The sequence below is a fragment of the Amborella trichopoda genome, chromosome 3 (assembly GCF_054954075.1).
Source record: "Amborella trichopoda isolate Santa Cruz 75 chromosome 3, AtrichopodaSantaCruz75HAP2 v2.0, whole genome shotgun sequence".
Classification (NCBI taxonomy): Eukaryota; Viridiplantae; Streptophyta; class Magnoliopsida; order Amborellales; family Amborellaceae; genus Amborella; species Amborella trichopoda.
This window is the reverse complement of record NC_142338.1, coordinates 7,225,637-7,369,815: the sequence shown is the minus strand read 5'-3', so window position 1 is coordinate 7,369,815 and position 144,179 is coordinate 7,225,637. Positions and strand designations below refer to the sequence as shown.

Here is a 144,179-nt window from a genome sequence, read left to right as displayed (position 1 = left end):
TTTGAGGTGCATTTTTAATTCTACATCTTAAGGTTGCAACCTTATAAAACCTTTTCCTTTTATAAATAATATATAATTATGTATCTATTGTATGGATATATTCTTATCGGGTCAGGTCACGCGAGATTGACCCTAACCTGGCATGATAATGTAAGGGATGGACCCAAACCGGCATTTAAAGAGTTAGACGCATATTGTCTTTTTATATCAAGTAATGAGAAGTTTAAGGGCAACAAAAATGCATGGGAATTAAATAACATGGTGTTTTCTCAAACTACCTCGCAGGTGGAATGGAAATAGCTTATCAAGGAACACAGTCCAACTCTCCACGGGACTAGAATATCAACGCAATCAAGAGACCCCTTTGGTCTTTTTGCTCAAAGAGGGTTAGCACAATATACAAAAAAAAAAAAAAATCAAAGAAGGAAAAAATTTTGAGGCCATAGGAGATTTATTAAGCAAGCTTCCTTAATTTCTATGTTATGAAGTTGTATCAACTTAGTTAGACAATGAACCCTAATCCGACCACTAAAGTAGTTAGAGATCTGTACGATCCAAAACTAGTAGAATTGCAGGTCGAACCATTTGAACTAGATTTTTTTAAATTAAAATAAAAACCTAAAAATAATAGTTTGAAAATATAAAATATATTACTAAAAAAATTACCCAACTTTGTTTAACTAGTTGGAAGGGTGAAAATGGTAAAAACTTGCTTTTAGCTTGTTTTTTATGTAAATTCATTTTGCTCTTGACTTAACTAGTCAGAACATCAGTTGGAAGTCTAACTGGATACGTCTTGATGATATTGCATGTAAGAAATCTAATCAAAACTTCTCCAACTAGTGTCTACCATTAAGGGCGGCAATGGACATAGCCCGGTCCTAAAAAACAAGGGCCTCGGCCACGAAATGTGGCCTAGGCCATGAAATGTATCCTAAGGGCAACGCCAGGCAACCACAACCCAAGAGTAGGGCTGTGTCGGGCCTAGGCCAACACCAACCCGACCCATCCCTCTTTTCTTTATTTTTTTATTTATTTTATCTTTGATTTTATTTGGCTCAACCCGAACTTTATATGGCCATGGCTGGGCCTGAGCTAGGGCCTTTTTAGCCCGATTAAGACTGGGGTGACCAGGCCCCTAGCCTCCCCTATCTACCTTTTATAATATCACAATTTAAAGTTAGTCTTATTCTTTAAAGGATGTGTATTCTTGATTTAGAGGGATGATGTGCCCCTTACGCCCACATAGATTTTGTGTATAATACGATTAATTAAATAGAGCCTATTTACTTTTGATATAAGGAGGTCACAATCATCTTGTCTGTCACATTTGAAATCAGGTGGTTGAGAGAGTTTGTTGACTAAGTTCAAAATTCAAAAAAAAAAATCAAACTTCGTGAACATCTTATGATCTCCTTATAACAAAGGTAAATGGTCTTATAATATACAACCCCTTAACTAAATGATTTTGGATATGGTAACCTTCTTTGCTTGTTCAACCAACCTAAGGGTGGCAATGGACCCAGACCCGAACAGAAGAGTAGACCCAATCCAGATCTTGGTATGGGTCTAAAAATTGGACCCAGCAAGTAAGGTCTGGCCCCATATCATTTTTTTAGGTCTCGACCTAACCCGACCGGTTGCCACCCCTACACCAACCATCAACGTACACGTGTAGGTGCCAGTTCCCTTTAGCGGGATAGACAAACAAATCTTTGAGGCCCATGATATTGCGAAAGTGGTCACACATGTAATTTCCTATTGCGCTGTAAAATTGATTTCTTTATTACAGTGTAGTCCTTGCTTGTGGACCCGACTTGTAGACGCCTTTTGGAAGCAAGAATGATAGTTCAGGTCCTTCAGGATCCCAAGGTCCCAAAAAAACCACATCAAATTTAAATTAAGAAAGAATTTTTGTGATTCCACGTATGCCACATCTCTTTCGAGCCTTTTGTAATGGCGCGGAATGAGGGAAAAGCAGCGTGTCCCTGAGTACCTATAATGGCATCTACCAAGGTATCTAGGTATTTGTTGTATTTATTTATGGATGGATATTAAGAATGTCACTTTATTCAAGGTAAATTTGGAATAGGTTTTTTGAGAACCTTTTGGTGGTAGCACCTCCACACCATAATCATCACGTTATGATTATGATATTTATTTTATTTTATTAATACTTTAAAAAAAAACGAACTTTTAAACTATTTGAAAAAATAAGTAAAGACCTGTTCTACGTACTGAATTATCCCAATAAACAATCAGAATACAGAATGAGATGGGTTGGTTTATGTTCCCTTTGCGCGTGAAAGAGAGAGAGACTTTAAAATCTATATTGATTACTATTAGAAAATGGATGAGGAGTTTTTCTTTTCTTAGTTATCTTTATCTCCCTCTCACCTTTGAAAACAATACGTTGAAAGATATTTTCCTTCTAGGTTTGTTAGCTAAGTTTTTGGTGAGTTTGGATACATGGAGAGGTTTGTATTAGGACCGATTGGACTATACGTCATAAGTTTCAAGTTCTTATTTGGATTCTCTTGTAGGACGGAATTTTGACAATGGATAATCTAAGGAAGCGGGGGAAGATATTGCCCAATATTTGTCTCCCATGTAAGGATGATGAAGAAACATGTCACATATTCATATTTTTTTACATTGTTTTTTCACTTATGCCATTTACTTATGCTCTTTTAGTTTGGTGGGATTCCATTTAGTTTTGCCAAATTGATATTTTACAACTCCTGGAAATCGATAGACTACCAACAGTGGGAAATGTTTTTTAAAGTTTGTCCGAAAATTAGATGGATGTCACTGCCTATGGGGAGTCTTAATATAAGCTCCCAAGGGAATCGAGGACCAGTAGACAATGGAGGGATTCTTGGAGATGGCCATGGGGGGATTGTTTTATCAATGGGCCTTGTGGTAGGGCCTCAGTAAATCATGCGGAATTTTGTGCATTGCTCCAAGGCATCAAGTTGATCTACCAAAGGCAGCTAGCATTGCCTTCATCATCGAGGGAGACTCTCTAAATGTCATTAATTGGTACAGAAAAGAATCAAAACCACCTTAGAGATTGAAAGCAGTATGGTTGGAGGCAATGGATTTATGTAATGTTTTAGTAGTATCTTTTAAAATGTTTTAGTAGTATCCTTTAATCATGTTTACCACGAGGCCAACGATGTTGCAGATGAATTGTCAAGATTGAGGATAGATTTGCAAAATCTCATTGTAAGTTATAGTTTAATTGTGTAAATCCATGTGTATTGCATTATGTTCTTCATAAAAGTTTTGTGATATTACTTATCAAAAAAAAAAGAAAAAGTTAAGCGATATTGTTAAAAAAAAAAGACGTATTATGACTGCATTGAATGTGCTTAAAAACAAAATAAGTTTTTACGTGAGGTTAAACAGCTCATGATCATGCACTTATATTAGGCATTTTTTGAAAGGGAGAGATTTATATAAGGTCCCCTCCTTAATACTATAGAAAAAAGGTGCAACTCCAAAATTTGTGCAAAGGTGTAGTTCCAATTTCAAAAAATGATGACTTGAAGATTTATTATTTTAATAATAAAAAATTAAATGGTGATCTGTAAACTCCGGCTCCTTAACGATTAAACTTAGGAAACATAGATACAAGTTTCAGAAATATCAATATGCCTAAAATCTTAATAAAATTAAAGATCAAATTATCCTAATTTAATCTCAAAAAAAAATTAAAAAGAGTTAACGACATCAAATATTTACTTGTTAATTTATTACATGCTATTGTCACGTGCGATGTACAAGGTCAAGCTAAGGAATTATGTGAAAATAACTTTAAGTTAATATTTAATGGGTGTAGTTTGTGTGAAAATAACTTTAAGTTAATATTTAATGGGTGTGGTTTGTATAAGGTTGCAAACTTAAACAATCCAATTAAAGTGCACCTCTAAATTTTATCATAAATATAATTTAGATATAAAACATTCTTAAGATGGCTTGAGAAACTATTTTCATCTCTAATTATAAAATTTTAAAGTTCAAATCAAGTAGATCAATAAACACATGAAAATCTTAAAAATAGACGGTCCAGATAAAGTGTTGCAAGAGACAGTATTTTGCTGGAATATGGAAGATGCTGCAAATAAGCTAAGGTGTTTTTTTTATAGATATTGTGTTTAAACAATTGATGTGTTAAGAAGAAGAGTTAATATTCTTACCATTATGTGTATCTTGTGTCAAGAGAATGAACAAACTATAGATCATCTATTTCTGGAGTGTAAATATATATGGGAATAGGTACGAAATAAATTGGATACGTTGGGAGTTACCGAATGTTCCTATTGAAGGCAAAACTTAGTCGAAAATGAGAGCAAATAAAACAAAATCAAGCTCCTTATTGCAAGGATTGAAATTAGCAAAGAAGATCGTAAAAAGAGACTCGATGAATGTACTAAAATGGTGCAATAAGGAGACACAGGTTTCTTGGTCAATGAAATTGTTATGGTATGAAATAATGGACTTTAGCATGGTTTTGAAGTGAAGTTCGTACATGTGTACATGGAGAAATTTCTTTCGCAGTTAATCTAGTAAAGGAAGGTGTTCACACACAAAGATACCATCATTAAAGTCTATTTTTCAATTAATTGGGGTCCATTTATGAATAAGATATTTTGACCTATAAATGAGATATTTTGACCCATAAACCAGTAAAGAGTTTTAGCCCTTGCGCCACGTTTAAAATTTAAACATTCAAGTTAGACTAGCTTAATCGAATCGATGTCCCTTAGTATTCACGCTTGAGGCTAGACGGTGGTGGCTCACTTTTAACAGCCCTAAAGGTAAGGGCCCTATTTTTATTGAATCATAAAGGTAAGGCCTTATCTATGTGGAACCGTATAAATAAAGGTAAAATTCTTATTAAATCATTCCAATCAAATAATAATAATAAATAAATAAAATAATAGTAATAAAATGCCTTTCTTAAAATCATTCATTCATTCATTCCAGCCGCCCCATACATAAGCAGAACCTGCTCAGACCATCGCCTTCAACCCATCCTGGAGCTTTGAATGCATGAAGGCGAGACACGTCCTTTCGTGGTGATTGGACATTGCACCACCTCGTGGGACCCGCTAAGATGCGGCCACATGCCCCTTATTACACGGTACACAAACACGTATTTATTAGTCACAACTCTCCCGTAAAAAATTTATGATTTCATTGAGCCCACGAAGTAACTGCTTATTGGTTGCCGTAAGTTTTTCACATTAATTTAATCATTTCTCACATTAGTTTAATTAATGCGCGTTGTGCACTTTTAATAAAAGAACATTGAACCGCGTTTCCTTTTGGGAAGCCCTAAATTACGCTTTTCGTTTTTTCTCGCTCGTCTCTCTTTGCGCCTAGGGTTAAGCCCAGTATTTCAATGAGTTTCGGTTTGGCCGAAACTTTGGCATTTCTATCCAAAATGTTAGATATTTTAGTATTGGTTTTTTTTTTTTTCAGGATATTGGCTGAAAACTTTACTTTAAAAAAGAGGATCTTAAACTAATTAGAACCCAACTTAAACGTTCTGAATGTTAGTATCTTTTAGTAGTTTTTTTCAATAATTTATTTATCACAAAATGAATTTTTTGTATACTCCAACAAGGTCCATCAGGAGTATATACTATCTATTTACTCCCTCAAGTAAAAAAGTTGTTTGAAAGAATTCTTTTATGGGTTTTATTAGCGTACTTCTACATATATGGAGTATTTATTTGATGTACGCAATATTTATCACCGACACCCTTAATTTGTAATATAAATTTCGTTTAAGAAAGGCATTTTTAGTTACTAGAAAGGGTATAATAAATATTTCTATAAAAAACTAGTAGCATTGATTCATATTTAAAAAATATCTAATACCAATGTGGGTTATATCAACCTCATGTGGCTGTTGTTATTCTCCACTGCAGTTAATAAGTGACATTCTTTCTATTAAAAAATTTTACTTTTCTTCTCATTAATTATCTAAAATACATCTAGAAAAAAATTTACTATATTGAGAGTAGTATTATTTATTGCTCAAAAATATTGAATATATTAAAGAAATGCTCCACATGTAAGAGTACCTTAACAAACCCTTCTTTTTTTCTATAAATTTTAGGATCCACTTAAGAATTATGGGATGATTATTTAATAAAAAGAATAGAATTTGAGTTTTTTAACACTTCTAGCTCTTCAAAAATTACACAATCTACATTCAATTTTAGGAGGTTATTATTTTCAAGCTCTTAAAGATTACGTATCAAATTTTCTTTTTGTAAAGTTCGTGCCAGTTTGAATGCAATACATCCCCAAAATATGTGGTTGTAAAATACTCTAATATAGAGTTTCACCCAAGAGATGAAATGGACAGTATGCTCCTATCGGAACAGAAAATCACCTTAGACATGCACGGTCATACCGTCCAAAACGATTGTATTATGCAGCTACTTATTTTTGTAATTAGAAGGTCGCAATCATTTCTAACAATTAGAAGTCAAATTGGATAGCTTATAGTGTTATAAAGTTCGAAATTTTTAATTTATTTGGACTTTTAAGTTTAGTCCATAACACTCCAACAAGTTGGATTTAAAAATATGATCAACAAGAGTGGTTGTGACTTTTTCGTACCAAAATAAAAAAATGGCTTTATATAAATTTCTTTACCGAAATTGATTATTTTCAAATATTTTTCAAAAAAAATGAAGTACCCGACATAACTAACTATTGCACCAAAAAACCCCAAATTAAGGACCTTTGGGGATTCGAAGGTGACAAGCGAGCTACGATACGTTCAATCTTATGACAAAGACTCGTCATATTTTACGGTAAAAGTTAATAAAAAGAGTTTAGATTAATTTTTTAAAAAAGAAGATAGGGTACTGTAGATAAATAAACCAGTCAAGCGCACGGTTCCAATTAGATTCCCACACGTGCACCTCGACTGTTTTGTGACATGGACTTGCTCACGTCTCGTTACACGTGCAAAGTATTCAGCGCGCCACGTGTGACGAGCAGATTAAGTGTACCGGCCACGTGTTCCAACAACACTCGATTCTTCGAGGCTCGAGTCGACCAAATAGAATCGCCGACAATAGTGGGATATAAAAGTACTCTGTTTTAGGTCGGTAAGATATAAGACATATCAACGGTTGCTCGGTGGCCACGTCACCTTTTGCCATTGTCTTTTTCTTTGTAAGCAGGCTTTGTCGTCTTTTGAGCCCCTCACTTCCCCTTTTTTAACAATGGAAGTAATGGGAAGTAGACATAAGTGGCTATGATTTTTCCCCATGTTTTGAATTTTTTATTTAAAACTGTTTTGTTGTTTTTCAGAGCGAGCATACTGTGTTCCCTCGGGAGCACAGTTGACTTTTGCTCCCTATGCTTGAAGACCTACTTGAGAGATTTTTCAATAAGAAATTTTGAAAACCACATAAGAATCATTAAATTGGATGGTCTGTGTTCAACCTAAACATCTCTTTTTTTTTTTTTTTTTTAAACTGTATAGATGGTGCAATTAGGAGAATTTTTTTTTTATAGAGGTTAATTTATGGGCCGAAGAGGTTACATCCACAAAATTAGGGGTCTTAAAAATTTTTTTAGCTTGAGTTTTATATGAGGGAGTAAATGGTCAATATACTCATGTGGGAGCATAAATTTTTTTATTTTTTTGGGGTATAATACCAAGTTGATGTTGTAAAGTACACCGCACCTTCAAATAGTATTGAGAAATGTAGTTTTAATCTTCGAAATATTTGTAATAGCTTTAAAATATATTTTTATCTTTAATTATAAAATTTTAAATTTAAAAAATAGTGCAGATCAAGTGGATCTATAAAAACTTGAAAATCTTGTAAATTGTTCATTTAAAAAATATATTATAAAATATACTATTTTTAAAATTTAAAATTCATTTTTTTTTGATGTCGATGTATATTGATGTCGAGATGATCAATTTCAAAAAATTTACGTAGCAAAACGACCTCCTCGTGAAATTTTTGTGAAATTTTCAGGGTGTACTCTAATTTGATTGTTTAAAACCTCGGCTTTATATAATTTTTTTCTTTTCCGCAACTTCTCCAATAAACCCTCCCTCTCTCTCTCTCTCTTTTATTTAGTGCTGCACAACTTCACTCTTGTCTACCCCCTTCCTCTCTCTCTACAACTTAACCATTGAGCCTCCTTCCTCTCTCTCTCTCTCTCTCTAAAATTTGTGGCTTTGTCCAGGGACCTGGTCTGTCCTACGTGGTGGAGTTTTTGTTCATATATTGGCTCTCTCTCCCTCTAGGAATAGAAAGTTTCGTGAGAGCCTGCCTTTCTCACAATGGATTTTATCCTTTTATTAACATCCTCAAGGTGCTTTCCACCTCTTGGCAATGGCGTCCCCCTATGAACTCCCTCCCTCCCATTTCCTCCCATCTTCCTCAAATTTCCACTCCTTATTGCTGCAAAATTAACCCTAGGTCCCATGTCCACTACATCCTCTGGTATGCTGAATCAACTTAGGCTCACTGGTAGAGAGGAGGAACCCTATGATGAGAGTGAAGTTAGGGACATCCATGCCTTGAGCCCTACAGCTAGAACTCCAGGCTCTGTGAGAACGAGTAGAGAGACTTGGGACACAGTCAGTGGGCAATTATCATCTGGATTAAGTGAGGTTTCAATTGAGAATTTCACTAGCATGAGTAGAGAATTCAATGCTCTGGTGATTGCTGGCTCTGACTCTAGATCAAATGAAGGTGAGAATCAGATCACCAATTTACCGAGAATTGGCGAGGATAGAGAGGAGGTGGACGCTTTGGCGATCGTTCCCGATACAGTCCGCATCGAGCCGCCTCCTCCCAGGCCACAAACTCTGCAGAGGGTGAAGAAAGAGGAGCTGGAGACCAAGATCAATGCATGGCAGACCGCGAAGATCTCGAAGGTCAACAATAGGTTCAAGAGAGAGGAAGCCATCATCAGTGGTTGGGAGAGTGAAGAGATCCACAAGGCCAACTCCAAGATGAAGAAAGTCGAGGTAGGTGACCCTTTCAGCCCCATATGCACAAATACATGTGCTTCTACTTAAATCATGATGAAAAAAATAGTAGGGACCTTCTTGTTTCTCTTAATTCTGCAGCCCTTAATCCTAATCACCATTGCAATGAAATTCATTATTGTAAATCAGCTTTTTTATGTGTAATCTGATAGTCATTGATGTAGTGATTTCTATCTTTCCATTATCATGTTACTAGTTTCTTGTTGAATGTTAGGATGTGAAAATTCAGCAACTGATTGATGTTTTATGATCAAAGAGGAAATTGGAGGAACGGAGAGCCAAGGCATATGAGCGAATGCAGAACGATATCGCTCGGGCTCACCGAAAATCAGAGGAGAAGAGAGCGTCTGCAGAGGCCAAGAGAGGGACCAGGACAACCAAGATCCTTGAATTGGCAAACCTCATGAGAGCTGTGGGCAAGTTTCCTCCCAAAATCTCATTCTTCTGATCATATGCTCTCTCTGTCTCTCTCTCCATGGGTAGGTTTTGTTGGATGTACATGAAAGTAATACGCGGTGTGACGATGTTTTAAAGATCAGGTAGGTGGGTGTATTTCATTGTCTTCCATTCAAGGGAGTTCTACCAAACTTTGAAAGACTGGTCAGTACTGGTTTGCTGAGTTATGTTAAGAAGGAAAATCCTAAATATTTGAAGGAGTCTACATAAATGATTTGTTCGAAACCTTCACTTAGTCTCGAGTCTTGACGGTATCCTCTAATACCATTTTTGGGCCATATTTCGACGACTGCCTTATCATTTTAATTTTTATTTCTGACATTTCCTTCTCAATATCTACTGATCAAATAAATGGATGGTGGAGACGTGGGATATGATGATACTCTTTTTGGGGTACCAAAACAGCAAAAGTCCTACCGAATTGGAATTTCCATGCTAGGAATTAGCATGATTGACTAGTTAGCAGTGTTTGCAAACTCGGCCGGTCCAACTCGGAACACCCGGTCAAACAGGAACGGCTAATTTGGTTTTGGCCGGTTCTGGTAGTCTAGCCTAGTATTTTCAAAGAAATTTATATAGAATCTCAAAAATTAAGGGATTTGTTTATATTCGACTGTTTTTTATCGTTTTGACGAAGATTGGAAAGTGTTTTGATTATGCATACTTATTTTTATATTTTATATTTTAAAAAAAATTTTAAAATATCTCGAAGCACAAATCTATTTTTTAAAAGTTTATTTATTTTTATTAATTTTCAACTTTATTTAGATGTCATTTGTTTAACCATGTTCTAAATATTCATTTTTTTTAAAAAAAAATTATAATTTTTTATTTTTTAATACTTTTTGAACGGCGGAGGCCGGTTTCCTGGTTCAATTTTTCTAACACTTCTAGTTAGATATAACTTTTCTTACTTGGAAAGCACCTTATTACGAGTGATGAATTAGTAAGCACCGGAGAGAAATTATCCATTTTTGGGTTGGGAATTTAGTTTTGGAGGAAACCTATTTTTATTCATTCTTTTGTTATTTCTATTTTGGGTTTTGCCATTTTGCACGGGACATCTTTTAGAATTATCCATTTTGCACATCATCCATTATTCTAAAAAGAATGAGTAATTTCACGGGAGAATTACATGATACCCCCATGTAAACGATGCTCCACGCCCTAGTAAAATATTACTCTCACCATTCAGCATACCACCCTTCTCTTTCTCATCTGCCCCTCCAAGTGAGTTTACAGTGGCATTCACTACAAAAATGCACAAAAAATGCCCCCTCTTAATTAATGGAAAAAGTTTATAATGTTTAATGGAATAAGGTAGACAATTTATATTGTTTAATTAAAGTTCACCTCAAAAATCCATTAGAAGAGGACTTTTGATGTTGAAAACCATAATTGACCATCTCAGCGTCGAGATATATAGGCATGGAAAAAATAATAATTAAATCCCAAAACTGGTACATCTAGCAACACATTATATGGACCGTCTATTTTTCAATATTTTTATATATTTATATATCTTTTTGATTTGAATTATTTTTGGAGTTTAAAATTTTATAATTAAAAAAAATTAGATTATTGGGTCATCCTAAAAATTTAGTACTAAAATTACACCTTATGACAAAATTTGAAGGTGCGCCATTCTTCAATTGTTTAAAATAGCAACTTTATGCAAATCTTTTAAGTTGTTAATGGTGGCACAGTTCTTTTCTTTTTTTTTTCTTTTTTTTTTTTTGTTGATGGTGGCAACCTTAAGAGGAGACCCTGCTCAAAACTGTCCTATAAAAGACAATAATATAAGAGTAGAAACCCAAGTTTAATTTTGTCTATGTCCAAAGAGTCGGAGGGAATCGCCTTAGATTCCTTATCTAATCTACAAATACCAATGCTTGAAAAATCGGCCGAGTTTCCCGGCCTTGGGCCCTTGCCGAGCCCAAGTTTCCTTGAGTTGGGTAACCAACTCAAGAATATTAAAATAAATTCCAAAAAAAATAAAAAATAATAATTTATTTGGTATATATTTTTTTTATGTTTTTTATCATTTTGGCAAAGATCGGAATGTGTTTTGGTTATAAAAACTTGTTTTTACATTTTTTTTCATCTTTTTTGGATTATTTCAAAAATAACTTCAGTCACAAGTTGATTTTTCAAAATCTATATTTTTACTACTTTTTTAACATCATTTTGAATTGTTTTACTTAATCTTACTTTAAACATACATTTCTTGTTTTTTGGATTTTTTATAGCTTTTATAAATTTTTGACCTTTTTTTTGCTGCTACAGTACTTGGCACTAATCAAGCCGAGTAATAGATTCGGACCAGGACCGATTACTCGGTCCGAGTCACAACTTTTATTTATTTTTGGGTACTTTCTTACACTGAAAAATGCACATCATAAGATTGGGTTTTTGATTCCTATCAAACTTACAGAAGACAACCGAGCTCTAATTGGGTTTGTGCCTAATGTCGATCAATAGATTTCTTGAAGCTATAACATTTGTTCGTATTGGAATTTCATATGGTCCAATTGCTATTGTTCCTTTTCTATTTGCCTTTGTAGGTATTGAAAAATCTCTGACTAGATCACAAGAATAGCTATATGTTGCTTTTCTCTATCATTTTTCCATTAGCTCCTCTTCTCTGACAAGAGAGAGAGTAGAAAGTAGGGGGGACAGACAAAAAAACTCTTCCAATTTGGGGCCTAGACACAAGAGGGAATTTTGGTCTTAAATGCCACTTTAAGGTCATATGGGGGGCTGATAAGTAAAATGATCACGATGATGTATTCAGTGAGAGTACTTTTTGAGTTGGAGGCTTATGTTGACGGTCTTTTAGGAGAGGGGAGTGTGTAATTTTTCATAACTTCAAAAGAAAAATTGATTTTAAGTTATTGATGAGCTATATCCACTATCTACCAAATCCATGGTTTTAATTCACTGAAAATGTTATCTAAAAATTTTCAGATCATCTTTAGTTACCTCCAAAATCAAATTTCTCTAAGGAAAAGCAGAGCTCAAAAGATGCTTTTAATCAATTCATCCTAAAAATATATATTTTATCCTGCCCATTCAGAGACGATCGATCTAGGGTTTTGGAAGATCCAAAGCATTTTTTTTTCTTTTTTTGGAATAGAACTCTAAGTTTTTAAGGCCCACACCAGTGTAGGAAAAATCCGGAGGTTCAAATTCTAACTGCTCGGTTAAATCGGAATCGACCATTGGCTGGTTTCAGCTTTGGTGAACCGCCCGGGGCATTTAAAAAAAATTAAAAAATTATATAAAATCCCGAAAAATAAAATATATTGTTTGGAATGTATTTTTAAATATTTTTTTTATCATTTTGACAAAGATTTGAAAATGTTATAGCATTTTGTCTTTTTTAAAAAAACTCAAAAATACCCTTGGGCACAAATCGATTATGTAAAATTTATTTTTTCAATAATTTTCAACTTTATTTGGATGTGTTTTGTTTAATCATTTTTTAAATACATTTTTTATATTTTATTAGATTTTATTTTGCATTTTTTTAAACACTTTTTTGACTGCCCGGGATTTACCTTGTCAGCCCGGTTGAATCGATCGATTTACTGGTTACATTGATTGAACCGCTTCCAAAAGCTTCCATCCCTATGTTCGGTTAACCGTCCCGGTTCGATTTTTCCTACATTGGCCCACACCAAGTGGAAGGAGAGATGTATGTAGTAAAGAGAGAGGGGAGAGGCGAGAAGGTGGAGAGAGAAATAAAGAGAGGGAGTAAGAGAGAAGAGGATAAGAGAGAGAAGAGGAAAGAGAAAGATAGAGATGGGGAGAGAGAAAGAGAGCGGGAGAGGAGGTGGGGAGAGAGAGTGGGGGAAAGAGAGGCAAAGTCTCATTTTTACCTCTGTCATATTCTCTAGAAACTCATCTCTCATTTTTACCTTCACAAACTTCAAAATATCATATTTGCCTCCATCACACACAATAAGACCCCAAACCCTCTTCACATTCTTATTAGAAAAATGTAAGACTAGAATGTTAAAGAGTTGTCAAATAGAGGATGTGGCAAGAAACCATATGAGAAACCCATTTCTTTCCTACCCTCATATTCCCCCCAAAAGTCTAATCTCATTTTTGCTGCCTTCACTTACAATCTATAAAATCTAGTCGCCATACTTGCATCCTATCATACTCTCTCTAAAAGCTCAAATCGCACTTTTGCACCTATTTACACTATGAAAACCCCAATGATTTAGAGAGAATGTGTGAGAAGATGAACATTGGGTTTCAAATGGGGATGTGAGGAAGAAATTATAGGGAAAAATGAATAGAGACGAGAAAGTTTAATATGTTTGTAAGAAAAGTAAGAGGGACAATCTCATGAGAACCCATCTTTTTTAAAAAAAAAAAACTTCTTTTGCTTAGAAAACCATTAAAAAAACCATAAGCCAATATAACTAGTAATAAAAAAAAACAACTGAAAAATACTCCCATGGACAAATCAATTCTTTACCCCTAGAGGTCCGGTTTCTAAAAAGAAATAAGGATTTTCACTTGAAAGGCCCTAACAAAATCATACACCAATACAACGAATAGGCAAAACAACAACTGAAAGACACTTTCATTTGTAAATAAGTATATTTATCTCGATATAAAAGCTGGGAGTGCCAAAGTCAAACAAAGGGATAAACTCTTAAAAAAAAACTAACTAATAGCCAAAAAAACAATGAAATTCTTAGAAGGCTAATATCTCAAAAAGCCCTAAAAAATTCCATGCTCCAATATAACAAATAGCAAAAAACAATGAACTTCTTACGAGACTAATCTCTTAAAAAGCCCTAAAAAAACCATGCAATTGTAAAAAACCAATGACTTTTTTACAAGGCTAGTCTCTTAAAAATCCTTAGAAAAACCATTCACCAATATAACTAATAGCAAAAAACTAATGAAATACTTCAAAAGCTTATATATCCTAACCCCATGCCACATACAATGCTAGGCTGCAACAGAAACTCTTGGTAATTAATTTGCTCCTCATGAATATAGATTCCATAAGCCTTATCTTTGTTTTTAAAAATAATAAAAACGTTTTTCAGTCAAATCTGAATTTACATATTTTCATTTATACCCTAATCAGATCTGCAAGGGTTAAAAATATTTCATATAAGTAATGAGGCGGTGGCAATGTTGTTAAACTACAACGCATTCCAAACAAGCTTGAACCCCTGGTTTATTCAAGAGGCCATTGTGAAAAGGAACTACATGAGGCCCCATAAAACCCTTTATTGTTTGTAGTTCTTTATTTAAACATTTTCATATTTATCTTGTAAATAGGTTACCCATAAGACCCTTTATTGTTTTTACATCAAAAGTCTGATTCATGTGCACCTCAAACGGCACAACGTAGTCCGGGCGGAGTTCCTATATACTCATCCCAGCCCGCCTTTAGACATAAGTAGCCTCATACCGTGGACAAGCTACAGCATTGCCACCACCTCATTACTTGTTAAGGAATCTTTTTTCCCTTTGTTACTCACCCTTGCATATTTGACTAGGGCGTAATTGAAAATATGTAAATTCATATTTGACTTAAAATGTTTTTATTGTTTTTTAATGTTTTTATTGTTTTTAAAAACTAATCAATACTGCCCATTCCATACATGTTTTGTGTGGGCTATTTTGCGAGAAGTTGTGGTTAATTGGTAATCCACAAGCACCTTTTCATACCAATCTACATGAAACCTTGACAAAGTTTATTGCTTTTACTTTTTTCAGATAAGGGTTATGTAATCTATACTGGTTACTTCAGTTTTTTGTGCCACGGATAGAAATGAGCAAATTAAGAGTTTATGCTTCAGCTAAGCATAGGATGTGGCATGGGGTTGACATATACAAGTTTCTGAAATCATTGGTTTTTAGCTATTAGTTATGCTGGTGCATGGTTTTTTTAGGGCTTTTAAAGTGATTAGCCTCGTAAGAAGTTCATTAGTTTTTGGCCTTAGTTATACTGGTGCATGGCTTTTTTAGGGCTTTTAAGAGATTAGCCTTGTAAGAAGTTCATTGGTTTTTGGCTATTAGTTATACTGATACATAGCTTTTTTAGGGCTTTTTGAGATGTAAAAATATATCTTCTCACCATCCCTATAGTGTATGAGACAAATTATGCATTTCGATTAGGGTCGTATTCGATGGTTACAATTTTACCATATATGTCCTTTTCATTCCTTCGAAAATTGATTTTACGGTGTGACCCACCCCCTCCCCCTTTATGCCCTGCAGTAATAATTCCTCTTACATTACGACCTTTACCACAACGATGTTGTCTATAGATCAAATTCTTTTGTGGATTGGATTTCAGTTGACTGTCTCGGGGTAGAAGTTTTGTATAAATGTATCGCCGTGTTATTAAGTATTTTGATTTAAGTCCTTTTCTCTATAAAAGGTGGAATAGAATAACCTAGTTGAAGCGTAATGATCATACGTTTATAATGCATTCTATGTCCCATAAGAGGTCCCATTCTTCTAACCTTTCCCGAGACCGGGAGTCGATGACTAGTCATAGCTATTACCATGACACCAAAGAAGAGTTCGGCTGCATGAACCCGTCATCGGTTCAGATTGCAGGTTGCAACCTGCCTGTATGAAGCCAGAATCGCTAGTAATTATCGGTCAACCATACGACGGTGAATTCGTTTCCTAGCATTGTACAGATTGCCCGTCAAGCTATGGGAGCTAGGCATGCCCGAAGTCATTACCTTAACCGCAAGGAGGAGGATGCCGAAGGTGGGGCTAGTGACTGGAGTGAAGTCGTAACAAGGTAGTCATACCAAGGTTCGGCTGGATCACCTCTTTTTTAGGGAGAGCTAATGCTTGTTGGGTATTTTGGTTTGACACCGCTTCACACCGAAAAAGGAGCAAGCCACGTCTAATCTAAGCTTGGAGATGGAAGTCTTCTTTTGTTTCAAGACCAAGTCCATAAGCTTATTATCTTAGGTCGGAACAAGTTGATAGGATCCCCTTTTTTACGTCCCCATGTCCCTGCTAGAGAGGCAACATGGGGGCACAAAATGGAAAGAGAGGGATGGGCTTTCTTTCATTTTTGGCATAGTAGGCCTCCCCATTGGGGAGGCTTGGCCTGCACGACAGGCTATTAGCTCAGTGGTAGAGCGCGCCCTTGATAATTGTGTCGTTGTGCCTGGGCTGTGAGGGCTCTCAACCACATGGATAGTTCAATGTACTGGGGAGGCCTAGCCTGCACGACGGGCTATTAGCTCAGTGGTAGAGCGTGCCCTTGATAATTGTGTAGTTGTGCCTAGGCTGTGAGAGCTCTCAACCACATGGATAGTTCAATGTGCTCATCCATGCCTAACCTGGAGATGTGGATCATCCAAGGCACATTAGCATGGCGTACTCCTCCTGCTCGAGCCGGAGTTTGAAACCAAACTTCTCCTCATGAGGATAGTTGGGGCGAATCGGGTGAGATCCAACATAGATCCAACTTTCTATTCACTAGTGGGATTCGGGCGGTCCGGGGGGACCACCACAACTTCTCTTTTCTCGAAAATCCATACATCCTTTATCAGTGTATGGACAACTATCTCTCGATTACAAGTTGAAGTTCAGTCTCAATGGGGAAAATGGAGCACCTAACAAAGCAACTTCACAAACCAAGAACTTCGAGATCACTCTTTTCATTCTGGGGTGACGGAAGGATAGTATCATTCGAGCTTTTTTTTTTCATGTTTTTCCCTGAGGTATGGAGAAAGTAACATTCAATAGGATTTCCCTAATCTTCCCTTCCCAAAAGGAAGAACGTGAAATTCATTTTCCTTTCCGCAGGGACGAGGAGATTGGATCTAGCTATAAGAAGAGAAGAATGCTTGGTATAAGTATAATATAAATAATTATAACGCACTTCTTGGTCTTCGACCCCCTCAGCCACTACGAATGCCCCCGATAAGTGCAATGGAATGTGTCTACTTATCTATCTCTTGACTCGAGATGGGAGCAGGTTTGAAAATGGATATTAGAGTGTCTAGGGTTGGATCAGGAGGGTCTCTTAACTAATAACTAACACTTTCTTTTTTCTTCTCATCAGAGTTATTTCACAAAGACTTGTCATTCATTGGTATAGAAGAAGGGGGGAACAAGCACACTTGGAGAGTGCAGTACAATGAAGAGTTGTATGCTGCATTCGGGAACGATGAATCACTCCCGAAAAAGAATCTATTGATTCTCTCCCAATTGGTTGGATCGTAGGTGCAATGATTTACTTCACGGGCGAGGTCCTGGGTTCAAGTCTAGGATGGCGCAGTTGCACCATGGAATAGAAGAAGCATCTGACTCATTCATGCATGCTCCATTTGGCCCGGGGGATATAGCTTCATTGATAAAGCTCCGCTAATGCAATTGGGTCGTTGCGATTACAGGTTGAATGCCTAATTGTCCAAACGATAATGATGGTATCTTGTACCTGAACTGGTGGCTCATTTTTTTGTAAGCAATAGGGAAGAGGACCGCAACATGCCACTGAAAGACACTACTGAGACAAAGATGGATTTTCAAGAACGTAGAGGAGGTAGGATGGGCAGTTGGTCAGATCTAGTATGGATAGTCCATGGACGATAGTTGGAGTCGACGACACTGAGATCCCTGGGGAAGATGATCAAGTTGGCCCTTGCAAATAACTTGATGCACTATCTCCCTTCAACCCTTTGAGGGAAATGTGGCAAAAGGAAGAAAAATACATGAGCCGATCCCATCGTCTCCGCCCCGTAGGAACTATGAGACCACCCCAAGGACGCCTTTGTCATCCACGGGTCACAGACTGACCATATACCCTGTTCAATAAGGGGAACGCATTAACTGTCTGCTCTCACGTTGGGCAGTAAGGGTCGGAGAAGGGCAATCACTCATTCTTAAAATCAACATTCTTAAGACTAAATAGTCGCGCAGAAAAGGGGGATAGCTCTTTGTTCGTGGTTCTCCTATTGCTGGTTACTCCGGAACCACAAGAATCCTTATAATGCGATTCCAATTCAGCACCTTTTGATTGATTTTGAGAGGAGTTGCTCTTTGGAGAGCATAACACAATGAAAGTTGTAAGCTGTGTTCGAGGGAGAATTATTGTATATTGTTGACCTCTATGGTAGAATCAGTCGGGGAGGCCCAAGAGGCGGTGGTTTACCCTGTGGCGGACGTCAACGGTTCGAGTTCGCTTATCTCCAGCTCGTGATCTTAGCCGATACAAAGGTATATGATAGCACCCATGTTTTCCAATTCAGCAGTTCGATCTATGATTTATCATTCATGGATGTTGATAAGGTCTTTCTATTTAGCAGCACTTAAGGTTAGTATGGCACAGACCTAATTTTAATGGCGAGGTTCAAATGAGGAAAGGCTTATGGTGGATACCTAGGCACTTAGAGACAAGGAAGGGCGTAGCAAGCGACGAAATGCTTCGGGGAGGTGAAAATAAGCATAGATCCAGAGACTCCATAATGGGTCAACCTTTCGAACTATTGCTGAATCCATGGGCAAGCAAGAGACAACCTGGCGAACTGAAACATCTTAGTAGCTAGAGGAAAAAAAGGCAAAAGTGATTCCTGTAGTAGTAGCGAGCGAAATGAGAGCAGCCTAAACCGTGAAAATGGGGTTGTGGGAGATCAATACAAGCGTCGTGCTAATAGGCGAAGCGGTTGAGTACTGCACCCTAGATGGTGAGAGTCCAGTAGCCAAAAGCATCACTGGCTTACACTGACCCGAGTAGCATGGGGCACATGGAATCCCGTGTGAATCAGCAAGGACCACCTTGTAAGGCTAAATACTCTTGGGTGACCGATAGCAAAGTAGTACTGTGAGGGAAATGTGAAAATATCCCCCATCAGGGAGTGAAATAGAATATGAAACGGTGAGCCCTCAAGCATTGGGAGGAGAAGTTGACCTCTGACCGCGTGCCTATTGAAGAATGAGCCGGCAACTCGTATGCAGTGCCTTGGTTAAGGGAACCCATCAGAGCCGTAGCGAAAGGGAGTTTTCATAGGGCAATTGTCATTGCTTATGGACCCGAACTTGGGTGATCTATCCATGACCAAGATGAAGCTTGGGTGAAACTAAGTGGATGTCCAAACCGACTGATATTGAAGAATCGGTGGATTAGCCTTGTAAGAAGGTCATTGTTTTTTGGCTATTTGTTATATTGCTGCATGGATTTTTTCAAGGTCTTTTGAGAGATTAGCCTTTCAAGAATTTCATTGTCATTTTAGCTATTAGGTTAGCCCTTTGTTTGGCCCTCCCGACTTTTATATCGGGGTAAATATACTGATTTGCACGTGGAAGTGTCTTTCAGTTTTTGTTTGCCTATTAGTTATATTGGTGTATGAATTTGTTAGGGCTTTTCAAGTGAAAAGCCTTAATTCTTTTTAGAAAAAAGGCCTCTAGGGGTAAAGAAACTGATTTATGCAGGGAAGTGTTTTCAATTGTTTTTTTTTAATATGATTTTTTTTAGAGTTTTCTAAGCAAAAGAAACAATTTTTTTTTTTTTAAAGAACTGGTTTCTCATGAGATTTTCCCTCTGACTTTTCTTGCAAGCAGAATATTAAACCTTCTCATCTCTTTTTTTTTCCCATAATTTCTTCCTCACATCCCTATTTGAAAACCCAACATTATTCTTCTCACACATTCCCTCTAAAGAATGTGAAGTGTCGTTGGGGTTTTTAGAGTACTAATGGATGCAAAAATGAGATTTGAGATTTTAGAGATAATATGATAGGATGTCAGTTTGGAGATTAGATTTTAAAGATTGTAGTACAGGTAGCAAAAATGAGATTGGACGTTTAGGTGGAATATGATGCTAGGAAAGAAATGAGTCTCTCATATGATTCCCTATCATATCCTCTATTTGAAAACTCCTTAACATTCTCATCATACATTTTTTTAATAAGAATGTGAAGAGGGGTTGGCTTCTTATAATGTGTGAATGGACGCAAAAATGAGAATTTGAAGTGTGCAAATGGAGGCAAAAAAGGGATATGAATTTCTACATAGTATGATAGAGGAGGTAAAAATGGGGTTAGGATTTTAAAGACTGAGTGGAGGCAACAAAAATGAGATTGGATTTCCAGGGAGACTACAAGGCTAGGAAATAATGGGTTGAGTTTATGAAATATGTGATAGTAGAGAATACGTTTGAGAATGAGTAGGAATAATGAGTTGGATTTTTAGAGGGAAGAGATCAAAAAATTTGGTTTTTAAAAGAGAAAAGGAAGGGAAGAAAATATGGAAAAAAAAGGTGAGAAAAACTGAGGCCATAGGAATTTGTTTTTAGAAGATGATGGTCAATGTGTTTGTAGGGATGAGGGCATAGGAATTTGTTTTTGTTGAGGGCAAAATGGTCAATGTGTTTGTTGGAAAGCCTAGCTTTTTTTTTCATTGAACCGCGGCAAATTTTAAGCCAGCCTACTTTTTCTTTTTATTGAACCACAACTAATTTTAAGTCGGCCTACGAAATATTTTTAGACAAAAAGGATTGTGGAACAAGGTTATTTGTCATGGAAGCTAGTCTTCCTCTTTTTGAAATTGAAATCTAGAACAAGTGAATTATGAGAAAACATGAATAGGCAACCGACATCCTTCTCAAATATCTAATTCCTTAAAAAGCTTTATATCATATGTAACCAACATTATATACATAAAAAACTACACACATCAAAAGGATGCAAATCACAAAAAGGACGCATATCACATATAACCAGCCTTTGTTTTTTTAAACGGTCACATATAACCAACATTATACATCAATATGAATAGCAATTTAACTATTAATGAAATAGAAGGGAACATGAGTATACAATTTAATTACTACATAAGGAAAACATATACACATCATCCCGATACGTATTAACAATGTATTAACGAAACAATAACTCGTACATATACCATGATAAGAGGGAAATATATGATGATCCTCATGCTATGTTGTCCTGTAAAAATTGTAAAAGGACAATACTCATAGAAAATTATGTGTTAGAAAATTAAGGAAAAGTATTGATATAAATGGTAAAAAGAAAATAATACAAATTGTTTAGAGAAGCATGGTAAATTGAGTTTCTTCTACCCTTCAGGCTAGGGTAGGGCCGGTCTGAATCGACATTTCTCCTACCTTGTCAGGCTAGCCTGAATCATTAATGAACTGATCCAGCCTGGGTTGCTCAAAAATATGTTTTTGGGTTGGATATGGGCATGACTCAAAATCTTTTCCTGTAGGCCTGGGGGAGGAGGATAGGGGAAGAGAAATGTGATATATGGCTAGTGTTAAAAGGAACGAATGTATCTATATTCCTCTCCCATTCACTCAATACCTCTTTCTCTCTCTCTCATTCTCTCTCTCACTCTCTCTCTCTGGGATGGCGGCTAAGGTGCCACCCCCACCTCCTCTCACCCTCTTCTCTCCCCACCTCCTCTCCCTCACTATTTCTCTTTCTCTCTCCCCCCCACCCTCTTCTCTCCCCCACCTCCTCTCCCTCACTATTTCTCTTTCTCTCTCCCCCCCACCCTCTTCTCTCCCCCACCTCCTCTCCCTCACTATTTCTCTTTCTCTCTCCCCCCTCTCTCTCTTTCTCTCACTCTTTCACCCTCTTCTCTTTTACTTCCTTTCTTTATTTCTCTATCTCCCCTCTCTCCTTTATCCTTACTACATACCTCTCTCCCACTCAAGCCACTCTTTTAAGAGGCTCTACTCTCTCTAGAAGGGTGGCATCCGACCCTTAGGGTTTCTCTCTCTCCCCTCTCATCTTAAGATCTTTTTAGAGTGGTTAGTAGTAGAAAGGGGGGCCATACCCCACGTAAGCAATTAAGAGGGGGCACCCCCACACATTTGGTTAAGGCATTGGGGCCTTAAAGTCTAAATGTTTTATGTTCTCATATTGTAAGGGTTGAACTTTAAGCTTTATCATATTTGGTAGATCCAAAAAAGACCATTGATCCTATGCACCATTGGAGAAGGAGATTCGGTGTGGGGTCTACTAAACCCGATTGAGGTAATTTTTGACATCTTTTATTTTGTATTTTGCAGTATTTTCTTTCTTATTCCCATAACATTGTATTACTTTTTGTTTATTTAATAAAATGAATTGTAATCAAAGGTAGCAAGAGGAAAACCACTTTTATTTAGTTGTTTATTTAAAGTGAGTTTCATTGTACTTGGATCATTGTAAGTATCCTAGTCGGTCAGAAAACGATAAATTTAAAATTATATGCACTATGCTAGATCAACTTGCCCAATTTTCATTAGTATTAGAGCAAGGTCTCTTGCTGCAAAATATTTGTTATTTCACTATTTTTGGTCAGTTGAAAGTCAGAAATTTGAAAGACAATGGCTTTTCGTTGTATTGGAAACCTTGGGAAAGATAATTAGCATAATTTTGACACTCTAAAGGCACTCTGCAAAATAGGGTATTTTTTGTTTTTTTTGAAGCACTGATATGAACAAGAGAATGTTGTTTTCTCTAATGCATACTTTCGAGGTTTTTTGTGTTTTTTAGAGTAGGATCTTCTTGTAAAATTTCAGTGGGAGATCATGAGGAGATTACGAGTTATGGACTCATCATTGAGAGGTGTTAGTTCTGAACCTACAAAATCCAAAAACTGTAGAACTGAGTTCTGTGAATTTTTTCACCAAAAAAATAATTTTATTTATGAGTAATATTTGACTGTAACTCATCAAATTGTGTCTAATTTAATATATATATACACACACACATATGGAGTAACCCTTGTAGTTTGAAAGATATGGTCTTTTTCTTGAAGGGACATGAATGTCACAATTTTATGTTTTGAGACTCACATTGAGTCCTTATGCTACCATTTTGGGTATAGTTTTCAACAAAAATTATTTGAGAGAGAAATATCCATAGGAAATAAATATATATTTTTCTTTATTGGAGATGGGTCATCCTGAATTTCTGCACTTTAGTGTGTTTCACTGAGATGTCACTATCTATTATTTTCAAGTCTACTTAACATAGTGATATGATATGCCTATAGAAAGATTTGATGCCTTTTTGTGTCTACTTACAAACAAAAGAAATTCGGAAGGGAAACTTCATGTGGATAGAAATAAAGTCAAGTTTACTAGATAGTGTTCCTCTTGGAATTCTGCAGCATGACATATTTTGTGACTTGAATGTCACTTATTTAATTCCATGATGTTGAGTTTTGGTTTCGAGTCTAGATTGCAATAGAAAGGTTTCAGGAAGAAAATCTTTATGAATTGAGAAAAATAGTTATTTTATTGCGAGGTGTGCAACCTGATTTTCAGTTGTGAAAACTGCAATGTGATGTAAATGTCACTAATTAATAGACTAATTAAATAATGTGCTTTGGGGATGGCACTAAGAATTGATTTTATAATTTTGAGTCTATTTTTTTATTCTAAAAAACTTTTAGAGACAAACTCTTTGTGAGTTGAGAGATATCATATTTTTTTATTGGATGATCATCTTCTATTCTGCAGTGAATCAAAAGATGTGCCATGTTAAGGCACATCTTTGTACTCCATATAACGAGACTTTTTTCTTAGGCTATTTCAATGTTTTATAAGTATGTTATGAGTATGGTTTGTAACAATAAAACTTCATAGAAAGGTGTTGGGGAGATATAAGACTCTATATGAAGGGTGCTCAATCTAGGAACTACAAAAAATAGAAGAAACACAATACAGGTAAAAGTATATTGGTTTCTCGTCGTAATGAAGGGATATACATAAAAACTTGGTGACAACGTAGAAACTCTAAAAGATTAGTAGGGAGAATCGAAATTGTGATTTTCAAAGTGATGACATGAAGAAAAGTTTTTATTCATGGTATAAGAAAGGGAGAATCCAAAGACCAAAGAGATAAGACACTTTGATGACCAAGCGGTTCTACATCAGCTGTGTGCTCTCTCAAGACTATAAAAGTTCGTCAGCAAGAAAAGCCATGATCAAGTAAGCCCCGGTACTACATACTACAAGGTATGAAACCTATCCCACATTACATAGTAAGGTCATATATAGGCAAAGATGATTTATTAATTTATTTATCCTTTATGCTTTTTTTTTTTTATCTTTGTTGGTTTTGTGCATATGTATGGACTGTATGAATATTAGTTGATATGTGCTAACACGTTTGAAAAAGCTAGTTTTTGAATACCATATGTTTTTGTGCCTCCTTGTGATTGTGTGAACTACATAAGGTCGTAAAACACATGGAGATGTGGTTTGATCAAGGTCTATGGATCTAAGTATCAAACACAAAAGATGGGTATGACTCATTCAAATATGTAACACAAAGATAGTGTTCTGATGGAACCCGGTCTTGGTAACCATTCTCCTAATAACGTCAATTGATTTGATGTATTGCATGTGATGAGGATCTCATGTTAAAAACTCCCAATATTTGCCAAGAAAAATATGTATATTTTGGATATTTGTCATCTTTTTTATAAACACCTTTTTAGTCGTGCTTCATTATAGATGAAAGTATTAGCTGGACTTTATGATTTGTTTTGTGGCTATAACATGACTTGGTAAATAATTAAAAGTGTATGTGTAAAATGTTTTTTTAAAGGTTAAGTATGTTCTTTTGAAAGTTGTATCCATCCTTTTATGTTGAAAAACCTAAGTCTATGGATATAGCTTTGAGAAAACCTCGTAGTCTTGCTAAGTCCACTAAGAATTTATAGAAAATCATTTTAAACCACCATGTTATTTTCTAACTATTTATTGTAAAAATATACTTAGTTAAGAGTTTTTAATATAAGGAAAACATCAAGTCTTAAAAGTTTTTATGTACATGTGAGACAATGACATTTATCTATGCACTACTTTTAAATACTCATTTGTCTTGCCTCATGTTTCATAGTACTGATTATGCGACATGTTTTCAAGTTCATTAGAATCATCGATTACTTAAGACCATGAATCATAGGGTATGTCATAGGATGACCATCTTGCTAGGCCTCCTTGACATGTTGTGTTGATAAGATAACTTGGTTTGTATGGATTAACCACTAAGATACTAGTGTACTTGAACCTTTGTGGTTCAGAAAAATGGTTTTTGCATTTTACGAAACCAAATGGGCATTGAATTATCATTTGGTATAAGATTTGCTATACTACCTCACGACATAGGCATGAGAATACTGAGATAATATTTATTTTTTGGAGATAATATTTATTTATTTTTATGTTTGAGTGGGAGCTGTTAACAATCCCACGATTATTTTTAGCTGCTTGGATATTCAAATGTATAGATATCTTATTATGAAATATCTAAATAGCTTAACATTCTAGTAGGAGTACCTGCTCTTGTTTGGCAGGTCAACTGAAGCAACACACTATAATATTGTTCACTCATGGAACCCGGATATATGGTAGTAGTTGTATGGCTACAAAAGGGGGCAGCTTGATGGAAGAATTCTCTTGAGCTGCTGAGATACGACCCGATGTGATAATGGTACATGATAATCTTCAGCGACAACCAGTCTTTGAGTTGTAATATGACATTAAAAGATAGAGTACGATCATATTCTAGAGGTGATCCGAGCAGCAAAGAGAAAGAAACTTAAAGAATCTCTCAGAAGTTGCATCCATAAATCCTTTTGTGAAATGATTGATAACAAAAGAGTTCGCCACGGTTAATGTAATGAGAGAGAATAAGTGATAAATATTTGAAAGAGATATTGCAATTGGGGAATGAGAATGTGATGAAGAGAGATTGTAGGGCCTTCAAAGGTCAAGTGGGAGATGTTAGGTTTCTATGACTATTGAGGGCCTTATGAGAGCTTGTAACTAAAATCCTGATATAGTGGAATATAAACATAGTTGGAGTGTGGTCCTTTATGGACCGTGATAAGCAAATGCTATTTGCTGATACTCAGACTTAGCTTGACATGCTAAGCAAGTCGAGTTGAAAAACCCATGGTACCTAGGTATGGAACTAAACCGATGAGGATTTTGTGGATCATCCTGTGATGAGGTCGAAATTATCCAGATGAGTGAGTCGAGGGACCGTGTGACCCTTGTGTGCGACGGTTGACTTTTAAAGACAAGGGCCAAAGCTTCATCATTGAACCATCACAAAACATGTACATATGATAACCGTATCAGGAAAGTGATCCACCTTTCAAGGTGAAGTGTGTACGTATGCAAGAGATTACCCTTATGCACTATAGAACTGTGGTTACATCAATTCTAGGTGACCTTCGTTCGTTTTTAGGGGAGAACCTGTAGTCCACAGACTAAGATTATGTCCCTTTGCATACTGGTTGACTTTGGAAGCCCAATCATAAACACCTGCAACAGTCTGTGGGTCATGGGTACTGCTAGTTCAGTTTGAGAAATCAAGTGTGGATTATAGTCCACAATGGAAGATGGAATGCTTCAACAATTTTATAATTCCTTGATATATATACAGATCAGATTCCCATCAAAAGTATATAGTTTTAATTATTTTGATGATATATAATTTTTAGATTGATTATTTAAATTTTTGTGAATCTTTTATTTTTACAAATTGGATTTATAAGTCTAGAGATATTTATTTCTTAGTATTTAAATATTCAAGAGAGAATTAAGTTTATTTACAATTTTCTAAAAAACATAATAATTTTATAAATTCTTTTTACATGGGAGGCCCATAGGGGGCCCACCTTGGGACCACATGGGTTGTGCTTGGGGCCCACTTGGGAGCCCCATGTAGTGGGCTACTTTTCGTTTTACAAGTCATTCAATTGTATTAGTTGTTATGAAAAGTTTAAAGTTTTGAGTAATTTGAATATTCAAATTTTTGTATGGTTTGAGATTTAAGAAAGATTGATTTTAATCAAAATATTATTGTAAGAAGATTATAGAAAAATATAATTATATTTTTTATATTATAATATTTGTTGGGATTATGTTTAGGAAGATAGAAGATAAGGTTTTAGCATATTCCTTTTAATCATGATGCCTGATCTAAAGAATGGATTACTCATATCTCTCACCCCACATATCTCTTATAATCAATGATCTGGATTCAATTTTTATAAGGATGACTAACCCTAAAAAAACCCTAGCCCATAAAAAACCTATAAATAAGGGCTTCCTATCATAATTATCTACACCTCCAATCTCTTCTCTCTCTACTCTCTCTGGAGGGTTTCTCTCCCTCTCTTTTCTCATCACAAGATCTTTCTTAAAAGGTTAATAACATAAGATCTTTCTAAAAGGGTTAATAGTAGAAAGGGGGGCCACGCCCTACTTAGGCAATTAAGAGAGGTAGGGGTAAACTGGGGTAAACTCAAGATGTTCCATGCTCTCGTATTGTAAGGGTCGGGTTTTAAGTTTCTAATACTTGGTAGATCCGAGAATTCGACAAAAACCATTGATCATGTGTCCCATTGAAGGAAGAGATTCGGTGTAAGATGTATTAAACCCGATTTTACTTTGTGCTTTATAGTATTTTCTTTTTCGTGTCTTTCCTATTGTCATAGCATTGTGCTACTTTTTGTTTGTTCAGTAAAAGGAGTTATAGTCAGTGGTAGCAAGAGGTATCCACTTTTATTTATTTGTTTATTTCAAGTGAGTTTTATTATATTTGGACCATCGTAAATGCCTTAGTCGGTGAGAAAAAAAAGTTTTAAATTATATATACCATGCTAGATCACTTTATCCAACTTTCAAGTAACCCATAAAAAAATCTTAATTTTTTCTCACTCACTTCTATTTAAATTGCAATGGTAAAGTAGTTAATTCGTGGGGATGCATGAGTACATTTGTCCCCCAAGCATCCCACATCCATCTTAAGGTTCAAAAAAGGCAAAATCAACGGGCTTGAGTTTTTTTAAAAAATTACTTTTCAAATTTATTTATTTGTGCACATTCATATTCACCATGTTGGAGATTGCATAGTCTTAAAAATTAGATCGAAAATCTATCTAAAAAATGGATTATCAAGAGAAATGATTCCTAAGGTTCGTAAAATCCGTGTCCAATTGCAATGGATCTCCAAGTCCAATGTCTAGTGCACGAGTCATGAAATTAGAACTCTAATTTAATGTCGAAGAAAGAGAAAGGAGAAGAAAGAGAAAGGAGAAGAGACAAAAAGAGAAAGGAGAAGAGAGAGAAAGAGAAAGGAGAAGAGAAGAATGAGAGTGCTATTATGGAGAGGAGGGAGAGCGCTGAGTGCTAATTTAGAGAGAGATAGAGAGAGAGTTTAGAGAGAGAGATAGAGAGAGAGAGTTTAGAGAGAGAGATAGAGATAGAGAGAGAGTTTAAAGAGAGAGATAGAGATAGAGATAGAGATAGAGTTTAGAGAGAGATAGAGATAGAGAGAGAGTTTAGAGAGAGAGATAGAGATAGAGAGAGAGATTAGAGAGAGAGATAGAGATAGAGAGAGTTTAGACCAGCGTTTTAAAAAACGTCGAGTCGAACCGGACGATTCTGTACAGTGAATCGCCGATTCACTGTATGGAATCGGCGAGTCCGTACGGAATTTATTTATTTATTTATTTTTTTTTTTTTTTTGTAATCCATGATAGATTTTTTTGTAATACTTGATCGATTTTTTGGTTTTTTGTAACCCATAATAGAATTTTTTGTAATCCATGATCGAAATGTTTGTTTTCTTTTCTTGTAATCCATGATCGAATTGTTTTTGTTTTTTTGTAATCCATGATCGAATTTTTTGGTTTTTTGTAACTCATAATAGAATTTTTTGTAATCCATGATCGAAATGTTTGTTTTCTTTTCTTGTAATCCATGATCGATTTTTTTGTTTTTTTTTTTTTTTTTGTAACCCATGATAGAATTTTTTGTAATCCATGATCGAATGTTTTGTAATACATGATCGAAATGTTTGTTTTTTTTTTGTAATCCATGATCGAAATGTTTGTTTTTTTTTTTGTAATCCATGATTGAATTTTTTGTTTTTTGCTTTTTTTGTAACCCATGATAGAGTTTTTTGTAATCCATGATTGAATTTTTTGTAATCCATGATCGAACTGTTTTTTTCTTTTTTTGTAATCCACGATTGAATTTTTTGTTTTTTTTTGTTTGTTTTTTTTTGTACTCCATGATCGAATTTTATGTAATCCATGATCGAATTTTATGTAATCCATGATTGAATTTTTTGAAAATTTGTGATTTTTTTTTTTTAATCCATGATCGAATTTTTTTTTGTAATCCATGATAGAATTTTTTGAAAATTTGTGATTTTTTTTTTAATCCATGATCGATTTTTTTGAAAATTTGTTATTTATTTTTTTTAATCCATATTATTCAAAGAGAAAATGAGAGAGATGATGATTCTGAGGCCACCCTATCCCAGCCATATTATTCACATATCGAGTCCCAACAGCAACAGTGTAGGGATGAGTACGAAATACTGTAAATTAAATGTTGAATGACGGTTCATGCAGGGAAAGAACATATCAATATTCGCATATTCATTCAAAAACATGAAAATTCTTAATGAAGTACCCTAATTTTTTATTGAATTCCTAAAAAACAATATTTATAATGAATTTTAATAATTTTTTCGAATTTTTTTAAAGCTTTATTCTTACCGATTCACCCGATTTTCGATCCGAATCGCCGATTCGCCGATCCGGATCAATTTTTTGGAAACCCGATCCGGGTCACCGATCCGTTTTTTAAACCATTGGTTTAGACAGAGACATAGAGATAGAGAGAGAGTTTAGAAAGAGAGATAAAGATAGAGAGAGAGTTTAGAGAGAGATAGAGATAGAGAGAGAGTTTAGAGAGAGAGAGATAGAGACACAGAGAGAGTTTAGAGAGAGAGAGAGCCGTTATTGGAAAAGAAGGGGTTCTAAAAATTTAGGTTATTAAGCAACGTAACGGGCCGGTCGGGACCGGCAAAGTGCGTCGCGAAAAAAAGCGATGACGAAAACAGGAGCAGAGAAGAAGAGGGTTCGCAGAGCGGTTCAGAGCAGCAAAGACATTAACGATATCCCCCTTAAGGTACTAACACTTTCTTTCTCTCTCTACAACTCTTCCTTCTCTTGTTTTTCTTTTATCCTTGCCATTTTGGTTATGTTTTCGTTGATCTAGGGTTTTTCATTTCTAACCATTCTTCGGTGGATAGGAATCGATTTATTGTCTAAATTGATATTGTTCTGTGTTTTTATCTTGATCAGACGAATTGACTGTGCCTTTCTGATTATTTTCTGGGAAATTTATCGAAATACACCTAAACTTTCAACGGTTTAACAGTTTACATTTTTTCCAACTGTTTTGATGGTCGTGTGTTTTGATAGATATTTTGAAATTAAGTTTAAAGGTATGGGTAAGTTATCAAATGGTGGATCTCATGAGTATTTTGGTAACATTCCCGTTTCTTTTTATCTCTAAATTTAAGTTTTTGTTATTTATGCTGGCTTTTTTCATGAGTTGGGGCAGCATTTGTGTTTCTTGTCTGCTTTCTTCTTGTATCTGTGATGATTTGGTTGGGTTTCATTTGTCAATGGTATTCTGTATTCCTATTACTTGGTATGGTGAGCTGAGAATTGAAAGGAAAGGTTAATCTTGGACTTCAGAGCTTTGAACAACTGCTCTACAGCCATACATCTCTATTTTTGCTAATTTTCTGTTTTTTATTATGTTATTTAGTTTTATGTCTATGTACTATTGGTGATCTTGTTTTCTTTTGCGTTTGGAAAAACCAACAGTATTCTAGTTTTAGGACTATGGGGGAATGTTTTTTTTTTTGGGTTGTGAATGGATCATGGGGTAATTAACTTTTTTCAAGGGGATCATAGTAGAAAACCAAATTAATAAAATTAACTGTTATTGAATGGTGTTTATTTGACATTAAACTGGATTTTGTTAGTCCTTTGCTATTCCTGGATCATTTGTTGATATGACCAATTTTGTCTCTTTGTTACTCGTTGGATAGGGTAGCTTACTTCCTAGATCTTTGGTTCATTCGTCTGAGGCCCTGTCTGTATGAATTGATTTTCCATTTTCTCATCAAATATATAGTTCTCTATTTGTATGTGGTGGTTCATAAGATATTTGTGGTTCATAAGATATTTACACATATATGCAGCGCAAGTTATATGTTTTTTATAGGGATATCAGAATTTTCTATATATCTAGTTTTTTCGAGCAAATGTATATTACGAAATAAACAATGGTATAAATGAGTTGAATTTCCTATTTAGAAAATCGTGTATACATCAGTGTATCTCCAATTAATTTAACAGTATGTACGGCTTCCTTCTGTGAAGTGGCCAAATATTACAAGTGAAATCCTTTATTGCTAGTTTATTTGTCATCTTATTGTGTTGAATTTCAATTTCTGAGGCATTAATTAAGCGTAATTGCTTTGGAAGCTAGTGGGTGTTGCGTGGACATTAGTTGAGAAAGAAGCTTTCTGATACCATGTTAGTAAGTTATGAATCTTTTCTTTGTACAATTTTGTGGCTCAGCTTTGTCCTGGTCAAAAAGGATGCAATCATCTTAGCTTTTAAGTATATAATGGAAAGTTAAATAAATGAATGTTAGGCAAGGTGAGGAGGTTCTATTGTCCATATCCATTTACTGTCAGGAGGGTCATACATGTTAACTCATAGGGTATGGCCTAGTGGTGATTTGAGATGCTCGTTTTGGAATGGGGGAAGTGGATGTAATAATGGGGAGGATGGTCCCATGGAAGCCTTCCCTCGGGTTCATGGATTTTTGTTAGGTTCATATATTGTTGCTATTTTGGAAATCCTTGTCCCTTATGTTGTGCTATGTAATATACAAAGGATTAATCTCTTTGGGACCTACAGTGTTATAATTTGGGTGTTTGGCCGGTTCCGAATGGTTCTTGGTTTTATGAGGGAACCATGTGAGCCTTGGGAGTGTTTCAGATCGAACCTGGCCCAACTGTTGGTCCAGTCTGCTTTATACCATTTTGACTTTCCCCTTCTGAAAATTATGTGTTCCTGGGTTCATTTGGGTTGAAATATGTGCCTTTGCATTTTTTTGCAATTAGAGGGAATGTAAGTAATTTAAGGGTGATCAGAATGAGCCAACCTTATAGGAAGGCCTTGAAGGTCCTTTTAGGAAAGAAAAATTGAAAACCCAGAAAAGACCACCATTCAATCCTTTTTCCTCTTTTCTTCTCTTTTGTTTTTTGAATAAGAGACCTTTGGAGACTTTGATGCTTTTTGCTTTCTTTATCATGTAGTTGTTTTTTTGCTAGTCATGATTTTACTTTTTGTTTAGAAAATTGTTTGTAGGGGAATGGGAAGTGATTGATTTTATGCCGGAATGAGTTTAGTTGTATTTTGAGGGTCTCAAAAGGTCCTGGAGAAAAAGCAAAGAAAGAAAAAGAAAGGACTCATTGAGAATATCTATTTGTTGTTGGATTTGTGGATTTGATATGGGTCTTCTATTAGGTCGAGCCTGACTAAAGTTGAACACATGAACACAACAACCGGCAATGGTGATTGACAACTTGCACATTATAGCTTTTTTTGGTTGTCTTTAATGTGTTCCTATGCAACTCTCGTACATTAAAGTGTTTCCTATTCGTTGAGTTGCTACATTCAGGCATTCTTTTACTTTTCCATGACAAGATCTGGCTTGCTCCTATCCCATTTCACTTGAATATTAATACCTTGCTCATTTTCTTCTATTTGCTTGTCACTACTTAAAAGAGGAGGAGAGATTTGGTTTTCTCTTGCTCTGATCTGAATGCTGTGGCAATGTTCTTGGTCACAGATGTGACCCACTGTAATTTTGAGGACATATCCATGTTTCTATAAGCAAAGATGGTAGTGAATACACAAGGAAAGATGTTGGTGTATAGGACCCTATATAAATCAGTGATAGCTTGTAAATGTTTTAACTATGTTTTTGACATCATCGTTGCAGAAGCAAGCAAAGGTAAAGGATGTGTTTCAGGTCTTTGCGGAAAAGGTGAGAGAGCATAAGAAACTGGAATCAAGATGGGCTGTTTTAAGAGAGACAAGGGTTGAGTATTTCCGAGGGAGAGACTTTTTTGCCTTCTTGAAGAACCATCCAGAGCTCAAGGATATACTAGGCCCTGAGAAGAATTTAGAAGTAGAAGATATTGCTAATATCTTACTCAGAAAGAATCTTATCGTGCGGTGTGATCGTGTGGTAAAGACAGTTAGACCTGGGAAGAAGAAACTGTCAACCTGGCCGGCACATTTGGAGATCTATTCTGTAAGTTTTAGGTGTTTATGAAGAAATTTTGAACTCAGGGAACGTTTGGGATGCGTGAAAATACTTTTGTGAAAATATTTTTACATGAAAGAACTCTCCCATGCGATTAGGTGTTGGAGTTTTTTCACACCAATTGGCAGATAATTGCTGTGAAAGAACTCTCACACCTAATCGCATGGGGGAGGTCTTTCATGTGAATACGAAAGTATTTTTACATGTACCAAACGTGCACTCATGTACTCTACATTTCTGTGCATGTCAGTAGTTCCTCTCTCTCTCTCTCTCTGTCTTTCTCTCTTCTCTCTCTCTCTTTACAAGATATTTTTCTTATTCAAGGATGTGTGAAATTATTGATGAATGTAAAATTTAACTGCTCCTGCACGTAAGGGAGGACTTTCTTTTTTCTTTTAGATCGCATGGGATGACAGCCTTATTTATTTTTCTAAAAGAGGTACATTCTTAATTTATTTAGTAAAGAGCTAACATTGTTAATGACTCCTCATAGTTGATGGCTGTAACCGGATACAAATATCAGTTCCTGGTTTGTTTAATCCCAAGCCTTTGATTGGATTTACTTGTTCTTTAGGACAATAAGTAATGATAAATTGTTTGACTAGTACAGACTTCCAAAAATATTTTAGTCTTCTTGAGTTGCAGACTTCGCCATTGAATTCTTTGGCATTCTGTCATCTATGAAATATAAATCGAATGTCTTTTGCAACTTGTAGTTACTTGATCTTTGGTATGACATATTTTCATGGCTAACAAATCAGGGAACACCCTGAAATGTTATTACCAGTGCGCATTGTATTAACTGTTCAAAATGGGAAAGGCCTGAAAAGGGGATACCCTGGAATGTCATTACCAGTGCGCATTGTATTAACTGTATCCGTTAGTAACTGTTCCTCTTTATGCTGGCATGCTTCAATTAATTCCATGTCAGGCTATCGCAAGTTTCCTTCCATTCTGCTTCAAATTTTCTCCACACATGAATCTGTTATGAATATCCAATTCCTTGTTAATATCTAGCATCAACCCCTTATACAATAGGACCATCTGGTTCAAGATGGCATGATTGTTAAAATTTGATTTGTATATTATTTGCTTTCATTTTCGATGATTTCTTGTTTCTTTCCTTCCATATAATCATATTGCTATTCTCCACAATTTTTCACTCTTGGATGCCTTCCAGGGTGCATCCAGCCTCAACAAGCTACCTGGCTGGCTTGAAAGGTTTGTAAAATTTGACTGCATAGTGTTCATGCAGGAATATGTTTCAAACATAGTGTTCATGCAGGAATATGTTTCAAACATCTATTGAGCCAAAAATGTGCACTTAGGTAATCATCAAGTACAGCTCATTCATCATTCACCAAAAATTCCAAGAGTTATATGACCACCTTCACTTAGAAGTCCTAATACATTCTCTAGTTGATTGTATTATAACTGGAAAGCTTCTCACAAGCAGGAGCTAAAGAAACAATAAATCCCTGACTCGAAAAACATCCTTGTCTAAGTAGCAAAGCGATATTTTACATGGATATTTGCGATGGCTCTCTGAGAATTACCCACCTTTTCACCACAACAATGTTATGACCTTACAACTCATGGTAGCCATACCAGAACATTAACCATCTCCATCCTTAACCAGTTACCTGACAGCAGCATAGCAAACCAGCTATGTATGCTAGAAATCACCGAGAATACCTACCTCTACTCAAAAGGGGTCCATATTGGAAGATTTGAACCTAAAAGCAACGATCTCAAGGGTATGGAAACAAGGGCTGCAAAGGCCTGGAAAACCTCCTGCCCCTATGATTTATAAGTCTAGAGGATGCAGGTGTTATCTTCATTCTACCTTTAAAGGAAGTGGCAACAAAAGTTGTGGCATTCATTAAGTGGTTCAGAGGGGCAAGTTTACAAATTTTAGGAACTTTGATGTCTTCCCAAAGATAGGAGAGGCCTGTGGATGATTCCACCGGCTTGATTGGAGCTTCATCTCTGGCATATGTTTCTGGATCTATTCATATATGCTTGCTACTTATGATGAATACGAGATCACTCCTTGTTGTTAGATTGGCTTAAAATTTCTAGAACCACTATGAAACCCTATCCAAAAACCAGAACTGCAGCTATCTCAAGAACAATGGTGGAAAGTCAAACCTCCATAACAACCATCAAGCCTCAATTTCCAACACCTGCTGTACCTGAGTCATTTCAATGCTGCAAACAAATTACACTCAGCCGACGCCGACCTCAAACTAGCTTTTCCGCAAACACCCAAAGCCTAGAGATCAAGCAAGATGATGGGGATTCGTACAATGTTGAGAGAAAGAAAGCGAGTAAGAAAAGAAAAAAAAACATGCAAGAAGCTGAAAGTGGGAAGAGAGATGGCTAGCTCAGCCAAATAGTGGGAGCTGTGGAAGGAAGGCTGAGAAGGAAGGCTGACCTGGCATCCAACCAAGCATGAAAGAAAAATGTGGAGCCCTGCCATTGGAGACCAAAGCTTGACGCAATTCAGCCTAGCACGTGGATTCAATTCAAACATTGCATTGCCGTAAAAATTCCTCAATTGCCCCCCATCATTCCCTGCGGTGCAGTTTGAAATTTCAAATTCCAGTTCTTGATTTCCCTGCCAACTTCTGCCTTCAGAAGACCTACCTTTGATTGTACATCCTATGGCTGGAAACCTCCTAGAGATGAGTCTAATGAGAACAATTGACCAGGCGTAGTCTAATGAGAACAATTGACCAGGCCTTTTCTTGCCCTCAGCGAGCCTTAGAACCCCATCATACCTAGAAATAGTTAACTCGCCCTATCCACTGCCTAAACTGTCTCTTCTACAGCCCACACCTACCAACCACTGCAACCAATAGCCCATCAAATCCAAAAGGCGTGGCCCCCCCTCGATCACATACAAATCAATGCATCCTAAACAGCCTGTACCGCCCTACCACCCACCCCACTGCTTCCCATATACAGTGTTTCATATTGCCCACCTGAACTGCCCTTGCTGCCTTGCTCCCCCCTGCACCAAATGAATCGCCACCCATCATACCGATACAAACCTCAAAATCCATGGCCCCAAATCCAACTCAATTAAGACCAGCAAACTTTCCTTTCTTTCTCTGCGGATCAAGGTGCCTTGCTGGGAAAAACGTTGCAATGCAAAAGCCTATAAAGAATAAACCAAACTTCAAGAGGCTAAAAGACAAATGATAAGAAGACCAACTCTGAGAACTCACCCTCTGGATCTTCTACTGTGAGTCCTATATGCCCCATAAGATCTAATTCTTTCACAATGTCCAAAAGGGCCTGGACTTATGGCACATGCAAACTACTTTCTCTTCAATATCCTTTTGGGATTCAGGTTTCAGTTAAAACCTTCCCACAAATTCTACTGATCCGCCACCTTCAAAACCCAGCTCACCTACCTCTCCAAACCAACGTAGTATGGACGCCTACCTCTTCTGACTGTCGTGCCTCACATGTAATGTGCCACCTAGAAACCCCGGCCCCGACTTACATCTCTCCTCATCCGCTTTATCCTCCTATGAGTATGGCCACCCCAATGTGAAACCAATTCAATCCATCTCTTGAGACAGCTTCCCTCCCCTGTCCCGTAAGTGAAACAAGAAATGGGGGTTCGTGGGCAAATTTAACAGAGAATGAGACCACATACTCAGATAGCTCAATGGAAGGAAAAATAATTGAAAACTTGAGAGACCAAGTGAAAGGATGGTTGAAGCCTTGGGTCTGGTCTGCAAAGGAATGCTGCTTATGTTGAACCTTTCTGACAAAATGCACTGAGAACAAATTGACGCATATGAGAACTCAAAAACCTCGTGTCAACTATGACAAAAATACAGCTACAAGTCAAGTCTAGGAGGGGTGGGGCCACATGGATCACAATCACACTGATGATTCTCGATGAAGATACTCGCTTGAAACATTAGGGGAATGTGGGAACCCAAAAAAAAACTCCCAGTCTTCAATCTTTTCTTCTCAAAAACACCACAATTCTGGCAATAAAAAAAGCTAAATACCAACCCCTATTCTGTTCGGAAGTGTTTGCGGAAGAAATCCAGTAGACTGGGTAGCACCTCTGGTTGAGGGAGCAGGGAATCTTTTTATCCCTACTTTTCTGCTGCAAGACGAGACCATTGGCTTGTACTTTATCTCAGTAAAGTTCTCATGCAAATCAGATGACTTCAAGTCGCTTTTTCTTACAGTGTATTTCCCTAGCCAGCCTGCTTTAAGGGAAGAGTTTTGGGTGGAGCTTTACAGCCTACAAAATCAGTGCCAGCTTCCATGGTGTCTAGGTGGTGATTTCAAAAGGAAAATAAATAAATAAAGGGAGAATCTTAGCCAGCATGGTGAGATTTTTAGAAATCGCTTGCCATCAACTTCTGGACATCCCCCTATTGGAGCTACTTCCACCTGGTCAAATCGCAATGAACAACCTTTTCAAATGTTAGATTGATTGTTGGTTTCTCCAAACTGGGAACCAAATTTCCTGGTTCGTATGCTTTCTTACTACCCAAACCCACTTAGCTATGAACACCATCCTCAATGGGCAAAGACCATTCCAATTTGAGTTGTCTTCATTCCAACATAAGGGGCTTCCAAGCCTGATCACAGGTTGGTGTCTTCTTCTATGTCTCCAGATCGGTTGGTTTTCGTCTCTGTAAAAAGCTTTTACTGCTCAAGGAGAAGCTTAAACAGTGGAACAAACTCTGCTTTCAGCAATATGGAAACCAACCAGAATTTGTTGTGTAAAATTCAGGATCCGGACCAGATGGAAGAAGCAGGTGATCTCTCAATGGAGGACACACCAGGATAGAAGAGGCCTGGCATAAATTTCATGAACTTTTACACTGAGAGCAGATCTTTTCGAAACAGGGATCGAGGGTAAAATTGTTTAAAGAGGGAGATCGAAACTCTGACCTTTTCCACGAAATTGGAAACGTTAGATGAAGGGCAAATACAATAACACAGTTGAAGTGGAATATCAATGGGGTAACATAGAAAGAACAGCCATCAGTTACTTCAAGAAGTTGTTTAAGGCAGTGGGATAGCCAAGATGTGCCAACATCAATTTTGATATGATCCCTGATTTTTTTGCTCAATGGTTGGAATGCCCTTTGATGCTGATGGGATCAAAATGGCTACTTTTGACTTAAACAATGACCTGGCACCATGGCTGGATGGTTACCCTATAGCTTTTACCCAAACCTTCTTTTGAGCTCGTCTTTGACCACCTTGGGGAAGTATTCTCGGAATTCCGCAGCAGGGGTACCATCCTCGAAGGGATGAATGCAACCCCTCATTCCAAAGAAAAAAGCTGAAGGACTTTCTGCCAATAAGCCTTATCAGTAGCTCATACAATTTTCTTGTGAAAGTTTGGCATCCAGATTGGGAGAAATGCTTCATCATAGTATCTACAAGGTGCTTGGAAAAGGGTATCATATACGTGGTGGTCATTGATTAGTCAGGAGCTAATAGATAGGGAGAAAAAGCCTGGTATTGTATGCAAATTTGATTTGGAGAGAACCTATGGCTGGGTGGATTAGACGGTATTGGGCCAAACAATGGAGATAATGGGGTTCATGCCTAGATGGCATTTAGTTGATCCATAGATATTTGTCCTTAGCAAACTTCTCAATAAATCATACATGGAACCCCTAGGGGTTTCTTTTTAAGCCCTAGGTATCGATCTCAGCCCTGATAAAGTAGAGCAGCTAGTTGCAAGAGTGGGTTGTGGGGTGGATCAAATGCCAATTAAATACTTCGGTTGGCCATTATACCAGGGCAAACCCAAAAGCGAATAAGGGGACCTGGTCATTGAGAGATTTGTAAAGATATTGGCGACATGAAAGAGTCGATAGCTAGGATAACCCTCTCATCCAGGCCACTTTATCCAACCTCCCTTTTTACTCATTTCCTTTTTAAAATGCCCACCTTAGTTTTGAATCAAATCAAGAAAATTCAGAAGGATCTTTTTAGGGTGACTCTAGAGATCAATAGAGGACTCACTTGGTTAAGAGGGACATGGTATGCCTTCCAAGAGAACTAGGCGGGCTCGCTTCAGAAAATAGAAAAAGGCAAACATAGCACTATTGGGCAAATAGTGGTGGTGAAGCACTGAAGATACCTACCACTTGTGTGGAAACAAAGTGGTTCTCTACAATCGGATGATACTTTCGATTATCCCATTGTATTTAAGTAGGAAGATGAATTATAGAAAGGAAAAAGTGGAAAAAATATGAGAAATTCAATGGAATTCTTGATTGGACAAGGAATCCCATTTTTGGATTCAGTATGGGTAAAGGATCTTCCTATATTATACTATTCAATTCTCGACGATGTATTAATTTGATAGATATTGTTATTCATGATATTGATCTAATTCAGTATCATCAGGATTCAATTAATCCATTGAATTTACAAATTATGGAGAAGGATTCATCATCTCTATGGGATTAGATCCCGAGTTATTGCGAAGCAAAATAAAAAGAATGAGATTATGGAAGTAAATATCCTCGCATTTATTGCTACTGCACTGTTCATTCGAGTTCTACAAGTATTGATCCAACCATGAGGATGGTTCGTGAAAAGCAATGCAGACAGTTTTTGTATGTTGGGTGCTTGGAGAGGAATTGACTAAGTTACCTAAAAGAATGTTGCTTCCAATTGAGAAATGGAACACACATAAAATTTTGGATAGATTTGTAGCCGGGGGCTCGAACCTTGGCCGATTCAGTCTCAAGCACTAGTGAATGTTGGATCAAATAAAGGATGCCTCGTCTCTGAAGTGTTCAATAGAATTGTTGGAACATGTAGAGCCATAACATTAAAAAGATCTTCAGAGAAGAAGTACAAGAGCATACTGAATTGTTGGGTGTACTACAAAAGGTTTACTTCCCGTGGGAATGGTCTGACACAATGATCTGGGAACCAAGCAGTCATGAACTCTTCTTGGTCGAATGATTCTATAACACTGTCACCCAAACAGGGATCACCCTTGCAACAGCCAGGAAGGTGTGGAAAATCCTAACCCCGCCAAAGGTGCAGGCTTGTGGATGGCTTGCTGTGCTTGATAGAGCATTGACAATTGCTCATCCACAAAACAGAGATACCCCCCTACTCAACTATTGGATTCTCTGTCAAGATACAATTGAATTTGTTCCCTATCTTATACTTTATTGCAAGGTAAGCATTACAATTTGGAATTATTTTCATGGGTCCACCCTCAGTAGCGCGATTATTTGACCAATGATTTCCACCACCTATACCCAAATTTGGGCTATCATGTGGAGAATGTGTATCCTGAAATTCCTATGGACCATGGAGTATATGAGTTGAGCGCAACTGGTACACTTTTAAGGGAATATACCCAAGATACCTTGCGATAGTCAATGACGCTAGAGTGATAACAACATCATGGGCCACTACAGGAAGGAATTTAGGGGGTGTCCATTTATGGAGCTTTTAATAAAATGGCATTCCTGTTGTCTGGAAACAAATGCATAGAACTCGATACTCAAGTGCTTGGAATCCTCCATATAGTGTCACCATCAAACTCAATTTTGATGGTAGCTCTAGGGCAACTCAGGCCCCTCAGGTGTTGGAGTTGTCCTCACCTTGAAAGATATGGAGAACTATGCTGCATAGATGCAACCGAAGTAGACGCAAATGCTTTATGAATAGGCCTAAGGTTGTATGACCCAAGTTGGGCCCCCTTGACACTGGACGGTAACTCATTAAATTTTATTCTATGGGCAAAGGAGTGAAAAGGCTACGCTTGGAGGCTTGGCAGAATCTTCTCGAAGATTTCAGATAGCTTCTTATATTATATGTTCAAACACCTGTGTGAGATTCAAACACGAGCTGCTAGCCTGGCAAGAGAAGGAAACCTCCAACTCACTCACAATTATGAGAGAGAATTTAGAAAAAATGCTAAACTTATGTCCTATGTTATTAGAATCAAATCAGGTGCCAAACCATTAAACTTTTTCCTTTGAAAAAATGGAGTTACACTCTAATTAGGGTTCATTTCTCCTTCTTGGCTTATGATAGGGTTTGGGAACTTGTTTTAAAGAGGAAAGAATTGAGAGGCAAGGATTAAAAAACCACTATTAGTAGGAAGTTTTTTATGAATGTGGATTTCTAATCTTACATATATGGGATGAAAAAGTGGAGACTTTGTGTGTCTTATTTAGGTCACCGCATAGGAAATATGGCTTCCTCACTACGGCCTCATGTACATATAAGATCTAAGGTCTCCTTTAGAGAGAATAGAGCTTTCTATAGAGAGAATCATTGAGATAGTTCAAGATCTCTATAGAGAGAAACGTTGAGATAGTTCAAGATCGTGGTCATTGGATTGGACAATGCAAGAAAATGAAGACTCTCTGCAAAGTGATCCACCAAGAGAGGAAGAGATAGAAATGTCCATCAGAGAAGAGCTGCCCTCTATCCAATTGCCGAGTTATAAAAAAAAGAATGATGGTATACAATAAGATCATTTACCTCTGGAATAAAAAGGTCACGATTTCTTAAAATATGATAAAAAAATTCTTTTGAACATTGAGCTTGGTCAATGAAATAGATGCAGCTACCTAATTTCACATCCAATGATCAAGATTAATTGTGATCACTTTGTACAAGGTAAACGGTCTCATTATATACTTTCCCAAAAAACAAAGAAACTAGTCAGGCAGCTGATTGAAGCGCTTGCAGCTAATTTTTTTAAAAAAGGGAAATAAATTAGGAATAATAATATACGAGTTGAAAATTTTGAAATATTTTATAAAAGAACTTTCCCAACTTTGTTTAGCATGTCTAACCGGTTATCAACCAAATCAGTTTTTGTTTGAATTGGCTAGGGTGGGTATCGCTCAATGTTCTATATATGACAAAAATAGTTTCCTAACTTTGTTTAGTTGGTCTGGCCGGTCAAAACTGGCCTATCCAACCGGCGAAAATGGTCAAACTTTGGTTATGACTGGTTTTAGACCAAACCAGTTTCTTCTTTAGGCTAGATTGGCCAAGGCACCGGTCAACAGTTGGTCTACCTGGTCCAGTCCGGTCTTGATAATTGTGCTTATGTTTGTAGGAGTCTTGTGTAGCTTCTTCCATTTGAGGAAATTTGTGCATTTTCTCTGTTACTTTTTGGTGTTGCTGCCATGTGAGCTTAGTTTTTGTAAGTGCTTGCATAGGCAATGACACATTTTTTTATGAATTTTATTACTGTTAATTAGAACTCACACACAATGTTAACACTAAACAAATCAAATAAAGTTTCATGCAAAGATACAATGGATCGGGGTATAGATTTGCTCTCTCTTCCACTTCCTTAAACAATTATCCAAAATTAGCAATTTGGATTCAGCCATGTTGAAATTTGTTCTAGGTCACACAAAGGGCCATGCTTCAAGGCAGGACCCTTCCCGCTACACCTCCTGATGAGATATCTGGTCACCCCTTCCTTTTGTTATTACGCCACATTAGCTCTAATGAATATTTGGTGACAATCTTATTAACTTTCAAAATAAAAGATGGAAAAATGAGAAAAGGAAGAGGGACATCCTTCACCCTTAAACCTGTCAACCTACCCCATTTTCCTATTGTCCCTTCTTAGGCTTTGGCTTAGTGGTGCACAAATTGGTCTGCATGAGGGAGATCAAGGGCTTGAACCCTTGAAGATTGTTTCAAAAGGGCCTTACAAGCTAACATAGACTGTTTTTTGTCCCATTCTCCTGCTGCTTTCCTTCTCTTCTTTTGAACTTTGCGCTCTCTTTATGTCCTATTTTCTTTCTTATAATTTTCTAATTTTTCACTTTTATGCTCTATCGAGCCTTCTACTGCCTTTATAGATCCGTTTCCAGACTAACTGCTGCTCCAGTTGTGGCTAGTAAGATATACACAAGTCGAGCATTGGGGCTCCACCTGTTGCCGGATAGACATAGCAATTCGTTTGCTCTAATTCTTTCTTTAGCAGTTTCTAATGGTCAACTGACAATATGTTATCCCTTATCTTCCGATACATTTACCATCTATTTGTGTTGCTGCTTCCTCTTCTGTCACTGTTGTCCTTCTTCCTCCCCCTCTCATCTTTGTTATGTGAGAGAGCCATCCACTTTTCACCAGAAGCTTATCTCTTTGTATGCTCTAAATCAGGTTAGAATCCCAACAATGTGACCTACTGTGAGTTTGCAACCCAGTCTGTTTCCTGATTGCTACAGGGGCTTCTATAGCACCCGCCTGTACGATTGTTTCTTCTCACACTAGATTCCAAAGTTTTCCTTCCTATTCGCCATCTAGAATCCCCTTTACTTTCTCAGAGACAACACTTTTTCCCATTGAAGTATTACTTAAATCAAGACCATCTCCTATATTGGTTATTTGGGTTTTTATATTTGCAGCAGCCTCACTAGTTTGAAAATGCCAATTCGTTATCTACAACCTGCCACAACCTCTATCCTATTTGCCATGCCCAACTTGGAGCTGGCGGGTCGCTAGGTCGCCCAACTGGGTTCTGGGTCCGGACCTGGCTGGTCGTGTCCAGATCTTGGTCCGGCTTGATACCCTGTTATTTGTTCCTTTGTGGTGCAGTCCTGCATACATGTGGTGTTGGACCAGCCTCAGGTCCAGACCTGTTTCAACAAACCTCGACCTAGAAAGGTCTGGACCGTACCAGTTTGAGGTCAGCCATACCAGACCCGATCCATTTACGATCCTATTTGTATTTACTAACCTGAAAGAAACCCTTTTGTCATCGTGCTTAACCACCCAAAAACTAGAGTCCTGAACTGGACAGTATCTAGTGGGAACTTTCTGATAAGGCATTAGTGCAGGCTTCTCTTACTTGCCTCTAGGTAAATAAACAATTCTTACAGGTTGTTTTTGCCCGCTTGAGAAATTACAGCAGTCTTCCCTGGCACCAGAAGATAATGTTGCAGCTGCTACTCCTAAACATTTTTATTCTCACCACCGGATATGTCTCCACTCTTATCTGAATCTTCATTACTTTCCGAGTTTCAACAGATTTCCTCTCTGAATTCATTCATCTTATTTGGTCAGGAAGGAGCTAATTAATGCTTATCGTTTCCTTTTTTTACCTTGAATATCAGGACTGAACTCTCTCTGGGAAAAAAAACATCCCTAAATCATTTACTGTTTTGAGCCAATGGCCCTCCTGGTGGGGAATGACCACACTATGTACCCGGTATGCTGAAGTATTTTTTTTTTTTGTAATTAGCTTACCTTTCTTTCAAATTGCAATAACAACAAAGCACTTAGCAGGAAAATCAGAACCTAAAAAATCAGTCTCATAACCACAAAATTAATCAACTGGAAAGGAAATGAACTACTAAGGGATACCAAATTACAGAAAAAAGGTTGATAGAGCGAACTAATTGGAAGATCCTTAATGAGTTGTGGCAAGCAAGTAAAAAATTATGTTCAGCCTTTTTCTAATGAGGCCCGATTGAATTGATGGTCTACATGTGAGACAATTTGTTCACACATACCTTTTTCTTTTGAACATGAATTGTATACAATCTAAATATTCTTAGTACTTATTAAAAGTTGGTGCTCTCTGAAAAGGAGAAGAAATGGTTTTCGTGTCTTATTTTCTAGCATATTCAGATTTCAAGGGCTTTTACTTCACTAGTCTTAACATCAAGAACTTTATTTGCCATCATATGCTATCCATTCTATTACTTTTTTTCTTGGTTTTTTGATGAATTCAATGGGTACGGTTTTCATTTATGTTAATCCAAGAACACAGCTTCCAAAGAATATTGCACTGATGTTGCTTGATGTTTATATTTTTTCTTATAGTTATTTTCTTAACCCTGGACCATTACTTTCTCTGATTTTCTAACAGCATTGGAAAGTGGTGCTAGTTCTGATCTATTGCGAGTTCTTTTAGTGGCTGAAATTTTCTCCATTATCTGTTTGATTTTTGCTGTGAAAATGGTTGCCTCAAATTGACACCAAAGCAAATGATGTTGGCATCTTTTTTATTTAATATGCTCCTCTTTCTTCTAGTGAGAAGTCAATATTGTCAGAATAGTGGTCTTGATTTGATCATGTAAACGGCATAATGTAATCTTTATGATTCATCCACCTTGTTAATTCTCTATACTTCAGTTTACCTGCAGATGCACTTGCTTCTTTTCATTCCCTGATTATGTTAACTAACTATATAATGTGATTATTGTTATTCTGCTGTCCATTTCATTTACGATTTTCAAATTTATTTATTGCTGCTGAAATGCTGATAGCTTTTCTTGCTGTATCCTGTGCAGGATCAAGTTTTTTCTGACAATGATGCCTTTTTTGCATGGACCTTTGTAAAACGAAGACCACTCTGGCAGACAATTCTTTCCTTCCTTGTGCCTGTGGTCACTCTGGCATGTTGCTTGTTTCCAGTATTCCCTCATTGGTGCAAGCTGCTAGTTCTCTATTTCTGTGTTGGGTTTCTGCTATTTATATTTAGCATGCTATTTTGTAAGTTTCTTTTGATCTTTATTAGTTATCTGCTAGATGCCTTATTAATTATCTGTGTTCCATTTTAGTTTTCTTTGTGATTCTGTAAAACCAGGGAGCAGAAAAACATGATATAATTTCTTGTATGTGCTGAATGATTTGTTGTTTTATCTTCCTTAGAATGCAATGAAGCAACGCTCAACAGCTTTGCTTGTATAAAACTTAATGTTTGTTATCTAAAGTTATTTTATGGAATAAAAGATTCCAACGTATCTGTAAGTGATGGTGTTACATTTGTATCACACTCATGAATTTGATTGTACTCCCATGGTTTTTGTGATAATGATGTCTATAGTTTGCCTTTGTATCAGAAAGCCTGGCAACCCATTGCATAGTAGGAGACTGGTTTTCTTGAACATGTATAGTAGGAGACTATGGTTGATTGCTGAGCTCTTGGTTTAGGATGAATCTTGATGTGTGTTGTCCCAAAATGGTGGCACCACTTGGATTACTAGAAAACTATGCAACTTGGAAATACATGTTCATGGTTTTGGCCAGCGTCGAGGCACTAGGACACAATACCCGTGTCTCACATTTTAGAAACTTAGAAGCTTCTTGTTAACCTTTCTTGGTAAAATCACAATTGGAAGTATTTATGCCATTTGACAGCCCCCTCCCCCCTTCTCCAAATGATGTATGGATGTGTCGTTTCTGAAGGCCCATTTTTGTGTTGGTGTTTGGGATATTGATGTGCGTATCAATGTTTTTACAATGTAGGTGGTTTGTTGGAAGTTAGTCCTTTGGGCACTTTTGCAAGGGAAGAATGAAGGTCTACAGTTTTTGGAACCGTCCACCCTAGGTAGCGACCTCTATTCAGAATCGTGATTCTGCGATTATGTGAAGGAATCTCCACAAATCCCGGTTCTTGGAGGTTAGGAATCACAATTTCATTTTTTTTTTTAATCTCGTTCCCGATGTCTTTGGAGTCTTGATTCCAACTCACCAAATTTTGCAATTCGTAGATGCAAAAGACAATGTTCAACCAATACGAGACCTCACTTCCAAATTTAGGAATCGGTTGGAATTTTTAAGACATTATTTTAAAAAATTGTTATTTAAATTGTTTTCATAATTAATATATGATGGGCATCTAAAACTCTATGGGTGTCGACAAACTAGAGTTGATATTTTTCCCAAATTTCTAGAATTTTCCTTCTTGTTTAAAAATACATTATTAAGAAATAGAATAATTTTGTTTTATCCTTTTCAATCTTAAAACTCTAGGAAAGTACTTTGTTACTGGTACCCGACCTTGTTTCCAATACTTGTGGAGAATTGTTATAAAAGGGCACTCAATACATCACTCCGTCGGAGTTCAACATCTCTTTGTGCACTTGTCCTGGCCCTTCCCATCAGACCATTGATCTTCCCCCATGATGGCCCTCCAGACCAATTGCCACTTTCACCACAACAAGTTGGCCATTCATAGATCACCACCCATCTTCTCATAGCGGATCACATCCACGCTCCAACCGCCAACCAAACCCGCTTCCTCTCTCCTGCTCTCCTATGCAACTTCGACTTCCTTGTCCGGCAATCCCCTCCCCCCCCCGCCAGCACCCCAAACAACAAAAAAAAAAAACTTCACTCCTCTTCCCTTACCTCGTTTCTTTCCCAATGCACAGCCACCAATCTCCCCACTCCATGACAGGCTCTCTAATGGCTAATCAATCTCTCCTCCCTTCTTCTCCATTCGCCCAACTATTACCTCCAACAACAATTGCAAAAACCTTCCATTTAGGCCCAGCCATTTCTCGAGCCTCATTGACATCTACAGCAAGGCCCCAACTCCCATTGCGCCTTCCACCGTTGCCCCAATCCATCTATTTCCCTTTCTCCCCAACCCCACTTCCCATAGGGGAACCATTTTTTCCTTCTTAGAGTGGTCGCCCTTTGCAGCTGTTGTTCACTCATCACACAATGTCCCAGTTTTCCTTTTGCTTCTCCCAGGTCGATTCTCCTTTCAACGACCTAAGTTCCACTACCACCCCCACCTCCATCCATCCCTTGCCCTTCCATGTGATTTTTGTTGGTTGCCACTTCTTCAATCTTGCAAATGATGTAATGGGCTTGTATTTTTTTTGTATTTTACTATTTTCTTGATTTTAGGTTTGGGATTATTTTGGGTTTCTAGTTTTATTTAGGGTTATTTTGTCTTTTTTGGTTGTAAGGGGGCAGAATTTCAATTTTTTCTTTTTAAGATGAAGGGTTAAGATTTAGTATTGATTAGGATTTCTTAAGGTATAAGTTAGGGTTTAGGGTTGTTTTCTTTTATAAATATGTAGCCATTGGACCAAAAAAATAATGAAGAGAAGAAGATTTTATTTATTTTTTATGTTTTAAAGAGATCTCTTTTGGGGGTGGAGTTTTTTGCAGATCCTGAGAGAGGGTATAATCTCTCGTCGATTATTTGTATTTTTAATTTTCCTGATTTGTTTATTTTGTTTCTCCCTCTTCCCTCTGCATCAAGTGGTATGAGAGTTCAAAAGAGAAATTAAAATAATGTGCAACATCCCAAAGTTCCACCACAAGTGGTTCATGAAGTATTTGATTAATTAGTTCATTGGAGAAAACAAAGTACCCCGACAAATGGTGGACTACATTAATAGTTATTCAATTGGCCTTTGAGGATGCGATGAACACAATAAGCTCAAGATCGAGCTTCTCTCAACCCTACAAGAATGATGCAATGAGTTTTTTTTTTTTTTTTTTGTACTATTTTTTAGATTTTAGGTTTTGGATTTTTGGTTTCTAGTTTTCTTTAGGGGTACTTGGGTTTCTAGTTTTCTCATCGTAGTTGTCGATTTCTTTCCCCTTCTTCCCTGCATCACGTGGTATCAGAGCTTCTCTCTACATCAATTGGTATCATAGCCTTGAGATCCATATACCATTATCCTATCACAAGCACCTACCAATCTAGTTTTAGAGCGTGTGGAGCAAATAATTGAGACTGAAAAAATACATGACAAAACGTATTTGCAAAGTAATACAAGAAGTTGTACAAGTTCTAAAAGATCGGCTCAGTAGATTGCAATATGGGGAACAAAACTACGAAGAGTTAGAAAATCAAAAGTTGATTACCAATTCAAGCTCTGGTTGCACTATACAAGATGCTCTAGAAGTTGATCAAGTTGTAAGCCATGAAAAACGAATGGTGGAAATTGCAAAAACTTGCTATCGTAGTCAATTTTCTAAATATCTCACAAATTTGTTGAATTAAGTCTCATAAGTTCAATAAGAAAGGGCGAAAGCAATGTTTGAAAAATCGGTGACTCGATCCAGAATCGGGCGATCCGGATCAGGTATTGTTCAGCCTGTCCCGGACCTAGAATATATCGTTCTTATCGGTTTTGTCACCAGAGGCTGCCATGTGTCATTATTAGTTTTGAAAATAGGTCAATAAACCCACGTGTCATTATGATTTGGAAATAGTTGAAAAGGTCCACCCCCCACCTACATCGGAAACAATGCCGCTCCTCCACATCATAACACGAATAAGCACAACCACGCCACTTTTCATCACGCGTGTAATAAATGGTGTTGTGTCATAGACTTTATAGTGGCTTGGGCACTTTTGAAAATTCGATGTGGGATTTATCTCTTTTGTTCTCTCACATCTTGACATTAAAGCCACGTGATTATTCTCCACAACTGCCTTAGCATTCTAAATTGAGCGTCATTTGATAACGTGCCATTGAAGCATGCCATTTCATTTATGAACCTTAGTGTATCCTACTAAATGAGTGTGTCAATTTAGATTAACCTTAGCGTGTCACGTTCCCTAGTTAGATTGTCATATTAAATGAGCCTCATCAACATATTCTTTTAATTAAATGAATTAATTAGAGTGCCAAATTAAAAAATGGCATATAAAAGTTTTTGCTATTTATTAGTAAAAGGATTTTTTCGATAGGTTTTATTACCATATTATTTTATTTTTTTTGTAGCTACTGTACATGTTGCCGATAGGCTTTTTCTTTTTTGAATTTTGATATCTTTATTTTTCATTTTTTTGGTAAGTGTTTTTTATTTTTATTTAAATATCATAACATTAAAATTTATTAGCGGTTTTATTTTTATTTTTAATCATATGATAAGGAAGCATTTTCTAATAAGTTTTTAATTATGTTTATTATAATATTATAATTAATAATCTTACATTGATAACCAAATCTTGTATTTTATATATTAATTTTCTTACGTTAAAAATTATGTAATGTATTATTTTTCTTATAGTTGCAAATAAAATTTTCTAAATTAGATGATATTATAAGACATTTTAGATTTATTCTTATTTGTATAGTAAATAAATATAAAATATAAACCTACAATTTCAATTTCATCGTATAATATTATAGTTAGTTAGGTTGTGATAATTTTGGATTTGTAAAGCGAATTAATAAATGTTTAATACTTTGATGTTATTCTAATTTCTTTATATGGGAAATTATTTTTAATCTTATAATATTGAAGTGTTTTTTAATGCTTTTTAAAATTATATTGATGCAATATTATAATTTTATATTAGGGTGTGGTTTGTATAGAGCCTAGGCTCTAAATAATCAAATTAGAGCCTACTTTCAAATGGTGTCGAGAAATGTGGTTTCAACACTGGAAATCTTTGTGATGGCCTTAAAATATATTTTCATCTTTATGTATGAAATTTAAAGCTTCATAAATAGTGTAGATCGGTAGATCTATGAAAACTTGAAAATCTTGAAAATTAATGGTCCAAAAATGCATTACAACATATACTATTTCCAAAACTTGAAATCCATTTTTTTCTCATGTCCATGCATCTTGATGTCGAGATGATCAATTTGAGGATATTTGGGCATCAAAACAATCTCTTGTAGTTAAATTTTTGAGGTAGGCTCCAGTTTGATTGTTTAGAGCCTCGGCTCTATATAAACTTTACCCATTATATTATAATTAATAATTATACAAATATCTAGACAGGAACTCAACGTCTTAGTATTCACCTATTTTTACAAAGTAATGACAGTACATAATGCACCACTCCTGATTTCATTTAGAGAGTAAAAAAACACTATTTTTAAAAATTTATAGTGATTTTTTGAAAAACATTTGGGACAAAAATTGCCAATTCCGTCGATTCTTCGATTCGATCCACCGATTCCTGAATTCGACATGGGTATGGGTGTGATCGATTCGAAACACCGATCCGTTTTTTTAAACCTTGGGTGAAAGTATCTGTTTGTAACATAGTGTATAAGATAATGAAGGAAAATTTTCGAATTCCGTAAGCTCGAGGGTGAGCTTCTCCCAACTCTGGGAAATGATGGAATGGTTTTTTTTAATATATTTTTTAACTTGTTTCTAGATTTTAGGTTTGTGGTTATTTTTGGTTTCTAGCTTTCTTTAGGGTTATTTTTGTTATTTCTGGTTGCAGAAATTTCCCGGCTGGTGCACGTTGCATAGCTTCTTTCCTTTTATACAGCAATACAAATGTTAATGTTCATAAAAAAAAAAAAAGAAATTTGAGGGGTAGAATTAGAAATTTATTCTTTTTAATATGAAGGGCTAGGATTTAGTATTAATTAGGATTTATTAGGTGCAAGTTAGGGTTGAGAGCTATTTTCTTTGATAAATATGTAACTATTAGACAACCAGAAAAAAAAAAAAAAGAGTGAAGAGAGGAAAGAGTTTAATATTTGGATCTTGTGAAGAGATTTTTTTGGGGTCGACTCCCTTGCAGACCTGAGACACGGTTTATTCTCTAGTCTTTTATTTGTTTTTATTTTTTTCTTGATTTGTTTATTGTCTTTCTCCCTCGTACCTGCATCACCAAAGCCCCGCACCTATACCTGTTACCCTCTTGGAAGCACCTAAACAATGCCTCCCTTCCCTCTCCCACCCAAATAGATACCCCTCCACTACTAGGATTAACTTGCCCACCCCCACCGCCGCACCTATGCGACTTGAGCACCCTTTCTAGGTAATGCTAAAGGCCTGATCCTCAGAGAGTGCCTCTGTTTCCCTGCCATCTCCTCCTACTCAAACATCGACTCTTCCAAATCAAGAGGACTGAACGCTCAAGCTCAAGGAGACATCAACTTGGTTCCCAAGCCCATGGGGTTGCTGTATGATGGATGCGAGGCGGACATCAGTGATTTTGGTAGTCTCCACAAGAGCTAAAGTAAATGCATGGGGATTGAGAGAAGTCCAAAACCTCTCCTTCAGTGTTTGCCATGAAAAGGGAGACTTCAGCTCTTCGTCCTTCTGCCAATCTTGGTCCTCCTCCCTTGGGGAGCCAGAACACCAATAGGTGTTCTAGACACCTGGCCATCTCCTCCAAACCCTCTTATGAAGATTCTAGTGTGGAATATTAGGTGGTGTAGGTGACTCCAGGTTTTCATAACAGCGGTTTCCCAGTCTGAAGCGATGAGATAGAGGTTGGACAGGTAGGTGCCAAGAGTTGTAAGCCTTGCTGGAGGTTGTTCCAAAAGCTAACTCAACCATCCACGATAGCTGCGCTGTGTACTTGAGAAAGCCAAGAACAGCTGGTGCTGCCTTTCCAGGCTGCCGAGCCTTGGGCATTTGCAACTCACCTTGGGAACAGGCAGATAGAACCTCCCATATTCATGCTTGATCACCCTTGTCATAGGTGGTCAACATCGGTAACATTGCACAACCGCCACTTGCTTAGATGGGCGAAGTTACAGTCTCTAAGGTTCCTAACACCCAACCCTCCCTGACCTCGGGCCTTGTGTACAGTGTCCCATTTGATGAGATGGGTTTTGTGTGTGCCTCCACCCCCCCCAAATGAATTCCCTTGTGAGCCTCAGAAGTTTGTTTGCATCAGATATAGGCATACACAAGAGAGACATTTGATCAGATATAGGCATACACGAGAGACATTTGATGAGATGAGGTATTGGATAGAGTGGCCTTTCATAGTGATACAGCCACCGAGCAATAAAAAGCTGAATTTTCACACTGGAAACTTGTGGTCAACTTTTTCTTTTTTACCACCCAGATGGCTTTCTTATGTTTCACTAATCAAAGCGGCAGCTCCAAATACTTGTTCAGTTAAGAGACCTTACCACATTCCAGTCATTCCTTGGTAGAAGGCAGCCTGTGGTAGGCCTATTCCTAAGAGTTCGGTTTTGGCCATATAGACTTGGACACCAGTTGCTTTCACAAAACATCTAACAAACAACCAAAGTTGACCCATTTGTTGACGTTGGGCATTGCAGAAAATGAGGGCGTTGTCTGCCTACTGGAGGTGGTAGATGGCAGAGTCCTCTCCTAGAGGTGGAGAATCCTGTGAGCACCTGTGAGCAGGTTTTGGCTAAAAGATGGAGATACCCTGGCTGAGTACTTTGCCAATGATGGCAAAAAGGAAAGGGGACAAGGGTCCCCCCTTGGTTCAGGCTCCTTGATGATGGGAAGAAGTTACAGGAACTTCCATTGATGAGGACCAAGAAGATTGCCGCCCACAAGATGTGGGGTAAAGTCCTCAGCCTCTTTAATTGTTAGTGGGTCTTGCTCGCCAATGTACCTCAGCTCTTAAACTCCCTTCAACCTTTCCTATGGCCTGAAGAAGGCATCTCTCTATGGAAGTCTTCAGTGGCAGCCACGATTTGGGTGTTGTGGATTGAACGCAATAACAGGATTTTCCGGGGTGAACACTTACTTACTCGGGGAAGGCCTTTTCTCCAAGATCAAATCCTCGATAGTATTCTTGGTTCCCAACCACAAGAGCTTTAAAGGTGTTTCTCTTTCTGCCTTATACCAAAATTGGGAGGCCATTCTTCTTCTAAGCCCCCATCGCACCCCTCGGTCACTGTTTGGAGACTTCCCCTCATGGGACACCTTAAACTTAACTTCGATGGCTGTTCGCTAGGTAACCCCGGTCTATCGGGAATTGGCTATCTTTTAAGGGACCACATCGGTATCATTATCGCTTATGTTTCCAAGAATATTGGCCATACCAACTCCATGCTACTGAAGCTCTCGCTTTACTGGAAGGGCTTAGGCTTTTACTCCCATTTAGGCATATTACAATTGTCATTCAGAGTGACTCAAAGAATGTTATTGGTTGGGCGTCTAAAATTTCTCCCCTCGCATGGAGTCTAGCTCACATTTTTGGCGAAATCGATCACCATTGTAGGGTTATTCACTTCTCATGGAAGCATATTTAGCAGGAATCCAACCGGGAAGCCAACACCCTCGCTAAGGATGCAGCACGCTCAGATAATTCGCAGATTTTTGGTGTCCTTTATCGTTTGTTATTGTAATTTTTGTAAGATAGGCCTTTGGATAGTTCTTTCGCTGTTTCTTTTTGTTATCCCTTTGGGGGGTTCTTTGTATATAGGGCTCCCACTTGTGGATAGCCAATTTTTTGGGAAGATGCAACTCCTTTTACTCTAATACAATGTTAACGTAATAAAATAAAAAAAAAAAAGCCCAAGAAGTACAACCTGATATCCACAGGCTGAAATCCATAAGGGTCATGGTCTTGTCAAGATTCCTCTAGTTTATGTGTTTGTAAGCCTTCTTAAGGTCGAGCTTAAGGATTAAGCCAGAAAGAGAAGAATGGTATTGTGTATTGTATGATACTTTACGTTGTGTACTGTATTTTTTTCTCATTCCATTTCTTGTATGTCAGTGTTTGTTAATTCTCAAATTCCTAAGCTATGTTGAAGTAGTACATATCCTTCATCCATTTTCATGGTTATCATTTCTAAATTTGCAGTTAGGTGGGTCATTTTTGGGACAATATGGATTCTTTTTGGAAAACGTGTTTGGTTTTTCCCCAACATTCTTGCTGAGGAAGCAACTTTCTCAGAGTTATTCCAGTTTTGTCCGAGCAAAGATGAGGAAGAAAGACCCAAATGGACATCAAGGCTTACGGTTGCTATTGGAGCTGTTGTGGCCATATGGCTTCTCAGACGGCATGCTCCTGATGAAGCCGCGAGGTCCAGGTAAAGGATCTATATATTGTATAGTTTTCTTGTTATAGTAGTATATTACTTACTCAAATGTGTTGGTATTATATAATCCAATGGATTATGAGAAACCATTGTCCATTATATGGGGGATGTGGTTTGTATAGAGCCAAGGCTCTAAACAATCAAAGTAAAGCGCACCTTCAAGTAGTGTCGAGAAATGTGGTTTCAATGCTGGAAATCTTTGTGATAGCCTTAAAATATATTTTCATCTTTAATTATAAAATTTAAAGCTTGAAAAATAATGTAGATCGAGCAGAACTGTGAAAACTGAAAATCTTGAAAATTGACGGTCCAAAAATGCGTTACAAGATGCACTATTTCCAAAACTTGAAATCCATTTTTTTCTGATGTCTATGCATCTTAATGTTGAGATGATGAATTTGAGAATATTTGAGCATCAAAACAATCTCTTCTAGTGAAATTTTTGAGGTGGGCTTTAGTTTGATTGTTTAGAGCCTCGGCTCTATATAAACTTTTTCCTCATTTGGGTCATCACCAACCAATGAAGTGATGACTTGGGTTCCCACTCTCCATCCATTATTTGATAATGTTGATGGCTGCAATAGACTATGGTTTTCCCTAATCCACTGGATTATAATATATTTTCGTTATAAAATGTTAGAAACCTTACTTTCCATGGTCCTTGGCTAGGAAAAATATTCTAAGGAAGATTCAACCAATACAAATCATTATACTCTTCCAAATATTTGAGGAAAGGGTTGCCTTTCTTCACTTAGGCACAACAATGTGAAGAATGTGTCGTGCATTTTTGGAAGAGAGAACCATGAAGATGGTGCAGGTTTTGAAAGATTAGACCTTCAGTTCAAAAATTTTAATTTCCAATAGTGAATATTATTATATGCATCCATAGGAGCGAGGTGTATTACTTCCTCAGGTGAAGAGCCTAGCTAGGATTTGTTTTTTAGGAACACAAATGTTGGGGATGTGACCTATTCAACCTAGTGGCCATCCGGAAAAAAATGATGCACTATATCTGCCTGAAAAATAGGTTCTACGATTGAGAATTGAGATCATCCAATTTTCAGACAGTGAGATCTTAGTGTTTAGGGATCAAATGCATTGTTTTTTCATAAATGATCATCTGATGATTCTGAAGTGAATCCCAAAATTTCAATTCTAGTAAAATCCCTTCTAAGTTGGTCTTCTTGCCTCTGGGATCAAGTATAAAATCTACTCCCATAGGAGCATGCTACACATGCCTTTTGCAAGAACTAGACATTAGCAAGACATCTTGAGTAAAAAAGATGTTGAAATGCTTATAATTAAGAATTAGGGGTTTCTTGCTCTCTCTTCTTTGGAGGTGAGGATGCATCTCTCTCTCTCTCTCTCTGAGCCATTGCAACTGTGCTGAAAAAGTTCGCCCTTCTTTCCAGGTACCAGAAGCGGGTTTCTAACATTATTGACGATGTTCTCGAGTGGTCGCCTAGACTGGCTCTGTCAGGTATGATGGAGAAGCAGCAGCCTCCAGTGTTTAATGCCACCCAAACCAATAGCTCTGGAGATAGCACCAGCATGGGAACAGAAGATAATGGCAATCCTGAGAACCCAGTTAGTGAGGTCAATTTAGATGAACATGGCACTGAAGATAGTGATGACCAAGAGGCTACTACTGCCTCATGACGTTGAGCAGAACACTATGATAACAGCCAAAAGAGCTTATACTTTGGTTTTTTACTGTAGAAGTGTAACCAAGTTATTGGCATCCAGATCTCATGAATTTGTAAGTTGTACCCTTAATAAAATCTTCTCTCTTACAAAAAAAGAAAAAGGGGTTTGCTTTTCTCACATTCTATTGTTTTTAATTCTGGTTATGTAGTCGCAGAGGATTGGTGAGTTTGAGAATGGGAAGAAATATATGGATGGTTTTTTGCTTTAGAAACTTGGGTTCACTTGCTAGGCCCCTAATTTTGCTTTGGTGTATGATATTTTACAGTAACAGTATCTCACACGGATGATAGTCTCATAGGCCCTTTTTTATTTTGATTTTTTTCTCTTTCATTTCTCTCTTGCATTTTTTGTTGCATGGGATGCATGCCATGCGGCAGAGGTGGTTTGATATAAATAAGTTCATGACTGTTAATTGGGACTGGCATTCCTAATTGAAAAGGTAAAGTTGGCTTTCTGATTGGCCTTCGAAATGGTGGATGTTTTGCTCTAATGCTACCTCTGCTTCTTCACTTTGTTTATGCATTGGCACAGTCTCTCTCTCTCTCTCTCTCTCTCTCTCTCTGTTTGTAGACATGGGGAGTGGGTAGGACAGGGATTGAGATGGATTTGCATTTTCTGCATATTATATGTCCATTCGGCGTTCTAAAACTAACAAGCAAGTTGGAGGATGTGCAGTTAATTTCACTATGAATGTTGAATTCATAGAGGGGCAATATGTTGGTAGTATTTCTTTTAGATTTAGGGCACATTTGTTAGGCGTGAATATTTTTGTAAAGGGATTTTCACATGGAAAAACTCTCTCGTATTTTTGTGTACAGAGTTTTTCACATCAAATGGCTACGTGTAAAAAAAACTCCCACATCAGTCATATGAGAGGGTTTTTTCACATAAAAATACTTTTATAAAAATATTTACACGCGTACGTGTCCTTAGTGATTTATTATTGATAGTCGAGACTAATGTTCCAATCATCTTCACTTTTTCCCCTCCACTCTCCGTTAGATCACTTTATTAAGGTCTCAATTTGCTTCAGTCTCTCACTCTTCAGTGTATCCATCCCTCCGGTGACCTGTCTCTCACTCTTCAATCTATCCATCCCTCCGGTGACCTGTCTCTCACTCTTCAATGTATCCATGCTTTATAGGTACATGCCCTTTCTCTCTCATCATGTTTCCCTTTCCTGCGCCATTTTATACATGTAAGTCTTTATAACGTTGTTCAATCAGCACATAGTTTTGCATCTTAGTGTACTTCAGTTTCTCACCCTTCAACCCAACCACAACTCATCCAACAGGCACATCTGTAGCAGGCCCATATCCTTTCTCTCTTATCACATCACTCAATCTCTCCAACTTTTCATATATTTCTCTGCTCTCTGGATGCTCTCTCCCACTTGCATGAAACCTATGGACCTTGTTCTCAACCTCAATCCAACTGCAACCCATCTCCTTCCTCATCTTCCTATCATTCATTGCTGTTCTCACCTGTGCTGATTCACCCCACATTCTCTTGCTTGAGAACATGTTTGAGACCAGTATATATGATGCCGAGTCATCGGGCCCCAACTCAAGCAATTTTTCAGCAGCAATTTTCCCGAGGTTTACATCTCCATGAATGCTACAGGCACTGAGCAAAGTCCTCCAAAGCAAAGGAAAGCGAGAAAATTGGGACCTCTCAATGAAACTCAACGCATCCGGGAGAAGACCAGATCGCCCCATGATGTCAACCATAGAGGCATGGTGCTCTATAAGAGGCTTGATTTCGAACCTCTCAGCCATTGTCTTGAATAAGTGAAGGCCATCTTTATATAGGCCTGAATGGCTGCAAGCTTGAAGAACAACCAATAAAGTGACCTCATCCGGTCTGATTCTCTCTCTCTCCAACTCCTCAAAGCTTTGGAGAGCTTCCTTCCCCTGTCCATGGAGTGCATAACCGGAAATCATAGAGTTCCAAGTGATCAAGTCTTTTCTTTCCATCCCCTCAAACACCCTCTGAGCATCTTTGATGCTTCCACATTTTGCATACATATTTATCGTTGAATTTCCAACCATAATTTCACTATCTAGTCCTGACTTTATGATGCATCCATGAAAGCTCTTCCCTTGAGCTATAGAGGCCTGGTTAGCACAAATGCTCATAAGACATGAGAGAGAAACTGAATCAGGTTCTACATCAGTAAATCTTAGGTCATTAAAAAGAACCAGTGCTTCTTCCTGGTGGCTCTCTTTTCGGGCACAATCAGCTACAACAGCATTGAAGGAAACAACATTCCACTTTGATAAGCCATTAAAAATCAGAAATGCGGAGTCTGTCTTTCCACATTTTGAGTACATGTCTATTAGCGCGGTGCTCACATATACATCTGAGACATAACCAATCTTTATCGCTAAGGCATGAACCTGGACACCACAACCAGAGCCACAACAAGCTTCAAGCAAAGTTGTCAAGCTAGATGAATCAAAACCCACATCCAAAGCATGCATCTCTAAGAACCCACCAAGTGCTTTCTCTCTGTCACCATTTTGAGCATACCCAGACATTAATGCAGTCCATGAAACCAGATTTTTCTCTCTCATCCCATTGAACACCATCTCTGCATCTCTTAGGAGGCCTAATTTCACATACATACTAATAGTTACATTTCCAACACACATATGAGAAAAACTGCCAGATTTAATGGCAAGAGCATGGAGTTGCTTGCCCTCACAAGAACCCCTGGAACCAGAGCATGCACTGATAGTATTGCCAATGGAGTACTCATTGAAACCCAAACCAGAAGATTGCATAAGATCACAGAAAGCTCTAATGGCTTCCTCTTCATAGCCATTCTGTGCATAAGCTGCAATCATGGCATTCCAGCACCGTGCATCTCTCTCTGCAATCCCTTCGAATGCCTTCTGTGCATCTCCAATGTATCGCTCTCTAGAATACATGGCAACAAGAGAAGTGCCCACAAAGGGATTTGTAGAAAATCCAAATTTCTCTGTCAACCCATGAAGCTGTCTTCCCAAACCCAACCCTAAAATAGCACAAGCCTGCAATAGCACAGTGTATGCGTGCTCATTGATTTTCTCTCCTCTTTGATTGGCCTCTTTGAACATGGAAACTGCAGCACTAAACTCTTCATTTTGAACACAGCCCGAGATTATTGAAGTCCATGAGATTGGGTTTTTTGTGGGCATCACTGCAAACACCTGGAGAGCACTATCTAAGCAACTACATTTTGAGTACATATTGATCAGATTGTTGCTCTCAAAGATGGAGTTTGGAGAGGTCGATTTCAAGAGGAAGCCATGAAGGGCTTTTGCTCTCTTCAAATCCTTGAACCCATTGCATGTTCGCAGAAGTGTTGGCCATTCTTGGTGCAGGTTTGGCATGTCGTCTTGGCCATTAACTTCTTGGGCCTCGTAGAGAGAGGGTGAGAGGAGGGTGTTGGGGATTGGGTCTGTATGGGAGGGTGGCCATGAATGGGGTTGTTGAAATCGGAATTTTGCAGGAAGCGGGAAAGAGGCACTGGCGGCCATTGATGCTCACAGTTGCGCTTGTTTGGACCGTGTGGTGAGATGATCTCTCTCTCTCTGTGTGAAGGGCATCGCTCTGCTGGGTGGGTTGGCGGGAAGCTGCTGTTCTCTCTATCTCTATTCTTTGCATGCAATCTCCTTCCAAAAATCAGTGGCCAGTCTCACCCAAACTGTTTGGCAAAGCCAGACAGCATACAATCTCTAAACATATGTTGAAAAGTTTTGTTGAGTTGATGGTAAAGAGAGGCATTCCAAAATCATGGCCGGAGCCTAACTCCATATCTTACCATTGTGGTCCCGAATTTAAAAGTAAAGTAAATTTAACCTATATTTAAAAGTAATGATCCTACAAGACCCTCCTGCACCTTCGTGTGTAGGACTTCAAAGGATCACCATTAAATTTAGCATAAGTTTCTAGGAAAGTTATCACATGAGTGCGGGACTTGATTTTTTTAGAGATATGTGCCAAATTTAATAATGATCCTTTGGAGTCCTACACACATGAGTGTCGGAGGATCTCATAGGATCATTACTCATGTTTAAAATAGGAAAAAGCTAAGATTTGCCTACTAGCTCATATGAACATATGAGCCCAACGGTCTAGATTGAATCTGGACCGATGTGACGATCACGGATGTCCGGTAGTGTTTGAATTTTATTTATTTTTCTACAAATCCAAATCACTTGAAATTTTAAACGTGAGTTTATAAAAAATAGGCAATCTTCAAAAAATATCAAAAAATTATTTTACATGAAATAAAATGACCAAAATACTCCCGAAAAGTTTTGTTGGGTGTTTTGATCTTTTTTTTTGTGAATAATTTTTTTAATATTTTTATTAGGTGCATCTTAATGATAAGAACACACACCTAAAATTTCAAGTGATTTGGATTTATAGAAAAAAAAAAATTCAAACACTATCGAACATTCGTAATCGTCAGATCTGCTCAAATTCAATTTGGGTTATTGGGGTCATATGTTTATATGAGCTAGTGGGCTATTCCCAACTTTTTCCTTTAAAATAATTATGATAAGGAAATATATATCCCAATATATATCACTGGACCATTTTGTTTTGGTTCAAGCAAAAAAAATTGCCAGATGTGAAATGGGATGGTTGGAGATGCGTCATTGACAAAGAACAAATTCTGAAATAATATTTCTTGAAGGGTGCAGTTTGAATATGGATGCATCCGTAGGTGTAGAGGTAAGGTGCACCTTCAAATTTTTTCATGGTATATAATTTTGACGTAAAATGTTCTTAAGATTATCTCAAAATCTATTTTTATATCTAATTATAAAATTTTAATTATAAAAAATGGTTAAAATCAAGTAGATCGATAAACATATGAAAATCTTAAAAATGGACGGTGTAGATAATATGTTGTAAAATGCACTATGTTTTAGACTTAAGATCTTTTTATTTTTCATAGCCATGCATCTCGATGTCGAGATGATCAATCAAAAGGTTTTTCAACATTAAAACTAACTTTTCCGATGGATTTTTGAAGGGCATCCGTAGTTCTACATTATAAGGTAGCATCCTTATATAAACTTTTTCCTTTCTTGAATATTTTGACACATTTTAAGCAATTGAATTTCATATCCAATCGTATGATGGTGACCTCCTTGTATTTGAAGTAAATGGTATCATTATAAGGTTGTAACCTTAAACAATCCAATTAAGGCGTACATTCAAATTTTATCGTAACATGTAATTTTGGTGTATAATATTATTAGGATTATCTGAAGGGAAAAGTTTATATAGAGCCGAGGCTCTAAATAATCATATTAGAGCCTACCTCAAAAATTTCACTAGAAGAGGTTGTTTTGATACCCAAATATAATCAAATTTATCATCTCGACATCAAGATGCATGGACATAAAAAAAAAATGAATTTTAAGTTTTGGAAATAATGCATTTTGTAACGCTTTTTTTTACCGTCAATTTTCAAGATTTTCAAGTTTTCATAGATCTGTTGATGAACACTATTTTTGAAGCTTTAAACTTTATAAATAAACATGAAAATATATTTTAAAGCTATCACAAAAATTTTCAGTATTGAAACCACATTTATCGACACTAATTGAAGGTAGGCTCTAATTTGATTGTTTAGAGCCTAGGCTCTATACAAACCGCACCGTTATCAGAAAATATATTTTTATATCTAATTATAAAATTTTAAACTAAAAGAATAGTTAAAATCAAGTTGACCTATAAACATATGACGATGTGGATAATATGTTGCAAGATGCACTATTTTTTGGGACTCAAAATCTTTTTTTCTTTTCATATTTATACATCGAGATGATCAATTAGAGGGTATTTCAACATTAAAAACAACCTTTTTCGATGGATTTTTTAGGTGCATCTTTAATTCTGCATTTTAAGGTTGCAATGTTATATACACTTTTTCCTTATATATGTGAACAAATATGATAACTGCCATATGACAACTGCAGCAGATATTCAGTGTCTAATTGTATGCTATGTTTACATAGAAACTGTATCCTACAGTTTTAGTAAGTAGTGGTTGTATACTCTTTATAAAAATATCATTGTATTGTAATATCATTACGGAATTGTATAACAATATACAATCCCCTAAGGCATTAAATCTTAATGTAATGAATCTCTTATCCTACAGTGACGTACCAAAATAAAATTTCAAGAGATCTTCTTGTCCCTTAAATTTCAAAATCATTGTTTGTAAGAGCGTTAAAAGACACAAAAATTTTAAAAAAATTTCTGGTACTTCACGATTCATTTCAATCTATCTAATTTGACATCTAATGAATGTGAATGATTGTAAGCTCTATATACAAAAAATAAATTATTTTTTTGTAGATAATCACATTATTTTAAATAAATCCATCACGATTTTTTTTCTTTTGTCCCAAGGTAATTCAACGATAGGAATCAAACGTGAGAGTTCTTAAAGTTGCTAATATCAACTGCTAATCACCCATGTCCAAACCCCAATTCAAATCCATTATAGACGGCATTGTTTTTTTCATAATCGATTTTCTCTTTACTTTTGGCAGGGAATGGACTTTAAAATGTTAAACTGAGTTTTTTATTATTTTTTTTGAAATATAATTGAGACTTCCAGTAGATACTTTCCATTACAACTCATTATCTTACAAGAAAGAAAACGCCCCGACTCGCTAGAGAATATGCCATAGAGTTACTTTCTAACAGCACATGACGGTTGAGAACGTAAGTGTTAAAAAGCGGCTCATTGCGTTATAAAAAAAGTTTATATAGGGTTGAGGCCTTAAACCATCAAATTTAGGCGCACCTCAAAAATGCATTGGAAGAGGTTGCTTTGATACAGTAAAACCCTCAATTTAATTATCTCGACCTCGAAATGTATGCATATGAAAAAAAATAGATTTTTAGTCTCGAAAATAGTGCATCTTGTAATGTGTTATCTAGATTGTCAATTTTCAAGATTTTCAATAAATATGCTCGACATACACTATTTTTTAATTTTTAAAATTTACAATTAGAAATAAAAATGAATTTTCAAGGCATCAAAAAAAATTTTTGATACTAAAATATTATATTTTGATACTATTTAAAAAGTGCACCTTACTTTAATTGTTTATTGTTTAGGGCGTCAGTTTTATATAAATCATATTATTGCATTAGGAGGACTAATGTTATTGATTATTTGACCGGTAAGTGTCTTGGCATGGTGATTGCTTGTAGTGTATTGTGTGATTATTGACAGTAGGATCCAACTTAACAACCCAAAAAAGGAGTGGTTAAGAAAGAGGTCATTAATTGATGATTATAGGTTTCCAGCTCTCTTGCACGCGTGTCTGCGTGAACACGGCTTTTATTTACGCGTGTCCTTACGCACTACATTACATGTGTAATAGAATTAGATGAGCAGCTGAGTCGGCAAGGGTTGTGTTTGATTCAAAATCGGTTTGGCAGCTGCTCCATTTAGATAAATCAAATTTAACATAAAAAATTAAAAAGATTGTATATAATGAGACCATTTATATTTGATATAAGGTGGTCGAAGTTTTTTACGACCATTTGATGTGAAATTTGATAGCTTAGTGTGTCATAAAGTTCGAAAAAATTTCTTTTGAAGTTTGAGCTTGATAATGGAATAATTGCAACCACCCAACTTCACAATCAACGGTCAAGATTAATGTGACCACCTTGTATAAAAGGTAAATGGTTTCATTCTATACTTTCTCTAAATCGGATAAAAATATGAAATTAAACAAAAATTATCTATTTTTTTTATATAAATATATCATCACAATCATACTTAGCTGTCAAATTTCAAATCGAGTAGTTATAAGAGTTATTGATTAGACTCAATTTTTTTATAAAAAAACAAAAAAAAGAGATAAAATTTAAACTTAATGACAAACCACAAGTTACCTAATAGCTAGGAGTGATTGTGAATGCAGATAAATAGTCTCGTAATATACAATACCTATAAAAAAATGTACCTTTTTTTTATTTCGTTGGTCAAATTGATAAAAAGCCGTAACTTGAACGGATCAAAATAGGTCAAACATTAATTTTGATTGATTTTTTAACTTAGCCCAATTTTTACTTTAGACTAAATTGACTAAAGCACCAATCAACTATATAACCAATTTGACTAGTCAATCTTCCCAATCTTGATAGATTTATCCTTTGCTAACTGGGCAAGCATACCTCCCTATGTAATTTATATACGGCAAATTTTATTTTGGTAAATATTAATCAATGGGTTGAAATCCCTTACTAAAAGGATCAAATGATCACTAATAACATTTGAGGGTTTGTTTCTAAATTTTAATTTCAACCAAGTACATTTTAGAAAAAATATTGAAAAGTTCCTAAATTTCTCTGCTTCGATAGTGGGAGACTAACCGATTAGGGACACTTCGATAATTTTATTACCTTAATAGAATGACAAAATGACCTGTGCTTAATCAAGGATAAAAATAACAAAAAGCTTGTTCGGTATTTGAATTGGGGAACAATAAGTGGTATTTATGTAAAGATATTTTTTATAAAAAGACAATTTATCTTTCGTACAGAGAGATCACAATCATTATTGTCCCTTAAATTTCAAAATGAAAGGTTATAAGAGTGTCATTGAATAAACATAAAGTTTATAAAAAAAAAATTTCTCAGACTTTGTTACTCACTCCAAGCTATCCAATTTGATATCTAATGAGTGAGAATGACTGTGACCTCCATGTACAAAAGATAAATAGTTTAAAACAATCTTTTATGTAAATAGGGGTTATATACAACAAACGATATAAATATCACTTATTTACATAAATACCCCATTTGATTAATGTAAATACCCTTTATTTACATAAATACTATTTGTCCAATGATTCAAATGCCCCTATTTTATATAAATATCTCTTATTGTTCCTCATTTCAAATATTGAGCAAGTTGTTCGTTATTTTAATTTTTTTGACAAAAAAACAAGTTGTTCATTATTTCTAACCATAAACAAGCAGCATACTTTTTTCATCTTATTAAGGCATCTTTGGAGGCCAATATCCAAAGTGTCCCTAATTGTAGTGTAATTTGGTAATTTTTTATACCTTTTTTAAATAGGTACTTGATTGAAATAAAAGTCACACCTAAAATATTTCACTGGAAGAGGTTATTTTGATGCTCAAATATCCTCAAATTGATCATCTTAACCTCAAGATCTATGGAAATGAGAAAAAAAAAATAGATTTTAAGTTTTGGAAATTATGCATTAATGCATTTTTGGACCGTCAATTTTCAAGATTTTCGAGTTTTCATAGATCTGCTTGATCTACACTATTTTTAAAGTTTTAAATTTTATAATTAGAGATGCACATATATTTTAAGGCTATCACAAAAATTTTCAGAATTAAAACCATATTTCTCGATACTATTTGAAGATGCGCTTTACTTTGATTGTTTAGAGCCTCGGCTCTATGCAAACCACACGCAAATTTAAAAGCAAAACTCAAATATAAATTATGATGGCTTGACCCCTTTAATGATTCTATAAGGGGTTTTAACCTGTAAATTTATGTCTTCCCTTGTATATTTTGTTTAGTTTCTTTTAGTTTTTGAGGTTTTATTGTGTCTACTCACATGCTTGCTACGATGGTGCCCAATGAAGTGGGGGATGAATATCTGTTAAAGGGAAAAAGAATCGAATAAACTTAACAACAACGACAGAGAGACGTGAAAATAGAATGACTTGTATTTGGAAAAACGTTTATATACGGTCGAAACCTAATACAATTGAGGCAATAGTAAGATGCATCTAAAAAATCCTCTCTAACGCTGAAAATTCTCATGAGATAAGCGGATACGAGAAAACAAGAATTTGGAGTCTTAAAAATAATGTATTTTGTAATAAGTTATTTAGATTGTCTATTTTCAAGAATTTCAAATATTTATATATATGCTTGATATGAATTATTCTAAAAATTTTAAATTTTATAATTAGATATTAAAATAAATTTTCAAACTATCATAAGGTTTCCGACATCGAAACTACATCTCCAAACAAATTTTAGAAGTGCACTTTGCTTCCGCATTATAAGAAAGCACCTTATACAAACCTCACCCTATTCAAAATTGCAAGTGGCAACAGGTCTAAGACCCCGAAAACAAAAATAAGGACCTAGACCTAGACCCATACCCGATTGGACCCGACCCAAAAAAATAAAAACTAAATAAATTATATATATATATATATATATGTAGTTATGTTAAGGTGCTCACATTATGGAGTAATTTATCATTGTACTCAACAAATTTTGACATTTATATTCCCTTATTTTGTACATGGAGGTCTTTTTAGTAAGTGTGTGCTATATGTGAGAGATGTCATACCAAATATGGATGATGTCATACCCCTCATAAAGACCATAAATACCCTTAAAAAAAATCTCCATGTACAAAACAATGATATACATGTGTTTAAATTTGTTGAGTACAATGATAGATAACTCTATAGTTAAGCATCCTAAATAATATATATATATATATATATATATATATATATATATATATATATATATATATGTTAAATATATACATGTATTATTTAAATATTATATATATAAAAAAGAAAGAAATAATATAAGGTTGCAACCTTAAAATGTAGAACTACGGATGCACATAAAAAAACTATCGGAAAATGTTGATTTAATGTTGAAAAACACTCCTAATTGATCATTGAGATATGACTATGAAAAAAAAAAGAATTTTGAGTCCTAAAAATAGTGCATCTTACAACACTCTATCTAGACCATCAATTTTCAAGATTTTCTTGTGTTTATTGATCTACTTGATTTTAACCATTTTTGGAATTTAAAAGTTTACAATTATATATGAAAATAGATTTTGAGATAATCCCAATAATATTTTACATCAAAATTATATGTTATAATAAAATTTGGAGGTGCACCTTAATTGGATTGTTTAAGGTTGTAACCTTATGGAAACCACGCCTTATAAAAAAAGTTATATTTATTTAAATATTAATTAAATATTATTAAAATATTATATTCAATATTAGTTATATAATAACACTGCTCAGGTCGGATCGGGTCCACATGGACCCAAACCTGACCTGTCGAGTCCAACTCTTGGACCCTTACCTAGACCCGGGTCCAGACGGTAGGGTCCCGGGTCGGTTCGGGTCCATTGGCACCCATCTTCAAAAGCACCTAGCAACCTTGCCACCTAGGATTCTTAGTTTCCAAATTATTAAAACGTTGCATCTCGTTAGTTGATTGGCGTTGCTTTAAGATAAATCAAATGAATATTAATTGGGCAAAAGCACATTGAAGAGAGTCGTAGGCGTTGCAATCGCACACAATTCAAATACACGAGTACTTTAAACAATTATTTCCAGCAGCCGGCCGCTTTTTCTATTGGTTTAATATCTCAAATGACCCATCTTAATTAATATTTAGTATTGTGAAAGGAATTGAAAGATTAGCTTATTTCATAAGTTATATAGAAAAAATATGTATAGATTACGTTATTGTACGTACCTTTTTATATTTACAAGTTGGAAGCATGTGCAATGTCCCCCGCAAGGAAAAACCTTACCAATAAAATACAAATGCCACTTTAAATGAGCCATTTATTTTATTGATACTTGTTGGATTACGTGCAACATTACGTGCAACACCTAAGAATGAAATAAGCACTCACGTAAGTAATCCTATAAATAAGCGATAGAAACATAATGAAATCTATAACATCATGGTATTGTTGTCATTGTCTGTGATGGAAATATAGATATGGTTTCTATAGTTTTATAACAATTTATTTTGAAAAAAATAAGAAATTTATTATAAACTATTTACAAATTTTAGAATTTTTTATGGAAAACAACATTTAAGTATTTTTTATAATTTTTAAAAGTGAATGAAATATTATTTTTAAAATACATGATATATTATAATAATTTTTTTTTAATAGTAAAGAAAGTGTAATTTATTTTGACATTTCAAAATATTAAATTCACAGTGTGGAAATTTAGTTGTTTGTAGGTTGCAACTAAATTATGACATGCATGGATGGATAGTATGAAAAATAGTATTTAAAGATTGTTTTTATAAATTTTATATTAAAATTGAATTTACAATCAGAAAAGAAAGAAATAAAATTTTAAAATATTGCAAGTTTTAAAATAGTAAACATTTTATTTTACTATATGAAATCCTCCCTCTCTCTCCCCAACCAACTTTCCTTTCTCTCTTCAATTACATCATGTAATCCTGGTCTCTCTCTCTAGTCAACCAAGTGTTATGGCTTTTTAATTAGATATCCATCTATTAAATGAAATTAATTTATTTATTAATTAATTAATACTAATTTCCATACTTAGATCAGTTTGTTTCATTTCAAAACTCCAATTATTTGAGAGTCCATACATTTAGATGATTTTATAAAATTTCAAAAACTTAAAACTACACATACCCAATTTAATTTGAATATTTTCAAATAACCAAATATTTGAACTAAATATTATACAAATTCAATGCTTCACAATTTCCATGGTTTTCCAAGTTTATTACCTAACATGTCATACCTACTCGCATATCAAAGCCAACGCACGCATACATGCATGAGCACGCATTTTATATATATATATATATATATACTTTTTCTTTATGAATGAGCTTGAATGGCTAGATCCTCTCGTAAGCATGCATTAGAGAACTTTAATGCCGTAAGCATATGCATCATAAAAACAAATTTCTAAAACTCTACTCAAAAGTCACGTATTAACTTTGAAGCCATTTCATCTACTGATCTGCCTTCGTCCAAGAAGATGAATATACAAATATTACATAAAGAAAAATGTGACTAATAATGCAAATAGGGAAAGCTTTCTATGTTTTTTTTATAATATAGAAGTTTCATCCTCCCTCTTATCCAACCGTCTATTTTTTAATGGAGGGTTAAGATTGTCCCAATCAAAATGTCACGTCTCTACACTATTTTATTTTTAATTTTTTTCTATAAACTATTTTGACACCAAATTTTAGACGTTCATTCTTCTATTAAACTCGCACTAACAAAAAATATGAAATTAATTATATCATATGGACATAAATATACAAAATAAAAGATCACTCATTTACAAGGCAATATAATATTAATTATATCATATTGACATGCAAAAATAGTTTGAACATCACGACATGATTAGAGGGGAGGGAGAGAGAGTATTCAATATTTAAAAATTTAGAAATCTTTGTATTCTCCATCTTTCAAGCAATATTTAAACAAATACTCTTGTCGGTCAAATTTGAAAACGAGTAATTATAAGAATGTCATTGACTAGACTCAAAGTTCAAAAACCAGTATCAAACTTCATGGCATATCCCTAGTCATCCAATTTGACATCTAATGACTAGAAGTAATTATGGCCTCATTGTGACAAAGATAAATTGTCTTATAGTGTGTAATTCCAATTTAAAAAATTTAAAAATTAAATGGACGTCTAATGACTAGAAGTAATTGTGTGTGAGCTCATGCGTGTCTCCGGCTGTGTGTATTTCTATGGTTGATGCCCCATAAAATACGGCATATTACATTTTAAATTTTAAAAAGAGAAGGAAAATTGGAATCAACTTTGTTGCTCTTTTATTTATTATGTGATTATAAAATACGTATGGGTATTTTTATCATAAAAAAGAATATTGATGTTTTCAGAGAAGAACAAAAGATATATTTGTCATGTCGAGAATGATGTTTTTTAAAATGTTTACTAATGGCATATGTATTAATGAAGTACCTAGGGTTTTTCTCGACGTTCTTATCATTTAGTAAAAATATCAATGATATAATTTTCAATGAAAAAAATATTCTTATTCATTTTATAGCCATAGAATAAAAAATTGAGTGACTAAAAAATATTTACACCTCTTTATAAAAGTTAACCGCATAAAAGATATATAAAAATATAAAAAATGCGGTTTGTATAAGTCATCAACCTTCATTCAAATCGTGTCGGAAGACGCAATTTTGGCATTGGAAACTCCTACAATAGCCCAACAACCTAATTCCACACCCGTAATTAAAAAGCTAAAAAAATGATACAATTTTTAATAACAAAAATGTTCTTATTCATTTTATAGCCATAGAATAAAGAATTGAGCGACTATAAAAAATTGGCCCCAGTTGCACCCCTTTATAAATGTTAACCACAGAAAAGATATATAAAAATATAAAGAATGCTGTTATATAAGTCATCAACCATCATTCAATTCGGGCTAGGTAATGTAGTCTTGGTGTTAGAAACCCCTACAATGGCTTGACACTCTAATTCCAACCCATAATAAAAAAAGCTCAAAAAATGATACATTTTTTAATGGCAAAAGTGTTCTTATTCATAGAATAAAGAAGTAAGGACTATAAAAAATTGGCCCATTACACCAGTTATAAATGTTAACCATAAAAAGATATATAAATATATATAGGGTGTAGTTTCTATAAGGTTGCAACTTTAAACAATCCAATTAAGGCGCACCTCCAAAATTTATCATAACAGGTAATTTTGGTGAAATTTTTTTCAGGATTATCTCAAAATCTGTTTTCATATCTAATTGTAAAATTTTAAACTCCAAAATGTGGTTAAAATCAAATAGATCTATATGCATATGAAAATCTTGAAAATGGACGATTTAGATAATGCGTTGCAAGATTCATTATTTTTGGGACTTAAACTATTTTATTTCTTTCATATTCATACATTTGGATGTCAAGATGATCAATTAGAGGTTTTTTCAACATTAAAACAACATTTTCTTAAACTTTTTCATATATAAAAGAGTGTGGTTTATATAAGTAATCAACCTTCATTCAAATCTTGCTAGAAGGTGTAATTTTGGTGTTTGAAACCCCTACAATGGCCGGACAATCTAATTCCACCCCATAATTTAAAAGCTCAAACAATGATACAAATGGAGCAGACATATAACCACTTGAAAATCTTAAGATGCACTATTTCTATGCGTCCGACAATCTAATTCCACCCCATAATTTAAAGGATACAATTTGTATAGAGCTGAGGTTTTAAACAATCAAAATAAAGCGCACATTCAAATAGTGTCGAAAGGATACAATTTGTATAGAGCTGAGGTTTTAAACAATCAAAATAAAGCGCACATTCAAATAGTGTCGAGAAATGTGGCTTCAATACTGAAAATCCTTTTGATAGCCTAAAAATATATTTTCACCTTTAATTATAAAATTTAAAGTTTCAAATATAGTGTAGATCAAGTGACCTATGAAAACTTGAAAATATTGAAAATTGACGGTCCAAAAATACATTACAAGATGCACTATTTCCAAAACTTGAAATCCATTTTTTTTTCTATGTCCATGCATCTAGATGTCGAGATGAAGCTATTTGAGCATCAAAACAACCTCTTCTAATTAAATTTTTGAGGTGATCTTATTTGATTGCTTAGAACCTTGGCTTTATGTAAACTTTTCCCTAATTTAAAAGCTCAAAAAATGATACAAATGCAGCAGACATAAAACCAAGTAAAAATCTTGAGATGCACTGCCTTGAAATACTTTCTTTTCTTTAATAACTACACATCTCGATGATGAGGTGATCAATTTGAGTATTTTCCAACGTCGAAATAATTTTTGAGGCGAGGCATAACGTTTATAGTATAAGGTGGATGGCTTATATAAACTTGTCTATCATATGTACAATAAAATTTCTATATAATGCATCAACTCTATACTATTAAACTGGCACACCTTAAAAGACCACAGTAAAAGAATGTTCTAATATTGGAAAACTCGAACATTAATAATCTCGAAATTGGGATATATGGAAATAATCTCGACATTGGGATATATGGAAATAAAAAACAAGATTTAAAGGGTAAAGATATTGCATCTTGTAACACGTTTATTTTTAAGATTTCAAACTTTTTATAGATCTATGTGTTGTATAATATTTTTGGAACTTTAAATTTCATAATTATATATAATATACCTCGAACGAGTTTTCAACATCTTAAGAAAGGGTTTGGAATGCCCTTGACTTTGATTACTATATAATGTTTTCATGATTAACTAGACTAGTTTATTTGACTAATTCGAATCTTGTAATAGGTGCATTCAAACAAAAAATTAATCAAAATTAATGTTTGATCAATTTGGACAATTTAAGTGTCCAATTTTAACTGATTGGACCAATATAATAAGGCCAGAAAGTAGTAAGTGGGTTGGGTAGGGTCAAGGTCAATCCCAACTCGGACCTACGCAACCAGGTCTAAGGTAGACCCAAATTAGATGTATAATTTTGAATCAAGATTAGGGTTGGCAATAGGCTTGGCCTAGGCCTATTCCCAGGCCAGCCCAGGCCCTACCTTGTCCCTATTTGGGAAAAAACAAAGAGAAAAAAGATACAAAAATAAGAATGGGTCAGGCGAGCCTATCTTGGCATGGTCTAGGCTTGGCTCACAAGCCACATTTTGTGACCTAGGCCCTAGTTTTTTTAGGGCCAGGCCACATGTCCCAATGCTATCCTGAATAGGGATCACCAAATCTTATATTTGTTGGACGCACTACTTGATGAACACTTGTTTCATGCGGGCTAAACCGCATTTCTATAACTTGCAGTTCATAGGTATAAAGCATCCATCTTAAAGATGGATGTAAATAGGTGGTCCATCTAAAAACAATTGTAACTAAGAGGCTTGGATACCTAGAAATATCTTATATGTGAAATATATTACTGGTGTACTACATTATTACGTAATACATTACATGCAAATGGAATGTTACTGTTTGGGTAGTATTTAGATGGAACCAAGGAAATACATTGATCTTACTTGATACGGTTTAATATGGAATTGCCCACACTACACCTTAAATTTGCTCTTACATTGCTCTTACTAGATATAGCGATTTAATATAGAATTGTCTACAAAGAGACCATTGATACGGTTTAATATGGAATTGCCTACATTGTATCTTAAATTTGCTTTTATTAGACATAGCGATTTAATATGGAATTATCTACAAATAGACCATTTATCTTTTGTATGCACAATCATTCTTGTCCTTTAAATTTCAAAATGGATGGTTGTATTAGTGGCATTAAATAAATAGAATTTTTTTTAAAAAAATATTCACTCATGACTCCTCAAGCCATCCAATTTGACATCTAATATTTGAGAATGTTTGTGACCTCCATTCACAAAAGATAAATGGTCTATTTGAAGACATTCCTATTTAATATTAAAATGGATATTCCTATTTAATATTAAAATATAGCATGACTATACCATGCTTGTCATGCCTCAAAGAACAATAACTTAATAGTGTGAATTAATATTGGTCATAAACATTGAGTAAACTATTTTAGTCACAACCCTTAAATATCGTTAATTTGTAGTTTAAATATAGTAAATGGTGATGTATTTTTTAAAAAAATTATTGTAAAATGATAAAGTATTTTAAAAATTAGATTAAAATATTGGAAGAGGCCAATGTGTAAGTAATTTATCTATCTAAACCCTAATCCGAAAAAAGTACTTTTTCTTCCAAAGAGTAATCATTATAATTTAAATAAAATATAATTTTTCACTTTTTTTTGTCTCGATCTAAATCTAATATCAAAAAAATATTTTTTAAAAAAAGAGAAGAAAAAAATAATCATTGTAATTTACCCGCACATCTCTCTTGGAGAGAGAGTAGAGGAGAGAGGTTCGAAGAGGGATAAAGAAGGGAGGCTCGAAATCGCTTGGAGAGAGAACAGAGGAGGGAGGCTTGAAGAGGGATAGAGAAGGGAGGCTCGAAGAGGGACAGAGAAGAGATGCTAAGCAAAGATGACTAACTATATAAATATCAATAAGCAAACATAGAACATTTGGTTTCCATAAATACAGTTTCTGATGAAGAGAGAGAAACGTTGAGGAAGCAAGGAAGAGCAATGTATGATGAAGAAAGAGAAATTGATACCATGATTTAGAAATTGTCTGAATCTGAAAAAGGGGAGCTTGAGAGTGATGAATAGAGAAAAAGGTTGAGGAGGCAAGGAAGATAAGAGGGTGGATTCGAGTAAAATGATGAGAGGATAGAAATTGATACTATAATTTAAAAATGGCCTTGAATCGTTAAGAAGGAAAAGGGAAGCTTGAGAGGCAGAAGAGGATGTTAGAAAAAAAATAGTTTTTTAAAGATTAGTCGTCACGAGTGTAAAAGATTTCCTAGTCGTTTCCGAGTGTAATAGATTTCATGATATTTGGAGAAATATTGTGTAATCTATATCAATTTTCTTATTAATAAATATACCAAACATTGTAAATATCATATTTTCTAGTAATCCATTTCCTTATAATATATTTTCAGATACCCAAACGGCCCTTAATTGTCCAAATATTTTCTTAACATAATTATTATTTCTGGTTTTTTTTTTTAAAATCGTATTCATGACCTCTATGTTAAAGATTATATATTCTATAAAAATTAGGATCAAATTATATTTAAAAAATGAAAATTTTTATACAGAATCCATAATTCCCATCTTATTTCACGGTAGACCCTCTTTCTATTTTTCTTTCAAGCCACATAAAAAAACCTCAAGTATTTCAATGTACCCCCTTATCTCTTTTCTCCTACTTTTATTCACGTTTGGCTACCAAAATTCGCCTTAACAAATTGTTTTATTTCATCTCATTTATTTCTAATAGGGTTAAAACAGTTTTTGGATTGAAAAGAAATAAAACAATTTATTGGGGCGGGTTTTTGTGGCCAAAAGTGAATAAACATAAAGAAAAGTTGAGGGGGTATCGTGAAATATTTTAAGGTTTTTTTATGCTGGTTGAAAGAAAAATAAAAAAATAATCTACAGTAATATCTTCTAAAAAAATATATTTATTGTTAAGCCCGCGTTTCTACCATATACGGGATGGCCGCCTGTTAACGGCGATCCCACTTGATTGCCCATGTTCGTATCATATGTATGTATAGTGGTATTACTATGCAGGGACATGGATGTCACTTACGAAAAAGTAAAGGGTACTTATGTCAAATTTCGCAACCTAAAGCGACCCTTTGATTGCGGAAAGCCGGGAACCTTCTTTGGCAAAATCAAAAGGAAAGTCTCCCTCCCTCTTTCTCTCTCTAAAATGAAGAAAATCAAGAATCGTTTTTCCCTGGTTTCGTAAACGCGGTTTTGCAAGACTTCTGTCTTTCGCTCGTTTCGAAGGCTCTATAAAGTGTCTTGCTCTCGTCTCTTCTTCATATGGAAGGTTTCTTTATTCAATGAGATTTGACTGAGATCAAAGCGAGAAAAAGAAAATAGCTCGCTAGATTTTCTCTCTCATCAGGTTAGACCCAACTCATAAACTTCATCCATTTCAGTCTTTTATCTTTCTCATTAACTGAACAAGATAAAAGGTTTTGTTTTCTTTGGGTCAATCACAATTGGCAATTTTTAACACAAATTGTCTTTCTTTTTTTTTTTCTGGTCAGCATTTGGTTGTATTTTTCGGTTGGGTGATCGTTAGGTGGGAATGCTGATATAGATATTCTACTTTTGGTTTAGTTTTGGATGTTGGGCATCTCTGTGTTGTTATTATCATATTCTTGGATACTTTCATTGATGAAAGTTTTGGTATATTGGTTTAATTCTTATTTGGGTATCTGTGAGTTTGAAGTTCTGATTCTTGTTGGCCTGAAATTCCCCAATTGTGGCATATAATTAACGTTTTAGATGATTCTAGTCCAACTTGCCATTGATGAGAAGGCTTGGGTAGCAAGTAACTCCACATTGATCGTTTCTTTGATGCCTTTTAGAGATTGTGGCCTTAGATTGGTAGAAGTTTCCTGATGCTATTTTGTGGGGGTTTTCTTTTTTTATATATTATTTTATTCCTTAAATGCTGAAATTTTGATTGGCCTCAATAAACAAAGTTCTGGTTGCTTTTCTTATAAGCTTGAATATGGGCAACTGGTTTTGTTCTTACGCACCAATCTTGAGATTCTCTTTCTTGGAGACCTTTGTTATTCGTTGGTCTGTGATTTTCAAATCTCTGGTTTATTTCGGGTTGTTTTAGGAGTTTATTATTTTTCACGATTCCTGAAATTAAACCAACTTGGTGATTTTTTTTGTGTTGTTTTTAAACATCTTGTAAACCTGTTATTGATCATGAACGTCTTCAGATCCAAAGACTTAAAGCAGAGGCTCGCCTTGAAGCACAGTTGGAGAAATTTATTGAACTGGTAGGGATCCCCCCTCTCTGTCGCTATATATGTCTATGACGCTCATACTGACAGCATCTAGCTAACATTTGGAATGATATATTTTGGGCATTTTGCTTTCTGAAGTTCTTTTTTATTTCTACCCTACTTTCGAATTTTTTGTTTATATAATTTTTGCTTGTTTATTTGTCTGTATATCTTTTGTTTATTTCTTGTTAGTCAAGAGGATAATTTTTGGCATTCTCATGCAGGTTGAAAGGGTTCATTTTTGGTGACAGAAATCCTTTAATGGTGAGATATACTCTTTCTAAATAGCTCTGTTTTATAATGAATTGATAAAAAGAGTAAAAGAAGGAAATTTTGATTTCTTCTCTTTTGCTGGTGTTATTAGAGAGAAAACCTGCCAATTTTATCAACCAAAAGTTAATTTGTGACAATTATGCCCCTCCTTTCTGAGGATCAGAGGCAAAGTTGGTTAAACATGTGATTCAAGCCTTTTAAGGTGCTGTCCTCATTCTTTTTCTTTTCTTCTTTTTTTCCCTTGTTGTGATTCAAATCATCAGGGGGAGGTACATGATGTTTCATTGAATGACTTAGAAGTCGACATGCCTTCCGGAATCAACTTACAATCCTCAGGTTCTCAGACTGCCACATTGATCAGCGAAAAAATTGTGAGTAAACGTGACATACTCTCTCTCTTCCCTCTCCCCCTTCCTCCCCTGATGCTTACTTTTGATTTTGCAGTATGTAATTGGAGGTTCTGATGAAGGTATCTTCTCTGAGAGTGTAAGAATTTTCCACAAGTCAACTGGAGAATGGTGAGTTTGGTTGGTAAAGTCAATTTCTTGGTTAAGAACATTTTGGATGTTTTTCCCCCTTTTATTTCCTCTAACTTTTAAATGCTTGGTTAGGGTGGTTCCTATTGTATTGGGCACAAAGCATGTTATTTCTAAAGCTCACTCATCTGTGCTTCTAAACAAAGAGAGGATACTGGTTCTTGAGAGGGATGCTCCGACAGACGACAGCATATGGTTTCTTGAGGTCTGAATGCTGTTGAAACTCATCCTTTTTATTTATGATGCGAATTACTTAGGCCACATTTGACCACATGCACAGAAATTGCCAAGGACTAAAGAGTTTACTCGGTCATTTGACTTTTTGCTATTAGCATCTATCTATTGTATTTTTATGAAAAGAAAGTTGTTGTTCAATTAGAGTACTTGATTTGATTAGTTCAATGGAACTTTGGAAAATTCTCTCAAAAAAATGGAACTTTGGCCGTGATAAAATTAACTCACTTCCTTTGTGTGGTCAGTAATTGCTAATGGTTTTAGTCTTTAATAGTCCTACAGTGATGTACTAAGGCAACACGTAGAATTATTGGGGGCTATGACAATGGCAATCAGTGTATTCCCTAGTGAGGACTTTCATTCTAAGAATTTTTGTGCTGGCTAAAAGTTTTCCTTCGATATGGAATCAAGTTATTTGTATCTTAGCACTAGTGATTGCGAGTTCTATAGAATCCCGCACTATAAAACATGAGCAGAATATGCCTGAAACTTCTCTGTCTAATTTATTTTCCCCATCCTTGTCTTGTATGATGTGTCTTTATTTTCTTCGATGCTGTTCTTAAAATATTTCACTGGGTAAGATATTTTCCTGCAATTGTTTGTCTATGTTTCCTTGACTGAAACCCATATCTGCGAAACTTTCTTGAGATTCAGAAAATGACTGACTTTCAGAATTGGGTCTTGTTAGCTTCCTTTTCTCAATATACCTCGTATTGTTATATTCTTTCTTTTCTTTTTCGAAATCCATGTCAGAAAAACTAGTTTACATTCAGAAGATGACTCATTCTCAGGTTATCGTCCTCTCCAATGCAGAAGTTTATCTTATTTGTTTTTCAAAATACCTTTTTCAGTTTTCCTTCTCTTATATTTCTGGTGATGGACGATATCAGATTCAAACTGAAAGCCCAAAATCTAATTTTTATGATTTTCATCAATAGGTTGATACGCCTTACGTCAAAGAGCAAAGGAAAAAGCTAGGAAAGGAAGTGGTAGCATGGAGTAAGGGACTGAGAGGGGACAGTCCAGTGCCAATAGTCATCAGTGGTCCTTCTGGGGTGGGAAAGGGAACCCTCATTTCTAAGCTGATGAAAGAATTCCCTTCTACTTTTGGGTTTTCAGTGAGCCACACAACCAGGTCCCCAAGATGCAATGAAAAGAATGGAGTTCATTATCACTTCACAGACAGAAGTATTATGGAGAAGGATATAAGAGATGGGAAGTTTCTTGAATCAGCATCTGTGCATGGGAATCTCTATGGCACGAGCATTGAGGCTGTCGAGGCTGTAACTGATGCCGGAAAGGTGGAGACTTTTGCTTTTCATCTGTCTTTTCAAGGGATCTCTACAGTATATTTTTTGTACTATGTCTCATATGTATATCGTATGGAGACTCATTTATTCAGTCTCTCTAGACATTATATAACAGTTTTCAAAAAGGGTGTTTATCTATATAGATTGTAGGCTGACATTGTGTGTTGATTTTTAAATTGCAGCGGTGCATTCTAGACATTGATGTTCAAGGAGTAAGGTCTGTGAGGGCTAGTTCTTTGGAGGCTATATTCATCTTTATCTGCCCACCTTCATTTGAGGAACTCGAGAAGAGGCTTCGTGATAGGTAATATTGATATCTTGAAGTCTCTACAATTTATTTCTTTGGGTCTAGAACTAGAGTTTCCTGTACAACCATTAGACAACTAGTTATCATGAGAAAATAACCAAACAAAAGTCATGTCTGGGATGATAAACAGGGGAACCGAAACAGAGGAACAGATTCAGAAGCGACTTAGAAATGCCAGGGCAGAGCTTGAGCAAGGTCGGTCATCCAATCTATTTGACCATATTCTTGTGAATGACGACCTCGAAATGTGTTATGCCAATCTTAAGGTTCTCTCTCTCTCTTTCTCTCTCTCTCTCTCTCTCTCATTTATTTGGATTCGAGAACCGTTTTTTGATATGGAATTTGGGTCTGATGGAATCATTATTATGGTGTAGAGCATCTTGGGCCTTGATATGGAAAATGGCGAGGCACGTCAACATTGTAAGTTCCTCTATCTTGGACTATACTCTCTATGCCTTAATGTTACAGCATGAAGCCTAATCTACCTCTCTCACAATGCCAATCATATTAGGTACGAAAAGCATTGTGCTACCGAAAGGACATCTAGTGCTTGAAATGGATCAAAAGGTTCTGATTCACGGTGGTACTACTGAACAAGGAAAACCATCAAATATCCTGTGAGTATTTCTAACTCACATCTAAAGAAAGCTCTTAGATAGAGTCATTCTCCTTTCATTATTTTCCCTTGTTTTGCTCTATGTCCCTTAGAGAAGCATATTTCTCAAGGAGTATATTTGCTTAGTTTCTTATTTGGTGTGGCAGGTATGTTCTCGATGCGTCTTCTCTTAAAGGTGGTGCACCAGGCCGAACAAAAGGGTTGAATATTTATGCGATCGACTCTGTTGAAGGTGGTATGGGACTAAATAACCTTTAGAAGACCTCGTTTTGGTGCCATGAACCAGAGTCTCACATATTTTAACCCAATTCTTGGTTTTCATTCTAACTTCGATGACACTGTCAGTATCGTGGCGAGTGCTGATTGATTATGAAGGATTCATGAATTCTACACACATGCTGGATACATTCAAAGCCTCTGAAATTTTGTTTGTTTAATATTTAAGGGATATATACACTTGTATGAGAGTGTTTTTTACTAGAATTGGGCTTCAGCAGCATTGTTTCCTTTCTCATGAGTACCAAAAGGGAGAAAGATTGGACAGATTATTGAAATTCTTTATTTATCAATGAAGTACTGTAGTATCTATTGACCCCACAATTGGAGAGATGCGTGTTGGGTGCCAACTCTTTATAATCTAGAAAGAGAAATTCATGAAAATTTGACGTCATTGGATTCTTTCTATTGCTTGTTAGTATCGGTTTCAGAAGCCTAAACTGATGCTGATGTTTTAACCGAAGAAGTTTTAGTAAGGTAATTGGCGAGATTTAAGTAAGCGAAACAAGAGGGGGTACTTGTTTCTACGAGTGGAAGTTAGATGGGAAGAAGGTTGATTGGGTGGTCCACATGGGAAACAGGTGCAGGGTTGTAAGAGGCAGACAAGTTGTTGACCATGTGAGCGTCCATGTTGCTCTTTATGGTTGGATATGAGATGTCTACTGTCGTACCTTTCTGTCTCTCTCACTCTTTTCTCTCTCTTCTTTCGTGGATGAATACGTGACGCCTCTATCTTCGTGGTCCACTTGAATGATTTTTTGTGCCTGTAGCATGTTCCAGTGGGAGTACACTTACATTACTCCTTTCTAGTGGACCTGGAATTTTGTCCAGTCCCAGTTGCACTTGACCTGGAATTTTGAAAACTGCTTTGGCATCTCTTGGGAAGTGTTCTCCTACTACTCACTGTAGCAAAACCCTAGGAACATTTTTAGGACTGAATCGCAAATTGAAAGAAACCAACCTCCCAGAGAGGACAAAAATAAAGGTCCGGCTCTATAATTTGCTTTAAAGCTAGGGAAATTTACATATAAATCTTATGTTTTATATGTAAAAATAATCTTATATATTTTGTATTTTACAATTAATTTTATTTTTTAAATTTTATGTATTTTGTTTTACATTAGATTCATCTCAAATTGAGTGTTTTCATTCTCTTTGCTTGTATACCAATGAAATTATTTAAAATAAAATAAATGAAATTACCAAAGTGGCCCTCTAGTATTAAGGGGACATTTGGTTTTTTTTTTTTAATTCAAATATTTTTAAAATTTATATACATAATTCACTAGAAAAAAAAGATAAAATTATAATAATATCTAAACTCGATTGTAAAATATAAACTATATAAGATTATTTTAAAATATTAAATTAAGTTCCCAAGTAAAAAACAAAAAAAAGTAATAGAGGACCATCTAACCTTTGGAGGAAAGGTTCGCAGAACTGAAAACCCATTACTTATTTATTAGAATAATCATTTAAATGATTCTTAGATAGATCCGCGCTTAGAAGTCTTCTGCCAAGCATATCTTTTGTCCGAGAGATTGAGTATAGCCTCTACGACAGTTGAGTTCCGAGGAGTTTAGATGCGATAGTCTCCGTTAAATCTCAAGACTCCTCAGCTATCAATTTTTGGGACTGTCGATCACTTATATGTAAAAATCTTAAATTTCATTATGGATGGTTGTAAAGAGTCATAGACAAAGTTCCAAAAAAAAATCGTCGAGACTTCATTATTCACCCCAAACTATCCAATTTGACATCTAATGAAAAAACTATCCAGAAACTCTTTATTGACAATCCCTAATATTTTCCTTCCATTCCACTTACAGGTGTGTATGATTTTTTTTATTTTTTCTTTTTTTAATAGAATGGTTGCAAAATTGAGAAAGCTCCGAGAAATGTCAGAAAAACATTCTCAGATTTTTTTAAAAAAAATAAATTTAAGCGTTGGTTGCAAAATTGAGAAGGCTTCAGCCCTGAAATTCCAGGAAAACGTTCCAACGAAAAGTTCAAACCAACGGAGTTGAATACCTCTCATTAATAGGGTTCCATCGGCTTTGTGGAAACAAAGTGAAGTAGCGCAAAGCATGAGTGTGATAAGCCACAAGCGGAAACTACCAGTCAAACGCCACCGCCTACAACCCGCCAACCAACAAAATATGGAAGCTATGTTTCAAGCTTCTTCTGCCTCTTGTTTTCGATAAAGAGAGAAAGCAGCCAATTATACAAGCTTAAATTAATGCAAGGAGTCAACAAAGAAATAACCAACTACCCCTCTGTTTCAAGATTACCTCTAACAAGGGAAACCTGACTACTAAATCTTAAATGCACTAAAAAAAGAGGTGCCTAGAGCAAACATATAAATAGCCAAGGCATCGTAGACTAACATAGCCCTCAAACAATGGCGCGATGCGCTTTCCCAGCTAGAGCTCGCATTGGGCTGGGTGGCCCTACCAGGGCTGGTTGTTCCGGCCATAGAAAGCAGAGCCTGGCCCCAGACTACAATCTGTGGCACGAGGACCAGGTCTAGGGCCAATTGGCGCTTGTTATTTTTTGCTTCATTTGTTTTTGACCCGGCCCAATCTAACCAAGCCAGAGCCGGGCCTGGACCAGCTTATGGGGACAGTTGCCGGACCAGGCTGGGCAGGCCCGTTGCCATCCTTTTCCCAGCAAACACCAAAAACCATACCTCCTTAAGATAATGGTATGACCCAAAGGAGAGACAAAATTGACAACAAAAGGAAACTAAAGAAGCTCAAACTTTTCGAATGATGCCTTCACCAAGATAATTCAGTTACCTACAAACAACCCTAACCTTTCTTCTATCACCAGGAAAAAGAGAAACAAAAGGAAGGCAACAGAAAAAGAAAAAAAAAAACCAAACAAGGAACAAGCTCAGCCCGTCCCCTTCACATTCCTTTCTTTTTTACAAAATGGAGCTTAAACCCACTCGTCTTAAATTAGGTTCAAATTTCTTTCCATTCTCCCTTCTCTTTCACCTCCGAAAACTCTAAAACGAAGCCAAGAATGAATTGCCTTAGATAAGCTCCCCTTCCCAGTTAAAAGGTGCCTTGACACCTCCAGCGCCTGATATGATTCCATGCCCTGAGCTTCACCGCGAAGCTTGCTCCTTCCACAGTGGGTGAGAGAGAGAATAGGAATCCGGCATGACCACAATTGAAGTGGCAGACCATAAAAGGCTAGAGAGAGAGCTCACTGGATGGTAAGGGCGCGGTGAGGGGCCCGGCCGGAGAGCATGATACCCCCACAATCGCCTTCCTGCCCTCTCTCACTCGATAGTGAATGGAAGGCCGATAAGTGGAACCCGGGATGCTGATAACATCCATTGGCATTGGCATTGCCATTGGCATACATGTGACCATCATGTTCCTCATGCATCATCGAATCCTTGAATTTTATCCCATTTGAGGGGCTTGTGCTATGACCATCACATGGCAATGGCTCAGAGCCAGAAGAGTTGGATGAGTGGGTTGGAGGGGTTGTACCTTTGTTTGAGGTTTCGGGATTTGTTGCATTCGAATTCCCTTTCTTTGTATTGAGGAAGCGGCCTCCACATCCCCTTGCTCTCCTCATGGCGTGTTGGTGTCGGGACTCATGCAGGTATGGCTGCCAGAGACAAGTACAAAGTTCTCAAGTGCCAGTAAGAGTTACGATAGATAATCAGATGCATAGACTTCGAATTTTAGCATCTATTTCCTCCCCAGAGAGAGGAAAGAGGAAGGCTCTCCATGGTTTTCTCCCTCTTCTCAATACTTAAAAGGTTTTGTTTTTGCTACCCTATTTTTGAAGGCATGTGTCAGTCCTGCACGTTAATGGTTAAGAAATTGAATAAACCTTGGTAAGAGAAAACGTAAGGGCCACATAGAGGCAGACAAAAACATTATTCGCCCTCCCCCATTTTGGGGTCCTGGGGGCAAATTTTGGCAAATTTTTTATCTCAAGTTTATATAAACATATGCTCTTGGCAACAGCCGTTTTCAGAATGAAACCTACAATTTTTTTTTTTTTTTTCTTTTCCTGTAGAGAATGCCATGAATACATGCTGGGCAAGAGGAATAATGTCACATCAAGGCCGTAGGGAAATTAATTTGAATTCTAATTTCGGAAATTGCCTTATGATCACTTGAACAATACAGCATAAAAAAGGTGTGGTTTGTATAAGGCTACAAATAAGGTCGCAATACTCTACACCATCCATTTTATTTGGATGGTATGATACATCTTTTAAGATAATGTCAATACATGGCACGTCATTTAAGATAATGCCCAATGTACACCAGCTCAAATACCAACCAATTAAAATGGTCGGCGTAGATTATCGCTACCTTATTCCTATAAAAAGGTTTTTTTGAGGAAGCTTCCTACAAATAAGGGTGCAATCTTCTATATATTTTTTACCGGCCATGAAATGGACAGCTTGCTCTTATTGAGCAAAAACAACTATTTCCTAATTTATTCATTCAATGAATTTTTTTTAGCGTCTTGATCAAAGGTCAAAAGGATGTGCATGCCAAATTTCACGAGAAACAAATGCTCCTAAAGCCCCCAAAATGAGAAGGGCAAAACATTGTAGCCATGAAGTACAGCAAAAAGGTCAACCAAGCTCATCATCAACATAAAAAATGATAAAATACAGGCAAATTGAGTAAAATGCCTGACATCACATACTACTAAATTTACTACACCGTTCAATTTTACTTAATTTTGTAATTTGGGACATAAGGAACATCAGACTTGTAAGTAATAGTTGAGAGAAAAATTGAGAACACAATGAAAACCAGGAATTTCCACTCAGACAAATTAAAAACCAAATTCCAAAGCCCATAAAAAGAACACCTATGCCAACAGAAGAAATGGTATACTACCAAGGGGTAGTGTATGGTATACCACCAGGGCATCTGTTGTACTATATGAGAGATGGCCATCAAGTGCACAGGCAAGTGCGGTTGGTCTCCACTCTCAGGGGATGCTTACTCGTGTACCAGACACACTAACCCACGAGATAATAGCTTTGACTAGCAAATTTACCAACCAACCATATATGCACAGATAAAGTATGATTTGAAACCCAGTTCAGAATAAGTTTCCCCGTCTCAAAGGAACACCAGCAAAACCTATTTGGGACTTGTATCTCAGGAACTAATTTGACAGAATCCACACGTGCAAACATTAGGAGAACTGGGACTGATGTTTTTGATTGTCAAATAAAACAAAAATAAGATGCAAATGAAGTTTTGACAACACTAGATCTAAACAAGGTGTCTTGTGCCATGGATTGAGCCCATTTAGTCATGTAAGCTTAACTAAATGACTAAAAACAAACCCAAACAAGGTGTCTTGTGCCATGGATTGAGCCCATTTAGTCATGTAAGCTTAACTAAATGACTAAAAACAAACCCAAACTAGACTATGATAACTTTCCAACTTATATGCTTTAGTAATAACTGAAAATAATGGAATTATATCTAGATACCTTTCTAACTTTTATCAGCTTCTTCTCCAACTCTGCCTTGGCACGTGACTGTCTTCGCCTTAGAATCCCATGGTACTGCTTGGCGTTAACATATACAGGCTCTTCAGTCATCTCGAGGGGCAGAGGCATCCGACTTTGGTGCAAACCCAGTAAATGAGGATGAACCTAACATAAATTTCACATGTTCCCAATCACTAGAACAAAATAAACTGCATGCTTAGTTAATCTACCTTCACATTGCTCTCCAATCCATGACTGGTGATTTCCGATTCATAGAAAAATCAACGAGATTGTAATCAGACTATACAAAAGGAGAGAGTATACTAATAAATCGACAATGAGTAAACCACAGTGCCATGTCGATTAAACAATATTAAGCAATAGCAATAAAAATGTTTTGAACCAAGAAAGTAAGACAATGGCGCACCAACCACTCTTCAAGCAGCATTTGTCAAGACAAGGAAAGTATAACATAGTCCATTGGACTTCAGAATACTCACGGTCCATTGTGGCCATCACAATCTGATGAGATGATGGAAGCTAATGCAAGCCGGACCCACCATTGGGTTAGTCCCATACCAATGGTCTTCCTCTCTCTCCATCATCTTCATCTCCTTGGATGGTGATGAAACCAACAGAAACTCATAATAGGCCATCAGATTATAGCATACTTTCCCAGAAGAAATAACAGCAGAAAAAGGGTGCTGTTATATGTAACCATCTTTTTCCTCTTGGCACCCATATAGATGGGTGGCATTCAAGCCAGCAAGTCTTCCTTTTTATCACCCCCCAAGCTTTGGGTGGAAACAGAAATACAAATTGTATAAAAGGATTTAATACGATTAAAAAATTAAGGAGAAGCAATGCAGCACATACAGGAAACTTACCAAAGCCTGGGTTCCATAGGCAGTCATAATGCCTCCATAGTAAGGATCAGAATAAGGATATGGTGCCCGTGCCTGAAAAAAAACTCTATATTCAGCAAAATACTCTATGAGAAGGAACAATAAACCACCTAGTAGAAAAATGGCAAGGACACTCGTTAGTTTAGGTCACAAAAATCACTAGTGGTGGCAATCATAAACGTTCTTACTATTGAGGGACCAAGTTCTAACTGGGTATGTGGCACAAGGTATTCAGCCACCACAGGAGGTATCACATTTGTGACATGCTGCAAATGCTGAGGATCATGTCCATAGCTTCCATCTGGCCCTGAAATGAGAAAATGATTGTTATTATCATCCCATCCAAGTACTAAAATGCAGATAAAATCTATTAATGGTTCTGTGAAAGAAGTGCTTTCAGTAGAATGGACAGAATTTTTTCTCCAAACAAGTTGTGAATGTGCAACATGGTGCAAAATGTCAGCCAGCATCTACCATTGCAATATTCACAATAGGAATCCCTCTGAAGCAACCACAAATTAGAGATAGTCTTCAATCCCAGTTTTCATGGAGCATTAACAGCAGCAAAAGCATAGGATATCTTCATAAACAAAATCTTTTCAGTAGAACATATAGGAATTCTGAGCAGTTCATAGACATCAGGCGCATTTCGGAGAAATTTTGAAAGTGTATTAAAAATATAGGACATTGCGAGAAGAAGTTAGTAAAGTTTTGATGGTGCAAAAAATTATATGCTTCCCTGGGAGAAAATTTTCCACTTGCTCTCTCTAGAAAAACTTACCTAAGAATATTTGTTGGACTTCAAATGATGTTATCTACTCATACTAGCGACTGATGTAAAAAGGAAGCTGAAATTGGACCCTGAAAACATCCCATACCCAGAGTGAATACAGACCACCCATTTTTTTAGACGGTCTGATCTAGGTTCTTAGAAACTCAAAATCTGTTTTTTTTTTTTTTTATTAAAATTATTCATCTGGTGATTCAAAGATGTTTCCAAAAACCTCAAATCATGGTGCAGATGTTCAAAGTCCATAATGCACCACCACATGAAAAATTATGAGAATATAAATTATACAGCCACTTTTCGGTGGCAAAAGAAAAATGCATTCATGTTTCCAACTAGACGTCTAAACAAAAGGTGACTGATGTATAATAATCCATTGGACTCTGGAAAAATAAGTCCTTAAGGTTATCATAATCAAAATGGACAACTATGAGAGAGATGGAGAGAAATATCCCACTCACTATCACCATCTACCGGAAATGAGAGAGAGAGAGATCCCAATCTCACCATCACCATCCACAAGAAATCGTTTCAAAGAAACAAAATCAACATAGTCTAACAGGCGGATTTTACATGGCAAGGCATCATCAAGGTAATGAAATCTGCCCAAAACTCTGTGACATTAAGATGAATTATCTCTTGTCCAGTGGTATATTTCTTCATCAGATTCATAAGCCAATAATTGCTAATAATAGATTGGGTGCCCTAGCTCTCTAAATGCTTTTAGCCCGAAAGGGGAACAAACAAAGATTTTTTTCACGTGAAAAAATTCCTCGTGGTTAAGTGTGAGAATATTTTCACACCAATTAGCTGCCAACTGGTGTAAAAAGATGCACGAGGACCATTTGGTGTGAGAATATTCCCACACCTAGCCACATGAGGGAATTCTTTCACGTGAAAATATTCCTGAAAAATATTTTCACATGAAACAAACATGCCCCAAGTTTAGCAATGGTCTATAAATTGTATGGAGGAATCCATTAAGATGTTTTACATTTCTACATTAGCGTAGCTTGCATACAGGAAACTAAGTGGAAAGGGTACGAAGCAAGGAAATAGATGAGTATGAACTTTAATATATGGGAAGGGATGATAACAGTATTGGCGTAAGCATAATAGTAGATGAAGATATAATAGTAGATGAAGATTTAAAAGATAAAATAGTTAATGTCAAGAGAATAGGTGATAAGCTCCTAATAATTAAACTTGTATTAGAAGAAGAGATCATAATCATCATCATCATCATTTTAACCTTTTCCCAATTAATTGGAGTCGGCTACATGAATCTTGGTTCTCCAATCTGCTATATTAAAGGCCATATCCTCAGTGAGGCCATAAGTCCCCTACTCTTTTTGAACTACTTCCAACCACATTTTTTTGGGCCTACCCTTGCCCTTTTCAATCCTTCCACTTGAACTAACTCGCACCTACTAATAGGTGTTGTACTTGGTCGGTACCAGACATGGCCAGCCCACCAAAGTCTACACTCTCTCATATTAGAAGAAGAGATAATTAACGTAATTAGTGCTTATGCACCACAAGTAGGGCTAGTAGATAGAATTAATAGAGAATTCTAAGAGGAAATGGATGGACTAGTCCAAAACATATCAAATAGAGAGAGAACATTTCTAGGAGGGGACTTAAATGATCATATAAGGAAGGATAATAGAGGATATAAAGGGGTACATAGGGGATATGGGTTTAGTGGAAAAAAAAAGATGGGTGAGGGTATTCTAGAAAAGCAAGATGAACATTGAAATTAATAGGTGTTCAAGAGCTAGGTGGTGGAATTTAAAAAATTAGAAAATGGATTTATTTATTGATAGATTAATTAAAGAAGGAAAATGGAAGTCTCAATATGAGGTCAATGCTATGTGGAATGAGATGGCTGATTGTATTAAGAGAGTTGCAAAAGAAATTCTAGAAGAAACAAGAAAGAACAAATCCCGATAAAGAAAATTAGTGGTGGAGTCATGAGACTCAGAAGGCCATTAGCGAAAAATGATAATGTTATAAGACTTGGCAATGTAAAAGAAATTATCAAAACTTGAAAAAATATAAAATTCTAAGGAAAATACTAAATAAATAATACATAAGATTGAACTTAAAACATATGATACTCTATAAGTTAACTGGGAAAAACAAAAGGTGAAACAAATGTCTTCAAATTAGTAAAACTGAGAGAGAAAAAATGTGGGGATCTTAACCATATTAAATACATTAAGAGTAAGCATCAAAGGATCTTGGTGAAAGATGAAGAGGTCAACAAAAGGTGGGTAGTTTATTTTAAAAAATTATTAAATGACAAACACAATGGGAACACAGTGGTAGAAAAAACCCTTAACATAAATGAGGGCGCAGGTCACAGATACATTCGTAGGATTAGGATATTGAAAGTGAAAGAAGCTTCGAGGAAGAAGATAAGAAAAGCTTTAGGACCAGATGGTATCCTGATGAAGGTTTGGAAGCGCATTGGGGAGATCGCATAGGCCGGCTGACCAAGTTGTTCAACAAGATGTTGAGAACAAAAAAAACTAGACGAATGGAGGAAAAGCATAGTAGTACCTGTTTACAAAAGCAAAGAAAACATATAGAATTGTGCATAACCAGCGAGAGATCAGACTTATGAACCACACTATGAAGTTCTGGAAGTAAGCAATTGAGCAACAACTATGGCATGAAGCGAGTGTATCAGAAAATCAATTTAATTATATGTCAAGGAAGTCAACAATTGAGGATATTTTTCTACCTAGACAACTGATTGAGAAGTTTAGGGCGAAAAGAATAGATCTCCACATGGTCGCTATCGATCTCGAGAAAGGTTATGATTGAGTACCTCGAGATTTAATTTGGTGGGTGTTGAAAAAAAAAGGCTCCAAATACCACACCGACTTGGTAAAAAATATGTACGAGGGAGCGCTAACTAGTGTTCAAACAACTAGTGGAGAAATGAGTGAGTTTTCAGTGACAATAAGTCTACATTAGAGGTCAGCATTGAGCCTACACCTCTTTGTCTTAGTTATGGATGACTTAACTAGGCACCTACAAGATAAAGTACCGTGGTGGATGTTGCTCACAGACCGCGGACAACAGAGTTTTGATCAATGAGACTTGAAGTGGAGTTAACACAAAGTTAGAACTTTAGAGGGACGCTCTAGAATCTAAAGGTTTTAAAATTAGCCGAACTAAGAGTATATGGAATGCAAGATTAGTAATAATAAGAGTGGAGACGAAGTACATAAGATTGACAACCAAGAAATACAAAAAAAAGTGCACCTTGAAAATTTTGGATCGATAATCTAGGAAATAGAGAGATTAAGAAAGTTGTCACACATAGAATTAGGGTTAGGTGGGCAAAGTGGAGATGTGCAACCAAAGTTTTATGTGATTGCCACATACCAATGAAGCTGAAGCGAAAGTTCTATGTTGTCAGACCAGCCTTACTTTATGAGGCCGAATGTTGGTCGGTCAAGAAACAACATAACCATAGGATGAGTGTAGCTAAGATGTGGATGTCAAGATGGATGGTGCCAAGACAAGGGGTAGAATTTGAAATGAATACATTCGAGAGAACTTAATTGTAGCGCCAATAGGCGATAAGATGAGAGAGTAAACTTAGGTGGGCTGGGCATGTGCAGCGTAGACCCCACTACAACACTTGTTAGGAGGTACGAGTTGGTTCAAGTAGAAAGCTCAAAAAGGGTAAAGGTCGGCCTAAAAGGACATGGTTGGAAGTATAGAGAAAAGATATGGGCACTTACGACATCATTGAGGGTATGACCATTGATACTGCAGAATGGTGGACCAGGATTCACAAGCCTAAATAGTTGGGAAAAAGCTATGATGATGATGATGACATTGCTACATTAGCCCAAAAAAAATAAAATACATTTGTATTCTTTTTTTTGAGGTCAGTTGTATGATGACAAGAAAAATTGCCATATTCTAGAGTCCCGCATCTTGAACAGAGGCAGCAAAACATCACAAAGCCCTGAACACATACAATTTCAGTGTGCTTCACAGGACAACTCAGACGGTCCATGGCCTCATAGACATCTGGAACTACTCGTATACCTCTTGTAGAGAAAACACGAGAAACTGGACCAACAATTGTAATGCCATATACAAGAGGTTCAAGAACATGTTGGCTGCATTCAGTGTGCATAAAATAAAATAAACTAAAATAAAAAACTGATCTACAAACATATTGCCCTTCTAATCACCCATTGAATGGTACATTTCACATGATCTAGCAGAAGACATGTTATCAATGGCTATCCTGAGTTATTATTTGACTTTCCCCATATTATCCATTGTCTCCTTTTCCTTCTTCTTTGAATCCTTAGAAACACATGCTTTGACTTAGTTCTTGTGTGAGGTAGATATACAAACATCAAGTGAAAAACTTGTTCATTACCCTCTAGTTCCTACCATTACATTACAATAAAGTTCATTACCCTCTAGTTCCTACCATTACATTACAATAAAGTTTTCTTATCCAATTTTTTGTTACAATTGCCAATTAATATCCAATATGCAGTCTATATGGATCAATATTTTGTAAATATTTCGTTAATTTTGTAAAGTTATCTTGTATCTCCTACAATAAAAAAGATGTATGTAACTTATTTTGTGCAACTAACATTCATCACAGCTAAATGAAGGTGCAGGTCGAGTTACACGGGAAAATAATATCGAACATAAGTCCCAACTTCAACGGACTTCTCTTTCTAAGGTCGAACGATGTGCCTTGGAGTCCTCCACATTCATTCCCCTTCCCCTCATCCCATGAGAAAATTAATGGATCCTGCATCAGCTAACATGAGGAATAATGCTATAACTTCTCAACAGATATTCCCCTTCTCATTGTGCCCATATAACTGTAATGAATGATCATGCTACCATGGGGCCCAAGAGTCATGAGATCCAACATGAGGGCGCGGCGCACACTCATGCCTCAGAAGCTGCACATATGACCTGGCCAAACAAAAGATTTCAGAACAATAACTTGAAATTCTTTAAGTAAATCTCCTGCCTTTGTCAGTCCAAGATTCCTTTAAGAGCTAACACCAAGCCTGCAACCAGTTTAACCCTCTAGGCCAAGATCTGAACTCCATATTCAAATGCCACCAACATAGTCGACCCATTCATCATAAAAACCAGCAAAAATATATTACATTCCTTCTTGGACAAGAGACCAAGCCATCACAATCCCTGAGCGCCTCCTTTGCTATATAATTACGTACTTTATGCTACATAATGAAGTAACAAAAACTGAAAGTTCAATTTTTAAATAGCACTTTATTCAAAATGTCAAATACAAAGATATCTGTACTATTAGACACTATGATATGCAACACAAAAATAAAGTTCTTATAGTTTTTCTTTCTTTTGTTCTTGGGAGAAGTACCAAGAACACAAAAATAAAGGGCTTATAGTTTTTCCTTCTTTTTCTCTTGGGAGAAGTACCAGGACTATAAAAGGGAAAGTATACACATTTCACCAAATGGCGCAGAATTGCATAAAAAAAGAGTTGTATAATCTGCATTAAAAAAAAAATGCAAATTCACCGCAAGATACCAAGGTCCCCCGAACATCTAATGAGATCCAAAGTACACATCTGAAGAAATTGCTTCTAAACAAGCACCCTTGCAATAATCGAATCTCTGATAGTTCAACCTCAAGTCTCACCTCAAAGGCCGTCCTATTCCTTTTGATCCCAAAGGATGAAGGTTGGGCTGATCTTACAAGAGGTGGCCTTTAAAAGAGAACAGGTTCTATCTCAAACAATCACAGAGATGGCAAGGAGAGCAGGCATTACAAAGTTCAGCCATAGAAGACATTAAGAAGAGACAAAATGGTACCGATAAAATACTGTCATAGTAGAAGATGATCATTTCCATCCTTTACCTAGCTGCATATAAAGCAGTCCTCCAGGTATCTCAATTCTTTTATGATCAGTAAGGGTCTTCTCAAGGACTAAAAGCATCACTTCCATCGCAACTTGGAACTCTCTCAAAACATGAGCAACCGCAAGGGGCACTAAAAGAACTGCAAATGCTCAAGTTGATCTGACAGGAACTACCTCAAAAGTCATATTGCTATTCACTGCCACAATGATGTGAATGGTACGAGGAAAGCATTTCAAAGGAACATGACGGGAACAGGAAGGACCAATAAAACAGACAGCAAAAACTTCAACAGCACCACAAAACTGCAGTTTTCCTTTCATATAATCATAAATAACAGCTAAGATCCGCTCCTAGGTATGCCAATTCCACCACACCAAAATTTATAAGAGAGAAAGAGAGTAATCACAACCAAATTACTAAAGACCAAAGGACTGAACAAATATTGGAATAATCCAAATCCTCAAAAAGTCAAAATGTACAAAATAACTTAAATCATTGCAAACCAATAAGCCAACCAAGGCACAAATTTTTCTAATTGTAAATAGATTTTCATATAATTCAAACTGCATGTGCAATTGAAATCAAGCAATCAAAATGATAGACACAAGGACAAACCAGGTTTTGTAGCCATCATCTGCATATCTTTAGTAATACCAGTGCCCCCATCCAAATTATCTGCTAGAGGATGGCCAACGCCATGCGTGACAGAATCCTTGGAGTGCAATTGAAATTCAATTTGCTCCATAGCAGATGATTTTGCTGGGTTTTCTGATAAACCACCCTGTATAGCATTATAACTGACACCACCACGCCACCAAGGCTGTGGACCAACAACTGAAGCGTTTTCTGGGTGTGACACATGTTCTATTCCATTCACATGTTGGGGCTCCGGTTGCATGCTGCCTAATTTCCCTTCTGTATACCTATATCTCCCGCATCAGTCTCTGTTTTCTGCTACCCCAACTAGAACCAGAAAAGCATCCAAATTAATAACAACTAAAGGTATGTCAAATTCCCAAATAACTCACTATGAAATTTCAAAAAATAATCATCAAAAAAAGAAAATTCAAATAATTCAGTATTGAAAGCATAGTAGAACAATAAAATCACTAATTTCCTTCCAACTAGATAAGAAAATGGGCAGTGAATCAACAAGAAAAAGGATAGAAATAAAAAAACATTTTGAGTTTCGAACTAATCAGAGAAGGAAACCACTATCTCCTACTGAACTAGGTTGTTTCACGGTTTTCAAATGAACAAAACAGGAAAGTGCTGGATGTCAAAAACATACAGCTTGTTCAAGAAAACCACAACATGTTTGCAATATTAATTCCCGAAACAGCCTATTTCCGTTCAAAGCAGGGAAAACTAAGAGTGTTCACTAATCACAGCTATTACATGTCCAGACATTGAATTTGGTAATTGATCAAAGCACTAATAATCTGAAAATTGCAAGATGATGAGATTTCTCCATAGATTTCTCAGAGATGGAATTGTAAATAAACAACCCCCAACTGGAAAGGATAATAACCAGAACAAAGAGAACCCTTATATCACACGAAACTCCATCTTCAATTTAACATTTAAAACGCCTAATATACTGCGTCTGTTCTCCTTTTCCACTTTTACCAATAACAGTTCAGACCATTAAGACCTTAATTTTGCATTTAACAGTAAAAACCTAATTCTCTTAGAACCAGACCAGACTACATCAAAACATAATTCACTTGGAAACCATCTAAATTGTCAATAGAAATCAACTAAAAAAATCATACAACAAATGAAGTAATTCGTTCTCTTGCATAATTGGGAACAACTTAACAAATCAAAACCCTAATTCAGCACAGCAGCAAAAAAGAAGCAGGCCAAAATAAAAAATAAAATTGCGAAATTTGACAAACTCACTGGAAAGAGAAGATACAGAACCCTGGAATTAGAAAGTGAGCTTCTTCATCACATCCTAATATACAATTACAGTGACCTCTCTCTCTCTAAAATCTATCTCTAGAAGCCCTATCCATTCTCTCACTAAAATACTGCATTCTCCATTAAGAAAAGCAACAGCCCTAATCCGACTTCCGCGCCGCGACAAAACCAGACTAAATCTAGGGAAATTACCGTATAAAGACCCCCCATCAAGACGTCAAATGTCCTAAAGATCCTCTCTTTTCTTGATTTCCTAAAATGTCCCTCACTTGGTGGATACAACAATTGCACCTTTCGCTATGGGATTGCACACAATGAGAGCGATTTATCCGTGGTGCAAAGAAGCCACGATTATTTATAATCATCCAATGTGGAATTTAATAGTTTTAGTGTATCATTAAGTTCGAGAAAATATTTTTTGTATTTTGAATTTTATCAATAAAATAAATATAATCATTTAATTTCACAACTAATTATCAAAATTAATTATAACTATCTTGTACCAAAGATAAATAATCTCATTGTATAATTTTCTTTATCGCTTTTATCTTAAAGGAATATTTAGTCTTTATCTATCCAACCATTCGTGTACCCTCTCCCCTTTCTCTCTCTCTTTCTCTCTCTCTATTCTCCCCTTCTTTATACATTTTCTCTCATCTTTGTCTCTTCTACATTAAAGGAATTTTACGAGACGCGGTTCAAATCATGACACCTTGGACTAAAGCATGAGGTTTACACAAGGATGCTACCTTAAATAATCAAAATAAAGCACACTTCCAAACTTTGTCATGAGATGCAATTTTTTACGACAAAAAAATCTATTTTCATCTCTAATTATAATATTTAAACTTCAATTTACTTAGATCCATTTTTTAGCTTTAATAGGATGTAGTATTAGAGGGAAGACCTAGTGGTGTGTTTGGATTCCTTATGAAAATTATTTTGTTTATGTTTTATATATATACTTGGTATATTTAGGTTTAAAATATCTTTTTATCAAATGGTATGAACTTCTGGATGACATTCTATTATGTAAGTCATTAGTGGACTAATGATAAGTTTAACTCAGTACATATGATTAACATATTGGTGACAACTTGTTAATCCTAATTAACTGTACTTAAAAAAAGTAAGACATGAATTATGCTTAGATCTCAACTCCAATAAACTATTAATGTGAAAGTCACAAAAGATACAAGTTCTCTATAAAAAGAGATTAATCCCTCAAGAAATGCACAAGAGATAAAAATAGAGAATGATGAAAGAGAGATACAAGATGAATGAGATTCATCAAAAGGAAACTCTCAAGGTTGTCTATCACTAGATGACTCAGTCTATAGATTAGATATGGAACATTAAGTTTCTTATGTGATTTAATAACAAATCCGAGTAAGTTGCTCATTGATGTATTTGTTTGTTTATTTATTTATTGCTATTATTCTTGGTTTTATTTTTTAATTGGGACCATCAGCATAACCTTTTTCCTAGAAAGTTTAAAATTGTAGTTTTGGTTGCAAGAATATGCTAAAACTTGAAGTTGGAATCAAGATCCCAAAGCTCATAATGTGCTACCTGGATCTAGAGCGAGACTCTCATAATACGAATCATAGCTTCATTTTGTTTATATGCTCCCTTCTTGTAATTGTTGTAATTATGGTTAAGGAGTAGTAAAGTTTGCAATGGTAAGGACAAGGTCTAAGGCTCATATCCTACCTTATCACTTCAAAAGAGAACAACCAAAAATATGAGACATCATTGAAAGGTAGACAATTTGTGTATATGAAACAATGAAATGGACAGTGACATGATTGGAAAGTAGAAAAAGAAGACTGCTTATATTTGGTATAAGAAGGTTAAGATCATCTTAATTGTTAGATGTGAAATTCAATGGTCTATAGTATGCTATATTTGGGGCTAAGGACATGTTTTGGTTGCATTACCACATAAAAAAAATCGTTCATGTGGTCAGGTGTGAAAATCACACTAATAAATTGCTAATTGGTGTAAAAATATGTATTGGGACCATTTGATATGACAAAATTCACATATTTAACTACATGGAAGAATCTTTTTATATAAAAATACTTGAAAAATATTTTCATACGAAACAAACGTGTCCTAAAAGTTAAGAAACATTACTCTATTAACTAGAAAGATTCCTATAGTTAAATGGTTATATTTTTAGATGATGGGTAGCTAAGGACTATTTCCCAATTTTCAAATTGGTTGGATGACGTAGGAAATTCTACGAAAGATTAGTCCAAGTAAATCGTAGAGTCCTATCCTCAATAATTAACTAGCATGACTTCCACGGCTTGACGTGCACATAGAACGGTAGAAATGCCTGTTATGTCGCTCTGTTTATTAAATTACTATTATAAACTTGAATTTAAAGTATAAAAATAGAGGAGTTTCATCATTATTATCATAGCTTTTTTTGCAATTATTTGGGGTTAGATTATACAAATCTCAATCCATCGTTTTAATTTATCAATGGTTGTACCCTCAATAAAAACATAAGTCTTCATATATTTTTTGACTACTTCATATTATTTCTTTATAGGGTTGCTTATTGTTTTTTTTTAGCCTTACTCTTGAACCAATTCACAACTCTTAACAGGTGTTTGTACTGAGTCTGCATTGCACGTACTCAACCTACCTTAATCTTATCCTATCGCATGTTGGAGGCATACCTAAGTTCTCCTTAATGTATATGTTTAGAATTCTATCACTTCTTATCTTGTCACTCATCCATCTCAACATCCTCATCTTAGCTACACTCATCTTAAAGTACGTTGTTTATTAACAACCCAACATTATGCCCTATAAAGCGAAGTTGGTCTCATAATTTTCCTATAGAACTTCCCTTTTAGTTTCATTAGTATACAACAATCAAATAAAACTCAAGTTGCACATCTCCACCTCACCCACCCAACTCTAATTCTATGTGTGACATCATCTTCATTTTCTCCATTTTCTTGGACCTAGATTCGAAGTCATGATTTCGATTTAAAATCGTTGTAAATTGACTTAGTTCCATGTCAGAATTGATATGGTTTTTTTGGAATCGTCCAATTCTGTCATGGAACTGGATTGATTGTCATACCACAATATCGATAATTCACAAATCTGGTCCACAATTCGACAATTGCACCATATTTATGGATGTCGAGTTCACCCAGTTGATCCAAGCTTCAAAGCACTAGTATTCAAAAGATTCAAAACAGTATTGCCGTGTGAATTGGCATTAGCATGACGGTGTGGTTCTTTGGCAATATCAGGTACGTCCCATAACTGCGATATCAAGGAGATTGAGTTGAGAGCTCTTAAAGAACGGGTCATCAAACTGCAACCAGAGAATCATTGTCGAGGGGGACTCAACCAATGCTATCTCCTTGTGCAAATGTCCAAACTCGATGCCTTGAGCCCTGACGTCCACCACGGACACCATAGTCTTGGGTTTGCATGGCAGGGAGGTGGTCTTCAACCACGTTCGTGGAACCACATCTTCCACGAAAGTCATATGGAGGCCGATTGACTTGCAAAAGAAGGAGCCTTGTTGTAAATGCATTTTTCTCTTCTTTGTTTTTCTTTCTATGTTTCATTGTATCTTTTCATTTACTCGATGAAATTACTTACCGTATCGTATATATAAAAAAAAAAGTAAATTGACATTTGCATAACATAAAGCAAAAAATTTATATAAGAGTGATGCTCTAAACCATCAAATTATGGTACATCTTAAAAATTCACTAAAGGAGGTTATTTCAATGTCCACAAATCCTCAAATCAATCATCTCAACCTAAGATGTGCGAACATAAGAAAAAATTAATTTCAAATCTTGGAAATAGTGCATTTTATCATGCATTTTTTAGACCGTTTATGTTAATAGATATGTTCGATCTACATTATTTTTTAAGCTTTAAATTTTATAATTACATATAAAAGTAAATTTTCAAGCCGTTACAAAGAGTTTCATTTTTCAAACATCTTTTCGACACTCTTTAAAGGCAAAATGGTTTAGGGCTAATAAGATCATAAATTCAAAATTGCCATATCTTAAGAAGTTAGGGGTATCATGATGTTTATAGGTACCGTGTAAAGGTTAACCTCGTAATGGCTAAAAGAGACCAGGGACACAACCGTACTTTTGGGCAGAACCTGCGCACCCTTCCCACTTCAGTCTTCAATAGCCTAGGGTTTTATAATTCTCATATTCAATTGGGGCCTTAACCACACATGTTAACCATTGGTTAACTATGTTAACCTACGATGCTGACAAGCGATGTGAATCCTCCACGTGTCGTCAAGCGAACGATCGACGTATCACGATTCTGACACGTGTCGAAATGCTTAGGCTAGGGGCTGGGTGACGGCGTTTGTCGCGTGGACAGACGGCAGCCGGGGTGGAGGGGGACACGCCAGACGGAGACCGTCAGCGTCGCCGTTAATTGGAGTTGCCGCGTGTAAACCCTATGGAGTGTTGACACGTGGTTGTAGTAGGTGGTGCCCACAGGCCTCGGGAAATCAAGGACAGCTAATGAGGCCGTTTTGAGTTGAAGACAAAGGCTCTCTACCTCTTCTCTCTACGCGCTAACCTCTCGTCTTTCTTTTTTTTCCTTATTTATTTATTAATAATATATATAATTTTTTTTAATAAAATTACTTAAATTTATTAATAAAATACTGCATGTCAAGAGATGATTACACGAGAAATCACAATGGAACGCATAAGAGCTCTTTGTTTTTGCCAAATCATCCGCAATGTCATTCGATTCCTTATACACACATTGAAAAGATTGTTTGTTTTGCAAAATCATCCGCAATGTCATTCGATTCCTTGTATACACCCTGAAAAGATTTCTAAAGCTGCATATACATGTATGATATTTATCCATTTTCTTCGGACTCGTAAAGTGGTCTTCATACCTTATTGTACCCATTTATGACATTAAGAGAATCACTTAAAAAAAATATACGGTATTTATGTATTCTTTTGAACCACCAGTTGTACTCCTCTCCCAAGACCCTCTAGTTCCGCTTCATTCGTAGTCCCCACTCCACAAGGTCCGGCATAGCAAAATAACAATTCCCCATAGTTCCCTTAAAGCTAGAAGGCTTTGGGTTGCCTAGTGCGTTTCCATCAAAATTTAATTTAAGGCAACGTAGTGGCCACCTTTCCCTAGGCCTCACCTTCTTTATTTACTTATCTACCTTCGTTATTTTCTTATTCACCAAATTTTGTAAATTAACTTATCTACCTTCGCTATTTTCTTATTCACCAAATTTTATAAATTAACTTCCATGTCCACTTTTGAAACTCCAAAACCTTATTTGGCTATAGAAAACCAACTCCATAAAGAATTCATAATATTTCTTTTAACCATCTCTACCTCCAAACCCACATTCTGAAATATCCTCTTGTTACGTTCCAACCAGATTTCCCAAACTACATCAGCTCATGCAATTTCCCACGACACTCTCCCACTTTAGGCAAGATCTCCAAACCAAGACTATCAAAGATATCATATGGCTGCTGGGCAGCACCATCCTATAACCCATTTTCTGAAACATCCACTCCCAAATTTGCAAAGAATAAGAATAATGACGGAATAAGTGATCTCCACATTCATCACTTTCTTTGCATAAAAAACATACATTACTTATTATCCTTTGCCATTTGATCACCTTATCCATTGTGAGAGTCTTACCTTGAAACAAAATTCATAAAAAAAAGTTAGATTAAACAATCTAATTAAACCACACCTCCAAATTTGTATCATAATATGTAATTTTGGTATAAGAAATCCTTAGGAATATTTGAAAATCTATTTTAAGTATATGATTTTAAACCCAAAATATGATTAAAATCAAGTAGATTTACAAACATATGAAAATCTTGAAAATGGATAGTCTGGATAATGTGTTGCAAGATGTACTATTTATGGGACTTTAATTTATTTTATTTTTTCGTATTTTTACATCTTGATGTGGAGATGATCAATTAGAGGGTTTTTCAATATTAGAACAACTCTTTTCCAATGGATATTTTATGTGCACCTTTAAAATGGATTTTTTATGTGCAACTCTCTTGAGAAGGAAGGCTGCCACCTCCTCTCCTTTTCCCCCCCTAAAAATAACGCTAAATGGTACGGTGGAAGACTGGCCGGGTCGATTGGTGGACATCAATTCAACCTGGCTAGGTCTGGATAGGACCTGGACCGACCCAAGCAGGATCGAAATCTAGGTCCAAACAGGCTGACTCCGACTTGGTATTTATATATATTAGCGACATAAAAATACATAATAACTATTAAAATAAGTTATATTTATGTTTTATAGTTTTATTTCTATACCTATACCCAATCCGACCAGGTGGATCGGGTAGGGGTCCAATTGACTTATGGGTAGGATCCAAGTCTGGTCCAAGTCGTCGACTCAAACCCAACCTGACCCGACTCCTTGCCACTCTTATACGTGCGGTGTCCTATCGGTGTTGTCAAATTCGCTTCGTTTCGCTTCCGTCGAAGAGGCCGAAGCTTTCGGACTTTAGGCCTAGACTGAAGCGAAGCAAAGCATGGTGTTGCCGCTTCGGTTAGATCCGGGTCTACTTCAGACCGATTCAGTCAAAGCTTCAGCCGAAATAAATATCTATATAAAAAGTATTTTTTATCTTTTTTTAAATATTTTTATATTAATTTTTTCTATTATTTTTATATTATACATATAAATATCTAATTTACTTAAATTAAATTTAAAAAAAAAGCCCAAAATCTTATCCTGAATCGGCTCTCTAGGTGGCACACACTTTTTTTTCGTCTCTCTTCCCTAAACTTGTATCTCACGCACATGAGGGTCCATGCAAACTGCTTTTCTTCTCGTTGCGTAGAAATTGAGAGTACTCATTGCATTTGGTGGAAACAAGGGAAATATCGCTAATAAATAAATGGAAAGATATTTCTTTTTGGGAATTTCCTTTTCTTGGAAAACTCTTGGATGGTCGGCCTATTGGGGTTGAAGTACAAGAAGTTGCCTTTTCCATCCCTCTAAAACCCATTACTAAGAGGAATTTGAATCCTAGAATTTAGGTGTTGAGAATCTCTACCACAGTGAACATGAATATAAAAAAAAAAAAATTTATAAAAATAAAAAATGATATCTTTTGATATATTTTTAAGACCCTCTATTTTAAGTTAGGGTGGGACCACCATTACCAAACACCCATCTTTGAGACAGAACATTTGATGCGCCAAGGGACACATATGTGGATGTGCGTCCCCCAACGCACAAACCACTTCTATTCATTTATAGATAATTTTTAAAAAATAATGGGATGTATCTGATACTAGGTTTTCTTTTGGTTGTTCATTAGCTATTGATAGTCATGCTGAGGGAATTTTTTTTATCATAGATAGCATCCTAAGTTCTACTAAGAGAAAGCCTTTGCAAGAAGGTGACTAAAGATTGTCTTTCTTAACAATCATTTTACCTTTTTCCCATAGGGATTAAAATAGCTACATTTCCATTTTCCCATTGAATTACGGCTTAGAATTGGTGAAAGCGACCATTCTAATTAATGTGTCTATGAAGCACTAATTGAATAATAAATGATTATTAAGGCCACACATAATTGAATGTGAAACCCTACCTAACCTATTGACAGAATTTGGGGGTACAATGGCCCACATTGAATGTTTGGTTAACCAATTGGATTTCCATGAGGCTCTCAACTCTAAACCCTAGACTTTGGCAAATGACCAAAACCAAATTTCAAAAGAAGATGCATGCCTAAATTTACAACACAATTGAAACAAAGCAAACAAGAGTCCTAGTCATGTTTGTGTTGTAGGTATCATTTGTCTCATGTGCAACTCTGCTGAGGCAATAGCCTGTTGGCTTTGGCCAAAGAGCCACATGACATGAAATTGCAAGCCCATATTAAAAACGATATCTGATAGGATATGCATTCATGCAACTATAATTATAATCATCATTACGAGAGCATTTTTCTAACTATTTGGAGTCGGCTATATACATTCATATACCCTATTTTCAAAATTTCAGCATGAAGCCATTTCCTATAGACATAGTTCCTATATCCTAGAGGCATAGGAGGTCTGGTTTCGGGCTCCAACTAAGTTTTATTGGCCGAGCCAGAAATTACTTTTTTCCTGCAGGCCTATCCACAAAATTTTAAGCCTTTTTTGGGTCGGGCCAGCCGAACCCGGCCTTGTGGCAGCCTTACACATCATGTGTGTTCTAGAATGGGTTTGACTCATATGGTGTCCAATTTTGATTCTCCTGTCCCATTTTAATGATCTCCTGAGTCAGATCGGGCTATATTTACTAAAAATTAGTTAGGCAAGAGCCAAAAAGCAAGGAAGACCAATGTGATTGTGGGGTTCCTCGAATTAGATGGTCGGGCTCCCGTTCCCAATTTGATTGGCGATTTTTAGATCACTAAATGCGTTTCGCCTTTTATGGATCCTATTGAGATACAATCAGGTTCACATATAATTAGATCCAATCAGAGGACTGACAACCTGGACGTGTAAATGGTTTTTGTATATTTTGATTGTTAACTTGGACCTCAACAGGAATGGAACCTAGACATCATGTTTGTTAACTCGTATTTCTGTCGAAATGGAACCCATACATCATGGTTGTTAACTTTGACAGTTAGACCTCAATAGGAATGGAATCCTAGACATCATGTTTTTTAATTTTGAACTCGATACGAATGGAAACCCAGACATCATATTTGTTAACTTGGACTACATTAGAAATAAAAACCATGATATCATGTTATGTTGTGGCATCCTATCAACATGACCACCTAGGCGGTATGATGTATGTATTTTATTCTAGATGAGTGATAGTTGTTTCCCCTCACATGAATTGACATTGATTTTTGAGTTTAGTATCTCACTCAAGGGAGAAGTAACGTGTATATATTACTAAACTATTGATTTTTATATCGCTTTTCAATTTAAAATCATCTATTTTATCTATTCCACATGTATTATCCTACAATTAAGGATTAACACTTATCGTTAAAATAAAAAAGACATTACTAGAGAGCATGAAGGGTAAGTGACTTTAAGAAAGAGAGATAGATAGAGAGAGCTTAGGTTTGGATTTATGTGAAGGGAAATGTTTCTATATTTCTTCTACAGCATAAAAGTTCTATCCTCTCCTTATCATCCAGCCATCCAATTTTGATCAAGAGAGCCACTCACCATTTAATCTTAGATCCGACATATCAAAGTATTTTATTTTTAGTTTTTTAATACAAATTATATGAATATGAAATTTAGTACGTGCCATCTTCTCATTGGGGCGTGCCTATAAAAAATATTAATAATAATTTTTTTATAAAAAATAATGACCAAAATACCCCTTAAAACTTTCAGGGGTATTTTGGTTATTTTATTTTATTGAAAATATTTTTTTTATATTTTTCACTAGTGCGAGTTTAATAGAGGAATAGACGTCCAAAATTTGGTGTCAAAATAATTTATAGAAAAAAATTAATAATAAAATAGTGTAGAGATGTGACATTGTGATTGGGGCAATCTTAACCTTCCATTCAAAATGGACGGTTGGATGAGAGAGAGTATATAAGTTTTATGATGTAGGAAAATCCTAGAAAGCTTGCCCATATGAATCTCCATCTACTTCCTATATCTATAGGAATTCTTATTTCTCCAAAAAAAAAAAAAAAAAAAAACTGCCCATGAATGTCCTCCTTCCAGAAATCTTTCTAATTGCTTTTGGTGCAAACCTCCTAAAAATCTTAAAAAAGACTTTATGACCCATTTGGCTCCCTTATGTAAATCCTAAATTTGATTCACACCTTGGATATGAATATCCAGAATATAAATCCTAGACATTAGGTAAATGTTGCTTGGAGAACATCTAGATGGAATCCAGACCTATTAGAAATTTTTAGATTTTGTAAATTTCATTCTATTTTCAAATTATAAAAAGTTTAAAAGTTTTCCTCTTTCTCAAACTCATTTCTCTTACGCCATTTCTTTTTTTAACGCCCATCTTTTTAACTATCCACTTTCTTTCTCTAACTCTTCTCTATCTAATTGTCGTTTTTTTTCCCAACACCTCTCTCTCTCTAACACCTTTATTTGATTTTAAGTCATTTTTTTCTCTCTCTAACTAAATCTCTTTAATTGTGAGCATGTTTTCTCTTTCTAATCATGTCCTCTTTCTCACTCTTTTCTCAATAATTATGCCCTTTATCTAACTCCGCTCTTTAATTATATCTTTTCTCTCTCTAACTCCCCTTTTATTTGGTAGTCTTTTCTCTCTCTAACCAATTTTTCTATGTAACAGCTTCATCTGGAGTCCGCTTCAACATTTGACTCCCTATATTACATGTCATTATTACAGCGTAAGTTTGTGATTTCATAAAAAAAAGGGGTTCACATGTCAAAGGATTTGTTTGTTGACTGATTCACTATTTGACAATCCCCCTCCACTACCTTTCTCTCTCTCTTCCTCTCTCCTTGAAATTTGACTGTTTAGCTAGTCTCTCAAAGGCACATTTGGCATGCATAAAAATGCTTTCGTGAATGTTTCGAGTGAATAAACTTTTTCTGAGAGTTTTTTCACATCAATTAGCTAGCAATTGATGTGAATGAAAAAATGCATTGGGATCAATTAATGTGAAAAAGCTCCCACACTTAACTACATAAACGACTCTTCTGACACGTAACAAATATGCCCAAAAAGACTAGGCCTGCGTTAGAGGGATATAGCGTTTGCTTAACGTCACCAGCTGACCAATCAAACCCAAATCCCTAAATTAAGGCCGAGTGTTTTCTTGGCAATGGCATTGTTTTTGTCTTAAACCTATTTAACCCTCATAAACATCTCGGCTTGGTGCACTGCTACTGGTGAGGATGCTGCTTTATGTAATCTCACTTGTTTGCAAAACACCATGTAAAATCTTTGTAAAACTATGAGCAAAGATACTTTTCCTCTAATACTAAAAAAAAGTAGACTTCTTTAATAGACAATCACCACTTAAGTGACTACAATTTTTCAATATGGCCAATAAGGTAGAATTGCTCTTGCTTTGATCTAAACGGAGCCTAACGAACTTGATTCATGGAGCTATAAGGAGAACAGTGTTTGAAAAATCGAACCAGCCTCAGAAACTGGTCAAGGGCCGTGTTTGAGTAACCGGTAAGCCGGCTGCTTCATTCGGACTAACTGGGCAGGTCCTGGTTGGTTAAAAAAGTATTAAAAAACTAAAAAATCCAAAAAAATAAGACATATTTAAAGCATGATTAAACAAAGCACATCCAAATGAAGTTGAAAAGTAATAAAAAAAACAAATTGATTTTAAAAAACCGATTTGTGCCTAGGGGTGAAATTTTTTGAAAAAAAAAAAAAATGTAAAAATAAGTATTCATAGCCAAAACACTTTCCAATCTTTACTAAAATAATAAAAAACATTAAATGTGAGGATTAAAAATGGAAACATGTTTCATAGTGCCTATTGGTACCACACTTAAATTTTTTCGAATGTATTTATTTCGAATGCTATCGTTTCTTGTCTTGCCACTCATCAATCTCAACAGCGCTACACTTATTCTATAAGTATATTGTTTTTTACCGCCAAACATTCTGCTCCATAAAACAAAGCTGGTCTCACAACTGTCCTATAGAACTTGCCCTCTAGTTTCATTGGTTTGCGGTGATCACATAAAATTCTAGTTGCAAATCTCAACTTCGCCTACCCAGCTTTAATTCTATGTGTGGCATATTTGTCAATTTCTACATTTTCCTAAATTATCAACTCAAGATATCAAAAGTGCTCTGTTTGGTATTTTTTGGCCATCAATATTAAGTACTTTCTCATCTCTACTTCTATTATTATTAAATTTACATTCCATATAATCTTTTTTAGTCCCTCTAATTTTAAAACCTTTAGATTCTAAAACATCTTTCTAAAGTATTAACCAATTTTAAGTAACTTCTCTCTATTCGTTGGTTCTCTCTCTTACTCTAAGGGATTTTCTTAATGATTTCTCTCTGCTCATCTTTATTATCATGCACGCCTTTCTCTCTCTTAAACAACAAAGACTCTTTCTCATGTATGTATGGTGAATGAAAATCATCTTTATTCTCATGCACGCCTTTCTCTCTCTTTAACATGCACGCCTTATTACAAGGACTATTTCTTATGTATGTATGGTGAATGCATGCATGCCATGTACATAGATAGATGGGGAGTGACCATGCACCTAGATAGGTGCATGACATACGCGCCTTATTAAAAACACGCTCTCTCATGCATGTATGGTGAATGAGTATGATAGATGGGTCATGGGAAGCGTCATGTGTAACCATGCCGGTGGAAAATCGAAAATATATTTTATTATGTGTGTTAATTTTGTTGAGAGTTTCTTGAAAATTTTGTGTGCATTCTAAGCAAGTACACCATAAATGTAATTCCTATTCATTAGCCATATTCTATTTAATAAGAATTATTTAGTAAGTGAGACAATTACCACAAATACAATTGATAAAAATATTATTCTATTATAAATCTTATATATAATGATAAAAATATTATTCTATTATAAATCTTATGTATAATGATAAAAATATTATTCTATTATAAATCTTATATATGATAAGAATTATATGTAATGTCCAAAGCGAATGATAAATTATTAATACTTTAAATAAAATTGTAATCATATTTTTATGTTTATGTCACGTTTTATAGAAACTAAAATTTCTTTATGTTTTCTTCAATTTTTTATTTTTAATTTCTAAATTTTAAACTTACATTTAAAAATAATATAATTCAAAGTGAAGAAAATTAAAAACTAAAAATAATTATCCAAAAATTGCATATTTTAAGACTAGGTTTTTTTTTTTAATCAATATTTATTTAATAGCACATGTAACACACATGCATAACACTAGTTTATATCACACGATAGCAATATTTGATTTTATTATGTAGTGATTTGAACCCATGACCATTTTGGGATGGGTTTAAAAGTAATAGCGATCACACCATCCATTCAAATTTGCATTGTTATGAAATATATATTATTTATATGTGGACACGGTTTCTATAAGTCCATGTAGAAATGAGTTTACTTTTAAAAATCTATTCTTGAGGTGGATTTTCAGAATCAATTTTTAAGGGCATGTAATCTCTAATTAATTTCAATTGTTTTTAGATGGACTACCCATTTGCATCCATGTTTAAGATGGATGCTTTTATATTGCAGAGGAGTAAATGTAGAAATGCGGGAACACATGAAACAATTTTCTTTGATATGTTGAAGTGTAATTGCAAACCAAAGTCCGATACAATGCTCGATGGTGCGTTTATTACACAAAAAATAACAATTAAAAAGAAATAATTAGGGGAATCATGAGATGCATATGTTCATGCATGCCCTTTAATGCATGAAACTCTTATAAAAATCTTATACTGCATGCTCTTTATTGTATGGGCAATTGCGAATGCATATATTTATAAATATTTTTTATTTTTAAGTTGACATACTAAACATTCGAAATATACACTAGATACGGCACCATGTCAGTGTTCATAGAACATGGGATAGAGGACATTATTGTTTTCCCTTTCTAATGAACAAACATATTGGAAGGGTGCTTTAGATGTTGGGGGATACATAACCACAATTGTGTCCCCTGAGGCATCATACATCCATCTTAAAGATGAAAGTACATGGTAAACCCAATATCCATTTCAAAAACAGATAATAAATAAGGGATGCATATCTGCAACCCTTATTTAACACCTCCTAAATCTATGGAGGATAAGCCTATGTTCTTAGAACCTCAAACTTCAAAGTAATTTTGAGCTGACACACTTCAACCGCTCGTGTTGTCATTTGATGGTCGTGGAGGTGAGATCGAAGCATTTATAATAAAACTGTCAGTGTGTATATGCAGCCGCAATCTTACACGGACACGGCTTTTTACGAGGGAAAAAGTTTATATAAGTGTGAGGCTTTAAATAATGCAATTAGGGCGCACCTCATAAATTTCACTGGAAGAGGTTGTTTTGATTCTCAAATATCCTCCAATTGATTATCTCCTTATCAAGATGTATGGAAATGAGAAAAAAATGGATTTCAAGTTTTGTAAATAGTGCATCTTGCAATGCATTTTTGGACCGTCAATTTCAAGATTTTCAAGTTTTATAGATCTGCTCGATCAATACTATTTTTGAAGCTTTAAATTTTATAATTAGATATGAAATTATATTTTTAGGCTATCACAAATATTTCTGATATTAAAACCACATTTCTCGACACTATTTGAAGGTGTGATTTACTTTGATTGTTTATAGAGCCTCAGCTCTATACAAACCACACCCTTTTATGAGTCCGCTCAATCATAGCATCCCATCTTCCTAAATAGGTGAATCTTCCTAAACCGTACCTTTTTATGGAAAGCGTGTACATAAAAAATAAGTGAATCTTCAAAAAATATCAAAAAAATATTTTACATGAGATCAAAATACCCCCGAAATATTTTGGAGATATTTTGGTCAATTTTTTTTTGTGAATTATTTGTTTTATGTTTTCATTAGGTGCGGCTTGATAAGAAGAACACAAGTCTAAAATTTTAAATGATTTGGATTTGTAGAAAAAAAAATTAAAATTCAAACACTACCAGACATCCGTGTTCGTCAGATCTTCCCAGATTCAACTTGGGTTGTTGGACTTATATTATTCCATGAACTAGTGGGCTCACCCAAGCCTTTTCCTATATATATATATATGGAAAATTCTTCTCAATGCTTATAGGCGAAAATGAATAATGATTTCGCCTACCCTCATCACCATCCAAATTTCGTCGTGCGGTCACGACTGTCCAGTAGTATTTTTTTTTTCCATTTTTTTTTTTACAAATCGGAATGACCGAAAATTTGGAGGGTATATACATTTACTGAGGCGCATCTAGTAAAAATATAAAAAAAATTATCCATCCAAAAAATTGACCAAAATACCCCTGAACCGAAACTTTTTGGGGGTATTTTGGTCATTATTTTCATGTAAAATATTTTTTTATATTTTTCGAAGATTCTTATATTTTTTATGAATATAGCTATAAATTTCAGGTCGTTCAGATTTATAGAAAAAAATCAAAAAATAAAACACTACCGATCGTGACTGCGCGATGAACTTTGGACGGTGATGGAGGTAGGCGAAATCACTGTTTATTTTCGCCAATAGGCGTTGCATAGTATTTATATATATGGGTGTGGTTTGTATAGAGCCTACGCTCTAAACAATCATATTTGAGCCTACCTTCAAATGGTATCAAAAAATGTGGTTTCAATACTAGAAATCTTTGTGACAACCTTAAAAAAATATTTTTATATTTATTTATAAAGTTTAATGCTTCAAAAATAGTGTTGATCGACAGATCTATGAAAACTTGAAAATCTTGAAAATTGATGGTCCAAAAATTTGTTGCAAAATACACTATTTCTAAAACTTGAAATCTATTTTATCTCATGTTCGTGCTTTTTGATGTTGAGATGATCAATTTGAAGATATTTGAACATCAAAACAACCTCTTCTAGTGAATTTTTTGTGGTAGGCTCAAATTTGATTGTTTAAAGCCTTGACTCTATATAAACTTATATATATATATATATATATATATATATATATATATATATATATATATATATATATATATATATATATATATAAAGCTAAAAATGCCATTGTAAAAAAAAAGTAAAATTAAAAGTAAAATTAAAAGTAATAATTTTTTAAATAAAAATTTTAAACCCTTGAATATCTTTTTTTTTTTTTTTTAAGGGACCAGCAATTTACATCCATATGTTTATGCGTTAGGGGACGCAATTGTAGGATTGCGTCCTAGAATGAATAGAACACTTTTCCATCTTACACTTTTTACCTGTTACCATCACATATTATTTTGGGCAAGATTTATGAGTACCATCCTTAGAGATCTGAAAATTCTCCCAATATTTTGCATTTTACGCTCGTGCCTTTTCTTTTTCTTTTTCCCAATATACCCCGTACTTGATGGCACAAATTGTTCTCGGGAAAGCCTAATGAGAAATTCAGACTTTCAAGATCCAAAATTCATTTTATTTAGACTTTGAAGATTTGAAGTGGTTAGAATTCAGACCTTGCAGGTAAAATAATGGACTCTAGACCTTGAATGTCCAAAATCACAGTTTAAAAAATTCCAATGGACCGTTTTGAAGTCGATTTAAGGCAAAAAAGTAAAAGAAAGGTAATTCATCATCATCAAAGAATTTTTCCAAATTTTTGGAGTTAGTAATATCAATCATGGTTTGTCATTCTGCTCTATCAAGGGACATACCCTCAATGAAGTCATAAATCCCTATATATTTTCTCACTACTTCCAACCATGGTTTTTTGGGCTTCCCCCTTATCTTTTTTTAGCCTTCCACTTGAAGTAACTCACACCTCTTAAAAGGTGTTGTACTGTGTCTGTGCTACATATGACCAGTCCACCTGAAGTTTACTGTCTCTCATCTTATCGCCAATTGGAGCCACACTTAAATTTTTTTGAATGTATTCATTAAATTAGAACGTAAAAAGTAATTTTTTTTTAAAAAAATTCTTAATCTCTTTAGGGCGTTGGCCGTTTTCGTTACATTGGGTATGCTAAATTTTGTAACCACGCATTCACCATTTCCTCAAGCCACAAGAAAATAAACAGCATACGCAATATACCAATAATTTCACAACTCGTGAACCGGGAGAACGTAAACAAGTGCAACCATATATAACAAAATGGTAGGTGGTCCCTCGTAACCACTTTTTTTGTGTACGATTGGTACTATTTTATAATATAAACATTCCATAAATGTGAACAATTTTATGAAGGACGCGGTTTTTATGGTCCGAGGGCTCTATGTAGATATGTACCTCTCCTTTTCATGATGTGTTTTTTAGATGGATTTTTTATCTAATGTTTTAGGTATATATAACCTCTAATATGGAGATGGTGAACGCCTAAAAACAAATAATTTTTAAAAAATTAAACTGATAGCTTTTTAAAAGAAAATTTTAAACGTTGATTTTGCCTTTTTTTTGGGGAGACTACAACTCCACATCCATCATAAAGATGGATGTTTGATGCCTCAGGGGATGCAAATTTAGTCATGCATCCCCCGCGTAAAACATATTTCCTTTTTTAAAAGAAAAACGAAAAAAAATAGTGTTGAGCTCCTAGATCCATTCACCCTTCAAATGAATGGCTCAAGGAATTGATCCCAGCATTATTTATCTCAATATATTTATTTGTTTAGTGAACTACCTTGGGGGTAACTAAAAATGATATGGAAATTTTGAATCAAATAATCCCAAAGTACCTTTTTTTTTTTTTTTTTTTGGGCCCAAACATGAGTTGAAGTGACTGGCGGACCACCAAATCAATTTCATATAAATAATTAGTCATGTGCCTCCACTCCCCCAGCAAGGGCACACAACTAACATCAAATGAAGACACGGTTTGGGGTCAATTTGGAAAACGACCTCCTCACTCACTATCATCATAGCATGTGCCCACCCTACCCTTTCTCTAGTGAGAGTGTAGGACTGTCTCCAATATGTGTGAGGATGAAGATATTGTGTATGCCCATTGACCACTAGTCACTACCACTCCAGCTTCCATCTCCCCCACCCCTCTTCTTGCCCCACCACCCTCCACTAGAGTGAGGATATTTAGTCTTAAGTTCTAGTTTGGATGGACTAAGTAAGGCGTTTTTCTCGATTAATTTTAATCAGAACTGCAAAGGCAGTATTTGGTCTTTTTAGTGTTATTAGTACTAATTTGCGTTGTTAATGGTGTGAAAATGGAGATGCCCAACCATCCCAATAAAATGTTCAATGGCTTGTATATTAGAAAAAATACGTTTTGGTCATATGCTTTGATCTAATTAGGGTGAAGATCTTAAACTTTCTTTTAACCAGTTTTAAACTCAGGTAAACGAGGTGGGTTGCGTTAGATAGACAACCAATGTAAAACTTTGTCATATCTTATCATGACAGCTGACCCCAAATCATTGGGATAAGACTTAGATGGTGATGATGAACTTTGGTCATATACTTATTAATCTATCCCGATTGCAATTAGTGTTAGCACAATGCTCATACTAGACAAAACAAAAGCCATAAAAGCTAGTTATGCCGGTCCACATATTTGACAGAAGCTCACCAATCTGCCTCTTTTACATTTGATAAGAGAGGGGGTGTTATGGGAAGATCCTAACTAGATGGGCAATGTGAAAATTGAAAGAAATCAACCTTGGATGGCAACAAAATACAATGCAAATATTATCAAAACAAATAACATAGTAAAACTTTTAAATTTAAATAGTTTTAGACTCGGCTAAGACAGCCAATAGTTTCACTAACAACTCTCAAAACGTAAATACTATCCTTTTTTTTAAAGAAAAGAAGTCCCTTTCTTGAGCTCAAAAATACATAAAGACCTTATAGATTATCTAAAAGGAAAAGTTTATATAGACCCTAGGCTCTAAACAATCAAATTAGAGCCTATCTCAAAAATTTTACTAGATGAGGTTTTCTTGATACCCAAATATCATCAAATTGATCATCTCGACATCAAGATGCATGGACATGAGAAAAAAATGGATGTCAAGTTTTGGAAATAGTGCATCTTGGAATGCATTTTTGACCGTCAATTTTCAAGATTTTCAACTTTTCATAGATCTACTCAATCTTCAGTATTTTTGAAGTTTTAAATTTTATAATTAAAGATGAAAATATATTTTAAGGCTGTTACAAAAATTTCCAATATTAAAACCATATTTCTCGATACTATTTGAAGGAGGCTCAAATTTGATTGTTTAGAGCCTCGGTTCTATACAAAGGGCACCCTTATCTAAAAAACTCAATAACCAAATAAACATGGGTGCGGTTTGTATGGAGCTTAGGCTCTAAACAATCAAATTAGAGCCTACCTTTAAATACTGTCGAGAAATGTGGTTGCAATACTAGAAATATTTGTGATAGCCTTAAAATATATTTTCATTTTATAAAGTTTAAAGCTTCAAAAATAGTATCGATCAATAGATCTATGAAAACTTGAAAATCTTGAAAATTGATGGTCCAAAAATACATTACAAAATACACTATTTTCAAAACTTAAAATCCTTTTTTTTTTTTTTGATGTCTATACGTCTCGATGTTGAGATCAATTTGAGGATATTTAGGCATCAAAACAACCTCTTCTAATGTAATTTTTAAGGTAGACTCTAACTTGATTGTTGAGAGCCTCGGCTCTATATGAACTTTTTCCAAAAAAACACATCCATATTGCCTAAAATGCTCCCATAGACTCCCTAATTCTTGGGTTGGGGTTCCTATACCCTACAAAATTAGGACAGAGGATTAGGAGGGCCCAAGATTAAGCACAATTGAAGACAATAAACGGAGGCCTTCTTCTTTGTATCACATTAAGCGTACTTTAAATAACCTGCGGACTCATGTAAATGGGGAGGGGAGAGGAACTTGTTCGGAGTTGGAGGGAGTGACCAAGCTTCGGCATTTTACAAGTTCAATTTTTTGTTTTGAGTAAATCCCGGGGAATGCGATTCGTTATACGTTCTAGTGATATAAAAATTAAAATACATTAAGTCGTTGTTATCATCATAATAGTCTTTTTCTAACTATTTGAGGTAGGTTACACGAATCCTGGTCGCTATTCTGCTCTATGAATGGTCATACTTTCAATGAGGTCATAAGTATCTATATCTTTTTTCATTATTTCTAATCATGTCCATTTGAGTCTACCCAATAATTACAATACAATAAATATAAAAAGATATTATTTTATAAGGAATATTCGTGACATCAAAAAGCAAATGGAAAATAAATTACGTACAGGTATTATTCTGTGAGGAACATTTGCGACATGTGAAAGCAAATGGAAACTGATTTGTACCAAGTATCAAAATTGAATGTACTCTTGCTCTAAGATTCACCATGTCAACCGTGAGAAAAAGGGCGTAGTATATTATTTACGTAGACAAAGTACAATATAAGTGATGTGATCGCTGTTGGCCCTCTCTCCCCTCCCTTATATTTTTTTCATTTTTTCCTTTCACTTCCCATTTTTTCTTACTCTCATTGTACTTTCCATTTCTCCTCTTTAACCTTTTTTTTTTTTTATTTAAAAAAATACAAGCTAGACGATGGCAAAAGTCTCAAAATATTAAAAGAATCAAAGCACACGTTTCAATTGAAATTTCCCATTTCCCTTTTTTGAGGCTCGAAACACGACTTCATTTTAGAAGAGTTTCATTTTCTATTATGACAATATATTCCTTGGATCCAAAACAAAAGACTAAAAATGGGACTCTTTGCATGGGCAACTAAACAAAAATAGGAGAAATCAGACCATCTATTTCTCTAATCTGTTAGTGTTTTCAATATTTACTCTTCAACACCATCTTCAATACCCAACATACCTCTTCAACACCATAATCAAAACCAGTGTTCTCAAAATCGAACTGTAACGGTTAACCAGACATGGGCCTAAAAGTGGTTTAACTGGTCGATTCAACCGTTCTAACTAGGCAAGTCCCGGGCAGTCAAAAAAGTGTTGAAAAAATATACACAAAAAATCTACTAAAATATGAAAATCATATAAAGAATGATTAAAACAAAACGCATTCAAATGAAGTTTAAAATTAATGAAAAAAATAGATTCTAATAAATCGATTTTATCAAAACATATTCAAATGAAGTTTAAAATTAATGAAGAAAATAGATTCTAACAAATCGATTTTTGAATTAAAGTTAGTATTAATGACCAAAACAATTTTTAATCTGTACCATAATGTAAAGAATGTTAAAAAATATATTACAAACCAAATTCTTTATTTTTGAAAATTTATATAATTTTTTTGAATTTTTTTATTTTAAATACCAGCCGATCACCAAAACCGCTCAAAACCGGTTCCGATCTAACCAGGTAGTTAGCGGTTAGATCGTCCAGTTTTTCCGACAGCGATCAATACCCTAGATAGGGATTTTTTTTTTTTTTGGGCGAGTCCTAGATAGGGTATTTGAGGATACATATAAGTCTAAAACATTAAAAAAAAAAAAAAAAAAAAAAAAAAAAGAAGGGAAAAGTTTATATTGAGCCTAGGCTCTAAACAATCAAATTAGAGCCTAGCTCAAAAATTCCACAAGAAGAGGTTGTTTTGATGCCCAAATATCATCAAATTGATCATCTCAACATAACAATGCTTGGACTTGAGAAAAAAATGGATTTCAAGTTTTGGAAATGGTGCATCTTATAACGCATTTTTTGACCGTCAATTTTTAAGTTATTCAAGTTTTCATAGATCTACTTGATCTATGCTATTTTATAAGTTTTAAATTTTGTAATTAAAGATAAAAATATTTTTTAAAGGTGGTCAAAGATTTTCAATATTGAAACCACATTTCTCGACACTACTTGAAAGTGGGCTCTAATTTGATTGTTTAGAGCCTCGGCTCTATATAAACCACACCCAAAAGAAAAAGAAACATCATGTTACAATCAGTTTACCCTAATAAATTTACCCTAATAAACAATTTTGAATTAATTTACCCTAATAAATAATTTTGAGGATGACGATGGTTACAGCAAAACTAATACATGGAATTTCTATAGGAAATGTTTCTTCTAGCTGAACCAAACAGTTGAAACGTATTTTCGTGTGGCATCCAAATGCTATTCAAAAGTTAAAAACCCATTTAAAGCGAAATATTTTTCACAAAAATGTATTTCACACGAAATAGATTTTTCCATTTCGTGACAATATTTTTCAAGGGACACAAACAGCCCCTTATGACACTACCTTGCCTATTTTTTTTGGGTAAATAAAAGGATGATTAAGGAGTGCTTCAAATCCTCACTATCATGGACGACAAATATGCACAGAAACCCGTATATTACTTGAATGTTCATAAATTTTGAATACATTAATGAGAATAGAAGTTGTGATCAATAGTGATGCTACCACTACAACCCCATACCCATTTTTATTACCTTACCTATTGGGGGCCTTAACGACTAGATTGGGCACATGGACAATATAGAAATCTCAATCAAGTTCCTTGCCTTGGTGAGACACTTGGTTAGTTGGAGAGGTCAAGGCCTCAAATTGTAAGGACCAAGACTTCCCGGCCCTGGGAAGGCACACGACGGTAGGAATATGTGAAAAGAGAGGGGTAACGTCGTTTGTGAAGAGAGAAGGATAACGCTGGCGTGAAGAGAGAGAAAGAGCAGCACCGCGAAGGGTAACACTGTGTATGAAAGAGGAGAGAGAGAAAAACCTGTGCCAAGTGGGGGTAACGTTGCGCATGAAAGAGGAGAGAGAGAAAGCACTGCCACACATGAAAGGGAGAGATGCAGCAACGTGAGTGTAAGAAGAAGAAGAAAATTTCATGTACGGCAGTAAGATGGAACAAATGGAGTACCGCCGTGCGTGCAACACCTTGCGTGTCACTGCCAAGCGTGCAACGCCATGCATGTTAGAGTATATCGCCGTACATGAATTATACTGCCACCTGCCAGATGCACGATGCTACACACGCCACTTGTCCTTGTGCATATGTGACACTTACCACTTGTCCACCTTGAAACTGTCGCCCCAGCCAGTAGAGTACTTAAGCCCTCTCTCTCTCACACCATTCATCTTCCCACACACCCTTTCTAGAGCACACTTAGAGCCTTTCACCTTGAGCTCACTATTACCCCACTATTAGAAGGTAGATAAGGGGACTGTAAGAAGGAGTTTTGTTGGAAAAACGCACTATTGAACCAGATAAGTGGATCTAATCACCATTGCTCCCATAATTTTGTTGAAGTATGAAACTAGAAAGGAATGATAAGAGTGAATTGGAAGTAGGAAGTGACGGTATGTACATTGTTTTTACAGTTTTAATGCCTCATTTCATGATGAATCTTAGTATTAAAAATGAATCTATTGCTCACAAAAATATGTAGAAAAGTGTCTATATATGTCTAAATCAAGATGGAACAGATTTTGTGACATTGTCCACTGTGAATTGAAAGGTATGAAGCATGTTTATGAAGCACGTCATGTACCACTATGAAATTTTCAGACACATTAATGTTTTTCTACTAAGTATTTCAATAGTCAAATGAGGCTTAGATGACCTCAAATCACTGCCATTAGAAAGATATATGAGTCTACTACAATATTCATGTTTAAACCAAGTTAAGATTCTTTATGAATGAGAAGTTATGCCCTAATATGTGCAAACATGCCACTGTTTATAGACTGCACTATGTTTCATCATTGTCACTACTGTTGCCATGGGTTTTTATTAATCAAATGAAGTCTAATTGCCCTCAAACTATGTCATTTGAAAGATTTCTTAGTAAGCTTAAAGTTGCATGTTGAAAGTATTTCGAAATTCCTCTTAAATTGAAAGTTATGCATGAAATTGTGAGCATATGTTATTGTTGCCAGACTTTAACCAAATTTCAGAACTATTACTTCTGTTGTTATATATTTTTGAATAGCTAAATGAAATCTAAATGCTTTCAAATCACCTCTGTTAAGAAGACAAATGTTTTCTCTTGAATTTTGCTTTTGAAACCATCATGAAATGCCTCACGGATTGAAAGTTATAACATTTTTATGTAGGATATGTCACTGTGTCAAAAAGATATGCATGTCTATTATAAAATTAGTATTAGAACTGTCTCTAAATTCTGATTTGATTGGAAGTTACGTCTCTGTTTATGACATGACGTTACTGTCTAAAATTGTAGAAAATGCGATACTGTGATAATGTGATACAGTGATACTGATACCATGATACTGATATTGATACTGACCACTACGCAATGGGTCACCCATTGGTAGTAGGTACTCTTATACTATTACTGTGAAACTGATACTGATACTGACAACTATGTAATGGGCCACCCATTAGTAGTGGGTATTGTGATACTATTTTATACTGTGACATTGAGATATTGTTATGCCGGCAATTGTTGAATGTACCTTGACCCTAAAGATAGGACTGGCAGGAGGTGAAACTGGATAACAGGATGGGTCGCTCCCCCCAAATGTTATGAGCAATACGCATTGGGACACCGAATGGTAGTGTAACGCCCAATCGCCAGAAGAACATAAAGAGATGGTCATGTCTTGAAAGGTCACTGCCTATCAAATACCCCAAAGCACGCTAAGGATGTGTGTGTGTGTGTGAGGACACTACGAAGGGAGACAACCGTTTGTCATTGTCTTCCCTCCTGAACGAGGGTAGAGGTTCCAAGTTACAGGTTTGGCTTGGCCTGATTAATGGAACTTTTACTTTAGGAGTAGGCTCTTCTTGCTTCTATTGTGTGAAATTGTGAACTGCTAACCTTACTGTTCTGCTAAAGATGAAATGATTGATGACTTATGCATTGCATATTTATGATAATTGAACTGTATTTATTCTTATACGGTTAAAGTACTGGAGGGCATGAATAATGTAATTTTTCGTCATACTTGTGTAAATGGTGAACAATGTTACTTACTGTTATCATTTATAAACTGGAATGCAATGGTGTAGATCTACTTACTAGGCTGTTAGCTCATTCCCCTCATTTTCATTCTTGTAGAGTGATAGTTCTGGCCCAAGTGAGAGGGCAACTGTCCGAGTATTGGGGTGCTCGAAGCTTGCAGTTTGAAGAAGGGATTTTCAAAAGCTTGCTATAGTAGGTGTTTGGTCATTGCGCCACTGTTTGGTTATTGTTTACCTTGTACCTTGCAGGCCATTAGTGCATTAAATTGCTTGTAAAGGAATTTTGGAGCATGATTGTTAATAAAAATGACCTTGCTTTTTGAATTTCTATATGTTTGATGAATGGATTATAGTTTTATTTCGTGGTTTGCTCTTGATTCCACCTGTTATATGTGTTGAGCCATTCCCAATTGAATAGCGTTCACCACCTCATGTCGCGGTCCCGTACTCTATCGATCTCCGGTATGTACGGTATGGGGCCAGGGGGCAGGGTCGTTACACAAACCACTTTAGTTCAAATCAATGTTGCAAAGATCACTGATCCAAATAAGATCTGATGGGTTTGGTCGTTTCGCTCTTGAATTAAGAATTTTTATGTGAAAAAACTTCTTCATGTGATTAAGTGTGACGGTATTTTTACATTAATTGGCTGCCAATCAGAGGTGAAAAAATGCCCAAAACCAATTAGTATGAAAATACCCCCACACGTCACCGTACGAAAGAGTTTTTTTTGCACGTATTTTCATAAAAGAAGAATTTCCATCCTCGAAATCTGGACCGGTGGTGAAAATTTGTAAATGCACATGATTCAACATCTTCGATATCATTTATTCTTCGCACATTAGTTTTGTGCTCAAACCGTAAAGTCGTAGAAATGCTCATGCTATTTCTCTGCTCCTAATTTAGGGAAAAAGACATCAATAGAGAGGCTAAGTCCTTTTTGCTACGAATATTTTTCAATTTTAGAGTTTCACTTATATGGTTTGGGTAAGAAAAAGTACGTTAAAAAGTACAAAAGAAAAAAAAATTTGCTTCCCCATTGTATGGTACTTAAGGGTCCTGGGAAAAATAGTAAAGGAAAAAATTAATTAGATAAAGGAAACCATAACTTTGGCCAGTTTGGCAACTTGATTATTGTCAAGCTAGACCATGCTCCCGTGGGAGCATAGTGTACATCTACTCCCTTGGTTCGAAGACCTATTTGAGAGGATTTTTTAATCTGTAATTTAGGGAACCATCCAACAATTGTTAGATGATTATTTTCAAAAGAAGAAAACTAAATTTTTAGTTTTGTAACACTTGAATTTCAACTTCTAAAAATTGGACGTTCTCTATGCATTCTTGATCTTGCATAGAAGGTGTAATTAGTTGAGGTTAATCCCTAGGTTAACGAGGTTACATCCCCAAAATTTTGGGTTTTAAAATTGATTCTAGATGGGGTTTTACCCTAGGGAGTAAATAGAAAGTTTACTCCTGTGGAAGTATAATATATTTTAGCTAAGCTTTATTTAAAAGAAATGTATATAATGAGACAATTTATTTTTGGTATAAGAAGACCACAAGTATCAATGACCATTAAATTTAAAATCGGGTAGTTTAGGATGTGTCATTGTTTAGACACAAAGTCCGAAATAAAATAGGAAAAGAGCCATCTCCCCGCTAACTCAACCAAAAATAAAATAAAATTCAAAACAAAAATTTTCAAATGTTATGACACATTTTCTTTTATTGAATTTCATATCTAATAGCTAAAAGTGATTGTAACCTTCTTGTCCAAAAAATAAATTATCTCATAATATACAATCCCTTATTTAAAATAGGTATTAGATACTATGAGACCATTCACAATTATTACAATGAGGTCACCGTTACTCGAACCATGTAACCATTTAGAATAGGGAAAATGTTTATATAGAGCGGAGGCTCTAAATAATCAAATTAGAGCCTATCTCAAAAATTTCACTAGAAGAGGTTTTTTTATGCCCAAATATCATCAAATTAATCATCTCGACATCAAGATGTATGGACATGAGAAAAAAATGGATTTCAAGTTCTGAAAATAGGGTATTTTGTAATGCATTTTTGGACCGTCAATTTTCAAGTTTTCATAGATCTATCAATCTATACTATTTTTGAAGCTTTAAACTTTGTAAATAAAGATGAAAAAATATTTTAAGGCTATGATAAAGATTTCTAGTATTGAAATTTGAAATCACATTTCTCGATACTATTTGAAGGTAGGCGCTAATTTGATTGTTTAGAGCTTAGGCTCTATACAATCGGGTCCCGAATAGAATACGTGCCTTCTATGTATAGTGGCTCTTTTATGGGTATATACATATAATAGAGCATGTGCACACAAGTTGAAATGATCAATGCAATTCTAAATGTGATCTCTACCGGCCAACCACACCAATTGGACGGTCAACGTTCCTTGGGACAGGATATACAGTTTCCGTATCCTATGATGTCATCGGCCTTTCTAAATTTTTCTAATTTCTAAGGTATAAAGGACATTTTGATAATTCTAAAAGTGAGATTGTAAGAGGCAATAGAGGCGTCACATCTATTGACAATTCCCACTTCAAAAAGGCCAACTAATATAGCAAGAGAGGGCAATACTCCCCATCCACATATTGGAAAATAAACTTAAAATAGCAAAAATCTTGAAAGAAACAAAAAATATGAAAGAGAATAAAAAGTCTAATCTTCCTATAAAGTTTTTTCAAGTTTAAAAAAATCAATAAAGGGTATGAAATAAAAAAAAAAGAAGAAGATAGAATTGTATACTATAAGGCTATTTACCTACGATACAAGATAGTCACAATTGCTCATAGCTGTCGGTTCTAAAATTAGGAGGTTAAAAGTATATCACAAAGTTTAAGAACAAATTATTGGACTTTGAACTTGGTCAATACCATATCCCTAGCCATCAAATCTACCGCTAATGGCTTAGGGCGATTTCAGTTTATTATAATAAAGGTAAATAATTTGATTGTATATTTGTCTAAAAAGAAAATTTATCAAAATAACCTAGTCTATCAATTATTTAACGTTTTACACATGTTCAACTATTAGCCTCGAGATGATGCGTATTTTGAGTGGCCTTTTGAAATTAAATAAAAAGAAATGAGTACCTCAAGATCATGTGTATTTTGACATGTATTTAGAAATTAAATAAGAAAATGAGCAAAATTTTCGACATTAATAGTTAATCTCTAGGGCGCAATTTAATAAATTTCCTTATCCAAATAAAGATAATAGCCATGTACACATCCACTATATCCATAAATGGGTAGAAATTGAACTATTGTATCTGGTGTGCATTTTAGCAAATAATACTATATGTTCTGTGTACCATATAAGCAAATAATACTATATGTTCTGTGTACCATATAGTATCTGTTTTTAGCTAAAAAATGATATTATATGGTATATATATTTGCCATCCACCATCCGTCCTCATCAAAGGAAGGTGGAGCTGAGCTGATGTACCGCTTCAGAGTACACAATAGTCTGGCTAGTAGAATCTTAGTTCATCTTGACCATCGGATTATGAAGATTGATGGTGGATGAGCGGTTTGTTTACCGTATTCTATAAGAACAATTGTTTCATGCGGGCTGAACCGTATTTCTACAATATGCAGTCCAAAGATGTAAAGCATCATAGGTGGTCTATCTAAAAATAATTGTAACTAACAATCCATATGTTTTTTTAATATAATTATTATTTCTAGTTTTCAATTTTTTTTTTTTCATATTCATGATCTCCATGTTAAAGATTATATATTCTATAAAAATTAGGATCAAATTATATTTTTAAAATGTATTTATTGCCAAGCCAATATTTCTACAATATGCAGGTTGGCTGCATGCTAACCCCATCCTTACTATAAACCAATGTTCACAAAATCGGGCGGTTCAAATCGAAACCGCTCGGTTAGATCGGAACTGGTCACTGGTTGGTTTTGGTTTTGGCCAGTTTTGATGATCTGTCAGGGTATTTTTTAAAAAATTAAAAAATTTATATAAAATCACAAAAAATAAGAGATTTGTTTGTAATGTGCTTTTTAATGTTTGCATTATTTAGGCGAAGATTGGAAAGTGTTTTGGCCATTAATAATTAATTTTACTTTTTCCTCTTTTTGAAAAATTTCAAAAAATACCCCCCGACACAAATTGATTTTTTTAAATCTATTTTTTCACTAATTTTCAATTTCATTTGTATGTGATTTGTTTAATCATAATTTTAAATTAACTTTTCATTTTTTTTGGTATTTTTTTTAATTTTTAACACATTTTTTACTTGCCGGGACTGCCCGATTAGGCCGGTTTATTGGTTACTCAATACCGGCCCTTGGCCGATTTGGTTTTTCGAACTGTGCTATAAACACAAGTAAAACTCCAAATAAATGAAAGAAGGCTGTAATTTCTATAGAGCCTATTCTTCATGAAAACAAAGTAAAGCCTACAGTTGAATCATCATCCAGACAACACTTTGGGCATTGAAAATCTCTATAATGGCTCTAAAATCAATTTCTACTATCAACTATGTAATTTGAAGCTCAACAAATAGTATAGATCCTGCAGATTTGTGAATACTTATTTTTAAGGCGAAACAGACATTTTACGTAAGGGAAAAGTTTATATCGAGCCGAGGCTCTAAACAATCAAATAAGAGCATACCTCAAAAATTTCACTAAAAGAGGTTGTTTTGATGCTCAAATATCCTCAAATTGATCATCTCGACATTGAGATATATGGACAAGAGAAAAAAAAATGGATTTCAAGTTTTGAAAATAGTGTATTTTATAATGTATTTTTGGATCATCAATTTTCAAGATTTTTAAGTTTTTATAGATCTGCCGATCTATACTATTTTTGAAGTTTTAAACTTTGTAAATAAAAATAAAAATACATTTTAAAGCTATCACAAAAATTTTAAATATTGAAACCACATTTCTTAAGCCTATTTGAAGGTAGGCTATTTGCTTGTTTAGAGCTTAGGCTCTATACAAACCGCGCCTTTTACATAATGCATTACAATTGACCGCTAACTTTAGGGGTTAAAATAGTTTTTTTGTTTTTTATAATCATAATCATCAAGGCGAGATGTGGATTTGGAGGTTTTACAAATCCATCATCGAAACTGCTATTTTTGGTGAGTTTTGAGGTAACACTTACTCCTAAACATTTTCTATAAAAGAAACCCACCCATGTTTTCATCATAAAATAAATAAAGAAATACCAGAATTTTCTCATCCTTTCATTCCCAACCTTTCGCCTCTCTCTCAAAAGTCCAAATTGTACATGCATAAATGTATAATACAATTGCCAGCAAACAACTGCTTGGCAGGCGTACCTCAGACTGAGGACCTCTCTCTCCCTCTCTATCTAGAGAGAGAAAGAGAGAGAGAGCATAAATGTTTGATACAAAGAACATGCCCATCAAACAACTGGTTCTGTAGGCTTATGTCTGAGGAGTGAGAAATGAGAGAGAGAAACATAGGGGAGGAAGAGAGAGAGAGAGGGGACAAAAGGGGGAGAGAGAAACATAGAGGGGGAAGAGAGAGAGAAACATAGACGTATAAATGTTTGATACAAAGAACATGCCTATCAAACAACTGGTTCTGTAGGCTTATGTCAGAGGAGTGAGAAAAGAGAGAGAGAGAAACATAGGGGAGGAAGAGAGAGAGAGAGAGAGGGGACAAAAGGGGGAGAGAGAAACATAGAAGGGGAAGAGAGGAGAGAGATTAGTTGTTGTATGTATTCATTCTGACTTGAAATCAGAAATGGGTGGTCAAGTGGGAAGAGGGTTTGAGGTTGTGTGGAAGTGATAATCGGTCAACTTCCCAGCTTTGTCTGGGTGCAACTCTGTCATGGAGTGGTGTATATTCCTGACCCACAAAAACAAGTAAAAAGGGATAAATAAATCAGAAACACCAATCAAACAAATAGAAGAAAAACCCAAAAAAAGATTCAAGAGAAAAAGAGATGTAGACTTGTCCCCCCCTTCTTTCTACTGCTCTGTTCCCTCGTTCAATGGCAACCTACCCATCATCACAAGAGAGAGAAAAGGAGATAGAGATTGGCCACATATGGGCTCTAGAACTTGCAGAGAGCGAGAGATCGCTCTGTGTTTCCTCATTCATTGACAACAATCTCCCAATGTGTTCTTGAAGAGAGAGAAATGCCACATGTTCATGGCCTTTGTAATTCTCACAACACAAGAGAGAGAGAGAGAGAGAGAGATCGTTTTTCATGCTGTTTCCTTATTCAGTGACACCAACAAAGGGACTTTAGAGAGAGAGAGCAAAAGAAGAACCTCCATTTTAATGAGTAGGTCTGCTGCGGTCTGTGCAGAAACAACAATGTGCCTTGCGGGAGCGTTTATGAACCCTTCCTCCACTCCCTTGTCGAACAATGCCAACAAATTATCGTAATATCCATCCACATTTAGCAACCCAACCTAAAAATCATATCCAAAATCCACATATCAAAAAACAAATAGAGAGAGATTATAAGTTAGAGAGCGAAGATAAAATGCTAAAAATCAGCATTAAAAAGATAGATAGAGAGAGAGAGAGGAGATAAATGATAAAACATGAGTATTTGAATGATAACTCGTGGGAGCAATTGAAAATAGCATATATTACAGGCTTATCATGAATCCCAAGCTGAGACCATGTTATCATCTCCAGAAGCTCCTCCATTGTACCATAACCACCTGCAACTTTTGATGTTAATGGAAATGACGAATTATGTAAGAAATAAAAACTGCATGAAATCTAATTTTTTATTATTTATTATTATTGGTGTGTGGGGGAGGGGAATGGACCTGGAAGAGCAATGAAAGCATCAGCACGTTTGGCCATTTCTGACTTCCTTTCATGCATATCTGCAACAGTTTTCACTTCCCCAATTGTTTTTCCTGAAATCTGTTTTGATGATTCTGAGTGTTGGTTTTTTCATGGTAATAAAGCCGTGGAGAGAGAGAGAGAGAGAGAGAGAGAGAGAGAGAGAGAGAGAGAGAGAGAGAGAGAGAGAGAGGTGAGCAATTTGCAGCTCGAGCCATTATAGAGAGAGAGAGAGAGAGGGGGTGTGAAACATCAAGCAATTTGCACCACCTAAAGTATGAGTGAGAATGTGAGACAGACAGGCTAGAAAGAGAGAGACAAGTGGTGTAGATAGTCCAAGAAATTTGCAGTTATTAAGCCATGAAAAGTGGGAGAAGGGGGATTAAAGCAATTTGTACCTCATTAACCAGGAAAGAGAGAGCATGGGGAGTCCAACAATGAGTGTTTCACGAGAGAGAGAGAGAGAGAGAGAGGGAGAGAGGATGGGGATAAAAGGCCATGTAATTTGCACATCAAAAGAGAGAGAGAGTAAAAGGCCAAGCAATTTGCACCTCATGAGCCATAAGAGCTACAGGAATGACCCTGCAAGATTTAGAAGGAAAGGGAAAAACATGGAAATTACCACTTTTTTAAGGAAATTTAATAACACATTATAAATGAAAAGAACAAGAGAGAAAAAACCCAATGATTGATAAAGATACCCTAGAACATGGCAGCCACCCTTGTAAACAGCCTGAGAAATTAGACCCATCAGTCCTACACTGCCCCCACCATAAACCAAGTTGATTCTCCTCTGAACCTGCAAGAGAGAGAGAGAGAGAGAGAGAGAGAGAGAGAGAGAGATTAATTAGGTAATTACACTTTATGAGTACTCTCTCTTTTCTTGGGCTTTTCAATTTCAGAAAGGATAGAAGCAATAAAAAGGAAAGCAAGAAAAAAAGTATGAGAGGAAAGAAAGAATTGCAATTCTTCTATTATTCTATATTGGGCTTCCCCATCTTCTCGTCTATTTTCTCTCTCTAGAAAAAAACTGAGTAATTTGAATTGGTAATTAAACTACCAGTTCTCTTCCAAGATCGACAGCTGCATCACTGAAAGAAGGCCGGTTTCCTGATCGACTTCCACAGAAGACGCATATTGTCTTGAATTTGCCGACCATCACAGCCTTCTCTTCATTGATCTCCATCCTATTATTGCACCAATTAAATAAAATAAAATTCAGAATCCATGGAAACTCAAGAAAAATCATGAGAAAGTTTTTTGCAATATTAAAGAGAAGAGACACCCACTGCTTTTGAATCTTCACCCTCTTATCCGAACACCCCTTTTGTCTGCTTAAATAACCAGTACTTGGTGTTGGAGAAGACCCCAACAAGAATCCAAACCCAACTCTTCAATTATTGTTCTTTTTTCTCTTTCCTTTTGTTCTCTCTCTCACTTTTCTCTCTCTCTCTCTCGTGATTAGTTCACTTTCTCTCTCTTCCATCTCTCTCTCATTTTAAGTGCACGTTTAGGGTCCCTCCAATCACTCTCTCTCTTTCTCTGATGTTTAGAGCACTGTAAGGTCCCTTAAATCTCTCTCTCTCTACCCTTTTTTTTTTTTTTTTTTCATTGAAATTAGGGTGAGGTTTGTATAAGGTGTTAACCCTAAACAATCACGGTAAAGTACATCTCAAAATCCCGTTACAAGATGTATTTTCGGTGCCCAAACTCTCATTAGGGCCTAAAAGTTTATTTTTTATTGTTATTATAAAATTAAAAGCTCCAAAAATGGTGTATATCTAGCAGATCCATAAACACTTGAAAATCTTAAAAATAGACTGTCTAGATAATGTGTTACAAGATATACTATTTCTAAAACTTAAAATTAATTTTTTCTTTCGTATCCATTTATAGCGAAGTCAAGATGAGGGTTTTTGCGGTGCAGCCTATATAAACTTTTTCCTTGAAATTATAGTGTGACTTGTGTTTCATTTTCTCACTTCTTAAATCCCAAATCCCTTTTCCCTTGTGAATCACAGAACCCCATCACCCCCCGTTAGGGCCATTTAATTTCTATATTACTCGTGATTTTATTTCACCACCTTTTCTGTCTAATAATTGTTGCCTCCCCTATCAACGCCCCTCGTTGCACGTGTCAAAACATAATTAGATATTTACGCGAAATCCAATTTGTATTAGTGCCTACTTTTGGGTGAGGCAGGGGTTGAGAGCTATTATGATTGAAAATTCCCTAAGCTCATTCTTAATCCCATAAAGGATTTGGTTTTGTTTTGAAACACACCGGTAAATTGGCATGTTGGCTTTAATAGAAGACTAATGGACTCACAAATTTAATTTTAAAATGACCTAGTAGTCTTTTATTTTACCTCATTGTTACATTACTATTTCATTATGATAGACAAATATACTTAGGGCATATTTGATAAGTGGAAGTTTTCGAAAATGAGACTTAAATGTCTCATTTTCATGTTTGATATTACAGTGCGGAAATTGTAAAGTGGAAGGGTAGCATTCCATGTAAGCTTTTTTTTAATGTTAAAATGAATTTATTTTTAAAACACCTATGTTCCATAAAAACGATGGAAGTGCAGTCTTCCATAATTTGTTAGAGAATCCCTTCCACTCCCAAAACCTCCATGTGCCAAACACACCCTTAGATGAATCCTCCTCCAAAAATTAATATAGCTTCAATAAATAGAGAAAATGATCTCTCTATCTCTCCCCATTTTCTGCGTGTTTCCTTGGTGTTTGGGATACCAAGAGTTGGAATCAATCAAAGTCAAATCTAAATCCAAGTCAATCAATCACTAATTCTCGATGTGTCGGACCAATGATCTAGACAAATCTTGTCAAGATTACCCTATTCATTGTCGTAAACCGATCGGTTTCACCAAAAAGCATGATTAAGACGATTTTGAAAAATTGCCCAATCAGTTTGAAAAAAGTCAAGCGAACAAAGTAACTCTTTTTAACACATTACCCCTTTTAAGGGATTTCTCCTTATTTCCAATCATGTTTCGGTGTCTGTTTTTTACGGTGTCTAGAAGATTTCTTTAATCAAAACAGAAATTTGACCAAATAAAAAGTTTTTGACTTGGAAAAAAGTTTTTGAGAAAGTTTGACTTTTTCTCTATTTTGAACCCTAATCTCTTGGTTTCGAGGTTTTAAATCGAAAAATTGTTGTGGCTATCTGTTGTAATAGTCTTAAGTATAACCACAAACCAAAATTAGCTTATTTTTAAGTTTTTTTTTCATATTTTTTAAATAAATTTGAACCAGATGGCCCTGAACGATTCACTCAGAACTAACAAAGTTACTTGTGTTTTCAATTGCAGGAGGCCCCGCTTCCATTTTTCAGAAATTTTGATTTCCCTGGTGGTCACTTCAATTATCCCCATATGTCATTTCAAATTTCCCATCTTTCCTCTGGTGATCATTTCACTTTTCCCCTTCCTCACCATGGAAATCATTCAAATTTCCTCATATTTTCCCTTGAGATGTATAAGCCACATAAACCATGAATTTACTATTTTTTAATGATTAACACATCAATCTATTCTTAAACATTTCTTGTATTCAAGACATCTTTCAAATGTCATATATATTTCGAAGTGCAAGAAAAGGGCATGATGCTCAACACTCAAAAGGGGACAGAATTTTAGGGAATGATGAATTTTCAGGACATTCTTGAAGATTTGGTACATTTAGCGAAAATGAGTTATGGCTTTGTTTGTCATGAGCCCTTTTTGAGTTGCAGCGTGCTCTAGATTTTCCACTTTCAGGAAAAGCTAGAAAAGCAAGCACATTCAAGGAAAAGAAATTCTGGAAAAAGATGAAAATTGTTAGTGTGAAAGAGGGGGGCAAACAAACTTTCAAAAGGAAGCAAGGTAGCAAACATTTTCAAAGGATCCATTTTGTTATCTCTTTCACACACACATTTTCTCAGGACCCATTTTGTTATCTCTCTCACACACACATTTTCTATGGACCCATTTTGTTATCTCTTTCTCTCACACACATTTTCTAAGGACCCATTTTGGTATCTCTCTCTTTCTCTTTCTCTCTCTCTCTGCACTAGTTGTTCCTTTTGAAATTTAATAAGATTCAACCTAAACCCGGTTTCTCTCTCTCTCTGCACTAGTTGTTCCTTTCGAAATTTAATAAGATTCAACCTAAACCCGGAAATATTTTGTGGGGTTACACCTGATTGCCTTGTTGTATGGTGCTTTTTCAAGTGGCCCCTAGGCTAGATACTCATTTTTAGTCATTGATTTTTTTATTTTTTATTTGTAAGGACACGGTTTCTGTGAGTCCATGTAGAAATGAGTCACCTCTTAAAATCCATTTTTGAGATGGGTTTTTGGATTTAATTTTTAAGGACATGTAATCTCTAACATGGAGATCATGTATGTGAATAAATAAATTAATTTTAAAAATTAGAAATAATAATTCTATTAAAAAAACATTTTGACCGTTAGTTTCAATTGTCTTCAGATGGACCACCTATTTGTATCCATCTTTAAGATGGATGCTTTAAAACTTGGGACCGCGTATTGTAGAAATGCGGTCCAGCCTGCATGAAAAATTTTCCTTCTAATAATATCCCCAAATAATATGACATTTTTCTTTGTGTTTTTATGGAAAGAGTACACTGCACCATTTCTTGACCATTATGGTTGTGAAAAAAAATTAAATTTGAAGCTCTCAAGATAATGTATATTGTAATACATCATCTAAGCCATCTATTTCGCCTTAAAAATAAGTGTTTACATATTCGTAAGATTTATACCATTTTTTGAGCTTCAAATTTCATAGTTGGTATTCAAAATTGATTTGAGAGCCGTCACAGAGATTTTGAATGCTCAACCGGTTTTTGGACAAGAATTTGAGGTGAGACTTGACCTTGATTTTATAAAGCCTAGGCCTTATAAAAACTATATCCTCAAAATAATTATAATGTAGCATGCCACAGGTGAACCGGACTTCTGAAATTCTGGTTTCGACCAATGAATCATCGGTTCGGATGAGCAAGTCAGATTTATTTTCTGGTTTGAGAAATGGTCTATAAAAAAAAAGATTCGAAAAATAAAGAAGAAAAATATTAAAAAAATATAATAGGTAGGCATTACGTGATTCAGCTACTCTAGATTACCCAATTTCTTGACAGTTGGGTTCCTTGACGAAAATGAACGAATCCATCCGAATCGAAATGATTCCCATTTCCGACAAGAAACCAAGTCGGTAGAGACCAATTTCTAGTCCGGATCAGCAAATATTAAATCACTAGTAGAAACACAGCATGCCTACGGTTAGATGAACTGGGAGGCCCATCTGCATGCTCCTTTACTCCTTTGTGGAATTTAGAAGCGTTCCACTTCGTTCCCTCCTTATACTATACAAATAAGCCACACCTCAAAATTTTGCCGGAAGGTATAATTCTGATGTCAAAAGCCTTAATGTGGCTTGAGAATCCATGTCCAAGCCTAATAATAAAATTTCAAATTTTAAATATAGTTGAGATCAAGAATATCAATAAATATTTAAAATCTTGATAATAGATGGTCTACATAGCATGTTACCAAATACATTAATTTTAAAACTTGAAATTCTTTTTTTTTTTATATTTATATATCTCGAGATTGAGATGATCAATAAGATTTCCAACTTCAAAACACTCTTTTCTACTAGATTTTTTGGGTGCACCTTGCTTGTATAGTACAAGGTTGCAACCTTATACAAACGTTTCCCTTGATTACTTACCAAAATATAATATTAATCTACATGAACCCGTGTACTTACAAGAATCTCAATAATCTGGCCGACATGTCACAAGAATCTATTTCCATATTTTTTTCCAAAAAAAAAATGAAGAAACTGCTGTAATTGATTATGACATTAGTTAGTTGGCATAACAAAGTCACAATCAGTTTTTATTAGGCCTCTTTCTTAACCATTTCTGAAGATAAAAAAAAAAGAAAAAGGAAAAGTTTATACAGAGCCGAGGCTCTAAACAATCAAATTTGAGCTTACATAAAAAAATTCACTAAAAGAGATTATTTTGATGCCCAAATATTCTCAAATTGATCATCTCGACATCAAGATGCATGAACATGAGAAAAAATGGATTTCAAGTTTTGGAAATAGTGTGTTTTGTAATGCATTTTTGGACCATCAATTTTCAAGATTGTTAAGTTTTCATAGATCTGTCGATTCACACTATTTTTGAAGCTATAAACTTTATAAATAAAAATAAAAATATATTTTAAGGCTTTCACAAACATTTCCAGTATTAAAACTATATTTCTCGCCACTATTTTAAGGCAGGCTCTAATTTGATTGTTTAGAGCCTAGGCTCTATAAAAACCGCACCCTTACATAAAATATAGATTAGTACCGGTTATAGGCACATCCTCCCACGTCTAGACAATGTATTGGATAACAATGGAATCTCTCTCCCCCTCTCATTTTTTAAAATTGTGAATCTCTCTCTCTCTCTCTCTCTCTCTCTCTAACAAATCAAAATGTTCGTTAGATATCATATACGTTAGTGGTGGCTGTAAGCATATCCTCTTAGTGTTTACACAAGGTACTGTATAACACCCGTAAGCAAATAGGGGTGCCAGTCCGATCAGGTTGACTCGATTCGGGTTTGGGTCTGGGTTCATGTTTTGGATCCGATAGGTCTGGTCTGAGTCCAAAACCTTAGTTACGAGTAAGTTCCATGGCGGGTCTGAATCCAGGTCGACCTGATTCGGGGTTTGGGTACGGTTCAAGTTTTGGACCCGGTGGGTCAGGTCTGAGTCCAAAACCCTAAATCTCGAGTTAAATCCAAGTCGGGTTCGAATCCAAGTCGACCCGATTCGAGTTTGGGTCTGGGTTCAAGTTTTAGACCCAGTAGGTTGGGTTTGGTCCAAAACCCTAGTCCTGAGTCAAATTCAGGTTGGGTCTGAATCCACGTCGACCTGACCTGAACATATGTGTACACACATACCCACATGTTATAGATCTGGACCCGAAACAAGTTGGGTCCAGATCCAAGTTTTGGACCCGATGAGTTGGTCCAGATCCAAAACCTTGGAGCTGAGTTGCGTATGGGTGGACGGAGTTGACCCAACCTGCCACTCGGATAATATTTGAATCTCGCCCTCTAGAACGTATGCATGTAATGACACACTAATTTGATATACGTATAACCATGAAAAGCACACCAAAGACGAAAACTCGGTTTGAAATTTTGGATCAGACAAATATTTTCTAAACTATTAATGTATTCAAGGAGTTAGATACCATTTTATTTAATGGAAAAAGTTTATATGGGATTGCAACCTTAAAATGTAGAATTAAAGATGCACATTAAGAATCCATCACAAAAAGGTTCTTTTAATGTTGAAAAGCCCTCTAATTGATCATCTCGACATCAAGATGTATGAATATGAAAAAAAAAAAGAGAAGAGATTTTGAGTCCCAAAATTAGAGTATATTGCAACACCTTTTCTAGACCTCTTATTTTCAATATTTTCATATATTTATGGATCTACTTGATTTTAATCATTTTTGGAATTCAAATTTTTATAATTAGATATGAAAATAGAGTTTGAGATAATCCTAAATATTTTTTACACTAAAATTACATGTCATGATAAAATTTGGAGGCGCCTTAATTGGATTATTTAAGGTTGCAACCTTTGGAAACCACACCCTTATTTAATCATAGTAATTGGTTATTTAATCTACACAACTTACACCTTGAGAACAACCTTATGAGCTTCTATTATCTTGAATAGAGATCACCCAAACCTGGATAGTATAATCATGAGTAGGTAATTTGAGGAAGAACTTTCCTTTTAGAGGCATCAATTTAGATGTTGATTAGTGTAGATGTGCGTGGAACTTTAAGCTTTTATTTATGGATACATGCACATATCTATGTGTATTTATGTGGGACCCGATCGGCCAAGCCCGCACCTGTAAAAATGCGGGCCCTTTAATAAATATATTTTTTAGATGAATTTTTTTACTTAATTTTTAAGGATGTGTAATCTCTAACATGGAGATCATGTATATAAAAAAATAAATAAAATTTTAAAAATAAAAATAATAATTCTATTAAAGAAAACTTTGGGACTGTTAGTTTCAATTGTTTTTAGATGGACCACATATTTGCATCCATCTTTAAAATGGATACTTTATACTTCTGGATCACATATGTAGAAATGCGGTCCGATCCGCATGAAACAATTTTCCATTTATGCATAGGCATGCATCAATACGTAGATACCTACATATATATGCTTAGGTGTGCATGAGAGAGAGAGAGTCGGGATGGGGTTGGGACATCGGTGGTTGGAGGGGCGGATGCCTTGGCACAATGTTCTACCCTCCGTTACCACCATGGACACACACATTCATTCTCAAGCCCTACCATGACTAGGGCTATGCATAGGGCTGAGAATGGGTCGCATTGGATCTGGGTCCAAAAGGATGAGATCCAAATCCAGATCTAGACCGGATCGAATCAAGAATATTTAGATATATATCTGAATCCAAAAAGTATACATAGGATCCGGATCCGAATCTGGATCCGATCGAATCTATAAAAACTATTTTATAGTTTATTTTATAACTATAAAACAATATATCACAAAAAAATACTATATATATATATATATATATATATATATATATATATATATATATATATATATATATATATATATATATATATATATATATATATATATATATATATATATATATATATATATATATATATATATATATATATATATGCTGAGATTAGTCCACTAGCTCATATGAACATATGAGCCCAATGGCCCAGATTGAATATGAACCGATCTAACGGTTACAGCCTTATTTTGTGTTTGAATTTAATTTAATTTTTTTATGAATCCAAATAACTTGAAATTTTAGGCGTCCATTCTTCTCATCAAGGAGCACCTAATAAAAATATTTAAAAAATAATTCGTAAAAAATAAATTGACCAAAATACCCCCAAAAGTTTTCAAGAGTATTTTGGTAATTTATTTATTGTAAATTAATTTTTAAATATTTTTATTAGATTCTTCTATTTTTGAAAAATACACGCCTAAAATTTTAAATTATTTGGATTCGTAAAAAAAAATTAAAATTAAAATGTGAAATGAAGTCGTGATCGTCAGATCGGCCAATATTCAATCTGGGCCATTGAGCTCATATGTTCATATTACTAGCGAGCTGGATTGCATTTGTACAATATATTGTCTAGAGGTATAAAGAATCCATCTTAAAGATGGATACAAATAGGTGGTCCATCTAAAAACAACTGTAATTAACGGTTCAAATGTTTTCTTAATATAATTATTATTTTTAATTTTAAATATTTATTTATTTTTTCATATTCATGATCGCCATATTAAAGATTATATATTCTCTAAAAATTAGAATCAAATTATATTTAAAAACTATATTTATTGCCAAGCCTGCATTTCTACATGTTTGGGTACATGCTAACCGCGTCTTTTATATATATATATATATATATATATATATATATATATATATATATATATATAGTTTTTAGGCAACACCACTTGTGATGTAGACCCTTAAAGTGCTTAACATTTTTAGACATCTAGATACCCTTATCCTATACTATATATATATATATATATATATATATATATATATATATATATATATATATATATAGTTTTTAGGCAACACCACTTGTGATGTAGACCCTTAAAGTGCTTAACATTTTTAGACATCTAGATAACCTTATCCTATAGTATAGTAGCTTTTTGTTTAGGGGTATTTTAAGTAATTAGTCAATGGTAAACTAAAAATTCCTAATTAAAATAAAAGCATTTTAACAATAGTGGAAAATGACATCACCGATATAATATGTGACATCACCCAATGCATTAATTGTTTTTAACTTCTAATATGACACTATTTTCTTATAAAAATTTTCATTCTACCCTTTTAAATGACAAAAAATGCCCCTACTTGAAAAATTTTGTATTACAATTCAAGGGTATTTTAGTATTTAAAAATATAAAGCACTTTAAAAGTCTACACCACCAAGTGGTGTAGCCTAACAAAACCCTATCTATATATGACCCGATTTCTATGCGGCCAACGCCGCATATGTAGAAATGCAGGCCTCTTAATAAATCCATTTTAGAGATGGATTTTAAGACTTAATCTTTAAGGTCATGTAATCTCTAACATGAAAATCATGAATATAAAAAAATAAATAAATTCTAAAAACAATAATTTTAGTAAGAAAACATTTGGACCGTTAGTTTCTATGATTTTTAGATGGAGCACTTACTTCCATCCATCTTTAAGATGGATGCTTCACACTTTCTGGATTACATATGTAGAAATGCGATCCATACTGCATGAAACATTTTTCATATATATATATATGTAGGAAAAATCTTATGTCAGCCCATGGTATATATATATATATATATATATATATATATATATATATATATATATATATATATATATATATATATATATATATATAGGAAAAATCTCATGTCAGCCCATGGGTTGATGGAATAGTGTAACCCCAACGGCCCAGATTCAAATTCAGATTGAATCTGGGTTGCTCCAATAATCACAATTGTATTTTGTAATTGAATTTTATTGTTTTATAAAATCCAAATCACTGGAAATTTGAAGTATCTATTCTTCAAAAATAGTGGAATATAATAAAAATATCAAAAAAATAATTTGTATCAAATAAATTGATCAAAATAACACCTAAAAAGTTTTAAGGGTATTTTGATCAATTTATTTATGTGAATTATTTTTAAATATTGTGCTCCTTGATAAGAACAGTTGATACTTCAAATTTTATGTTATTAGATTTATATAAAAAATATTAAAATTATATTACTGAAATACAATCATGATCGTCAGATCAGTCCAAAATCAATCTGGGCAGTTTGGCTTATACTATTCCATTACTAGATGACTATATATATATATAGGAAAAGTCTTCCTAATGCCTATAAACGAAAATAAACATTGATTTCGCTTATCTTCATCACCGTCCAAAGTTCACTGCACTCTCACGATCATCAGATAGTGTTTTATTTTTCATTTGTTTTGTACAAATCATAATAACTTGAAATTTGGAGTGAATATACATATTAGTGAGGTGCACCTATTAAAAATATATAAAAAATAATTTGTAAAAAATAATTTGTAAAAAATAAATTGACCAAAATACCCTCAAAATATTTCAATATTTTGGTCAATAGTTTATTTGTAAAATATTTTTTTGATATTTTTCTTAGATTCCTCGATGTTTTATGAACATACTCTCCAAATTTCAAGTCATTCTGATATTTAAAAAAAAATAAAAAATGAAACACTACCGGACAATCGTGACCGTGCGATTAACTTTGGACAGTGATGAGGATAGGCGAAATCACTGTTCATTTTCGACTATAAACATTTTGTAGTGTCTTCCATATATATATATATATATATATATATATATATATGGATGATGCTACTGCTAGCCCAAGGGCTAATATGAAGATATGAGCCCAACGGCCCAAATTGAATCTGCGCCGATCTGATGATTACGGATATCTGATAGTGTTTGAATTTTAATTTTTTTTTACAACTCTAAATCACTTGAAATTTTAGGTGTGTGTTCATAAAAAATAGATGAATTTTCAAAAAATATCAAAAAAATATTTTACATGAAAAAAATGACCAAACTACCCCCATAATGTTTCGGAGGTATTTTGGTCAATTTCTTTTTTACGGATTAGTTTTTTTATATTTTTATTAGGTGCTGCTTGATGAGAAGAACACACGCCTACAATTTCAAGTTATTTGTATTTATATAAAAAAATTAAAATTCAAATACAAAATGAGGTCATAACCGTCAAATCGGCCCAGATTCAATCTGAGCCGTTGGGCTCATATCTCCTTGTTAGCTCTTGGGCTAACATGAAGATTTTCCTATATATATATATATATATATATATATATATATATATATATATATATGGGAAAAGATGGGATTAGCCCACTAGTTTATATGAACATATGAGCCCAACAGCCCAGATTGAATCTGAGCCGAACTGACGATCACGGATGTCTAGTACTGCATGAATTTTATTTTTTTTCCACAGATCTAAATCACTTGAAACTTTAGGTGTGTGCTCTTCTCATTAGGACGCATCTAATAAAAATATAAAACAAATTATCCGCATAAAAAAATGATCAAAATATCCCCCGAAATATTTAGGGGGTATTTTGGTCAATTTATTTCATGTAAAATATTTTTTGATATTTTTCAAATATTCATCTATTTTTAATGAGTACACGCCTAAAATTTCAAGTTATTTGAATTTGTAGAAAACACTAAAATTCAAACATTACCGGACATCCGTGATCGTCAGATCGGCTCAGATTCAATCTGGGACGTTGGGCTCATATGTTCATATGAACTAGTGGGCTAAACTCATCTTATATATATATATATATATATATGTATATGGTGCAGTTGGCATACATATGCATATGTAACTGTAGAGGTAAGGTGCACCTTCAAATTTTATCATGGTATATAATTTTGATGTAAGATGTTCTTAGGATTATCTCAAAATCTATTTTTATATCTAATTATAAAATTTTAAATTTCAAAAATGGTTAAAATCAAGTAGATCTATAAACATAAGAAAATCTTGAAAATGGATGGTGTAGACCTTGAAAAAGTTTATATAAGGATGCAACTTTATAATGTCGAACTACGGATGCACCTCAAAAATCAATCGAAAAAGGTAGTTTTAATGTTGAAAACCCTTTGATTGATCATCTCGACATCGAGATGTATGATCATGAAAAATAGAAAGATTTTAAGCCTCAGAAATAGTGCATTTTACAACATATTATCTACACCGTCCATTTTCAAGATTTTCATATGTTTATAGATCTACTTGATTTTAACCATTTTTTACATTTAAAATTTTATAATTAGATATAAAAATAGATTTGAGATAATCTTAAAACATTTTACATCAAAATTATATACCATGATAAAATTTGAAGGTGCACCTTACCTTTATAGCTACGGATGCATCTGTATGCCGACTGCACCTTATATATATATATATATATATATATATATATGATTTAGTCAGGTCCGTTCCGGGTCGGATCGGAGCTGATCGGACCCATTCCCGCCTAGTGTTCGCAAAACCTGCCGGTCCGAACCCGAATCGGCCGATTAAATCGATACCAGTAAGGTACCGACTCCGGTAAAGGTCGGTTTTGAATACTACTCAATAAACGCCCCTCTCCAAAAAACTTCGGTACCAAAACCGGCCGGTTCGGTGTCGAACAGGCGATATTTTCTCAAAACCAGCCGGTTTTCAGCTAACCACACCCGTTCGTTGATATAACGGCCTTTTAGAGTAAATAATGGTTATTTATAGATAACGGTGTTATTTTTATATATAACCCGTTATATATAGCAAGAAAACTATAAATCTAATTTTTCACATTTTTTTATTCGGTTTGCAGCCAATTTTTTGTTTTCTTTGGTGTTTTAATGAATATAAAACAAGTAATTTGGATTTAAATATTGAGAAAAAAAAAAAAGAGTTTCTTTGATTGAAATGGTGGATTTTTAAGGTTTTTGAAAATTTCCGCCATTCCTTCAATAATCTCCTCAATACCTAATGGTTCTTGAAGAAATTTGAGGGGTTTGATGGCTATTCGAAGGATTTACTAGATTAAACTTTTAATTTGTTCAGAAAACAAAAAATCATGGGTTTATTTTTGCCCGAAAAGCTGCTGCTTCATGAAACTCTGTTCTACCCAAAAACACAGATTTTTTTGTCTATTTATTGGTTGTTTTTTATCAAATTCAGTTATGTATTTCGATCATTGGGGCTTCATATCTCAAATAAAATTGGCATGTTTATTTATGATTTAGTAAATTTTTTTATATGAATTTTTTTTGCACCATATCATGACAATTTTATAGATCTGAAATTTCTGCCTTTTCTTCAATTAAATTAAAAATGCCAAATATTTTTTGATGATATTTGGTGAGTTTGAAAGATGATCGAAGCTTTTACAATGTATGTATGTTCATTTGTTCAATTATCCAAACATTAAGGGTCGTTTTTTGCTCGAAATGGTACTTCATTTTTTGGGTTTTTGAAAAGTCGATTTTCTAAAAAAGATATTTTGTTTAAGAAAAGTATGTTTTTTTATGAAATTGGGAAGTATTTTTGTACTTTGCTTAATAAAATTATTTTTAATAGAGTTATGATTTTTTAATAAGATTACATTTTTTGATGAATATGGGAATTGTTTTTCTATTTTGCTTAATAAAATTACTCTTTTGATAAAATTATTTTTTTGATGAAATTGATTCTTTTTTTTGATAAGTGCATGATAATATCGCTCGATTTTTTTTAATTATATTTTTTAAGTTGATATAGTTATATTTGTAATGATGGAAATGAGATATTTTGTTTTTTTAGGTGCATGTAAAAATTTTGGTTGCCTTATGTTCAATGAAACACTACACCTTCTTCTATGTGCTTGGTTCTTCTCTTTTTCTTTTCTTTCTTTCTTTTTTTTTTTTTATTTCATTTTTAATCAAGGTTTTTGGAATGTTATGGAAAGAGTCTTTACAAGATCAGCCAATTTTTTAAAAATCGGCCGACTAACTCGGTATTGGTCACCGCCCGATCCTGATCTGGCCCGATTCCACACACACACACACAGAGTGAGTGTGTGTGTGTTTTACAAATATGATCTTAATTTCATATCATCCCCCATTTGAAAAATTGATATTTCTAAGAAAAAAAATTCATTTTTCTTAGTAAAATTATGTTTTTATCGATCTGGGAAGTTTTTTTCTAAATTGCTTAATAAAATTATCTTTCAAACAAAATGATGTTTTTTAATAAAAAATTATGTTTTTTTGATAAATATGGGAACTGTTTTTCTATTTTGCTTAACAAAATTATTTTTTTGACAAAATTATGATGTTTTAATAAAATTATGTTTTATGATGACTATGGGAAATGGTTTTCCATTTTGCTTAGTAAAATTAATTTTTAATAAAATTATGGTTTTTTAATAAAATTATGTTTTATGATAAATATGGGAAGCGTTTTTCTATTTTGCTTAATAAAATTATCTTTTGATCAAACCATTTGTTCTCTTGTTCTTATTTTTTGATAAAATCAATGCACTACGCACATATATGGATATGGTAGATACATATAAGAACAGTAGAACATATCAGTGTGTTGTGCATTGATTTTTCGTCTTGTTGCATATCATGAGATGTACTTTTTGCAAAGTATGCCTTATTTAACTTCATCTAATTGTATGAATTATGCTTTATCTAACTATATGGAAGAGGTCCTTTCTATTTCTTGTCTGAATTAGTTGGTATTTTTATTTGATTTAATAGCATCAAGCTACTTTTGTTATTTGCAAAAAAAAATGCATAAACTTTCATTCCTAATGTGAGCGATTTTTGTAAAAAAAAAAGAATGAAGAAAGTTTTTCATTTAAGGTTTGGGATAAACATGTTAATTCTTGGAAGAAAATGTTACATGACAAAAATGTCTTCAAAAAATATCTTAAGATATTTTCATGTATAGGACTATAGTATTTGAATATTAATTTATAAAAAATTGTTTCAACTTTTTTTTTGCAAGATAAATATATGTAATAAGATATTATACATTTAATCTAAGTATTTCTATTTTTTAAAATTTTTTGGGGAGTTTTTCATCCATTTTTTTTTTTAAGAAATCTACGTGACTGGTTAGTCCGGTTAACCACCCTGGTTACTCCGGTTAACCGCCCTGGTTACTCCGGTTCCGGTTCAAACCGGTCCCAACCCCATGTTCGGTTAACCATTTTGGTTCGATTTTGCGAACACCGTTCCCACCCCAACTGCCTTGTATATTTTTCAAGCTGGGCATGGGTACGGCGTGGGAAAGGCCCTAACGCACCCTGTTAACCTTTTGGCAAGAGAGGATGCAGCCCAAACAGTTTTGGTAGTCGAGAGGTTCTGATTATTGGTGAACTATTTGGCCCTATTGCGCCTAGAGAGATTTAGGGAAAGTTTCATGTTTCATGTTAAGATTGGCAGGGCACTAACTCCACCATGTACATGTAAATTGGAAAGTTTCATGTTTCATGTTAAGATTGGCAGGGCCCTAACTCCACCATGTACATGTAAATTTTTACAACAACAGGACGCATCTATCTCTTTAGAGAAATTTGCACACATTTGCCCTCATGTTTGTGTTCATATTTTGTTTTATTTTCTAAAATGCCCAAACCTCTATTTGAAGGGAGAAGACAAATCTTAAGCTTTGGATCTTGAATATATGAATTAGACTCACAGTGATAACATCATATCTTTAAGATCCAACTCCACTTGACTTAACAAGAAAAAGAATAGAGAAAGTGATGATTTCAGACTTAGTCAAGACTAGTCCAAATGACTTCAAATTTTGAATATATGAAGTCACTTCAATAGAACTTGGCTTCAGATGTTCATGGGCCATGAAGGTCTTAAGTCACAATAAAATCTTGACTTCGGCCTATGAAAGTTCAAAGTCATAGTAAAAACATAATTACAAATCATGAAGGTCTGAACTCATAGTAAAAAATTGTTTGGAACTTCAATCGAAGTTACTGTGACTTCTCACTTGGAATGTCCCAAATAGGGACATTTTGGAAAAAAAATTAGAAAAAATATAAAAAATTATGAATGTAAATGTAACGATCCTAAATAGTTTAAGGCCTAACTTTCAGCGTTTCCATCAACCAAGGGTTTTGCAGCGCATTGGTTAGGTACCTAACATTTGGTATCAAAGCAACCATTGTGAACCGGGTTCAAAACCTAGGAAAGGGCTTC

General features: G+C 35.1%; 6 protein-coding genes across 10 annotated transcripts; 3 read left to right on the top strand and 3 right to left on the bottom strand.

The window, feature by feature from the left end:
- Window positions 1–8,307: 8,307 nt before the first annotated feature.
- On the top strand, window positions 8,308–9,730 carry LOC18428965 (remorin 4.2). Its single transcript, XM_006838261.4, has 2 exons — window positions 8,308–9,028; window positions 9,306–9,730. Exons 1-2 carry the CDS (start codon window positions 8,480–8,482, stop codon window positions 9,495–9,497), a joined length of 741 nt encoding a protein of 246 aa, XP_006838324.1. The 5' UTR covers window positions 8,308–8,479; the 3' UTR covers window positions 9,498–9,730.
- A 20,635-nt stretch (window positions 9,731–30,365) lies between these two features.
- Window positions 30,366–57,137, top strand: LOC18428968 (translocation protein-like protein). Its single transcript, XM_006838264.4, has 5 exons — window positions 30,366–30,482; window positions 33,387–33,701; window positions 46,019–46,220; window positions 54,982–55,210; window positions 56,632–57,137. The coding sequence occupies exons 1-5, from the start codon at window positions 30,402–30,404 to the stop codon at window positions 56,876–56,878; spliced, it is 1,074 nt and encodes a 357-aa protein (XP_006838327.1). The 5' UTR covers window positions 30,366–30,401; the 3' UTR covers window positions 56,879–57,137.
- A 977-nt stretch (window positions 57,138–58,114) lies between these two features.
- LOC18428970 (pentatricopeptide repeat-containing protein At3g02330, mitochondrial) lies at window positions 58,115–60,734 on the bottom strand. Its single transcript, XM_011623145.3, has one exon. It carries the CDS (start codon window positions 60,448–60,450, stop codon window positions 58,210–58,212), a length of 2,241 nt encoding a protein of 746 aa, XP_011621447.1. The 5' UTR covers window positions 60,451–60,734; the 3' UTR covers window positions 58,115–58,209.
- A 15,380-nt stretch (window positions 60,735–76,114) lies between these two features.
- Window positions 76,115–81,077, top strand: LOC18428971 (guanylate kinase 2). 4 transcript variants are annotated; one of them, XM_006838267.4, is made up of 12 exons: window positions 76,115–76,300; window positions 77,136–77,195; window positions 77,426–77,465; window positions 77,738–77,845; window positions 77,919–77,992; window positions 78,086–78,215; window positions 79,183–79,545; window positions 79,737–79,858; window positions 79,992–80,127; window positions 80,236–80,281; window positions 80,373–80,478; window positions 80,624–81,077. In XM_006838267.4, exons 3-12 carry the CDS (start codon window positions 77,463–77,465, stop codon window positions 80,733–80,735), a joined length of 1,200 nt encoding a protein of 399 aa, XP_006838330.2. In that variant the 5' UTR covers window positions 76,115–76,300; window positions 77,136–77,195; window positions 77,426–77,462; the 3' UTR covers window positions 80,736–81,077. The 4 variants fall into 4 exon arrangements, with proteins under 4 accessions (XP_006838330.2, XP_020519715.1, XP_088719301.1 ...); XM_020664056.2 differs by having other exon boundaries at window positions 76,214–76,986; XM_088863175.1 differs by lacking the exon at window positions 76,115–76,300 and adding an exon at window positions 76,409–76,788.
- A 2,437-nt stretch (window positions 81,078–83,514) lies between these two features.
- On the bottom strand, window positions 83,515–95,930 carry LOC18428972 (nuclear transcription factor Y subunit A-1). Its single transcript, XM_006838268.4, has 6 exons — window positions 95,757–95,930; window positions 94,467–94,814; window positions 87,341–87,459; window positions 87,135–87,206; window positions 86,248–86,412; window positions 83,515–84,380 (listed from the first exon to the last, which is right to left on the bottom strand). Exons 2-6 carry the CDS (start codon window positions 94,747–94,749, stop codon window positions 83,967–83,969), a joined length of 1,053 nt encoding a protein of 350 aa, XP_006838331.1. The 5' UTR covers window positions 94,750–94,814; window positions 95,757–95,930; the 3' UTR covers window positions 83,515–83,966.
- A 29,694-nt stretch (window positions 95,931–125,624) lies between these two features.
- LOC18428974 (cytokinin riboside 5'-monophosphate phosphoribohydrolase LOG1) lies at window positions 125,625–128,588 on the bottom strand. 2 transcript variants are annotated; one of them, XM_088863173.1, is made up of 8 exons: window positions 128,524–128,588; window positions 128,295–128,421; window positions 127,936–128,033; window positions 127,786–127,816; window positions 127,216–127,315; window positions 127,034–127,104; window positions 126,703–126,846; window positions 125,625–126,274 (listed from the first exon to the last, which is right to left on the bottom strand). In XM_088863173.1, the coding sequence occupies exons 2-8, from the start codon at window positions 128,418–128,420 to the stop codon at window positions 126,164–126,166; spliced, it is 681 nt and encodes a 226-aa protein (XP_088719299.1). In that variant the 5' UTR covers window position 128,421; window positions 128,524–128,588; the 3' UTR covers window positions 125,625–126,163. The 2 variants fall into 2 exon arrangements, with proteins under 2 accessions (XP_088719299.1, XP_088719298.1); XM_088863172.1 differs by lacking the exon at window positions 128,524–128,588 and having other exon boundaries at window positions 128,295–128,517.
- Between the last annotated feature and the right edge of the window lie 15,591 nt (window positions 128,589–144,179).

What these genes read in the sequence shown, in the direction of transcription:
- LOC18428965 (XM_006838261.4), top strand. Translation starts at nt 8,480, where the DNA reads ATGTCCACTACATCCTCTGGTATGCTGAATCAACTTAGGCTCACTGGT. An exon ending in CCAAGATGAAGAAAGTCGAG is followed by an intron (nt 9,029 to 9,305) that starts GTAGGTGACCCT and finishes TTATGATCAAAG; the next exon opens with AGGAAATTGGAGGAACGGAG.
- LOC18428968 (XM_006838264.4), top strand. Translation starts at nt 30,402, where the DNA reads ATGACGAAAACAGGAGCAGAGAAGAAGAGGGTTCGCAGAGCGGTTCAG. An exon ending in CACATTTGGAGATCTATTCT is followed by an intron (nt 33,702 to 46,018) that starts GTAAGTTTTAGG and finishes TATCCTGTGCAG; the next exon opens with GATCAAGTTTTTTCTGACAA. An exon ending in TATATTTAGCATGCTATTTT is followed by an intron (nt 46,221 to 54,981) that starts GTAAGTTTCTTT and finishes CTAAATTTGCAG; the next exon opens with TTAGGTGGGTCATTTTTGGG.
- LOC18428970 (XM_011623145.3), bottom strand. Translation starts at nt 60,450, where the DNA reads ATGGCCGCCAGTGCCTCTTTCCCGCTTCCTGCAAAATTCCGATTTCAA.
- LOC18428971 (XM_006838267.4), top strand. An exon ending in CATTGATCAGCGAAAAAATT is followed by an intron (nt 77,846 to 77,918) that starts GTGAGTAAACGT and finishes TTGATTTTGCAG; the next exon opens with TATGTAATTGGAGGTTCTGA. An exon ending in CTGTAACTGATGCCGGAAAG is followed by an intron (nt 79,546 to 79,736) that starts GTGGAGACTTTT and finishes TTTAAATTGCAG; the next exon opens with CGGTGCATTCTAGACATTGA.
- LOC18428972 (XM_006838268.4), bottom strand. Translation starts at nt 94,749, where the DNA reads ATGCAACCGGAGCCCCAACATGTGAATGGAATAGAACATGTGTCACAC. An exon ending in GATGATGGCTACAAAACCTG is followed by an intron (nt 87,460 to 94,466) that starts GTTTGTCCTTGT and finishes TTCTCATTTCAG; the next exon opens with GGCCAGATGGAAGCTATGGA. An exon ending in TAGAACTTGGTCCCTCAATA is followed by an intron (nt 87,207 to 87,340) that starts GTAAGAACGTTT and finishes GTTTTTTTTCAG; the next exon opens with GCACGGGCACCATATCCTTA.
- LOC18428974 (XM_088863172.1), bottom strand. Translation starts at nt 128,483, where the DNA reads ATGATTTTTCTTGAGTTTCCATGGATTCTGAATTTTATTTTATTTAAT. An exon ending in GGTGGCTGCCATGTTCTAGG is followed by an intron (nt 127,817 to 127,935) that starts GTATCTTTATCA and finishes TAAATCTTGCAG; the next exon opens with GGTCATTCCTGTAGCTCTTA. An exon ending in TGCTTTCATTGCTCTTCCAG is followed by an intron (nt 127,105 to 127,215) that starts GTCCATTCCCCT and finishes CAAAAGTTGCAG; the next exon opens with GTGGTTATGGTACAATGGAG.